At 38.8% G+C, this 143,051-nt stretch overlaps 3 protein-coding genes, 1 long non-coding RNA gene and 1 other non-coding gene across 5 annotated transcripts; 3 read left to right on the top strand and 2 right to left on the bottom strand.

Annotated features, from left to right (window-relative positions):
- The first annotated feature begins 7,965 nt into the window (after positions 1 to 7,965).
- On the top strand, positions 7,966 to 20,232 carry LOC139945704 (mitochondrial 2-oxodicarboxylate carrier-like). The gene is made up of 9 exons (XM_071943054.1): positions 7,966 to 8,074; positions 9,329 to 9,419; positions 10,614 to 10,662; positions 11,624 to 11,707; positions 12,681 to 12,810; positions 13,990 to 14,097; positions 15,086 to 15,250; positions 15,662 to 15,843; positions 16,458 to 20,232. The coding sequence occupies exons 2-9, from the start codon at positions 9,359 to 9,361 to the stop codon at positions 16,570 to 16,572; spliced, it is 894 nt and encodes a 297-aa protein (XP_071799155.1). The 5' UTR covers positions 7,966 to 8,074; positions 9,329 to 9,358; the 3' UTR covers positions 16,573 to 20,232.
- A 1,262-nt stretch (positions 20,233 to 21,494) lies between these two features.
- LOC139945716 (uncharacterized) lies at positions 21,495 to 62,218 on the top strand. Its single transcript, XM_071943077.1, has 12 exons — positions 21,495 to 21,676; positions 25,062 to 25,234; positions 25,526 to 25,738; positions 26,381 to 26,695; positions 27,591 to 27,760; positions 28,609 to 28,714; positions 32,204 to 32,379; positions 33,146 to 33,316; positions 42,489 to 42,575; positions 57,393 to 57,487; positions 58,305 to 58,535; positions 59,323 to 62,218. Exons 1-12 carry the CDS (start codon positions 21,501 to 21,503, stop codon positions 59,387 to 59,389), a joined length of 1,980 nt encoding a protein of 659 aa, XP_071799178.1. The 5' UTR covers positions 21,495 to 21,500; the 3' UTR covers positions 59,390 to 62,218.
- Positions 53,526 to 53,598, top strand: Trnan-auu (transfer RNA asparagine (anticodon AUU)). The gene has a single exon. It is a non-coding gene; the product is annotated as a tRNA-Asn (tRNA).
- Positions 62,219 to 73,397: 11,179 nt separating the features above from the next.
- On the bottom strand, positions 73,398 to 126,204 carry LOC139940410 (uncharacterized). The gene is made up of 3 exons (XR_011786446.1): positions 125,852 to 126,204; positions 77,989 to 78,209; positions 73,398 to 74,120 (listed from the first exon to the last, which is right to left on the bottom strand). It is a non-coding gene; the product is annotated as an uncharacterized lncRNA (long non-coding RNA).
- Positions 126,205 to 139,321: 13,117 nt separating this feature from the next.
- LOC139945722 (forkhead box protein A2-A-like) lies at positions 139,322 to 141,735 on the bottom strand. Its single transcript, XM_071943090.1, has one exon. The coding sequence runs from the start codon at positions 141,576 to 141,578 to the stop codon at positions 140,202 to 140,204; it is 1,377 nt and encodes a 458-aa protein (XP_071799191.1). The 5' UTR covers positions 141,579 to 141,735; the 3' UTR covers positions 139,322 to 140,201.
- Positions 141,736 to 143,051: the final 1,316 nt, after the last annotated feature.

Consider the following 143,051-nt stretch of genomic DNA (forward strand, 5'->3'; position numbering starts at 1 on the left):
TCGTTAAGCATCAATGCAGCATTTAGATGCAGCGAACGTGGTACGCACCGAATGTAAAATAATAGTTTATGCAGGAAAAGAAGAAGTGGTTCCCGCTCTCGATACATTTAGTCGGGTGAAACGAGGCGAATAAAAGGCATGTAAGTGTCTAAAGTAGTCGGCACTCACCATACCTTGAGTGCCCACCACTTTGAGGCGGGAAACACACCTCAAACAAATTCAGACAGACGTGTGGAAAACACAAGCACAAAAAAAACGAGAGAAAACCGCGCGCTGTTTTTGATTTTTGCATGTTTTTTTTCTTCTGTTCCCGCCAAAATGTAACAAGCTTGACGCTATTGATTTGGTCGTTGGCAATTCGATGGGATATTCAACGGCTGACCTGTATTTGCTGATGAATTACATGAGGTCTCTTTGTTTAAATGTTTCCAATGGGGGCTGACCGCGTTATTTTTCACCGCTGATGGGTCGATGGAACAGACATCCACTTTCGGCAGACTTGAGAACGGGTCTGAATGACACAACGTATAGTACACTGTTAGCTCGCAAGGAAACCTGGTTTTGATTTTGTTGGCTTCTTCAACATGTACCATGTATATATTATAATCAAATGCGCAGGAATAAACGTGCTTGACTTGGCTAATTTGTAATTCTTACCAATTCCAGGCTTGCAGGTACTGTTTGGTATATTCTGCGAATTTTGGTTTTGACGTGTACATTAGTGAGGAACCAATCTAAGGTAGCAGCATGGTAATTACAACCGACAAAAAAATGAACAATCAGAAAGCTCACTTGATCATCATGAAATAATTTATCATCATACTAGTAGGCCAATACCAATCATACAGCGAAATACTTTCAAGGTAAGAGAAAATAGTATTTGCAGACCACATAAAAAACCGTTCCAATGTACACAAAAATACCGAAAAGGGGCATTTACCGTTTCTCGTTGTTTTCACTCATTTTAATGTGACAACCGAATTTGATAAACTTTCACCAGGTCAGACAGACAGTTGTTTGGTCTTTTATTTAAATTGAAAACTAGTTGAGGTTGATTAAAGAAAAATGGACATGTTCCTATAAAATCCCTTTGAATACTTGGTAGTTATACTGACACAGCAACTCTGACTGGAAGAAGATCAAAGCATACTGATCGAAACGTCGAGTTGAAACCAACGGTTCTTTTCAGAACCACCCCAACTCATTTGTAGTTGGTCATTACATGGGGTTACCGCAAACCTTTCGATATCAACTCTGACTAGTGAAATCCTATTCTGGTTTATAACTGAAGAGTCTGGGTGTATGACCTCCATTACCCCCGCTTCCATGTTGCCATTGTCGCCTCACAAAATGGACAGTTCTTCCTATTTACACAAAATAAAAAAAATTGTGCCTTACACAATTTCATATCTTCGATTCGGTTTACAACAATCAGACACACAAGTAAAAATGTAGATCTTTGCCATGATGTATCCATCTTGGTCATGTTCCTTAAATCAAATAACAACAAAGTGTTATGCTAATAATCATTTAGCAAATAGGAACCAGACTATTTTGCTCTTCTAGCCTCGGTTTTGGTTACATTGATATTAATGGGACAAACATTCAAGATGGCTGCACCGTGATAAAGTCTTTTGTCTATATTCAATCCAGAAAACGGATCATACCCTTGCCAATGACTCTGCAATATACCGCCGAGTTTGTTTTAGTTAAGCTCCGAATTACATCATTGATGTTCTTGAGCGTGATTTGGGCAAACAGCCCGCGGGGGAAATAGAGGGAGACACCGGGGCTAGATACCACATCGGAAGAGTCAGTTGAGTCACTTTCTACGCATGGTTGCGGAGCCCAAGATCTGTCACTTACAGATACGGGACAGGTATGTCCGACAGTTTTGATTGAAACCAATCCTGTTTTTCCCGCCTAGTATTAATGGAACACCCAACTTGAAAAATACAACTGCAACATGGAAATTCTTTTATAAACTAGTTACTTTAATAAACGGAAGTTTTGTTTTTTTAAAGGCAGTGGACACTATTGGTATAATAGATGTTATTATTGGTAATTACTATTGGTAATTACTCAAAATAATTATTAGCATAAAACCTTTCTTGGTGACGAGTAATGGGGAGAGGTTGATAGTATAAAACATTGTGAGAAACGGCTCCCTCTGAAGTGACGTAGTTTTCGAGAAAGAAGTAATTTTCCACGAATTTGATTTCGAGACCTCAGGTTTAGAATTTGAGGTCTCGAAATCAAGCATCTGAAAGCACACAACTTGTGTGATAAGGGTGTTTTTTCTTTCATTATTATTTCGCAACTTTGACGACCAATTGAGCTCAAATTTTCACAGGTTTGTTATTTTATAATATGTTGGGATACAGCAAGTGAGAAGACTGGTCTTTGACAATTACCAATAGTGTCCAGTGTCTTTAAACGGAAGTTTTTTTTAGTGTTTTTAAGTAGACCTAAATGAGGTCATTGTTTATACCAAAATTGAATGGGTCTTTTTTTTGTCCATAAACGTTGCCTAAAGCTTAACGTGCATTTTCAACAAATGTTTTAACATAACATAACATAACATAACAAATTAGCATGGAAAAAGGTGGTTCTTTTCGTACTTTCGTATTTTGGATTCTGTTTGAGCCAATTCATAGAGACTTTTGAAGACTCGATCAGTCCAAGAGTTAAATAGTAATACCAGCGAAGTTAGGTCTCAAAGACGGTCTTATAATAAGATCGGTTCCAAAGAATACGAGCTGTCAGTAGCAAAATAAGAAATAGTGAAGACAATTATTGCACACCAGGAAAGCAACCATGCAAAGACCCTGCATTTTCTGTGTATTACTTGCAACATATTATTGTCAGAATTGTTTGATTTTCCCCCGAGATTCCAGCATCCTCGTTTACGTTTCATGAGTCGACTGAACAGGGCAACCGTTGCGAGATACGAGATACAATTATCGCTTCCTTCTTTAAGGAGATATCCACATAGTTCAGGAAATGAGCGTCGACAGGATCACCCACCTCCTTATTAGAACTGTCAAATTTTATTTGTCCCCAACATCTCCAAGAACATTAAGTTAAAAAACACCACATGCTAGCACATTATTCGGTTGTTAGAACCAATGTGTCATAGTCTTAGCACATAACTCTTCCATTACAAGTTCCAACTGACATGACTTGCAAAGCATTCAAGGACTGCGGACCATGTACAGTACATCCTGAACCGATTCTTAGCTAACAATGCGTGCTATCTGATGACGATACAAGAAACATCAACTCTGTCTCTTTCCATGCATGTTTGAACTCATCTAGAACCAAACAGGGCCCTAATAAACTGCAGCCGTCACAGTTGGAGCTATGCCTCTCCGATGACTACCAAGTACCATGGTTGGCAATCTGCGTGAACCCCCCCCCCCCCCCCCTCCCAACTCCTTGCACGCACTGAGCACACTGACAGAGTCACAAGTCGAACGTGACATCTTGAAAATGCCACCATTCGTCGAGATAATGGAGATGTCGCCAACAGTGAGTTTTAGGAGAATACCTCCATAGTAAGATGACAGATGACACAGTGATGAGACTAAAGTGAGACAGGAAGAGTCTTCGGAAAGAGGATAAGGTTATAACCCTTCTTCTTGCAGCATATACTCAATGTATTTAAAGGCACTGGACACTATTGGTAATTACTCAAAACGATTGTCAGCATAACAAATTTACTTGGGAACGAGTATAATGGAGAGCTGTTGAAAGTGTTAAACATTGTGAGAAACGGCTCCCTCTGAAGTAAAGTTGTGATCGAGAAAGGGGTACTTTCTCACGCAAATGTTAAACTACTTCAGGCCTGAAGCCTTAATAGGCATCTGAAAACACACACATTAAATTATTGCAACTTCTATGACCAGTTGAGTCGAAAATGTTTACTTTATGCATATGTTTGGATACACCAAGTGGGAATACTAGTCTTTGACGATTACCAAACGTGTCCATTGCCTTTAACGGGATTGAAGCAAATTAATTATCTCTAGTTTCAAGAACACACACAAATATCGACCTTCTCCTAGCAAGATTTGTCCATTGACTTTAAAGATTCCATGGTTAATCCATATATACCTTCTCACATGTCAATGTGTCACTTTTAAAACAAAGTAATAAACGCGGTACTAACTGTCTAAACAGGGCCATTATTTTGCAGAACAATTTGTTAAGCAAGTGGAATTTGATTTGTGATCTCTTGCTGCTGATAATCGTTATCAAATAAATGTCAACATCATCAATTGAAATGCATATATATTTTTGTGGTGTTCCCCCCCCCCCCCCCGAAAACGGTAAGACCAATTCGAGATGGTTCCTGAGTTCACTCTTTGAGCTCCCGGGTCAGAATTTTGATCCGGATTACGGGCTCCAGGTGGCACGGCCTATTTTGGGGTCACTGACCCCGAATCTTTGTCTATCTTATATGTTTGTCAAACCTAACTTACGCAAAATCCCGGGTCAAAGCCCCCATTTTTCAACCAGTAGAAAATAACTTTAGGCCCAAATGGAGCCGGACACACTATACATTATGTACAGCAATATAGTGGTGGTACATTATACATACAAAGTCAGGGGTTCGACTCCTGCCTTTAGCCTGCAGACTATTTTCGTTGTCACAATTACGTTTGGAGTACCGTTGGCAACACAAATGTTTTCAAGGGGATTGGTTATTGAACGAACTTTGACGACAACGATTTACATTTTGAGATAAATATACGTTCCCTTTAACCTTTAACGGAGTGCAACTGAGCTGCCTTTGTCCCATCACTTACCCCAAGAGAAGCCCAAGATTGGCAGTCTCAGAAGAAGTGATAGAATTAAAAGCGGTTGACCGTGAACACATTTCATTTGGGTTTGATTTATGGCGGGAAAGACTTGGTGAAAATTAATCCCTCTTGTTTAATGCACATGCCGTCTGGGTCCCATTGGATGCGCGTCTGCATGGTATGGCGGCGCGGTCATGATCCATGTGAGTTGACAATGCAGAGCGTGTGTCTTGCCATGAAGAGTGAGATGTGAGAAGTTAGGATGAGTTTGCCATCGTCTCTTACCTAAATGTAGAGGGCTACGACTGCGACGTGGGAGCGATGTTTAAAGGGGGAAACTCACAACGGTTGAAGAGGAAGTTTGAGTATTTTGAAAGTCACGTGTGACTGCGCGAGAATCCAGACAACGAGATTGTAAAGGATCCTTTTCGTTGTGGTTCAACCAAAATATGTTGTACGTTATTTGTTTTCACTTGACGCAATAATGACGCAACATTGACGTAAGCTGGAGATGGAAATAATACATATGAAAGGCTTTTTACAGGGTTTACATCATACGTATGATCCACAAAATAATGTAAACCTCAAAGGGTCTTTAAAGTTGTAGCAGTACCGTAATATGATAAATGACCACTATTAGTATGCAATTCCACATGGTTTATTGAAATGTTGACAAACATTCTCGCGTACTACACCGTATCGTGTTGGCTGCACCGGTTTGACCTGCTCTATTCGGTATTAGGTTGCAATAGACCTTTTCCGAATGAATTGCGAAACCGGGCATCTTTCACGAATACATTTTGCTTTAATGTTGGCCAACTAAAGGTCAAGGGTAGAATTTGGAAGCACCGCTATTCAATTCACTGAATGCGCGATTGGATAGCACCTTTAAGCGACTCGTTTGTAACAAAGTTTGTGTTTGATGAGCACATCCATGTGATAAAAAAAAAAGGCATGTCAATTATTATCTGACATAAAATATGAAGTCTTTTGGCGGGAAGGGTGGAGTGGGTGAACTTATTCCTATCGCCGGTCATGAGAAGCACGCAGACCATGATACCGTTTCCTATACACAGACTCTAGGATGAAAAGCAGCTACCTCACCTGTACATATCAATCCAACATTGACAAGCAACACGGAAACTCGTCAGTAGCTTTTGATCATGTAAAGTCAAAATGCATCATCATGAAACATTTGTTGAAATTCGTATTTTAAGTAATGATCTAGGTTCTGCGATTGTCTTACTTTGGGGGATATTTTCCATCCTCCGGGGACCCTCCCGCGAGCGTGGTATGTCACTCAATCCCAGTCTCCAAGCTTCACGGTACAAGCGAGACATCAGCCTGTAATTTAGGTGAAGCAATAAATTGGAAGATGGGGGTGACGACAGCTAGGGTGTTTCAATCCGTGGAATGAGCTCCGTGCAGAAAGGGGGTAGCAAATACAGGGTGATTGTTACGGACTTCATCACCAGCGAGTCATTGATCGGTTTCGTGGGCTGCCTGAGACGCGATGAGGCATCGCTTCAAGGCAAGCAAACATAAAGTGTTTCTTCTTCTTCATGATTTCTTCATTACAAATGGATGACGTCCAAGAATTTCTACTAACCGAGTTACCTCGACTCGGAAATCTTCATTATTTTCTTAAATATGACTTCAAGTAAACCCTGACCCGAAATGAGGTCAATCTTAGAGCTGTATTGATGATCACCCTGTGTTCCACTGATGGTTGTTTTAACGTTGTGCGTGCTTAAAGGGAAGGTCGTTTGGTAATCACTTTTGAAATTAAAGGACAAAACCAACTCAAATTGGTAGAAACTGACGGCAGCATTCGACCCCTGTAAACCATTTTGAGAAACATCTTCACTTCGAAGTAATGCGGTTATGTAAACCATATAATATTATTATTAAGTAAAAGCATTACAATATAGTTGTTGTTGTTGTTGTTGTTGCTTTTTTGTTGTTTTTTAAATCCTATCAGTTATACCCCAAAATTTTAATCTGAGAAGCATCACTGAAGTTATGTTTCCCCAGATTGCGTAATCCTATAAATTATGGATTAGGACGTCTTCCTGCGTGCACATAAAGGCTCCAGATTTTCAGCCGATAAAAGACAAACTTTTGAAATGAATTGTTTACATGTTAGTTTTAATGGGGCACAATTACATTTATATGTTGGATTAAAACAAACGAACAGTCCAAAAGCCACCAATATACTTTGACTTACTGTGACACATCGTCTAAGAAATTCAGTATTTTTTTATATTATTCACCAGAATGCACTGTGTGCGTTAAAGGCAGTGGACACTATTGGTAATTACTCAAAATAACTATCAGCATAAAACCTCACTTGGTGACGAGTAATGGGGAGAGGTTGATAGTATAAAACATTGTGAGAAACGGCTCCCTCTGAAGTGACGTAGTTTTCGAGAAAGAAGTAATTTTCCACGAATTTGATTTCGAGACCTCAACTTCGTGTGACAAGGGTATTTTTTAGTTCATTCATATCTCGCAACTGCGACGACCAGTTGAGCTCAAATTTTCACAGGTTTTTTATTTTATGCATGTTTAGACACACCGAGTGAGAAGACTTGTATTTGACAATTACCAATAGTGTCCACTGTCTTTAACCGACCGCGTGCCTCACTGTACATTTTTTTGTTGAATGAATCGCATACACGCGGTAATTTTCACACTATGACCAGATACCATAATACATATTGAATTAGGTTTAGATCTGAGATGTTATCCGTAATCTTAGCCTAGCAACTGCCTGGTATGTATTATTATTTTTTTTTATATAATTCTTTCATTAAGGTATAGATTGTTAATTTATAAAACAGAATATATATGGTATTTATTATTTTGTTTTGTTTTATAATTCTTTCATTGATGTATAGATTGTTGATTTATAAACAGTAAACATGGTGATTAAAATAATACTTATAATCTAAACTGTGATTTTTCATTTTTGAACTCTATTTTCTGAATAAGATTTAATGTTTATTTGGCCGCCCGTATTAGGGAGTTGCCTATTTTGTTGCAAATGGCGCTCTGTGAGTCGCTGTTGCAATGTTGAGCTGGTATGGTGCTCTGTCTCAGTTTGGTGACCCTGACTTCCAGCACAAAGTGCAGTGTGCCAACTCAATCAGCTGATTGATGGGGCGGTTGATGTGATTGCTGTGTTGTTTTTTTAGTCTCCTTTTTTGTAATTTACCATAGGATCTAGATCTATATTTTCGTCTTACGTCGACCATTCATGTTACAGTGTATGTATAGCTTTGAATCGTGTAAATTAACAAGGTTTAAAACGTATGTTGTTCAGACTTGTGTCGAGTTTTTTACCGGCCAACCAACAACGAACCTCATCCCCGACCACTACAATCTACATGTAATGTATGGCCATGCCCACTGACACGACACAGGCACAGTGCATGATCACATAGTGTCCGATTGTCAATGTCAGTGTGGTAAAGTGACACTGACATTCTTGACAGCAAGAAGACGGTGTCGTGTGTGGGCAGGCCAGGGCTTAATTTAATAAAGCTGCTCAGTACATCATGGTAGAATAAACGGATAAGGAAAAGTTTCCGTATGGCGCCACCACTTTTTCATTCGAAATAAAATAATATAGTATCTAACCTGATTGATATATCCCTTTTTGTAAAAATGAGTGAAAAAGTGGTGGCGCCATACGGAAAGTTATCCCTCACATCTCACCCAATCAGTTTATTTTTTATTTATTTTTTATTTCCATAGTATACTAGTTTTAGTACTACAGTTCACAGTATTATCAAAATCACAATGAAAATCAGATCAAAGGCATTGTATTACAATTGGAAGTTAGTTTGTGATAATATTATAAACTGATAAAAATAAGCCTACATTCCATTCATGAAACTAAAGTGAAACTGTGTAATTTTGGCTGATATTGATAAATAAACTGTTCCTGCTATTTGCAAATAATACTGTCTACTTCTATTATTTTATTAAGTTGTATGTATAATGAAGGCCTGTTATTTTAGCTACTTACTAAAAATACTTGTTTTGATTTGCGTACTATTTTGACCTTTCACTTTTATGGCTAGTTTTTGTTAATGATCTACACAACAAATAATAGGCCTAGGCCTACAGGCTTTTCAGCAGGAAGGATTGGATGAATTTTCATTTTATTTATTTTTATTAATTTATTTATGAATCATGGCCATGGGGCATTTGATAAACTATATACGATTATTCAGCTTACACGTACCACACCTTACTGAACATACTGAATGAGAGTATTTATATCATAATAGATGGATAGCAATAGACTTCATTGGCTGCCATCTTTGATGAATTGTTCACGTGGGAAGAGCTGTCATTGGTTGAGGGTCGTGCAAAGCACGTACACGCATTCACTTTTCCATTGACCAAAGATGGCGGTCACTATGCGTATTGCTATCCATTTATTGGTCTTGCACTCTTGGCATTGCCAATACCATATGTTTTATTTAAATCTACTTGTTTTTCTTCTTCTTCAGGACATATTGTAAGATACACATGACATAACAATGACTGTGGGTGGCAAGATGAAGGAGGCTGGCCAACAGATTGCTGCTGGAGGTTCAGCAGGTAATCAAATTATGTGTGACTAACATGAGATTAATGTGTATTCCTCAAAACTGACATCAATGTAAACCATGTTTACATAGCAGTACAGCAACACCATGTTAAAGGCAGTGGACACTATTGGTAATTACTCAAAATAATTATTGGCATAAAACCTTTCTTGGTGACGAGTAATGGGGAGAGGTTGATAGTATAAAACATCGTGAGAAACGGCTCCCTCTGAAGTGCCATAGTTTTCGAGAAAGAAGTATTTTTCCACGCTTTGATTTTGAGACCTCAAGTTTAAAACTTGAGGTCACGAAATCAACCATCTAAACGCACAGAACTTCGTGTGACAAGGGTGTTTTTTTCTTTCATTATTATCTCGCAAGCTCGATGACCGATTGACCTCAAATTTTCACAGGCTTGTTATTTTATGCTTATGTTGAGATACACCAACTGTGAAGGCTAGTCTTTGACAATTACCAATACTGTCCACTGCCTTAAACATAGCAGTACAGGTCTGGAAATAACCCACATCACCCACAGCAAGTGCCATAGAATTAATCGTAAATACTCGGAAGCGAATGTAGCTGTTCTCTAGACCAGAATGCACCTCATGCATCAGTTAGCGCTTGTGCAATGGGTGTTTTCACAAAGGTCTCATGGTGCTTTTGATGTGGTGCCCTGTGCCACTTCAAAACATACACATTCCCAATAGAAGTGCCCCTTAAATCAGGAAAATTGCTGTGCCCCTTCAGTAATTGTCAAAGACCTGTCTTCTCACTTGGTGTATCTCAACATTTGCATAAAATAGGCTGACAAACCTGTGAAAATTTGAGTTCACTTGGTTGCTGAAGTTGCGAGATAATAATGAAAGAAAAAGACACCCTTGTCACATGTGTGCTTTCAAAATCTAATTCTGAGGCCTCGAAAGTCAAATTCGTTGAAAATTACTTCTTTCTTAAGAACTACATGTACGTCACTTCAGAGGGAGCCGTTTCTCAAAATTATTTATACTATCAACCTCTCCTCATTACTCGTCACCAAGTAAAGTTTTATGTTAATAATTATTTTGAGTAATTACCATTAGTGTCCACTGCCTTTAAATAAATTGCACACTGTGATCTTAAGTATATAACATTTGTCAGCAAAATAATTATCAAGATTAAACTTGTATTACAATACGCATTGTACGTCTTTTATTTATCTGTACAGGTCTTGTTGAGGTCAGCCTGATGCATCCTCTTGATGTCATCAAGACAAGGTAAGATGGTGTGGCAGGAGATTCTGTGTGTCCTCCTTCCCCCCCCCCAAAAAAAAAAAATACTATGGCCCTTAAGAGGGAGCCGTTTCTCACAATGTTTTATATCATCAACCTCTCCCCATTACTCGTCACCAAGAAAGGTTTTATGCTAATAATTATTTTGAGTAATTACCAATGGGTGTCCACTGCCTTTAACCTGATTTGTAGGGTGGCTAGTTGCAAAGTGCTTGACTCGCATAGCTAGGGCAACATGTGAGTAGAAAAAGTGGATTTAATTTATTCACATTAAAATAATAAAATGAGTGGCTTTAAATGAATGTGTGCACAAATTAGAGCAGTTTTGCTAAAATAATCCCTGTACTTCATACAAACATTCCACCACTCACACGATCATGGCATCAACGCACCCGACCACAGTAGTACAGTCGGTACAGGAGAGTAATCATAAAGCTTGGACATGTACACTTTACGTATGTTAGTGAAATCTGACACGATGTACAACATCTGAGTACCAAGCTTTTGTTTTTACCAGCAGTGTGGAGTGTTATTACTGAGCACAATCTAGGAAATATTATAAATAGTTGTCAGATGTGAATAGGCCTATAATAATAGATTGCATAGTTTTCTTTTAACCTGTTAATTCTTTCTGTCCTTTTGGTTATACAACAGCAGTCACCCAAAAGTTCAAACTCAAAAGTGAGGTGACATACCCTGTTGAAGTTGTTTTTCTTTAAAAGTGTACGAGTTCCAAATCCTTCAAATTCAAGATGTCGTCTGACATTGCAGGATTTGAGGTTTTAGGCCCAAACAACACTGACTTATTATTGGAACAGACATACCAATATTGTGGGTGTTGAGTTACAAGGAGTGGAGTATTTTTGAGGAATTTGGAGTGTCTCTAGCAAAAGACGCTAGGTTTTAGTTTATTGGTTTTTGTTATCTTGTTATGTTTTCCATTCAGGTTTCAGATCCAGGGAGGGCCTCAAGGAGAGATGTACGGCACGTCAATGGTCGACCTGGTCAAGAAAATGTACAGAACAGAAGGGTATGTTCTATTGATGGACAAGGAAGAGATGGTCGTAGTGCCACCATTTGTCAGAGTTGGCAGCAAGTCATTTGCTGTTAAAGTCAAGTCGAGTCATAAGATATTTTGTTATCTTGCCCAGGGGTCAATTTCACAAAGAGTTAGCCTAGGAGATACGAAAAACGTAAGGCTAGTCTTAAGTTAGGATGAGCTACTCGTCCTAACTCGAGATAAGGCTAGTCTTAACTCTTTGTGAAATCCACCCCAGAACAAGTACAATCAAAAACCATCATACACTAGCTGGTGCTTTTATGACATTGCAATATAATGAGACAATACACATCCCACTGGCGCAATCTAATTGTGCAATGATTTTTTTTTTTTAAATGACTTGATCACTAAGACTGTATCAGTTATGTCAGTGTATGGGCTGTAAAAAAAATTGTTACAGCATTCAAAGCCTCAGGTGAAATCATGCAGTCAACAGAGGGCGCCCTTCATGACTTGCTGCTCATAGACACATCTTGTAAATTGGTCTTTGTTGGGGATTGCAAATCATTGGGTTTTCCGCCCAGCATCTCAAAACTTTCTTCCTTGTCTTTCCATCATTAGCCTTTTTGAGGTATGGTGGACGCAATAGGAGTGCACTGTTTAGTTTGGGTGTATACACACAAATTTACCCAAACCTAATAGTGTTGCATCATCATATACTTGTAGCATTGTGTCTGCCATATCTTAAAAAGGCTTATTGGGTTCTTGGCTAGTATAGTTTGCTTTTTTGAGAGTCCTTGGCTTCACAACCAGAATAAATGAAGTTAAATAAAATCTAAGCAATTGAGCATTTCGTTTGACACTAAATTTTTCTTTCAACATTCTCTAGACATGCTGCGACTGTGGGTGAATTCCTTTGTTGTTGTTTATCACCATTTTGGCTACAGTGTATCAACCCTCCCACATCATTTCAATTTTGATGATGATTTTCTTTTGTTCACAGAGCTCTTTCAGTCTACAAGGGAATCCTTCCTCCAATCTTAGCTGAGACACCCAAAAGAGCCGTCAAGTTTTTCACATTTGAGCAGTATAAATCAGTCTTTCTATTTGGTGCTCCATCCCCGACTGCACTGGTAAGTCAAACAGTGGAAGGTAAATGGCTAAAGTGGACCACTTCCATAATCCCCTTCACCCTACTTGTCTTGATGTTTTCCAGCTAGTGGACACCCATTTCAGACCATTCAAAGGTCTTGGTGCAAAACATTCTTGTTGAGTTGGTAAAATATATATGGTAACTCAATTCTACACACGTCACCACTATTCCACAGATAGAGGGCGTTCCTGTAAGCTGCGATCCCGACAGCAAGAGTGTGGTGGGGTAGGGTGATCTGGAAGTTTTTCAACCCTGATCGCTATCGTTCGGTAGTAATGTTCGCGGAGAGGCATTGAAGTGGTGCGGGGGGGGGGGGGGGGGGGGGGGGGGGACGCGATAGTTGATCGATAGTGAATATTATTGTCTTGTAACAAGACTAACCATTTAACTGCATTCACTACGTGATATCATACTGCAGACTGCCATAGTAGATATGTCATTCCAAACCACAGTGGATGATATTGATTGGTCATAAAGCAAGAGGGTTAGAGTAGAGGCTGTTAACTTGACTTCCAGAGGTCACCAAAACTAATGTACCCCTTTTTCTAAATGCTATCTTCAATTGTGATTTCTTCCTAATATTTAGTCAATGGCCTGTTGTTTTAAACCTAGTATACACAATATTGACTGGCAACGAGGTAAGTAGTATACGTCTATTCCCACGAGGGACTTAAAGTGACCAGAAGAGTGGCCGAAGGCTGAGGGAAATAGGCCCCTCTTCTGGTCACTCACAGGTCCGAGGGGAAATAGACGTACACTAGTTACCGAATTATGCCAGTCAATATGTGTTTTATAACATACATCAGTCTTAAATGTCAAATGAGAACAAAAAAAGGAGTTTTGTAGTTGTTGTTCACAGTTCAAGTCAAGAGAGGGCGCTGTTACCGCGGCACTATATTCAAAGACTATTGCCCGTGTCTGGTACTATTCCCGCAAAACACGTGAGCGCGATCACTAGCCTATATTAGTTCATCCCACGTGACCGTGTTTCAGCCAACCAGAATACAGAACAAGCAAGAGGTGTGTTATAACAGAGTATAACACTCTGCTATAGGGTCCAAACATCAGCCCATTAACTATTTTTTTGCATCTATGCAATGGGTCCTTTTGGTTGGAAATCAGGTTGCAACAGCTACTTTTCTCTTTTCTCCCTTTTTAGACGTTTACATTAGCGGGACTCTGTTCTGGTCTGACGGAAGGTTTCATCATCAACCCGTTTGAAGTGGTCAAGGTTCGATTACAAGCCGAGAGACTTAGATTCTCACAGGTACTACAGAATTGTTTTTTAAGTTGTTCGCTTTGCTTAATTTTAGTGAATCTGCAGATCAACAATGTAACATGCTTTTAGACAGTTTGCTTCTGAATTAAAAAAAACTTTTCCAATTCCCTTTGTGGGCAAACAGGCATAGCAGCTGCTGAGTGTTGCACAAGAGTTTTGAAACGAACAGGTTTAAGTTAAGGCTTCTTTGTATCTACTTAAAGACAGTGGACACTATTGGTAATTGTCAAAGACCAGTCTTTTCACTTGGTGTATCTAAACATATGCATAAAATAACAAACGTGGAGCTCAATTGGTCGTCGAAGTTGCGAGATATGAATGAAATAAAAAACACCCTTGTCACACGAAGTTGTGTGCTTTCAGATGCTTGATTTCGAGACCTCACATTCTAAACTTGAGGTCTCAAAATCAAATTTGTGGAAAATTACTTCTTTCTCAAAAACTACGTCACTTCAGAGGGAGCCATTTCTCACAAGGTTTTATACTGTCAACCTCTCCCCATTACTTGTTACCAAGTGAGGTTTTATGCTGATAATTACCAATAGTGTCCACTGCCTTTAATGTTAGATACATTTTCGTATTATGTGGTGACTTTTCATTTGAGAAAAATAAACGTCTCAGGAATTATTGATAGGTACAAGAATAAGTGAGTTTTTGTTGAGTCAATCCAATGTTATGGCTCTGCTTACCGCTGAAATTCTGTGCTTACAATCACCATCCTCTGCTTACATACAAGCGCTAATTTTCTGCACAAGTTGTGTAAGCAAAGAATGCCTATGTAACAAGGAGTTTGATGTAAGCACAGAATTTCCTGCTTCCACAAAAAAAGAGCCATGAAATTGGGCCCCGTGGTGACAAACCCAAAGGCAGGATAATCCCATGAGCCCAATTTTTGTGTGAAGAGAGCCCAAACTCTGATGATGTGTTATTGAAGTATGACTTTCTCTAGTCCCTTGTCTGATCTGTTTTCTTCCAGCAAACAAGTGCTTTCACATTAGCCAGGAGTGTGTTCAGAGAGAATGGCTTTGGACGGAACGGTTTCTACAAAGGACTTACAGCAACTCTAGGGCGACATGGTGTATTCAACATGATCTATTTTAGTTTTTATCACAACATTAAACAGTACTTTCCAGAAGCAAAGGTAAACAAAACTTCAGAATCGTGTTTTATTTTACTTACAAGAATGCATTGGTTTACAAAAGAGAGCAGTCATTCAAACTAACTTATTATAGATCTCATCTTTTAACTTGCCTCTTATAAGATTTTCAAATTATTATGCCACCCCCGCCCCCCCACCCCCCATGAAAACAGAAAAAATGAGACTTGTTTGTTTTGCTTTTAAGCTGTATTTCTCTTCCTACTCTGAAAGAAGATATAAGAAAGACTCATAAAATAATTTTCTTGTGAACTCCATCATTTTAGATAAAAAGGTGACATTTGCTCCAAGTTCAAAGCAAGATGCAAAAACTGTACTGATTACTTATGAAATAGTAAAAAAAAAAGTGGGTTGTCTGTGCCTAAAGCATTTTATTTCTATTGTCTGTTTCTGCAGTCTCCCAAGTTGGAATTTGGTCGCAAGTTTGCCATCGGTCTTTGCGCTGGAACGCTAGCATCTACTATCAACATTCCCTTCGATGTAGCTAAGAGTAGGATACAGGGACCACAGCCAGTACCAGGAGAGGTCAAGTATAGGACCTGCTTCAAGACTATGAAGACAGTGTATGCTGAAGAGGGGTAAGTCTGCGTATGATTGATCTGAGGTGATGTACACATGTGTGAATTGACTGCGAATCTCCATGTAAAATGAATGCAAGGTCACTATATGTCAGGCTGGTATTTGCCATTATTCATGAGCCTCTAAATGGGACGTCAGATATTCATGCTTTTCAATCCCTTGCTGCTGTGTAATTGGGCTGTCACAAGAGGGCGCTGTGTAGTTTACTACTTTGTAGTTACAGCAACAATGTTTTGCAGTCCTTAAACATTTTTCCAGAATCAACAGAGGGCGCCAAATCAAAACCCTGTTGATCCCAGAATAAGTGAATGAATTGAAGTCCAATTTAGCATGAGGCTAACCAATCTTTTCAGAATCCAGAAATATTTGAGTTAATAGATTAAAAGGTAATTTGTCAGGATGATGCCCTACCTACATCCTTACGGACTGTGAAGGGGGTAGCCCTGTTTCAGCCCAAGGCGTAGGTGGCAACATGCCCCTGCATGGTGATCAATGATCTGCGTCGACAGCCCAAACCAGTGCAGCCCTCACCTTAAAAAAGTCAACCAGCCTTGTGAGTTGAGCGATATCTCTTAAGAAAATTAACAAATTGTGTTTGTATTTTTTCTTGTAGATTCTTTGCGTTGTACAAGGGTCTTCTGCCTAAGATCATGCGGCTAGGACCAGGAGGGGCCATCATGCTTCTAGTATATGAACATGCCTATGACTGGCTCAAACACAACACATAATACAACCCACCGCACAATGGACCAAGTCAGCTCTTTTTAATGCATCTTGTTGCAACCATCTGTGGTTTTCCTCCATACGGATCAGTGTAACCAAACAGAGGCTGGGAGGGAAAATAGTCTGGTCCCTTTGTAGCATAATGACACTAAGTGTTTATTATAGTGCTACAGAGTACAGGAACATGACAGAGGGTGGCAGCTTGACAATATACCTCATCGCAATAACTCGGTGCGCGCGCTGTAGGCGTTGAATGAGGTGCATGCTGGTCTAGCAAGCACTCAAGTTTGATCCCTAGCTAGACCAGCATGCACCTCATTCAACAGTTAGCACTTGCGCAATGAGTATTTGCGAAAAGGTCTATGGTAATCATTTCTCTTCTGCCGTAATTCAACTTGATTTCCTGCCATCTCACAAATCGAATTCACATAACTGTATTAGAATAATCTTTGTAAAATTATTGCCATTTTGAATGCCAGAGGTGATGAATTATATGCTGTGATACACTTTAAAAGTGACTGGTTCTATACCATGTTGACATTTTTACTTCTCTAAACTGTACAGATCCGAATCCCATTTTGGTTCTAAATGTGCTGTCGCTACTTCATATTGAAAGTAAACTCAACACACAGACTTCAGCAGTGTCAGCTATTTTGAAGTCCAACGTATCTGCCGCAGGACTAAGTAATCAGTAAATTTGACAGCTGACTATATTGTAACATAGTTAGCTGTCAAAGTGAAATCCTATTTAGATTACTTCACTCTTTACATGTAGTTGGCTGGGCTGACTTCAACACACCTTCACTTTGATCAGGCAAAATGATGGTAAAGTCTTTCAGGTTTACTAGTTTTGGTTGTTTCATCTTGATAAGTTTGCAGTCCAAATTGCTCAATGCTGGTCTGGATAGAGGGAGAGTCAAGCTGTAGGTCAGTGTACTAGGATTTGTAGTGTTAAACCCTGGTGTTTTTCTTTACTGCACAACTAATGATTTTTTGTTGTCAGTGAAGGAAAAACTCAGACTGAATAATATGTCTATATTTCTCAGGTTATTGGTTTTAATGCATTGCAGGTAAATTTTGGATACTTAAGAATAGAAATAAACAATTGTAGTTTCTTCATTGTATACATAAGATAGCTTTTCTTGATAGTTTATATATTTTATGCTGGTACTGGATTAAATATATTTTTACCCAAATTCTATCAAAAACCTTGTAAAGTGGTGGATGTCAGTGTAATTATGTATGAGAGACATTGGTTTATGTTTTTTAGCAAAGTCTAGCCATTTCTTATCAGTTAATGTTAATGTTTTGTACTCCCCAGTTAAAGGCAGTGGACACTATTGGTAATTTCTCAAAATAATTATTAGCATAAAACCTGAATTGACGTAGTTTTCAAAAAAGAAGTAATTTTCTACTAATTTGATTTCAAGACCTCAGATTTAGAATTTGAGGTCTCAAAATCAAGCATCTGAAATCACCCAACTTTGTTTAACAAGGTTTTTTCTTTCATTATTATCTCCCAACTTTTTGAGCTCAAATTTTCACAGGTTTGTTGTTTTATGCATATGTTGAGATACACCAAGTGAGAAGACTGGTCTTTGACAATTACCAAAAGTGTCCATTGTCTTTAATGAAGGTAACCAAACCGAGGCTGGGATGAAAACAGTCTGGGCCCAAGTTGTTTCAAGTGATATAATTGCTAAACTGATACAGGGAACATGACAAGATGGTGTTGTATGGTAATACATAAACTGAATGCTGTCTTAGTACCACTACCCCCTTTTTAAATTCTCTCCAAAACGTAGCCTTTTGTTAAGACCTTCATTGCGTGGACGGCTTCATAAACAGCGGAGCAAAATGGAAAAAGGAGACAACCAAGCTGTCCAAGCTACGAAGTGCCTGGTCAGGTTTCAGGTTCAGGTTCAGGTTTATTTCCATACCATTTGTACATGTGTAAGGGAAAACCAATTATAGAACTTAATAACAGTATGGGGAGGTCGCAGACAGGAAGCCTAGGCTAAAAGTAAGAGGCTGCAGAAAGACATTTAACATAAAAATAACTTGGGAAGGACCTGAATGTAGAAAAATTGTTTTCCCCAAAACCATGAAGGGAAACATGCACCAGGAATGAGTTCCTTAAAGATGAAATGGATGAAGGAAAACAAACTATTGGGGAAAAAGCCTTTTTCATGCAAAAAGCCTGTTTTGAGTTTTGATTTAAACTTGTGTCAGTGTTGTCACTTCAAAGGAACCCTGAAAGCATGAGCACCCATAGATGATTAGTACTATGTGGTTTGAAATAAAATAGCCATATTATAAATTGACACTGTTTTCTGTATTGTATCACAACATCTTCCTACTTAAAGTGCTGCTAAGGTGATAGCTCTGCTGCTATATCATTTAGTGTGTTGGTCTGTCCAGTTGATAATGGTTTTAATGTTCTTCAATCACTAGAACATTATAAATAGCAGATATCTGCAGTGTGATTTTACACTACAATATCATGAATTTACAATATCATAATTAATTATCATTGAGGATGAATATCCATACTATTATGTGTTGTAAGATAATACATGTATTTACAGGAAATTTTGTATACAAACTTTTTAACTGATGTTATAAAATCTTATCAAAATATATGTATGTGACAACAAAATGTATACAATATATCGGTGCGTTCTTTTGTTTGAAGGTGCTTGTGGTATGCAAGTATTGGTTTTTCTAAAATATCAAAATGATTTGGCAACATAAATAATTCAATGTGCCAAGTATTCCAAGTGCAATGAAATATTATTTTTATTTGCCAGTTTAATTGATTTAAATGAAAGAAAATACTTAACTTTCATGGCAGAAAGAAATGATGGAATTATACAAAAATTTAAATCACCGAATGATTCAGTGTTGACTGAATGCAATCAGAAATATAAAGTTTCATGAGCAACTTGGTTATCTACAAAACGGACTGAACATTGCTGGTGGAAGACTTTTGGATATATTTATATTCATCTAAATACCATTATATTAAACAAAACTCTAGTATTTTGTTGTATACTATGCAAGCAGCCAAGCTGCCAGTCATTCTGTTGTTCTGACTTCCTCCTCTCGTTATGTTTGACTTGTTGTTACTGATAGAATACAACATTGTGAGAAACAGCTCCCTCTGAAGTAACGTAGTTTTTGAGAAAGAGGTAATTTCTCACTAAAATACTCAAAGACTTCCAGCTATTGGTCTTTTATGAAAGCACACAAACTCGTCCAACAAGGGTGTTTTTTCTCATTCATCATTTTCTCGCAACTTCGAATGACCAATTGAGCAAAAAAATTCACAGGCTGGTTATTTTATGGTTATGTTGGGATACACCAAAGGAGAACTTTACTTTACTTTATGGAGGTTACAGAATGTAAGAAAGTTTCTGAAGGGGACAAATGATTCGAAATATGGGTGTGGGAACCAGTAGAACATATAAATGCTTATAAATACACTTATTTTATTGTTTTATTTTATTTAATCTAATGTTCTACTTTTTTTTATCGATTTTCTGTCAAGTGAAGTTTTTTTGCTTATGTTTTACAGCAGATTCTTGTGTGTGTGGAAACATAAATTTAACTTCATTATTTTGGATTATAAATCAATAATGTGCATGAATTTTACCTAAAAATCATTAACGTGTGAAATAAAAAATATATTTGAAACTACCTTCTGATAGAGTGGGAGTCAAATTGTATTGTTCTCTTGTGCCGATATTTGTATTATCCGGTGCATGCGATAACTAAATAAAACATTAATTTTTGTCACAAACTTGATACATCCCTTACAGAAAAGTCCCATCTATAGGCAAAATGTCTATAGAATATAATCCTATAGGATTCCTATAAAATTCCTATAGATTTTTCGTCACTTTTTTTTTTATTTCTATAAGATTCTTGTATATTTGGTTTGCGGTAACACCATGTGTGTATCTACTTGCCAGGTAGAGTTGTTCTTAGGGAACGGTCTTGCTTTATTCTACTGCCGTGGAGTAGATAATCGGAGGTTCGGGAGACTTCTCAGTTCTGAAAAGAACTGTCCTGCTTTTTAACTATTACCAAAGATTCCTATAGTTTTTTTTGAGGGATGTATATATTTTAGATTTGGTTGCATATAGGCCAATAGAAAAACAGAGTTTTTATTATTTTATTAGATCAATACAAACCAACACTTTTAGACAGGTTGGGAAAACGTTTCTCTTAACAACTGAAACTTCAAAATGTCTCTGCATTCGAAATTTTATGATTTTCTAGAGCTATGGGGGGCTCCATTTTTCTTGAGTTCTAAAGGAATGTCTTGCTCATCAAGAGATATATAAATTTAAAAAAAATAATTGAACAAAATAAACGGTGTACCATAATGCGAGGTGCTAAAATGAGGTGTAGGGCAATTGAACAATTAAAGAAGCTTTGTGAAACCCTGGGGCTCCTCGATCCACGATGAAACCAACAAACATTAAAGGACAGTATATTGTTCACGAAGTTCAGTCCTTTAAAGAAAAACAAATGTACTGAAATTAAACAGCATTTCCCCCATCGTACCCCCCCCCCCCCCAACACTTTTGTTTTTGCTCTTTCAACGGAATAATACGCACAACAGTGTCACATTAAATATGCCAACCTGGAAAAAAAATTGATTGAATTACTCATGTTTTAATATAGTACTTTACTTTCCTAACAATTGGACACTATACACCAGCCCCGCCCTTGCCCACAGTAACCTTATTGATTATTGAAGCTATTAATTTATTGGCTATCGAAAAATGGAAATCTTTTGTCAACTTCGTGTTCAAAATTTGCCAAACTCAATTTGCTCGTCCCCATGTGTATGGCACGTACAATACGTGTACGCTTAAACAAATCACGCATGAGAAGGAGTGTGCCTTTTTGGTAAATATGCAAGATGGCCGAAAAACAGCGTCGGTCGCCCCGTAGCGGTCAAATGAAGCAAAATAGTTCTCAAAATTTGTACAATTATGGAGCGGACGACGACGCAGAAATGCTTGTAGAGGACATGCAATATGCAGTGAGTGAAACTAAAGGCAAAATTGGAACCCTACGTCAGGCATTATCAGAAAAGTAAGTACGAAACAGTATGCAAGTCAGTGGCTCTGGTTAATAATTAACCAAATAAAATCCCCACTTTGAAATTGTGTCAAAAAAATGTCGTCTGCCAAATTGTGGGTACACAAACGCATAGGGGCTTTAGCATTAGCAGCTACCGGTCGTACCAACCGGTCGGGTCTGATGTCTTTGGCTTTGCGGGAGATCGGTATTGAGTTCAAATAAACACAGAATGACCAGCACAACATGTGTGTACAGTTATTTAGTTAAAACATCATTGAAATAAGTGGGGAAAACGCCAATAACTAACAAAATAAAACAATTTTGTTTGTTTTTATTCACTTTTTTTCAGCTCTTACTCTAACTCCCATCCTTATTTCTGTGTTTTATCTTTTTATTTTTAATTAAGTAATCTTGCAGGTTTTTAATTTGTTTTCAATAAACATTAAAATTGTAACTGACTTTGATTTTGATGAAAATAATCATATCCTGGTGTCATGTATTTTCAGTAGGATAACAGGAAAATTGTTCACAATAAAAAACTAAATATTTTTTTTTTCAAATCATCTATCCAATTTTTTAACAACAACACTTTCACTTCATGGTGTGTTGAAATTTTTAAAGTTTTGGTTTCACGTTGCGAGAGACAGTCCGCCATTAACAGTGCTTATGCATGCATGACATTGGAGCAACGTCATATGTTTTCACACCTTTCATTGGTTGGTATTTTGTTGAATATTCAGAAGCTAGTATGGCGTGCAAAATAAATCAAAAATATTATTCAATTATTACTTAACAAATTTAATTACATTTTTGTCCGAAGGCATTATGGCTACTTTATTAGAATCCAGAGATATCGTAAGGCATGAAAGTAAAACACCCCACCCCCCCCCCTTGATGCACTCACACTTCATAACAATCCATTTCCCCCATTTCAGACCAGTAATTTTTGGTTTCAGGAGATAAGAAACCAATCTATGATATTTTATCTTTAATGTAGACTTAATATTTATTACGCTTATAGGAATTTATTACAGTATGCATTAGTAAAGCGAAAAAAAAATTGTTGTCATTTTCACTTAAAATATTTTAATATTTTCCCCACATTTGCACACCATAGAATCCCAAATAGTAACCACCTCACATGATCCATCTAGTGACTAAAGCAGAATGAAACTCAATCTAGCGGATAGTAATTTTGTTTTGAACTTTTGAGGTTGGATGATGTTTCTTTGACTCATTTGAATGTTGGCATAATAATGCACTAGTGATTTGTACCGAAAATCAATCATTTTATAAATGTTTGAGTATAACCAACGACAGAAAACTTTATTCTCAGCATGATTAAGCCTGATGAAAATACAGACCGTGAGTAAACTGCATAGCTTCTGTCACCGGTGCAGCTTGCACAATTTCGCGATAAACGGGAATCAAAGTTGGGGACCGAAAACATATGAGGGTCGATAACGTATGACGCTACGATATTCATAAGAATGGAATGGATTATGTGTATCTTTTGGTTGCAAGTTGAGCAACTAATTTAGTGAGGATTGGATTAAATTTTGTGGAGTTCCATCAATCATCTGGGCCCAATTTCATGGCTCTGCTTACCGTACTTCTAGAAACTATAAAAGGCTCCCCCGTGAGCCATAGGTAGGGGTTTATTATTTTGGGCCTCCTTAATTTAACGCTATACGTTTTTCAAATCAGCGTTGATAGGTGAAAGTTTTTACGACCGTTAGCCAGCAATAACTGAAGTTTCTTTTGTACTACACTACCAAAACTTTCCCCACATACTCAATATACATTCATAATGCTTGCATTTCCTTTTTGTTGAGTGAAATTAAAAAACATCGTCAAAAAATGCAATTTTCTGCTCGATACTCACTGTTGTTTTTCTGTTGTTTTTCTGCCGCATCGCACGTTTTTTGACTTCCCAATATAGGTGCTCAACGCTTTATAAATCGGGCACCAGCCTACTACATGTAGATCGATGAACTGCCGAGCCGCGGTCGAGTCGGACTAAACCATTCTGTGAAAGGGATGTTACAAACCCGTGTGGCAGTGCGTGGGCGCATCATCGAAGTTGCGAGATAATAATTAAAGAAAAAACACCCTTGTCACACAAAGTTGTGTGCTCTCAGATGCTTGATTTTGAGACCTCAAATTCTAAACTTGAGGTCTCAAAATCAAGTTCGTGGAAAATTACTTCTTTCTCGAAAACTACGTTGCTTCAGAGGGAGCGGTTTCACACAATGTTTTATACTATCAACCTCTCCCCATTACTCATTACCAAGTAAGGTTTTAATATTTATACTAGTAATTATTTTGAGTAATTACCAATAGTGTCCACTGCCTTTAAGTTTAAAGGAACACGTTGCCTGGATCGGTCGAGTTGGTCTTTGAAAAGCGTTATAACGTTTTTTTTTTTATAAAATGCATATATGGGTAGAAAGATGTTGTAAAAGTAGAATACAATGATCCACACAAACATGCCTCGAAATTACACGGTTTTCCTTTTACCTCGTCGACTAACACCGTCGGCCATTTATGGGAGTCAAATTTTTTACTCCAATAAATGGCCGACCGTGTTAGTTGGAACAGTAAAAGGATAACCACGCAACTTCGAGTCAAACTTGTGTGGATCATTGTATTCTACTTTTAAAACATCTTTCCAACCAAATGCATTTTATAAAAAAGGGTTACAAACGCTTTTTATAGACCAACTTCGTCCGATCCAAGGCAACGTGTTCCTTTAAAAGAAAACTATTTTAAATTAAAAATAAAATTAATACTTCACTATTCAGTAGAAAGACACAAGGCAGCCAGCTTGCCTCAGGCCTGAGGTCCAGTGTGATATTATCACTGCCCTCAGGCCTGCAGTGCTGTGTAAATTTCAAGCCTTTCATTGTTAAGACTGCAAAATCACAAAAGTCTGAAGTTCTATTTGGAGAAATGAATGAAACAACTTCTTTTAATCTCACACAACCAAAATCTGATAAATGAAAACAGTGACGACTTTGATGATGGAATTGAGCTATAAAACAAAAACATCAAAGAATTGTGTATGTGGGTTCGCACAAAGTAAGGATACTGGTCTTTGACACACAATGTCTGAAGTACAGCAGCTCACTCACTGAACTGTTTATAGTACAGAACACACTGTGTATGCATAAATAGTATGTTTGTACCTGCAAACAACTGGTAGTATTGTGCTCCAGTTCTGAAAGATCTGCATTATTCATTCCAAGAAGCATTGGGGTGACCGCAACTTTTCTGTCAGACTATTAGGATCTGAAACAGTCTTCCTTTCATGTTCAACTTAGGCTACAACATACATAAGGCTCAAACCTCACCTGCTGCTGTCTGGCGCCATCCATGACAATTTTTTTCTTCATAGGAACCAAGTCATCAGAAGAGAGAGAGCTCTGCGGAGGGCCGCAGAACGCCGTGAACTTGATAAATCCACAGACGGTTCATTTGTCGACATCTACGCTGGGTCCAGTCCATCTGTAAATGAAGAGTTAAAAGATTGGTTATCTCCTTCTAAGCAACGTGATCGTTTACTCAGAGGTAGAATATGAATCATAAAAGAATTTGGTATTTACATGTAGAAATATTTACATGAAGAATTATTTTTAAAAAATAGTTAAAATGGCTCGTGCTGTTTTGACCCTAGAAGAGTCTTTCCCGAAGGCTTTAAAGGCTTTCTGGAAGGCTTCTGCTACTGCCAAAACCTCAAGCCATATACTATTTTTTGCATTTATATGATCGTTCCTATGGTTGGTAAGTTGATTGCAACAGCAAATTCTATTTTCTCAAGAATTGTTAGCGTTAAAACTTTGTATCTGATGATTTCACAAGGTGGTAAACCTCATCCAAAAGAAATAGAGCTACAGAAATTGAAGGAGGCCCTAGAACAATCTCCAAAGGCAGGCCAGGGTATTGACCAGAGGGACGGTGTAAGAGAGACGGATAGTCTACTGAGCTCGGAGGAGGAAGGTATGAGGTCGGAGGAGGGCGAAGAGGTTCAGGGGAGACAAGAGAGAAGACCCAAGAAGCCAAGGAAGACTAGAGGTAAATCAATCAATGGTCAATAATGGTTGGCTGAAAAGTTGACACTTTGTTCCTTTTGTTTGTTGTTTGTTTGTTTATTGGTTTTAATGATCTTCCCATTAAGGGAACTGGGCAAACTACCACAAGGGGATATAAACACCAAGCATACAAACATTGGTTTAACGTCTATGATTATGAATTGCACAAATTAGTAATTAGACGGTAATATTTATTCTAGTCATTGTGAAATCAGCGGTTAGCTACATGTACATGTAGGGGATACGAACCCACAACCTTGTGTTTGCAAGTCCTTCAGTCTAACCACTCGACCACGGTGACCTTAAAGGCAGGGTATACTTTTGGTAATTGTCAAAGACTGTTATCTTCTATTGGTGTATCCTCACATTTTTGGCTCAATGAGACATCTAATAGAATAGTGTGCTTTGACATGCCTGAGAAAGGCTTCATTCCTAAAGATTTTCTGTTAATCAAATTTGGGGGTAAAAAAATACCTCCTCCATAAAAACTACTCTTAAGAAACTGTTTGAATTATAACTCACAACAGGGCCCATACTCTAACAGAACATGCAACTTGAGATGATTATAATTGTGTAACTTAAGAAAATTAATATTATTGCATTTTGTTCTTCTTTTTGAATCCAGCTCGTGATGATTACAGCCTTGGCACCCATCCCAACTGGAACCCTAACTTCACCATGCCACCAGCAGGCGGTCCTTGGTACCCACCAGGAGTAATGTACCCATCCCCAGTCAACCCATGGGTTAGTCCGCACCGTGTGCCCCCAGATCCTCAGGGTCCATGGCTCAGTATGGGGCCAAGCTATGGACAGTATGCCCACAGTGAGCCCAACCTCTCAGCGGGTCCACCTCCTGTCAGAAGACACAGTGATGTGGGACAGGCTTTCTCAAATGTAGCACAGAGTCCAGAAGAGAAAAACTTGTCAACAGAAAGAACAGGTAATACATGTATACATGTAAAACTACTGTTGTTTTGAATATTTCATGTATGCAGTTCATAAGAGTTTGTTCTCTTTATTCAACCTCATTATTTAAATTTCAAGCATGAAAACATATAATACAAATAATTGCATTCTTTCCTTAAAGACACTGGACACTATTGGTAATCATGGTAATTGCCAAAGACCAGTCTTCTCACTTGGTGTATCTCAACATACATGCATAAAATAACAAAACTGTGTGTGAACATTTGGGCTCGATTGGTCGTCGGAGTTGCGAGATAACTATGAAAGAAAAAAACACCCTCCACACGAAGTTGTGTGCTTTCAAGATGCTTGATTTTGAGACCTTTAATTCTAAACTTGAGGTCTCGAAATCAAATTCGTGGAAAATAACTTCTTTCTCAAAAACTACGTCACTTCAGAGGGCGCCATTTCTCACAATGTTTTATACTATCAACCTCTCCCAATTACTTGTTACCAAGTGAGGTTTTATGCTGATAATTATTTTGAGTAATTACCAATAGTGTCCACTGCATTTAACTTTACTTATCATTTAAAATGTACCCAGTTTGTAACTTAAACTTGGGTGTGATCTCCGGTGTCACAGCAGTTAACATCTCAACATTTTGATCAGTATGCTCAGAATATTTTCAGGACAAAATGTAGCAAACATTGTGCTCCCGCATATTTTCCTTGGAGTTGTTTTTATACTTGTCTTACTCAGTTTATCTTCCCTCTTTATAGGCAGGCTTGTTCATACTTAAATCAATATTCAATGAGATACAACAGCTCACCTCTTTTACATCTTTGTACTTTAAGCCATAGTCCAAGAAATTTCTCCAGAGTTCTTCTCATAACAATGATTTGTGTTTTGTTGTTATTGTATGATACAGTTGCTTCACAAGCATCCCCCTCTAGTGCAGTGGAACAGCCCGTAGCGCAGAGTACCAGCACACCTGTTCGTATTGTAGTTGAGAGGGGCACCAATGCTAGGACTGACTTTGAAGAAGGGGTGCCGATACTGTTATCAGAGCTTGGCTCAACTAGAGACGTCAACAAAGAAGTAAGCCATTTGCTTAACAAATTATCATTTGCTTATGAATTTGTTTACTTTCAAGAAAAATGTTTTGCGAACTTGTTTATAAAGTTTGCACCAAACACACTAAAAATTGTTCCTTTTAAGTTATACTGACCTAAATAGCCCAACTGTATTGAATGATTATTGCACAATGCACAGCCAAACCAACCCTGCTTATTATTTCATGTATTTGGGAGTCTTATGAGGGTTTAGGGTGTTGACATCGTATGCTGAAGGATTTTGATCTGTCTCGGACGAAAACAATGTAATTTTTGATATAACATTTTGCAAGAGTTCTGAAGTGCCATATATAAATAATTAGGATTAAGCCTTTAAAATGCATATAATACAATTTTAAAATCTTGCTTTTATCTGCTTTTAAAGACTCTGGACACTATTGGTAATTGTCAAAGACCAGTCTTCACACTTGGTGTATCTCGACATATGCATAAAATAACAAACCTGTGAAAATTTGAGCTTAATTGATCGTCGAAGTTGCGAGATAATAGTGAAAGAAAAAACACCCTTGTCACACGAAGTTGTGTGCATTTAGATGGTTGATTTCGAGACCTCAAATTCTAAATCTGAGGTCTCAAAATCAAATTCATGGAAAATTACTTCTTTCTCGAAAACTATGTCACTTCAGAGGGAGCCGTTTCTCACAATGTTTAATATCATCAACCTCTCCCCATTACTCGTCACCAAGTAAGGTTTTATGCTAATAATTATTTTGAGTAATTACCAATAGTGTCCACTGCCTTTAACAATCTGTAATCAAACAAACTCTAAATCTAACAAACACAAATATTTTTGTTCTTTTTGTATTTTTCCAGTTGCAGGAGCGCTTGCTAGATACAGAGCAAGAGATTGACTCATTGAGACTGACTCAGAGTCTAACTGAAGCAACCCTTGAAGCAAGGATTGCAGCCAGAGCTGCAGGTAGGATAAACGTTGCTGTAGGTTGAGTCCCTTAAAGGGCCTATGTACTTTTTCCTAACAATGTCCTCAGATTTACATTAAACTTACACAGTTTGACAATAATGATAGTAGAAAGCTTCCCCTGAAATTGTATTTACTGAGGTGCTGTAGTTTTTGAGAAATGAGTAAAACAAATAATTTCAGTCTCAGTTTTAGCATGTAAAAATGTATTAACCAGTTATGCTATGTTTATGTTATAATATCATAACTGGTTAATGGGTTTTTACATACTAAAATAATTTTCGTCTCAGTGAAACAACAAATATTTTGTGAATTGTCTTACTCATTTCTCAAAAACTACAGAAACTTAGTTAGTAACATTTGAAAGGGAAGCTTTCCACTCTCATTATCTTCAAACCCTGTAAGTTTAATGTAAATCTGTAGACATTTTGAAAAAAGTACCCAAATCCTTTGACATTAAGCATGCTTTTTGTTTTGGTAGTTGACAAGAAGTTATATTGGGATCCCAAAGTAAATCTCAAACTGAAATAGCATTTACAGAGGGCTCTTGATTCTTATCCAGTCAAGAAATTTAGGCTAGTGGATTTTAGGATGAACTTCACTTGATATTGTTTGCAATTTTAGTTTGCTTTCTTAGCGTTTATTTGTTAGCGCAAAACAAAATGGGTAACTTTTAACTTGTGTTTTCATTCAGCATGTTCAGTGCATGAATCTATTATTTATGTGTTTATATGTGCTTTTTACATTCTTCTCTCCTTAGTAACTGCATAAATTGTTGCTAGTTTTTATCTGTTGATGTATCTAGAAAATGAATGAATTTGTTGTTGACTTTGAAATGATTTTTCCGCAGATTGTACTAATTCCTTCTCAATTAATGATCTGAAATATACTGATTGGACAACTTTTTGATTGTCGATTGATTGATTGATCTATTTATTGATGGCTTGACTGCTTTCTACATGTATTTTCTTATATCTTGATTGATTGATTATAACCCACATTTATCTCTCTTTGGCAGGAGTTGTTTCTGTATTATTTACAGTTATAAGTGCTCAATGGACTCTTCCCATGAAATATGTTAATTACATTCACGCATGCGTACAGACCCTGTTGGTTGGCAAACGCCATAAAGTTGTGCACTAAGCAGATGCGCATTTGCATCTGTGTCACGCACCCATTAGCCGTGTACAAAACAGCGCGATGTTCCCTCATTTTGCCAACCAAAACGTTAGTGCGCACGCGCTACGTGCAATTTACATATTTCATGGGAAGGGTCTATTCTGAGTAGTGATATCACATATTGAGTAGACTTGCATATACCACATGTCCCCACCCTTCTCCCTTCCTCCATTTGAATACACTGAAGCAGGATAAACATTGGTTACTAGTCCAGACTTATGTTACCTATTTTACATGTTTGGCATTACATTTTGACAAGACAGACTGACATTTGGGATGTTACCAAACAATAATCAAAATGGATTTATGATAATTGCTTTATGTGTATGCTACCAATGTTTTTCTTTGTCCTGGATTATAAAGCTTGTACTGTTTTTCTTGAATATCCTTTCAATATATATTATGATTTCTTGAGAGGGTTGCATTAATATATCACTATTTATACCCCAAAAAAATTAAATGTGTAAATCACAACAGCAACTGTTGTGATTTATGATTTTATTGTTTGATCTTAGACCAACCGAAAAACCTTGTGAAAACCTTTATTTGATTAGAATTTCCTTCAATATTTTATGACATGACTTTGATTATATCTTGCACATTATACCTTGCATTTTTCCTTGATGTGACTGCTTTTTGAAGTATGTATCTTGCATTTTTTTTTTGGACATGACTGATTTTGAAACATGTATCTTGCATTTCTCTTGAATGTGACTGATTTTGAAACATGTGTCTTGCATTTCTCTTGAATGTGACTCATTTTCAAATACGTGTCTTGCATTTCTCTTTGATGTGACTGATTTTGAAACATATATCTTGCATTATTCTTGAATGTGACTGATTTTCACATATGTATCTTGCATTTCTCTTGAATGTGACTGATTATAAAACATGTATCTTGCATTTCTCTTTGATGTGACAGAATATAAAACATGTATCTTGCATTTCTCTTGAATGTGACTGTTATGAAACATGTATCTTGCATTTCTCTTGAATGTGACTGATTTTAATACATTCATCTTGCATTTCTCTTGAATGTGACTGATTTTAATACATTCATCTTGCATTCCTCTTGAATGTGACTGATTTTGAAACATGTATCTTGCATTTCTCTTGAATGTGACTGATTTTAAAACATATCTTGCATTTCTTTTTGACGTGACTGATATTTGAAACATGTATCTTGCATTTCTCACTGATATGACTGATTTTGAAACATGTATCTTGCATTTCTCACTGATATGACTGATTTTGAAACATGTATCTTGCATTTCTCTTGAAAGTGGCTGATTCATTTCTTCTGGACAAGACTGATTTTGAAACATGCATCTTTCATTTTTCTTAGATGTGACTGATATTTGAAACATGTGTGTTGCATTTCTCTTGAATGTGACTGATTTTGAAACCAGTATCTTGCATTTCTCTTGAATGTGACTGATTTTCAAACATGTATGCCTATCTTGCATTTCTCTTGGACATGACTTGTATTCTGTTGTGTCTTGCATGCCCATTTTATTCTTGCATTGGTAATGATTGACTGGTGCAAAAAAACATACAATATCTCATAGCTACGTTCCATTATTTCTAATTTCTCTTTTTTGCTCATTTCTCTTATAACTCTTTTACTGTGCATTTTCCCTAAATTTATCTTGTGTTTTCATATTATTTGCAATGATTTGGATGCATTTACTTATTTTAATGTTCTGATCTGTATAGTATTTGTCATTTTCTGAATACTTTGCCATGCATTTTCCGCTTCTTCTTCATCATGTTTTTCATGTACCAAATGAGCATTGTGTATAAATTTTGTTCTAAATCATTTGATTTTAATATTGATATTGTTTTTAAATGTTTGATTTTGGTACCCTAGTTACAGTACATATTTGCTATGAAATGTTTTCTTGATCGAACTGGGCAAGCTTTTAGTATGTTCTTAACTACTTTAAGATTTTTCTAACATATTACATAAACCGCACAGTATTTTTCAAAAGTAATTATTAGGCAGTTAGTTAAAATACATATTTTAAGTACAGTTCTAGGTAGGCCTACACAAAGATTACGAAATTAAACCATGTCTAGGTAGGTTGTAGTTTATTTACTTTATTTGTACGCCTTACTTTTTCTTATGTGGTTTGTGTCATTCCCCTAATAAGTAGTAATGTGCTTTCGGCTTTATGTTTTATCTCACAGGGTGTTTGAAAAGTGTATCCATTTTTGATACAGTCAATTCTTGGACCACATAAGGAAAAGAAGGGTATTCCTACTAAGCAGATGCTAACATTCCCATTGTTTTCTTCATTCCCGATTCAGCTGTAGTAGAGGAGATCTACGCTGCGCAAAAGGATCGTGATGAAGCCATCATGGCTAGGCTGCGATTGGCTAATGAAGAGCGTGACGAGTCGATGACCAGGCTGCGCAGGATGGAGAACAAAGATGATTTTGATTCTGGTACAGATGTAGATGATGAGTTCGGGACTTCGGAAATGGTATGAGAAATCACCAAGTACAGATTAAATTTTTTTTTATTGTAAACCCTAAAGCCACGGTCTCATCAGACCCGCCTTGATGTAGCAAGGGGTCCACGTAGATATTTTGGGATTTTTAGGTGGCCCTCCTTAGGTGGCCCGCACCCTCTTATATTATTATACACGGCACACAACCTCTTATATTATTATACCCGGCAGAGACGTGGTACTTGCCACTATAACCCACACACTGCCCAAATGAGTGTTTCCCAAAAAAATGCATTTTCTATTCGGACCGGACGCGGGTAGAATTTGCCCACAAAGAAAAATTGTCGTGTAATATAATTGACTGCCCGATGTTTGTGGTATGCCTACGCCGAACGAATGAGACTTGGGCTAAAAATAATCCCACCCCTTTAAAGTGCAATTTTGTTTAATGTTTTGTTTGACTCTTTTAGACTTCACTAATAAACTGATTCTCCTTTATAAAGTGATCCACTAAGTGATCCTCTATGCAAAAGTAGTAGTCCCGGCCTATTTCCTACCTCCCAGGTAGTACTTAATTCCAAAATACATTGTATACTCTGCGAGACAAGTTCCCAAACTGTCAAAAACAAATCTAAAGAGCAAAGTAGTTTTTATAACTGCCAACTTTAATTATACATTCAATAAAACTACTGGAGAAAATAGTGTCACATTAAGTTAGCCTGGTTTAGTATGGTTATTTAGCCTAAATTCAGCACCTAATTTTTCTTATTCTATTTTGATTGTTTGTATTGATACACAGAGCATGAATGATCTTCTTGCGAGGCTGAGCATGGCAGATACTGGTCCGGAGATCTCTAAGTATGGTCAATCGATCTTGGGTCAGATCAGTAAAGTCAAGTCCAGCAAGGGTCGTATCGTAGCTGAGGAGATGAGGGCTATCATACAGGAGAGAGATGCTGCTCAGGCTAAGGTGAGTTCATATGGAGAGTCTTAAGTATTCTGCTTTGTATCAGGGCCATATGATGGCTGTATCTATCTTGCATAGACTGATAGTCTGCATAATAATAACCGTATTTATAACGCGCCTTTTGCCAAAGGATACAAAGGGCCAGGTATTATAACTGCAAGGAGTGGGGCGAATTTTTGAGATATAAGACCTGATCCTTAAGCACCATGTAATGGTTTACAAGGTGCTGTGGTGCAATATGCTGCCAATCCAGCCAGGAACACCAAGGCAAACCCCTTCTCTTTTCGATAAGTGCACTGGGTTCTTTAACATGCATTTACACAACACATGGGACCAACGGTTTTACATCCCATCCGAAGGACGAAGCATTGGTTATGTGTTTTGCTTAAGGACACAAGTGTCACGACTGGCGATTCGAACCCACACTCTGCTGATCAGAAACACCAGAGTTTGTATTCGGTGCTCTTAACCGCTCGGCCACGACACTCCCACGACATACCACTTCACTTAAGAAAGAAAAATTCATCATGTTCTCTCTGAAGCAGGTCCATCATGTTTTTTTGTACCATCACATCTACATGTACCTCCCGCTTCCCTTGATAGTGAAAGCTCGCGTCTTCTCTAAAGAAAATTGCACCATGTTCTCTCTGATGCAGGTCCATCATGTTTATCTTAGGTTGGTGTTTGTTGGTATTATACATGTATCTGCCTCCCACCTCCCTCATGTCCCTGATGAGTTTCCTTATGGAGTGCCTCTGTCTTCTCTATTTCTAGGAGAGAAATTCATCTAGAATTCTTTAAAGCATGTTTATTATGTCTGTATTGGGCTTTAGACACTTCATGGTATCAGATCTGCACCCCCACTTCCCTTGACAAATTGATAGGGAATGCTGATGTCTTTTAATAAAGAAAAACTGCACCCTCTTCTCTCTGATGCAGGTCATTTGTGCTTGTCCTAGGTTGGCAATTCTTGTTATCATTATATGCCTCCCACCTCCCTGATAAGGTTGCTAGGACTGCTTTGCTCTTCTCTAATTCTAGGAAAAAATGCATCCAGGAGTCTTTGAAGCAGGTTCATTAAGTCTGGTTTGAGGTGGCATATCTGCACCCCACTTCCCTTGATAGGGAATGCTGACGTCTTCTCTATGTAGAAAAGTGTGGCATGTCCTCTCTGATACAGGTCTATCATGTCTGTCTTTGGCCTTGGGTGCTACATGGTATCATCTGCCTCCCACCTCCCTGATGAGATTTCTAGGGACTGTTTCCGTCTTCTCTAATTCTAGGAGACAACTGCACTCCCGGGTCGAGGTTAAGGTGTTTTAAGGCAGTGGACACTATTGGTAATTACTCAAAATAATTATTATCATAAAACCTTACTTGGTAACAAGTAATGGGGAGAGGTTGATAGTATACAAATATTGACTGCTTCGAGTGCTATGGTTAAAACTATGACTCCCGAGGTGATTCCGGGAGCGTTCTATTTTCCCGAGGGGATCACCGAGGGAGTCATAGTTTAAACCATTGCACGAGTGAAAGCAGCCAATATTTGTTTTATAACACCCCAAACATTTCTAAATACTGTACTATTAAGTTACAGACCTGAATGCTACAATCCACAGACGACGCGAATACAGATTGCGAAAACTTTTACTGTGCTGCATGTAGTGTCATGTAATCTGAAATGGTTACAGACTATTAATTTATCATCCTCGTACACGCAACGGACGTCTGGGTACTGCATGCCGTGTGCTAGTCTTCGGACTAGCGCATGGCAAACCGACGCACTATCACACGGCCGTCGTCTAGCAAAACTAAGACAAGTCATGTGACGCGCTCTAAACCAATGAGCAGGCAGAATACTTGCAAGGGGTGTTATAATATAAAACATTGTGAGAAGCGGCTCCCTCTGAAGTGACATAGTTTTTGAGAAAGAAGTAATTTTCCATGAATTTGATTTCGAGACCTCAGATTTAGAATTTGAGGTATCTGAAAGCACACAAAATCAAGCATCTGAAAGCACACAACTTCGTGTGACCAGGGTGTTTTTTCTTTCATTATTATCTCGCAACTTCGACGACCAATTGAGCTAAAGTTTTCACAGATTTGTTATTTTATGCATATGTTGAGATACACCAATTACCAATAGTGTCCACTGTCTTTAAGGGAGAAGGAATGCACTCACTTCTTTTGATAGCGCCCTCTTTTGAACCAACTCCTCCAGTTCATTTTAACTTCCCATACAGGGACAGAGTTCCCTCTGACACTGTCCAAGTATTTACACTCTGTGAGTTGCCAGAAGTTCTAAGTAAATTAATATTAAATATTATTTCAAAGTATTTTAAAAGCAATTCTTAACACCCATTAAAAATTGCTGGCAAAAAAAAATGAAACGTTTGAATGCAAACAAGTACAATTTATTTTTGTTCAATAATCTCTGAAAACCAGTAATATCTGGAGAAGTATTTCTCCTGAAAGCTCCCTTCATGTTGATGCATAGCGCCCTCTACTGTTTAATTTTGGAGAATGTCATTTTTGTAGATTGGGTTGACAATGGCTGTATGGATTGCTGTTACTTATTAACTTGCCTCATATTAAGAGAGGGTTGCCTGTATTTGTCCAATCAATAAACTGGGAAAGAATTACAATTACTGGCACCAATATCCAGAGTTTTTGGGTGAATATTCGGACAAGTAATCATGTATTTGGTGTTTGCTCGGGTATTTGGGAATAACATGAAAACTGGGCCATCTGGTTGAACCCACGAATACCGGCATATTTATTATTTTTCAGGTGAATCACAGATAGGATTGAAAACAATGTTATTGCTAAGGTTTGTCTGTGCCTGTTGTTGAAGTAGAAATTCTCTTTTCACACAAGGGCATGTTGAGTTGTGTTGCAGAGAGATATGAACACTCATTGAACAGGCCTGTGTACATTCATAAGGCAGATGATATTCATAGGTTCATACAAATGTATCGCTCTCTGCAGGATTTCTCTAAAGTGTATTAAAAATAAAGAGTGAAGAAAGACCAGTTAATCTTATAAGCATAAATCAGCAACGTGTCGACAAAAACCAGCCTATAACACTAATTGCTTCAACTACTCTCTCACCAATTCACACAAAAAAACTATGTGTCTTCAGAGGGAGCCGTTTCTCAAAATGTTTAATACTATCAACAGCTCTCCATTGCTTGTTACCAAGTAAGTTTTTATGCTAACAATTACTTTGAGTAATTACCGGTAGTGTCCAGTGGCTTTAAGGCACATTGTAAAATCCTCCAAACTTTCTTAAGTTCTGGTCACCGCATATTTTATTTAAGCCATTCCCTCCATATGCCTCTCTTTAAACAAATTTATGTTATGAATAAAATAACAACATACTGCGAGCATAAAGTTTTGCAATTTGCACAGAGCAAACAGGGGCTGTGTGCATCTTTGTTAAATTGTTACTAAATACATGCATGATTTATTAGCGTTGAGAATTATGTGTTGAAATTACACCATGAATCTTTCATCACTGTGTACTGTTAAAGTTCATGATCTGGTTTCACAGGATGAGCTGAATTATTAATGAGGGTGATTATTGCAAGTACAGATATTTGACAGAAATATTTCATTGTGAAGATTTAGGGCTTTCTAAATTCTATGACAAAGGATGCCTATTGGTTTAGTATACAGAACACTATGTTATAACAACTCACTTTCAATAATTTATTGCATTTTTTGTTGCAACAGCTGGTCTTCTAAACATCATATCGCGGGGCCAAAATGTTCTCTCCATTTAAAAAAAAAAGTAATTTTACAACAAAATTCTCTGCCAATAAAAATTGTGCATTCTTGTGTTTTATGTTCATCGAGGCTATTTTTGAAATCGAGGTTGTTTGTGATCAAAAAGAAAATAACAGTTTAAGAAGAAAAAGATGAAAATGCATCAGATGTACATGTACGAAAAAAGCTCTCGAGATTACAAGTTTGGTAGTCTATTGAGAGAAAAAATCGGCATTAAACATTTTATTCTACATGTAGATCAGAGTTGGATTGCACAAATAATAATGGCTTCTTACAAAGCGAAGAAATCTGTCACTCAGTGATGCTCTCCAACATACAGTACTTTTCCTGTGAGGTATGTGGACCTACATTTTTTAAGTATGGTGTATGAGGCTTTTTTCTTAACACAGCACTATACGTAATGGGTTACAAGGTGCTGTGGCGCAATACATAGCCAATCAAACCAGGAACACTGTGGGGAACCCCTTCTCTTTAGGATAAGTGGACTGGGTTCTTTTACGTGCATTACACAACACACAGCACCTACGGCTTTATTTCCCCATACAAAGGATAAAGCATCATGGTAAAGTATCTTGCTCAAAGGCAGTGGACACTATTCGTAATTACTCAAAATAAATATATCATAAAACCTTACTTGATTAGGAGTAATGGGGAGAGGTTGATAGTATAAAACATTGTGAGAAACGGCTCCCTCTGAACTGACGAAGTTTTCGAGAAAGAAGTAATATTCCACGAATTTGATTTTGAGACCTCAAGTTTAGAATTTGAGGTCTCGAAATCAAGCATCATAAAGCATACAACTTCGTGTGACAAGGGTATTTTTTCTTTCATTATTATCTCGCAACTTTGACGACCGATTGAGCTAAAATTTTCACTGGTTTGTTATTTTACGCATATGTTGAGATACACCAACTGTGAAGACTAGTCTTTGACAATTACCAATAGTGTCCACTGTCTTTAATCAAGGGATGTCGCAAAACAAATAACGCGGAAAACAAATTCTGTCAAAGTATGGAGAAATGGTAATTTTGAGGACAAACGCAGTGTCAACTCTGGTGCCTGGTGTTCACAACTTAAACCCTAAAATGAATTTTTAATGCTTTGTGAAACAGAGGCCGGTTCTTTGCCTGTTTTCATAAGGGATTGACATTATTTTGTCCACAGTGTCTAAAATAAAGGCTAGAGTCTTACTGCTGTTGAATTGACAACTTCTCAATCTTTAAATTATACTGTCGTGCGCACAACTACATTATTTGTTTATAAATAATCATGAGGCCCTTCTGCAATCAGAGTTTATCTAAATTTGCAAAGGTGCTCTTGTAAATTTACTGCGAGTAATTCCACATAATGAATGTTGATAATTCCTGCTTCTGTTTGCCCATTCCCAACAGTTGGGCCACGGGTAGTATATATATGTACGTCACCGCAACCCCACAGTATCTTCAACAAATTTGCCAAGTCAAGCTGCTTAAAACATTGACATCCAATAAGTGTTAAACCAATGTAAATGGTGAAAGATCAAATTTACTCTTTGTCTGTCTGAAGTTTCAGCAAATGTATGGCTGTAATGACACACAGACAAATTGCTGTCTATGTATTCTGGTCAAGTACTCTATGGTAAATATGATAGTGGTATTTATCACAGCTTAACATGGCGTTGAATGTACTAGCGGAGGTTATAAATCATATCTTGATCCACAATGTACACATGGCTTTGACATCTGTAGCTGGAGTTACTGGTGGATCAGATTTTATATAAATTCATCTTCTGTGATCATTCCTTCTCACCTTCAGTCTAACAGAGACTTCCTGGGTGATGTTTAGTTCAAATAATATTTGTTGATTCCCTTCAAACAGGTCGCATCAATCAAACTCTGTTTATTTTGTTGAACTTGACGAAAAGATGAGAATTAATTGCCTTGTGGTAAAAGAGTGATCCTGTCTTTATGAATCGCCCCTTCTTTGTAAATATTACTGGTCTTGTTCTGAGCACTGTGTTGATCCTGAAAGTAATTCGTCACTGACCCAATGTAATAGTTCTTCCTTTATAAAGTTGGACCTCATCTCAGATACTAAACAAGACATAAGAAAAATCACCTTTTCCGCTTTGAGCACTGTCAAAGCTTTGTATGTAGGAGAGATCCAACTCTGAACAAGGTTGCTTTGATCATTGCCCTACCCAACAATCGTTAAGCATATTTCTTCAGCTTATTATCAGCAGATAACTGATCTTGTCATCAGCAGACTGCTGATCCTTTTATCAGCAGATTGCTGATCCTCTCATCAGCAGATTGCTGATCCTCTCATCAGCTGATTGCTGATCCTGTCATCAACAGATTGCTGATCCTGTCACCAACAGATTGCTGATCCTGTCATCAACAGATTGCTGATCCTGTCATCGGCTGATTGCTGATCCTGTCACCAACAGATTGCTGATCCTGTCATCAGCTGATTGCTGATCCTGTCATCAACAGATTACTGATTCTGTCATCAGATGATTGCTGATCCTTTCATCAACAGATTACTGATTCTGTCATCAACAGATTGCTGATCCTCTCATCAGCAGATTGCTGATCATGTCATCACTTGATTGCTGATCTTCTCATCAGTTGATTGCTGATCCTGTCATCAACAGATTACTGATTCTGTCATCAACAGATTGCTGATCCTCTCATCAGCAGATTGCTGATCATGTCATCACTTGATTGCTGATCTTCTCATCAGCTGATTGCTGATCCTGTCATCAACAGATTACTGATTCTGTCATCAACAGATTGCTGATCCTCTCATCAGCATATTGCTGATCATGTCATCACTTGATTGCTGATCTTCTCATCAGTTGATTGCTGATTCTGTCTTCAACAGAATGCTGATCCTGTCATCAGTTGATTGCTGATCCTTTCATCAACAGATTGCTGATTCTGTCATCAACAGATTGCTGATCCTGTCATCAGCTGATTGCTGATCCTGTCATCAGCTGATTTCTGATCCTGTCATCAAAAGATTACTGATTCTGTCAACAGATTACTGATCCTGTCATCAGTTGATTGCTGATCCTTTCATCAACAGATTGCTGATTCTGTCATCAAAAGATTACTGATCCTGTTATCAGTTGATTGCTGATCCTGTCATCACTTGATCTTCTCATCAGCTGATTGCTGAATCTGTCTTCATCAGAATGCTGAATGCTGGATCAACAAATTGCTGATCCTGTCATCAGCAGATTTACTAATCATGTCATCAACAGAATGCTGGTCATGTCATCAGCTGATTGCAAATTAGTGTTGTCACTATGTTTGTTGTGCAATCAGCACATGTCAGATTTAGGTACCATTACATGTCACTGTCAGTCATTGGTTTGTCAGTTGCAGCTACTCAACACTACAGGATCTTGGTGTTCTCATCAGCAGCGGGTTGTTGATTCTGGCAAAAATGAATTATTTATCAAGTTTCCACAAATGACTTTGAATCTTGATAAAAACAAATTCTGATTTTTTGTCTTGCTCTTCTTGTCAATGACAAACTATGTATCTTATCATTATATTCAGGCTGTACATTTATTTAACAGATCATAATTTTTATCATTTAAAATACTTTTAAAAGGGAATAAAAAAGATCCATGCTCAGTATGTTTACCCGATATATTTATGTGCTAAGTTTTTGTAATATGTTTTGACCCCGGACTTAACTTAAATTATTCCATTAATATTGAACAGACATGCATGTTAGTTAAATACAGGAATACAAACATGTTACCCTTTTGTGTGACATGAAATTGGATCTCTGGATTTGTGTTTAGTAATCGATAGTAGTCACTGTTAAAATATTGGTATGTCCTGTATGAAAATCTACAGTCAACACATACATAATGTATTTCTAACATGTGTAGACATGCCAGCAATGTGTTTTTCTTCAGAGGAATATAATAGATGTTAAATTTGCATCGGGGATAAAGAATATTAATTTTGGTTTTTACCCATACACCGATGTGTGTTAGCACTGTATACTCAGTACTTTCCCGAGTCCTGTGAAAAAATATCACAGGCATGTTACTCGGGTGGGATTTGAACCCACGACCCTTGCAATTCTAGAGCAGTGTCTTACCAACTAGACTACCGAGGTTGCCGGCAGCTAGAGGCAGTTCGAAACCTATGTTTTGGCAGCGGGTACCGCAACGATATAATAGATGTTAAATTTGCATCGGGGATAAAGAATATTAATTTTGGTTTTTACCCATACACCGATGTGTGTTAGCACTGTATACTCAGTACTTTCCCGAGTCCTGTGAAAAAATATCACAGGCATGTTACTCGGGTGGGATTCGAACCCACGACCCTTGCAATTCTAGAGCAGTGTCTTACCAACTAGACTACCGAGGTTGCCGGCAGCTAGAGGCAGTTCGAATCCTATGTTTTGGCAGCGGGTACCGCAACGATATAATAGATGTTAAATTTGCATCGGGGATAAAGAATCAGCCTCTAGCTGCCGGCAACCTCGGTAGTCTAGTTGGTAAGACACTGCTCTAGAATTGCAAGGGTCGTGGGTTCGAATCCCACCCGAGTAACATGCCTGTGATATTTTTTCACAGGACTCGGGAAAGTACTGAGTATACAGTGCTAACACACATCGGTGTATGGGTAAAAACCAAAATTAATATTCTTTATCCCCGATGCAAATTTAACATCTATTATATCGTTGCGGTACCCGCTGCCAAAACATAGGATTCGAACTGCCTCTAGCTGCCGGCAACCTCGGTAGTCTAGTTGGTAAGACACTGCTCTAGAATTGCAAGGGTCGTGGGTTCGAATCCCACCCGAGTAACATGCCTGTGATATTTTTTTCACAGGACTCGGGAAAGTACTGAGTATACAGTGCTAACACACATCGGTGTATGGGTAAAAACCAAAATTAATATTCAGAGGAATAGTTTGTTTTAATACCAGGAAGCACATGCCACCATTGAACATATTTGGCGCCCTCTTGTGGTCACTAATCGCCAAGCTTCCTTCCACTCTTGATTGTTTCATAATTGAACTACATCCCCCCACCCTCTTTTTCAAGCCACAGATTCCCCACATCTGTGTCTTCCATTGCAAACATTAGAGTGGTACCTGATACCCAAACCCAGGCTGTCATTCATCCAGCTTCATTGTCCCACACCAATGCAGATGGCACACTACGCAAATATTTGTACAATTTTCGCCAACTGCCCGTACCATTAAAACCCTATCGGAAGCAGGCCGTGCTGGCAGTTTTAACAGTAATTACCAGCAGAAAGAAAAAATAATTAAAAAAGATGCCCTTTAGTGATGGCTTCTCGCTTGTTCTTGTTCTGTTGTAAATTACTTCTCAAATTGTTTTGTTGTATTTTCTTTTCTTATAACAGTGTAAAAAGCTAGAAAGGGAGATCATTGAGTTAAGACGGACAACCGGGGGCCTGGCCGCACGGAACAATAACGAACAAAGCCTACGGGTAATTATTATTCCTCTTCTTTCATCATATTTCTGCGGCTGTTTGCTGCCCTTCAGCTTCTTTTTATTCTCAACCTAAAGAGGTAAAATACCCCTGGCAAATCAACTGCTGGGAAACAAAACATCCCAACGACCAAACTCAAAGAGTTGGCCGAGGAATAAAGAAAACCTCAGGACCTTCTTCCAAACCAGACAGGAAGTCACATACAAACACAGAGAAGGTACAACAATAAGGTTTGGAGAAATGTTTACCCTGGTTTGGAAGAGGCAAGACACAGCATCCCATATTCTAACATATCTCTGTCTACCATCAAAACCACTACAAGTTCCCTTGAATTGAAAAGTCATTGGTTAAACAAAGAAGTCATTGTACAAACCCATGACAATCATAGTGGGAACAATTTCTGTAGGATTTGAGGCTTTGCATGGTAGAGGATATATTTGCTAATTTCTTACGGGTACACCATGTAATAGTAATCTCTATTTGGAGAGGATGTTACTTTGAAAATAGCCGTTTGGTTTGTTTTCTAACCGCGTCTTTTTCATAACCACCAGCAGTTCCAAAACAGATTATTATATTAGTGTACCCGTAAGAATTTAGTATGAGGACAAAATGTATTTTCAGTACATGTTTTATTATGAGTTTTTCATGATGTTTTACCTGTGCTTATAACTGAATGGTGATCTATTTTGTTTATTATAATCAAATTACACTTTATTGGGTGTGAAGTTCTAACAAATATTTAAATAGGTGTCGGATGAACCCACAATTTTTTGATTTTTTTACCCTGCGGTTGCTGGATTAAGCTACATTGTACTGTAGAGGTGTAGAAGAAATATTAGAAAGTCAACCTTTGAAATCTTCAAGATTTGATTTGGTCCATCTGATAAGTGAATCTGCCCTGCCCTGCCGTCTGACACAAAAAAAAAACAGGGAAAACACAAACCCTTTTTCCCAAATGTTTTCTCCAAAATGTGACCCCTGGTTTGATGGAAATGTCATGGCTTGTTTGTTTTAATCTGTTGGATGAGAACTAGTGGATAGGAATGAATGTGTATGATTTATGTTTACATCTACCTTGAAAAATATCTGCGACGTTTGAAGGTTGAAGGGGATTGTTGAAGGCATATACAAATTTACAGTTGCAAGGATATTCTCTTGTGTTTCAAAATGAGTATTCTAGTACATATTTTCCTGACCTTTCTCATTTGACAAAGTTGTCAAATCTTTGTCAGGAACAATGGTGGTAAATTTTGACTGTCAATATCGTTGTTAGTATTAGAACATGAGTCACACAGACCAACAAAATGGCACAGTGCAGAGCGGCTGTGAAGCTTTGAGCTGCATAGGCTATTCAATATTTGTTGGGTATCCACAATCCAAGTAGTGTTCATCCATGTTTACCCTCGCGCCAAACCTCTGTGCCTTGCTATTTGCCAGGTCACCAAAAGCCAGTGTCGAACAAGGTGTTTTTCCCATTGATGCCGAAAAAGTCTTCTTTTTCTCCCCTTGTTTGGTAGAAGCATTGCTTGTATGCATGGTGAACCCTTGACACCAACACTAATGCCGTGGAATATGTCCTAGGTCATTGAAACAGGCACGCACGATAATACCTGTGCAAAGTTTTGGTTGGGTTTAAAGATAAGCCAGCCACGTTTCGCCAAATTTGTTTTGTCGGTAAATAGGGTCCAGGTATTTTTTTTATTATTTTCTCTTTCATTATTTTTCCACCCTTTATTTGCGAAAAAGGAAACGAGAAGAAGTTCGGGTTGCAGGATCGGGTTGCTGAGCATATTTGAACACCCACCTGACTTCAATTTGGAATGATGGATCGTTTTATTTGATGGTCAAAATGCAAGGCTTTTTGGAGGGGGCTGTTTGCCGATATTCCTCTTCATAACTTGACCTTGATCACTGGAATCTGCCCTGGCAAACTTTGCCGCTAATCATTAACTCAAGCAAAGCTTAAGGCTGGTGTTTGGTTTATCGGAATGGCAGATTTGGAGTATGCGGGGTTGTGTTGTGGGGGACCCAGAGTAGTAACAATGCAGATTAGTTGCTAAGATTATAGAAAGGGGGGGGGGGGCTCGAGGCGGACAGATATCGAGATATTATTGGGTTCATGGCATTTATGTGGGATGTCAAGTGGCAACCCGTCATGCTTTCAATCACATACTGACGTCATTATCCCCCCAGTGTTGAGTTCATCCCCTACTCACCGTTCCCATTCTCAACCCCTCTTGAGAATTTGCCAAAATGCTTACAAACAATAGCCGCAGTGCCTTCGACATTTTGTCCCCTTTTATTCACTACGAGCGAACCACACCCTCAAGAGAAAAAAAAATTGACAGTTGTCATGTCAGCTCGACCTGGCTTTTGTGGTGATTTCTTGAGCGGTTTGGTTGCCTGTCTCTCCCTCGTTTTTTTTTTCATTCCCCCCTGCTCTATGCGCTGGTTGCCCCTCATGCGTCTAAGGGTGTGCCTTATCATTCCGTGCAATGTTTGCTGTAACCCAGGTGATGGCGTAGATTTCCTGACACCTGTGTTTACCTACGTGATTTGATATGAAACAAGCATTAGCATACGGGCACAACACAACACCACCCCCCCCCCCCTTCATCCTTAAGCTCTTCTCTCTAATGGTCACACTGAATGGCACAAAGCTAACAACCTGATGGGATTACATTTTCATGTTAATGCTTGGTAAAGATATGTTTAGTGTAGAACAGATTAACCCCAGTCATAAGCCACTCCTATGGACATCAGGGTATTACACCTATATTTTTTGTTTTTACCAGGGCAGTGTCGATCTTTCATGGGGGATTTTCAAACCCCTTCCCCCCACAGCCCCCAAAACACGGCAACACTGGTGGTCCAATTACTAAGCATGCAGATCCCAAGTCAAACATTGAGTATGGTCAAGTGTATGCTAGCTTCCTCCCATTCTCAGAAGATGAATGCGTTCGGCTACAGCTGCCTTTAAGAGACACACGCATGTAATATTTGACACATGAAGTCCAATTTGTAATTTTAATTTCCTGTGGAAAGTCTCCGCCTCTGCAGCTGTACAATGTGTGATGGCAACTTAAAATAAATGCCCTCCCCCTCCCTTTCAAAAGAATATACAAAATAAATATTAGTTAGGACCAACAAATTGGAAGATGGCTCAAAATTTTGAAAGTTTACTGTACATTTTTTACTCCAAAGAATTTGTATGCACAGATAGTTTTTTTCATTAAATTACTTTTCAAAGCTTTTTTAATAAACCCAAATGTTTTGACAGATATTCTTTGTAGGAAATTCATTGCATTCTTTTATGTGAAAAGTAATGCCAAGTTTACATTTTTTATTTTTTTATTTTGAGTTTTGCCGTGGTACACAGAGCATTAGGTGGCATGAGTTTGTCATTTTTATAGACTGTATATAATACATACTTATACTCATGTACTGTTTGTTTACTAGTTCACTATTCATCAAGAAACTTTTGTGTAGATTTCAACTTGTTGGTTAAGCATCCCCATCCACAATACAAGTAAGTTTATTTCCAAAACGATTAGTGTGAGATATGAATGTAAAGATGGAATGTTTGTTGAACCAAGGGCAATTCTAGTCAGGTTGCCACAGGTCATGTCCGCTTTCAAAACGTCAAGTCACTCGCTCTTTCCTACGTATATTCCTTCTTTAGACCCCTCATGGAAAGAAAATAATAGCAAGGAGCAGGGATAGTGTGGTGGAGACCTTATTGAAAAGATTGCCCCAGCAGTTTTTCCCCATAGGCTGTTGTCTCACCAAATGTTACTTGCTGGGTCTCTTTTGTCCCTAGTCATAATTGACAAATCACTCGTGAAAGGGGAACAAATGGCTTGAAGCCAGCGGCTTTTGTCCCCAACACAACCCCACTCATAGGCCATGGTTTCCTTATACATTTTACAGTGGTCCGTTTGGCCGCCATTGTGAAGAAATGTCAGTCTCTTTTTTTTTCCTGTATCATTTCTCTAATTTGCCACTTCATTCCAGTCATACTCTGATTTCACAGCAAGCAGTTGTCAACCATATTTTTCTTGAGGATATTTTGATGGAGCTTGGAGCAATTTGATTTCTGCGGGGTCGTGGGATAACTCTTGGAGGCAAACGGGTGTTTAGTTGCTGGTACAGAAAGGATATTTTTGTTTTGTGTGCATGGAATGAATGAAGTTTACCTTGCTGTTGGTTCTCAAGACACTGTGTCTGCCAGGATTACAAGAGAGAAAGGAAAATATCGGCAGGAGAAACAGGTTTCATATTGATATAAGATGAATAATTAAAGCATGGCGAGGGATTGAATTTCATACAATCTATAACTTTGGTGTCCATCATTGTCTGGAGATTTCATATAGTGGCGATGCTGACCATCATAAAAAAAACGTAGGAGACAAAAAAAAAAAAACAGGTCACTTTTGTCCACCCTTTAAGATGTCATTAATGGTATGTTGATTTGTGAGGCTGAATAAATTTGGCTAGTAGAGGACAGAACAAACATAGTTTGGCTGACAAACAAACTTTCACAAAGAGAAGTGTCCCTGGATATATAGTGGAGTCATTTTTCACTATTCCCACCGAGGATCATGGCTGATTCTTAAACAGGCTAGTAGCAGCACAAGGGGATAACTCTGTCTTTTTGTTTTCTTGCTCCAAGAACTGAACGCTTTTTTTTTTTTTTTTTTGCAAGAAAGGCAAAGAAAAATTTGTGTATTATGCCTGTGAAGTTTATATGGCGTCCTAAGTGACTTATATGGTTAGATCTCCCTAGAGTTGTGTAATGTTTGTTGATAATCTTACAGTAAAGCAAACCCGTGGTGATTGGGGCAGATAGACATTACTTTGAAAATAACCATAGAATTTGATATTGCCATCTGATCTTTTTCTAAATCCACTTCAAATTGCCGCTGCATTCGTGCTAAGTTTTGGAGTGGCATATAAAATACTTGCTCATCTGAACAAATCTTGCTGTAAATTTAAACAAAAAACATTGAACTAGTCGTTAAATAAATATTGTCAGTTTCTTGTTTGAACAATCCATTTTTATTTTAAATTTATACACCCCACTCCCTCAAGAAAAAAAAAGTAATAAAACATCACTAACTGGACCACAACTAAACAAAATATGTTTAGTTTTATTATCTACATTTTAAGACCAAAAACTTGAAAACATTTCAGCAAGACCTATTTCCTTGACTTTTTTGGTTAAATTCCTTTTTTGTTTAAGTGGTTTGTTGGGACTTGAAGAGCTCTAATAGAAAATACACCAAAACCACTGTTGGGTTGTGAGGTTACTGGATCATTGGAATTACATCTACTTTACTTGGTCCCACAGTCCAGTAGTTATTTCAAGCCCTATCTACTTTTAAAAACTTGAGTAGAGAATTGTTCATTCAATTATTGTACTTTTCCCACAAAGCAGACGATGGTTGAAGATAACCCCTATCAGTCACTGATAGTATAAAGCGCTTACTCCTTCTAAAATACCAGCAAGATTCAATGTTAAGTTAAACATTAATGGGATCACAGTACCCTAAAGTCTTGGGTCTTTGTATGAAGCAACAATGATAATCATAACCCATTCACCCCTAGCTAGGGTATGATTAATCATGATAATAAAACTTAGGAATTATCTTCTCTGTCTTTCGTGAAGAGGTACTTTGTATTATAAACTTGGTTCCGAAAAACCAAGTAAATGTCCATCTGAAATACAACTGATTAAACAAAACTTTTTTGAAACATACCTAAGATTCAGTTTCCCTTTGGGATGGATGAGCACTAATGTTCTTCATACACAGTTACTCTTGGTTTTTTTCTTGAAAACATAGTCACCATTTCTGATAAAATTTGATTGGATGGTTTGAATTGATAAATGGAGGACAGAAATTAATTTGCTCAATGAAAAAAACAATCACATCTGCGATTTGGTATAAGACTTGGTGTAGTGCTTTTCATTTTGTATACCAGTAGTACACAAAAGTTAGCTTGCATAGACCATTATGTTGAACACAATACTATGACACTATTAGGTTTGTTGAGTATTAGGTTTGTTTTCTGTATATAGCCAAACCAAACAGTGCCCCCCCCCCCCCCTATATATGTCAACCATATTTCAAAAAGGCTAAGTATTGTGGTTGACCCCTGACAAATATTACCGTTCCAAATGCAGTCTTGAAGATATTAATTACTTGAGTTTGAATGTGTTCCTTGTTCCTGACCACATGATGAGAGGAATACAACATTTTTTGAAACCATAGTAAAGCACCCAATGACCTTGCTCCATTCTATTGTAAATGTTAGCAGCTACAACATATTTTATAGTTCCATAATCAACAAAATTTTGACTGATTAGTTTCATAATTGTGTCATGTTATGATCATGGTAATTAAGGGGATTGGAAAAACATGGTAATTAAGGGGATTGGAAAGCATTTTTTTTAGGTTGTTAATGACACTAGAGTGTATTTCGTTACAATACGACACCACAGTAGTGTGTATACATTCATGTTGTAGTATATGTTACTGTCACATATAAAAGTGCACAAAACAGTCATTCTTGTTGCCCCTAATCTACCCTAATGATCTTCCGGTGTTTGCTAAAGATAATGCTAGCTACTTGTCAGACAATATTCCAATATTAACACACCAAACAGAGTATCTGTCCCCCAAGCTTGCACTCTGTATGTATGCATACACATTTCATGACTGTTTGCCCTGTGTTTAATAACCAACAAATAGGAATATCTGCATTGCCCCCTTAGTATTATGGGAAGTTTGTTACACAAATTGACTTAAATTTCTGCAAACACTTGGCGAGAAGTAGTCCAGAGCTATTTAACTGGCTACGTCAACTGATTAGTAACTAGGATCAACAATTGCGTACTTTAAAGCCAACAACATTTATCACTGAACACAAGTGTAAACCTAGATGACATTTAGCTCTTCATCTTTTTGTTGTTTCAGCCAGTGACTTTATTGGGATACTCTCCATGTACAATTTCTTTGTTTTAAAGTTAACTTTTCTTTCCTTTTCAATAAAATATTTCTCTTGTTAAAGAAGTTTCTACTTAAGTGTTAGATTCCTGCCCCATAATTCGTCGCGTTTTTATCATAGTGACGAATCGGGAAAAAGTGCATTCCGAGTAAATCCACTTTGAAGTTTTGACGTATATTCATCCGTTGCTTTCATATCTTTCTACCTTACATTATTACTTGCAAAATGGAAGGTATGTTATTCGGAATGTATAGAAGGTATTTGTTTATTTTATTTAAAATGAAACGACCTAAAATAAACATTTTGAGCCTTTTAAACCTATTCGTCAGTATGTAAAAAACATTGTTCTCGTTTACGCGCCTATTCGTCACTTTTTGTGCCTGATTTGTCGGTATGTAAAAAAAATAAATCTACGCGCTTGGGCTTATTCGTCAGTAATATTAACATTAATGCATGTAGTTTAATGTGTCCTTGTTTTTCATTTGTGTTAAATTGAACACTAACTGTTAAATCCTGAGTGAATCACTGGTCCATAATTCCTTCTTTTGGGGGGTGGAGAGGAGAGGGTGGGGTTAATGGGGTCGGATGGGATGGGTGTCATTTGCACAGTGTGGATTGGGTGGGGGGTGAGGTTGAACGTATATTCAGACCGGATAAAAACAAAAAAACACAGACAAAAGTTCCATACATTAAAAGGGAGTACACATGAGATTTTCCATTTCATTTTGGTCTTGTTAACCTCCAGATATCACAGTAATTGGGAGGTATGTAATTTGTCCAAGTTATTCCTTCTTGGAATAATCATTTTATATTGTTTGTACTACTTTTGAAAGATTTCATTTAACAATCAAAGATTGTTTAGGCTATAACAGGAAATTCTGGTATACGATAAGAATTATAATATATGCTCCAAAACAATTATTGGTAAAACCACTGATTTATAAAATCATATTACTGTTGAATGTATTCCATCCAGACTCGAGGCTTCACTCATGTTGCCACATTATTGGAAAACAGAATAAGCATTATTCATTCTTCAAGTAAGAGCAAATATTGACAAAAAATACCAAGCATGAGCAAAATCTTTTAGACTTGACAATTTAACAGATATAATGCCCACAATCAACTTTTTTCGGCACGATAGGTACCTGAGTTACTAAGATTAGCTTGAAGATTGAACGGACTGAATAATACAAACTAATTTATTAAGTCAGTTTGAAATAATCTGTCTTTGAGAGCTATGCTTACCTCAACACTATGTTCCTTTTATCTAAAATTATGTTTTAGCTTCGAGTGACCGGCATTATGAAACTGTAACAACTGACCTAACTTCAGAGAAACCGATGGTACCTGGCATACCATTCATACGTCACTCATAAATGGAGTGGTTACCAGCACATTTGCCTATTCGTCACTATGTAAAAAACAAAACTGTATACTTATGTGTTGACGGAGAGGCGAATAGCTTATTCGTCAGTATGTCAAGAAACGTTTATTAGCCTCAAAAATATTCGCCAACTTTAAGACTCTATATCTTAAAAAGGAGAAGTTATTTCGGTTCAAAAATTTCAGAAATGAATTCAGAAGACAAACTAACCCCAAAACTGCAAAAACCCCAATTTGCTCAAAATTGCCGATTCATCACTATGAGAAAAACGCGACGAATTGTTCTGATAAAGTTTCAAAAAGGAGAATTCGGTGCATGTTTCATTTGAATTTGTCTAGTTTGATACAAAACTTTAGCTATAGGTTTAGCTAAAGGTTAATTTCTCTACAGGGTAATGATCTAGGTTGGGTGGTCAGGTTTGCATAGTGGTGTCTTTCCTCGCCTTCCACCTTCTAGTGTCTAGGGCCCTGGTTCGAATCCTACTATGGCACTATATGGATTATGTTTTCAGTCCCTACCTGACTACATGGGTTTTCCCTGGAATAATTCTCTGGGGTTTTCCTCCCACATCTAAAATTGAAACTTCCTTCATTGTCTTCTCTTCATGTAGTTCTTGGCTAGAACAGTGATTGAGTTTGCTTTTCGTAAAGAGTTCTTGGCTTCACAGCCAGAATAAATGAAATACAATCCTTTGATGTCATTCATGGATATTGTGAATGATACCATGTTGTTTTATGACAATAGACCTTATGCATTGACGTCATCCAGCGGCCATCTTAGTGGAAAAACGGTGACGAAACAATCGAAACGCACAGATTTGTACGTGCGGGGCACAGGATTGGCCAATGAACAACCTCCTTTTGACCTCTAGGTGAGGGCACCCTACTGAAATGACGTCATGTGCATTAAGGTCTATATTATTAAGAGTGAAAGTTGTCAAATCCCTGGGCCCAGTTTCACAAGAAACTTTTAAGAAGCCATTGCTTAGCACATTTTGTAGTTTAGAGCATGACTTATCTGGAAACCATTTACAGCGAATTTTTGACATTAATTTGGCTGTTTGGTTCGTTTGTTTGGTGGGTTTTTGTTTCTGCTTCAGCAAAAAACTAAGCACTTAAAAACAAAGTTAGGCTTACAAGAATAAGAATATCAGCCAACATACATACCTTGTCACATCTAGCGTCTATGACTGGTATCCTGCTCATTTTTGCTAAGCAGCCAATCGTAAAGCAATAGTTGCTGCTTGACCGGCTCTATCACGTTAGGCCCAGATCAGAAGAGCCAAACTTAAAGTGGTTTATTCTGGAAGTAAAATACACCGCTCAGTAGACATAAATATTTGGTCTTCCTACTCTCTGCTTATCATCAGCAAATTTACTCCGACACTAAACTTGATGACTCTGTCCTCTTACTTCAAACACTCATCGTCAACAGATCCGTAAAGACTATTTTAAACAATACACTGAGAGATAAATAAATACTTCTGTGTATTAATCATTGTACATATATAAAGGGGATCAGCGTAATCAGCCCACTGTTTAGCTCATGAACATATTGACTGTTCATTCCCAAGTAAATTAGATATTTAATATTGAATGTTTGCTGTAATTACACATTTTACTCAAATATAGGGTCTGCATCACCAAATGGATTATCTAATACTGTTGATTGTTATGCTCAGCTGTAGTTAGTGACTGAAAGCTCTTGTTGTGTAGACACTTAGGGGTTATTGCATGGGGATCATGCACATACTAAAACTGTGGTAAGATCACTGATTTCAAAAGATTTAAGAACAAAATGCTCTATTATGGGAAATATGTTTTTGGGCAACCACTCAAATTCTATTCGAAACTAGGTGCACTGTGAGGTGATTAAAAGGTAACACATTAAGCTGGAAAATTTATTTGCATACACCCTTTTACTTGCACCCTTTTACTTGTTAAAACACATTCCTTAAGACTTGTTTTTGCACCAAATATTCAAACCTGTTGCGTACTTTTCTGATCAAACACTTCATGTGGCCACAAGCTTTTGAAGAGAAAAAAAAACCACTTCAGATTAATCCCTGTTGTGAGGGGGGCATGTACCTTATCTTGTTGCCCTAAAAGTTATGCAATCACATTTTGTGCTAACTAATCTTACAATGTGACCTGTCAGTTCAGTTGTTGTATATATAGTAGTACCATTAAACGGAAAATTATATCTCTTTTTCTTCAGTTTTATAACTTCTATAAAGAATTTAATCAAAGGTTCCTCATAGTTTAATAACTTCTATAAAGGGACGGACTTTTCAAATCCCGCTCTAGTCAATTTTTCTTTGTTCAATCCTAAATCATTTAAAAATGTACCCAGTCAGTTTCCCTTGTGGTTTATTATTTGATATCTGATATAAAAAGTCGCATCCCCTTAAGGTGATCCCCTGTCTGCTGCTTCCCAGGTTGTATCGTTACCCGGGTGTGATCCCTGGCTACACGGCAGTTTGCGGTTTAATGGCTTCTGACAGGCACCCCCCGAACAAAGATATTGACAAAATTGGGAGACCACCAACATAGGGCTAGATAGCTCAGTTGGTAGAGCGCCGGCACATTAAACCGGAGGTCGTTGGTTCAAATCCCGCTCTAGTCAATTTTTCTTTGTTCAATCCTAAATCATTTAAAAATGTACCCAGTCAGTTTCCCTTGTGGTTTATTATTTGTTAACTTCTATAAAGGATTGAATCAAATCCTCCGAAGTACCATGAATGTATGTGTGTACCTGCTCTTTAAGGCTTTTTATCCATCTCATGAAGTATCCATTGCTGTTAGCTTAATGTGAACAATCCTCATTCAAAAGACCATGTTAATCAAACTGTTTGTGCAGAGTGTTTAATACCTCAGGCGTATCAAATGAGCACTTTTATCGCTTGGTGTTTGGATTGATGCAAACTTTTTTAGGATAAATAGCAGGGACCTATAATCAAATTTATTAGAAATAAAAAGTTCTCACCAAGGTCAAGTCTAATGGTACATGTAGTAAACAGACATTGGGAGTAGGGGGGTTGTTGTTGGTAGTCAGTGGTCTAGAGCTAGGCGACTCACTGCTCCAGTTGAGATGCTTCTCTCTCCTGCCTTCCCTTTTGATAATCAAATCACACCAATTTGTTCCATTACGATGGTTTGCTTTGTGCATTACTTCCAAATGATTACCCTACAAAAGTAGATCTGCGTTGGATAATGATGGCTACGTGGTGCCTTGTCAAAACATAACGGCCAGCCGACTATATGATGGCGGTGCGCAACTCCCCCCCCCCCCCCCTTCTTCTTTCCAAGTGTTGCACTTGCCAGAAGCCATGATCATTCTTAAGCTTTGTTGCCTGGCCTGTTGTGGGTGTTCAACCACTCGGAATGAAGCCACTTAATGTGGAGCAATCCTTAAGTGCACAAGTGGGTGACGCAAAAATTGCCTGAATACTCATGTGGTATCATGCATTGATCTTACGCTTGATTTACCGCAAAGTCTGGTTTAGCTTTGTGGTTTTGTTATGCATCTACGGTGACGTCCCCGCCTTCCTTTTCACACATTGGATAATTTTTAAGGCGAAAAGGCATTCATGTCTAATCACCATTGTCCCCTGCTTCCTTTTGTTCTGCGCTAATTATATGCAAATGAAGCACAACTTAATCAAAGTCAAGGAGTCCGATATTTGTGCAACTTGTGAAAATGATCATCTGTGTTTACCCAAAGTGACATATGGCCGAATGTCTATGGTTGGAGATTGCACAAGGACATGGACATGTAGTATTGACATTATTTGGCTGTGATTGCAAGGCAGTGGAAATCTGCCCATTTGATAATGTCCACCTCAAGGGGGGTCCATTACAGGTTCATAGATTGGCTTGATTAACTGGGAAAAGCCTGACAAGTTGTGTTTAATTGGTTAACTTATCTACGCAGAAACCACACCCAGCTTTTGAAAATCTCTGGTTCTCCATGCGTGGTAACGTTGGATTATTAAATCATCTTTTAGTGGCATCATAGAGCACCAATGCATAAAGAACCATCAGCGAGTTGGTTGTTTAGCAAGTCGTTCAAGTACAGTTGCTCTCAGAGGGATTTGAGTTAAACAGAGTTCGACGGGCAATTAAATTCCACAACTTTAGAATTTTCCTGTCACGTACTTGAGTCATTGAACCAAACTAACCACATATGGCCAAGTTCTTGCCACATGGCTTGAATTGTATACCAGTAGTGTATAGAGTACCCGTTTTATCTCAATTTTAGAATGATATCCCCTTTTCTTTTCCTAAAACAAATTTAACAACTTGAATCAACGGACTGTTTTTAGGTGTTTGTTAAAATCATATTTTTACCAACCCATTAAACTCCTCAAACCCTACCCCCAATTGTCAAAAGCACCCCTGTTTAGCCAATACAGCTTTACGATAGATGACAACTACCCCCAACACAAAGTAAGAGTAAGGCCTGATCGTACTTCCTGCAAATGTGAATGCGATAGAAATTTTGACCTCCCAAATTCTGCAACTACATGTACAAATTCTGCTCAACTTCTTGCGAAAACTTTCCCTGCGCAAACAGGGCTGTGACGTCAAAGTTCGCAGGAAGTATGATTCGTCTGCATATACATGTACAACATGTTATGGCCTGACAAAGTCATACATGTAATATAACACATGAACTCAATGGAACATTGGAACAGGATTCCACAATGATTTGTTGATATTGAAACCACTGACCATTGCATGAAAGTCTGTGCATTCAAAAAAAAAACTCATGACTTGCCTATTTGGCCTCACAAAGGATCAAATCACAGACATCCTTAAAAATTGATTGGCAACCTCAGCACCAGAAATAGACAAAAAACAACCTTGGTGTAGAAATGTCAGAATGTGTTGAGCTCCATCTCTTTAGATTGCTTAATAAATCCCACGCCATCTTACCACAACTCCAAATTTTAGTTAGGCCTTACTTAAACTAATAAAATGGAGGCTGAGATTGTGGGGTTACGTAACAAAAGTTTGCTTAGCCTCTGCCTACCACCATTGACTCTGTTTGCTCAGTAAGCCTCAACAAACTATGCCAGGTTCTCTGGTCCAACCTTACAATACCTGCCCGCTCTTTGCTATCAATCAGAAATTATTTTGCTGACGCTGGGTTGGATCGGCGAATGCCAGAAATACTGTATGGAGACAGCTTGACCAGGATTGGCCGGAAAGCTGGGACTCGGGATTTTATTGGGGCTATTGTCTCATTATAAAGATAGCGCAGTTTTGTTATCAAAGGCCAACGTAAAATGTAATCCGTGTGGATTGAGAAACATTCTTTGTCAATTTGTCTGCTCATTGTGCCATGACATTTTATGAATGTTATGGATCCTTCCATGATTTAACAGAATTGTGAGAAACATGTGAAACATGTACATGTACTTGTACATCTTCAGAATTAGAAATGGTTTTTCCTAAAAATCCAGGGCACAATTTCTAGGTCTGCTTCTAAGCAGACAATTGTGCATAACAAATTCCTGCTCAGCAGGAAACCTGTTTCAAAAGGTATATGAAGTAGTGTTGTGACTGTTTTTTCTGTGACTTTTCTCTTTTCACACCAATCTAAAAATGTTGTGATCTGAGCATTTGTGATTGGTTTGGTCATTCATGTAGATCCACAATCCGTAGATTTTGGCATGTTTGCTTATAAGGCTGTTTAAAATAGCAGTGTACAGTAGCTGGTTTCTACATGTGATCTCGAAATCTGCATTATTAGACAAAATAAATCCCTTTTGACTCCCCTGTTATTATTAAACTGTTAAATTTGCTGCTGTTCAGTAATGGAACAATTTACCAGAAGTTCTGAAACAGCGTATTAGACCAACTTGAAACACTTGTTAAGACGTAATTTTTAAAAATTGTATCGTTAAACTTATCACAGTATGTAGGGCATCACAGAGTTACACACTATATAAGTAATAAAAATGATAAAATTAGTGGCTTCTTATATAGTGCTCAAATCCGTCACTCAGTGACGTCAAGGCACAAGGTATTGTGGTATGTTTTGAAGTATGAGGCCAATTCCTTTACATACATGTAGCACCGTAATGGTTAACAATATGCAGCCAATGCAAATAAGGAACACCAGGGCAAACCCCTTCACTTTTCGATAAGTGCACTGGGTTCTATTACGTATATTACACAACACACAAGACCAACGACTTTATGTTTCATCGGAAGGACGCATCAGTAGGCCTAAGGGTTAAATATCTTGCAAGTGTTACAATCAGGACTCAAACCCACACTATGCTGAACAGAAACACCAGAGCTGGGGTCTGTTGCTTTTATCCAATGGGCCAGAACAGGCCAGTATGGTTTTAATATTTTTTTTATATAATCTGTATTAAACATTTTTGTCATCGTTATTTTCTTCTTCAGAGCCAGTTAGAAGCAACTAGACAGGAGAGGGACATAGCTGTCTCTAAGGTTCGGAAATTACAAGAGGACTTGGATGAAGTGAAAGTATTCTACAGGTATGACATAACAATCTAATATCTAGGCCAAAAATATGTCTTCAACTACAAAGTCATTTCGCTAGTTACATATTCCTGTCTCGTATTTCTGTCTCGTAAACTTTTTTGGCCATTGCTGATTTGTGAACTTATCTCATTTGTCTACTTATTGAAATGTTTTAAGTTTTATTCATTTGTCTAGATATCAAGTAAAACACCACAAGGGCGCTCTACTAATACCCAGCATCTAGCCCTAATGTTGGCATTTCACTAATTTGTCAATCTGGTTCAAACTAAATCAGTGGCTATGGCTATGACTTGTTCTGGCTGTTGCTCAGGATGTCAAAGCCTAAGCTGTAGCAGCCAATTTGGCATGGCCTATCCTATGTTCAGGGGTGCCAGTCAGAAGCCATTCATTTGGGGGTGCCAATCGGCAGCCATTCAACCAGGGGTGCCAGTCAGAAGCCGTTCACAGGTTGAATGGCTTCTTGCCAATCAGAAGCCATTCACAGGTTGAATGGCTTCTGACTGGCACCCTCGATCAAGGACCAATAACATTAGGGCTGGATTGCTCAGTTGGTAGAGCACCAGACCATTAGTTCAGAAGTAGCGGGTTCAAATCCCACTCTAGTAATTTTGCTTTGTTCGACCCCAAACTCATTTGTCCAGATGTGGAGGTATGTAAATTAACCAAATAGTTTGTGAAACACTTTCATCACCATAAGTCTTTGCAAAATTTATCTGTTTTCGGCAACTTGTCAAAAGTTTGTGAGGTACCAAAGAAAATATTGAAACATTAACCATGTTTCTCTCTCTCTCTCTCTTTCTCTCTCCCCAGTCTCCACAAGTCCTTGTCCCAAGAAGCTGATCTTCGTGATCAGTTTAACAACACCATTGGGAGCTTTGAGGAAGAGGCCCAGGTACGCTCTCATGCCCTGGGTCAGATGCAGAAGACCAATGGGCAGCTTAATGCTCAGCTCAAACAGCAGCAGAATGAGCGCAATGCCATGGCAGCGCAGCTGCAACAGGCTCTACTCGCTCAGCAGAACAGCCAAACCAAATTGAAAGAGTAGGTAGCTTCTGTGATTTTCTAGATTTTTTTTTTTTTTTTTACAAGCCACTCATACCCGTTTCAACTTACTTCTTTACCACATTTATGTGCATCTGATGAATTAGTTGTTGATATTTAATCTCATGCAGTACTACTACCTTCCTTGTTTCACATTTATTTCGAATTTTGCCTACACCCTGTCCATAATGCAAACCAACCAAACCATCTGTAATATCCTATTCAAATATCTCGTTATCCTGTACAAGGAAACTGTTCATCTGGAATATATATTGTTATCTGTTTGTTCAACTTAACTTGACCAATCAATTATACAACACATAATGCTGAAAGACACTGGACACTATTGGTAATTGTCAAAGACCAGTGTTCTCACTTGGTCAATCTCAACATATGCATAAAATAACAAACCTGTGAAAATTTGAGCTCAATTGGTCGTCGAAGTTGCGAGATAATAATGAAAGAAGAAAAACCCTGGTCACACGATGTTGTGTGTGTTTAGATGGTTGATTTCGAGACCTCGAGTTCTAAATCTAAGGTCTCAAAATCAAATTCAAGGAAAATTACTTCTTTCTCAAAAACTATGTCACTCCAGAGGGAGCAGTTTCTCACAATGTTTTGTACCATCAACCTCTCCCCATTACTTGTTACCAAGTAAGGTTTTATGCTAATAACTATTTTAAATATTTACCAATAGTGTCCACTGCCTTTAAACTAAACTTATAGTTATATAGAAAACCTTTGAATGAATGTAATCTACTATTTTCTTGTTTCTGTTTTGTTTCAGGCAAGACAGATTGATATCTGTCTTGAGAAAGAAGGTTGCTGAGGGGACTGTGAAAATAGTGAACTGATAGGCTCACTCCCCACCCAAACCACTATCTACTGTTTGTGTTGGCTTAACAAGCTAGCCAAATACAAACTAATGAAGAAAATGAAGTAATACATAGTGCCGTTTGGTTTTTGGAGTTTTGTTTTTCATGTCCTATTTTACTGGAGGTCTTCACTTTACTGTGTGCATTCCACCGTAGAGAGACTATCCTTGTCTTTACAACCATTTCGTTTGTACAAATTAGAATCTCTCTTGTGGGAGGACATCATCCATGTTTGCAAGCATTTATTCAGAAAATTGTATCTACTACGGATTGGCAAATGAAAACAAACAGCACTTGGAAGTTTGTGTTTGTGAAAACAAAAGCCTGTGAATAAGGAAAGAAATAGTTTCGGATGTTGTGGAGACTGTTTTTGTCTGATTCCCATGCAAGGTGTCAACATGGTTGCTGTAGTGCTCTGTTTGCCAAATAGAGGTTGGCTTGGTTGCGAGTAGCATGTTGGCTTGGATACATAATGAACACAATCCAATGTTTGAGCAAAGACAATTGCATCACTTGATGGAATGTCAGTTTGACCTGGTTAACGAAGCCAGACAAGTGGAGGCTAGTATGGGATCCGCTTGAAACCAAAGTGGACCGGTTTGTAATTAAAATGAAAACGATTCTGCGGCAATTCAGCATAGTCTTTATTTGGAAATGGTCATTGATGGCTGATGGCTCAGCTGTATGCATGGAAACCGTTTCGGTGTTGAGGATTTCATTCGTATTCACTTGTATTCTACACTGTATTCTGCATGGTTGTGTGGACAGTGTAACTGCGATTTAACAACTAGGATTTTGAGCTTTGTATCGTAGTGAGAAAACCAGCGAAACAGTTTAAACATCTCTCTAGGTAACTGCAAGGGGTCTGACTAATAAATAAAAACACTATGTGAATATTAGGTATGTTTTCCCTTCAGACCTTCGAATTGTATTCAAAAGTGACAAATTTAGCTCTTTTGTATTTTGAGAAGATGGAGAGTTTTTCACTGCCCCCCCCCCACCCCCCATCCGTCCGATTTTTGAATGCCATCAATTTCCCTGCCTGTGGCCCATGGACATATTTTTGCAATTCATTTATGGTTCATGTTCTATTTTGATGTATATATTGGTATTTCATGTGCCTTGTAGTACTAGAGAGAGAGCTTTTAGTATTTTTCTATACAGTTTGTTATGACCCATTTGGGGGTATTTTCTCCCCCCATCCGAATTCGTCCAAAATGTATCTGATCACATTCCATTTTGATTCAATCTACTTATTATAATTTTGTTAAAATAATTACTTTGCTTTTTGGTGTACAGGTGTGAAATTTTATTTATTCATCTATTTAATGTTATTAAATGAGAAGTATCTCCTGTCATTATGGAGCACATGTGAATGATGTACATGTAAATTCCCATTCGAAAACATATTGCTGGCTGAAAATGTTTTATTCTGTGTTTTTGTTTTTCTGATGGTTGGTGTTCAATCATTATTGTATTTATTTAACTATGGTGAATTAGAAAATTTAAAATAGAGAAATTAATGTATGATTCTGTTTCTAGTTCGTCACAATACATTGTTATGTTATGTTGAAGCCTGCCTCTGTGACCAGTAAAGGCTTGTTGCAAAGGAACACATGTGAAATTTAATTTACAGTCGCTCATTTTAGAAACCCACTTTTTTTACATTCTAAATTTGAAATCGAATAAATGAAACTTCATCATTTAATTACAAATCGTAATAATTTCCACCTGTGACATTTGTTAATTTTATTATTTTATATTTCTTCGTGCTTGTTTCCCTGTTAATGATAACGCTGTCATGTCTGAAACGATCTCAATATTGACAATCTCAACACACACACGCATCAATCAGTCAGCATTCCAAATGCATTCGTAGAAAAACACATCCATATATGTTTTTCTTGACTTTCTACAACCCATGCCACCGTTTGGTTGGCAGCAGCATGCGGCGGCGAAGTCTCGCTAAATTAAGTTTGGCCGCACTGCGCGACAGGTAAAAAACTAAAAACGCGAGCGCCCTATTGTCTAATTTTCGACGGTACTCCATTTTGTTTGCAGTCTTGTAATTTCCAAAAAGCATATTTGATCGAAATATCTCTGCGATCGTGGACCTCTCTGAATTAGGACGTAACGCAGCCCTGTGCAAATTTGGCATTTCGGTTTACCCTGGCACAAAAAAATCTATAGATGGAACAGGCTGGGGTCGCTTGAAGGTTAGCCCTCGCCAGTGAATAAAAACACTTCTGTTGTCAATTGTACATGTGATGTCTTAATGACTGTGCATAATTTCAGTCTCTTTTCAACATTGGGGGTGCTTTCTGTCAATACGAATATGTAAGGTGATATTTGCTTATATACAGTATTGTGAAGTGTGTAAATCACTGGCGTAGAAACTATAGTATATAGTGTTCATAACATATTATTGATAAGTTATCATTTTTGTGACAATGTTATCTTGTTATGGAGTATAATTTTGTTGTACACCACTGGGTCTAATTAAAAAATCTGTTTTTTACCAAGATAGATGGTTTTTACGAAATATTTGACCAATCAAGCATTGATGAAGCGGTATGTTTTGTTGAATGGGGGTGAAAACAAGTATCTAGTTTGCATTGATTTATATCTAATGCATCATCAATGTCTGAACACCGATGTGATTTTACCACAAAGTATCGCCTGTGATTGTATATAAACCAATGGCTTTCATTTTAGTTCCATCTCATGGAGGAGCCATCGAAATTTGTAGGCGTGTCCCTCAGTTACAGAAGAAAAAGTTCTTCAAGTTCTGGACGGGATATGTTGTCAGTATTATGACTATCTTTTTAAATTGTTGTCTTTAAATTGGATTAAACCAAATTAATAGCCTTCAAAAACTGAGCACAGTTGTGCTCTTATGGGTTGACGCGTTGCGTTGTTGCAAGCTCTTATGATTTTGACGTTATAATGGCGCAGTGCCTCGTTATAGCTAATATAAAACAAAATAATCATTTAAGCAAAACAAACAATAAAAACTGCCAAGCTAATGTATAGACCTTAAAGCGGTTTCTTAAGCAGCCGTAATTGTACAAATGAAGCGTAAAGTAAACATACTCTGTACCGCAATTGCTATATTCATGGCCAATGCCAAATGCGCCATTACTTCAAAACAACGGTAGCCATCATGAGCAATTAGCGCGCACGATTCGCAGAGATTAGCTGGGGAAATTGAATTATTCCAGGCAGTCGCAATCTGTCTGTAGAAATGGGGGAACGGCATGTAAGGTAAAGAAGTGAACAGCAATGTCGCCTCTTGCCAAAGAGGAGACAAATTATGTCTTTTTCTCCCTTCTCTTCCCGTCTGTGTTGTCTTGGACGGCAAAGTGGGGCCGAGGGAAGAGATGGCTTGGCACCAAGGGGCGGAAGCTAATCAAACGTCCCGGTGGGACCGGCCTGATGGACCGTTCCTCCTCTCCACTCTACAACCCACTAGGCATGCTTCTCTTATTTCCCCTGGTGCAGTCACTCGTACAACTTTGAAATCAATAACCAAACAGTTCTACTCTTTTATTTTCACCATTTTTGTTTTATCTAGTCTGCTGTTCTGTATCAGTGACGCTGCTTTTCCTTCTCGAGTGTTTTCTGCCCCGAACGGGTTTTAGGGTCTTTTGGGGAATTTATGGTTTACCTAGAGTATATACCTCCTAAAAAGGTGCCCCTAAGACACGATGTGGCCACCCTAATGTACCAAGAAGATGGAAGGCTAGGGGGCTCAGCCAAATTGGTGCCCAACGAAGATCCTCACTTAAAAATGAGAAGAATTCGAACCTCTCTTATTTTAGCGGTACAATCTGTCAGGTGATTTCGGGGCATTGTTTTGTTTAATCCAAAACCGTGCCCCCCCCCCCTTCCCCCAACATAGTCCAGAGGCGGTGAAAGCGAAGATGCTACTGATGGGTGATGTGTTCTTTTAAGACAACATGGCAATGTCAAGATGGTTGGCAAACTTGATACAGGAAATTTTACCCTCATAACCGCTGTTGTGTCTCCATTAGGAATTTCTCGCCGTGGTTATAATGTCCCTCGCAGAATCAGAGATTTACAATCGCCAGAAGTTTTACGTTAAAGATATACTGTATAATTTGAGATTAATTATACAACTCGATGTGATACAGAGTGTCCCCAATTCTTATTAATAATTATATCGACTGAGATGTTATAACGGTGTAATCGGCTGTAATATTTTGCCAATTGAGATGTAGTTAGAATCCACGTGGCCGATTTTGGGCACTACTGACGACTTTTGCTAAGTTATTGTCCATACTTTTGGGAACAGGCAGAACCTGTCTCTTTGCTCGAGCTTTTCTGTGAGTCGAATATCTTCACAACTAGAATAAATGAAATGTTATCACGCTACAAACCAAGTGTCTTGTCTTATCGGCCGGCTCATCTCTCTTTAATATCCATGTATTTTTAAAACAGTAGAATTTCAGTAGAGGCTAGCATAGTCTATGCTATCCTCGTTGAAGGAGTGCCCATTTTGCGTATTTTGATTTCGACAAAGATTGTCAGCACTATGACAATTTGACTCGTCGAAGTGCGACAATAAATTGTGATAGAGATGACTCTTATTTTAGTTAATATCATTAATCAAACGATATACATGTATAGCTCATCGTCTTAATATGCCCCCTAAAACTTCAAGAGTACTACTCACTGATGTGTTCTGTTTTGAGCAAAATTTAGATCGAATGCTCAGATGGCTTTGGTGGTTATAAAAGGGAACCGGCGATTTCAGTTAAAATATGTCTTTGCATTTTAAGTGTTGTCATACAACGTAAAAGTAGCCCGTGTATTGTCTTGATAATCTGTGATTTCCCTTGATTGCTTATTATATCCTTAATGTTTCTCTTGTTCGGTTGAAACCAGTTTCCTCCTTTATTTCAATCAATCAATCAATCAATCAATCAATCAATCAATCAGAGGGAATTTATATAGCGCCAAAATCAACCAAGGTTGTTCAAAGGCGCTCAAGACAGTTGGATGAAATTAATTTTGATACACTTGTTGGAATATAGAAAACATTTGAGGAGTTTCTTGAAAATGTGAATAGTGTTAGCATCCTTGATGTGGTTAGGAAGAGTGTTCCATTCTTTTGATTTGTTGGAGATGTGTGTCATTCTGCATGTCAGACTTTCTCTGCTACATTTTAGTATTGCTTATGGATACAGGGCCATTACTGACAACATTCATCCACGTTTTTAAACATATACAGGGAAACAGACGGACTGAAATCGCATGCACATAGAGCAACAATGCACAGTTCGTTTGAGAAAGCCCAAAGAGCATGCTCGCCCTGCACTTTCCATTTTAATGCTTTAATTTCACGCCATGTTTCGATCCAAAAGCTCCCTCTATAAAAAGAAGAAGCATATAACACCCGGGCCGTAAATGCAAGGAGAAGAAAAATAAGAGGGAAAAAGCACCATCCGTTCGCGTTATAATAGGGCCACTTACATCACTTTACGGCTTCAAATCGGACAAATCGCCGCTCCTGTATAGATTTCCAAACCGGATTTCCTTTTTCATCGGAAAAATAATACTCCAAAAAATATCATTTTGCATGAGGTGAGGAGATAATGAAGCCAGGGTGGCCTCTCTTTCCTTATAGAGAAGGTTGCCCGTCGATCTTTATCAGATCCAGGCGTCGATATTAGGTTTTGGATTTCCCAACGCTGGCTCTATATAGTAGAGAGCGAGTGATGATCAAAAACAGGGAGATGATGATGTGATGGGGAGGAGGGGAGAGTGCGACGGGGATGTGAGTTGGGGAGGATGGCGTGGGTGTAGGAAGCACATATGGCCATCAGGAACGAGCTTTAGCCACGTTGACTGGATAGAGGGTTGTACCGTAGCTAGCTGCTAGCTATGAGTAGGCGGGATCGATACGGAGTGGTGCTGAGTGCCTACACAAAGCAGCTACATTATGGTCAGGCTCAACGTCGCATTCCGTATTCACACTACCTCCCTCTCTCTCTCTCTCAGCCTCTATCCATCCCCGGCTACGACCTTCACTCTGCCCTTACGTCGTCGCCTCTTGACGCCCTTCACCACTTAGACTAACGGCGAGGTGCTCAAACGCTTTAAGTGCCGATTTGGAACAAAGATTCCTAAGCTTCCCTTTCTTTTCTTGTTTCGATATTGAATATTTATGAGGTAGTCTTTTTTTCGTGGCACCCAACGTAAGTGGCTTTTTATCCTTGTTTTGGGGTAACCTTTATAAAAATGTAAACAGTAAAACAGAAAATATTTGCCAGGGGTATTTTTGTCCGTCTGCTGTATGTGAGCACTTATTTGATCGTCGAGGATATTTTGCTGAAAAAATACTGACAGTGTTCGTTAAATTTGTACTGGAAAGGTTAAGAGTAAAATAAAAGTTAACTGTGAGCAACGAAAGATGAAACGCCTCATTTGAAAAACCATTCAGACCGGTTTTATACACTAGCCGATAGCTACAGTTCACATAGAAATGAAGCCAACTTGGGGGGTTCCTTCTGCATCTGGATACCCGTACGTGACCTCTTTATAATTTGACTCACAATAAAATAAATACCTTTGATCAAGTTCGAAACTCAATTATTATTACGATTGTCTAAAGCCCAAGGCAGGATGGCCCACTGGTTTTGACTCTTTCCTTATGACAGGAAGGCAAATCTTGAGTCGATCCCCCGTGGATGTCTTCAAGTATGAAGCAAACATGCCCGGGGCTGCATTCACGGTTGATAGCTTGTACCTGAAGACGATTGGGATCGATCAGTCTTCTCCACTTTGGCATGTAGGGGCCTGCATAGAAACTAAGTCTGGTACCCTTCTGGTCTCAAAGGGCACGCAGCTTCATCTATACCTCTAAAAACGTTATGGTCAATTGACCTGGTTTTGTGTACAAGGGTGCCTGGCCCATCTGTGGCAGTTTGACCTGTAATAAGTGTCAAAATTACCCATCAGGGTCACATTGACGCATCCGATCTAAGTTTCCTTTTTTTTTTTTTTTACTATGGTTTCCGGGTCAACTTGACCCAGAGATGGATCAGGGCCCCGGGATCCGGGTCAATTATGACTCGAGAGTTTTTAGAGTGTTTAGAGACTCCTAACTATTTCAGGTAAGAAACCTAAAAGCCTGAAGCCAGTCCGTCCTTGCACATATGAAACAAGCCGCAGGAATCCTTATTTCTTGTTCCCATACAAGTTCACACGACGGAGGCATACACATATTCAGTCTACTATAAATAGTGCCAAATAAGTCTGATAAATCTTTGTTTAGGCAGGGGTACTATTTACCATTAGTTTTATTATTATGCATATATGATTTTTTAGATGTACATGTATGCAAACACTACTAATTGTCAATTGTAAAAAGGGTGACACCCTCGCCATAGGTGGGTAAAAAATGTTGGTGCCTCATTTTGTATTGGTCGATGTTACAGCCTTCCCTTGTCATTAATGTTGTAGTTTGTTTTGGGTTGTTGTTTCTATAGCTGTACTGCTTTCTTCTAGACCTGCAACCAGTTTTGTTCGTGTTTGGTCTGATGAAATCGTTATATCAGCTGTGGTGGTAGGTTATATATTCCATGAACCCTCTTGTTCAACGAGTATCAGAGTGTCTTTTATCGGCAATGCTCTACATTGAGTGTTTTTGCATGTTAGTGGCCATTTTATGGGGTCATGTGCCTTTGTGTTTGTTTTTAAGTAAAGCCATTTCTCGAAGATCTATAACATTTTCTGTCTGATAAGTCTGACGATTTCAACTGTGAGATTTGTGTGCATGATGATTTTAGAACTGGTTTGTGGACAGTATGGGTCCCCGGTAACCGTCTTTAATGTAGAATTCTGCAATAGAGACGCGATTTGAGAGCGATTCGTACTCAATAATTAGTTGACTTTAACTCTGTAAGATAAGTATGCATATGTTTACAATGTCTGTATTATAAGTGTGTAGATCTTGTAAGACACCCTTGGTCAATCTGTCCATAGTGTCTTGTTTACGAGGCTCACCAAATCTGTGTGCTAAGTCTTGTATGCTCACCGGTCCTCAACAGATGTCGGTACATATCTCGGGGCGACCGACTGACGGGGGAAAACGAAATGTTATTCAGGTGTCGTAGAGCCGCGTTTGACGGGGGTCTATCCCCCTCTTGCTCTTTCACTCTCTCGTGCCTGCCTTCCCTATTTTCCTCTTCACGGCTATGTTTTCCTCAGCCGCTGGGCGCGACCATTAAATGCCGTTTGGTCACCATTCACCACGAACAGGATGTAGGGATTGCTTGCATCCTTATACCCCGCTCTCCCAGTCGCCTATCAACGGACGGCCATCACGCCATCTCTTAGAAAATAATATTCTCTTGTTTTCCCCTCCCTTACCTCTTCCATTTTTAACCAAGATGAAATAAAATAGTTTGCTTGAGAAAGGAATATAGGATTTACACCCCCCCCCCCCATTTCCTTGCAAGTTTTTTTTCTTTCTATGGTGGGTAGACGCATTGACAACGCGGGTCCGTTACACGTGTCGTTCACGGAGGCTTGGGGTACTGGAAGATCTCGTCTTTGTCCGGGGCACGTATGCTGCGACGCCGGCCAGGCCCGTGGACCCAGGCGAAGGTGCGGAGTCAGATATCGCCCTAACAACCCAGTCCTTTTATTCCACCAATTTCTATGGGAAAACGCCGGCGTAAATCGCTCATTTCCGTCTGTGTTTCAGACTGTTGACATGTGTCAATCATCGTCAAGTTTTGTGACAGAGTTGATGGAGGGTAATCGGGGTTGACCATGACCTACAGGCGTAGTGCCTGAAAACGTATAGCATACCCCCCCCCCCCCCCCCCCAACCTGTACCAATTGGGGTCTACCACATTTAGCCCCATACGTCACTCACTGGCTAATCATGCATAGGATACTACAATGCCAAAATTTGATGTTGCCCAACAAAAAGAGAAGAGCAAAGACGCTTGGATGAACCAACACCATAGCAGTTTAGCAGTGCATGAAATTTTACTCATTTCTGACTGGAGATGGGGTTTTAATGAGCTAGGCAAATAAATCTGAATGTGTTTCGGTTTTACGCATTAAAACCACTATACAGATCTTCTTCTTTTTTTGCAAAGAATTGTCCACCCGAAAGTAAGTTTATGTACAATTTTAATGAGAGGGAAAACTGACCTCCATCTGGCCATCTCGAAGCCAGAGAGGTTTGGGATTAAGAAACTTTTGTGATCGTTAACGATAAACGTAAACATGTTCGCCTGGTAAAGCTGACTTCGAGTTTTCTAAATGAGTTATGAACAATTCCTTTGTACCATTGCAGACATTTAGCCTGGCATCAGTGTGTTGTTTTGTATGGGTATTGACTGTTGTTTTCCTGTTATTAATAGAGAACATATCACGATGCATTGCATTGGCTCATTGTTCATTGTTGAATTTCTTCGCCTGTCCATCCTGCATGTTTCGTACTCCCGTGGTCCATCTGGATGGTATCGGCCTTTCAGCATTGCACGGCTCCATCGTAATAGCGGTACAGTAATAAGGTTCCAGCGCGCTTTCGGTTAATATTCCACCAGTACTCATACGGTGATCGCCAACCTGGAGTTCAAAAACAATCCCTCATAAAAATACAAACTATAGAAGGCATTTATTCTTTGGAACAATTCACCATTTGTAGCTGATGAATCGACTGTTTGAGACTGTTATGTATAAAAATGTTTAACATAGCACACACAGAGCGAGAGGGGAATCGCTTGCCCTGGTGATGTGTGTTTTCCTTTACAAGGCTTAAGGCAGTTCCCTTTCATGCCAAATCGGATATGAAACCAGCGAAAGCCATTGTGCAATATCTTTTCATAAAGATTTTTGTTTGTGCAGAGACTAATGAGGCGAACAATTCTGACTGGCAAAGCTTTTACCCAAAATAAGGTTGTTTCTCTTGAGTGAGTAGCCAACAGGCACGGACGGGGCTTGGTGGTCGCGACTACGGCGCACGGCTGGAGAGAGAGCGGGCCGTATATTTCTTACCCGTCCTTTCCCGAGTGCTCCCGGGTTCGGGCGTTCAGAAGACAATTATTTTGCTTGATAAAATGAGGGGAACTTCGTTGTTTTTTGTGCACCAAAGAGTGTTCAAAAAGGGGACTTTTTCCTTTGTACGAAAATGCAGAGCATTTCAATTTACTCCGTTTTGTTTAAAGGAATTCACTGATAGTCGAATCGACTCAAATTGTTAGAAGAAGCCTAGTGCTTCTGCTATATATGTGGGGTATGTCCACCTTGTGTCTTCCTTTAAGATCTAAGAATACCCATATCGAGGCAGGAAGGGAAATAGTCTGTCCCTTTTGTGTATGATAAGAAGTTGGTATTCAGGGTTGCTATCAGGAACATGACTGAATGACAGCTATTGGTTGAAACACATAGATCATAACTACCAATGGTTTTTCGAACAATTTCCGTTTGACACATTATATGAACACTAAAACGAGTGCAGGAACAATATCTACTGTGCATTTCAAGGCAGTCAGGCCAAAACAGAAGCAACCGAAATAATTATTCCCTCTGCGCTTTTGGTACATTCTGGATTTTTCCCCAGAATATACTAAGACACATTGACAAAAATAAAAAATAAACAAACATTGTAGTTATCACCAGTAAAAATAAGACGACCATCACCACAGCTGATCATCTATCGGAAACGCAAATATTCCAACAAACAAGACTGTTGACAATTCTCGTGAACTCTGAATACAGTTTTACTCCATCTGGCTGACCTTCATTGAAATTGTAATACACGCAAAATTAATTCGCGAATTGTTTTTATACAAATATTGTTCTGCAGTTTATTTTGTTGTTTTCCATTTTTTTGCTGAATAACCTAATTTTTGCTGTATAGGTTTTTTTACCCACAGACCTTCGCCAGTGGCATTGCACTCAAAACAGCAGGTGGGGTGCGATCTCAATGCATTTTACACTGCAAATGCACTAAGAGAAAGTATTCCCCTATTATTCAGTTTTCCCTCTTGATATCAACATACGTCTGGTGTAAAAGACACTGACGAGGCTTGTTTCAGCTAAGGTCAAGTTGAGAGCGTTTTCCCTCCAAAATGAGACAATAGTCGGGTCATATTCTCTTGTCAAAATGTAGGTTTGTTAACAGAGCGGTTTGTGTCGACATGACATGCATTGTCTGTTTTGGATAATGAGAATTGAAATGTTTTGCACAATCATGTAAATGGTTGACAATATTCACCGAGAAGAAAGCTTCGTGCGACTTTGGTGGTTAACCAAAATAGGAAGTGGGGTAGAGTTTCTTATTAATTATCAATTGTGTTGTTGAAGGAACTTAATTATGGTTAAAAAAAATACTCCTTTCTTAATTTATGATGATTGATTCAAAATCTTGTTCAATGACATTGGAAAGTTGTTTGGGGAACCTGTTAACAGTCACTTAGTTTTGTGAACTCATTTCATTCTCAATGTTCTGTGTGGACAAAAATAGTGACTTGTCTAGTCTGACAAGAGAGTAGTTTTGGTTTTTGTTTTCAGTACATGTTCGAGATAATCACTTGAAGAGAACCTTATGACAGCATCACTAAAATGTTATCATTAGGCTTATTGTGTTACCGGTTCTTAAAATCTAAATTGTTTTTAGGGGGAAACAATTTCCCGCTAGATCGTACTCGTTGACCGAGTTATGATGCTGCATCATCAAAAACTATAGGTTGTTGCTTTATCAATCATAGTCAATGGTTGGACAAACTTGCTTTCCGTTTTGAACTGGACTAAAATAAAGGCTTGTCCACAAAACATACGCTCTTAAAATGTTTATTTCCATTAGTGTATATTTTGAGAAGGAATTGGCGACTTTTTGCAAAATGTTGAAAATGTGCTGCAGCAGCGTCTGCTCGGATGGAGCTTCGTCATAAGAACCGTAAAATCACGAGATAACCATAAAGAGGCTTTATGTTGTTCTGACGACTATTTTATGTTTCCATAAACAATAGTTTTTATCCCTACCGTCTGAAGGGTGTGATAATAATAAGGGATGCTGAACATCGAGATTGACAGATTTAATAGATCGACTTCTCTATTCTCTGTATGCAAGATATCGCGACAAGCAAAAGCCGTCGGGAATTCTAGAGTTGTGTATTAAGGGGCCACAGATGGAGGGTTTTTTGGCTGTCAGTGCACACCCAGTCGTCTGTCCCGTTATACTCCAGACGTAGGAGGAAGATAATGATGATTTGGACCCCATTTTGCTCCCGCGAAGATGGTCAGAGAGAGAGAGAGAGAGAGAGAGAGAGAGAGAGAGAGGGAGAGAAGGGGTTTGATGATTGTCGTGTTTTACAGGTCGTGGCTTAGATGTACCATGGAAACACGATCCTGTGTAAACAGAGGGCCCTGGCAGGGTTTTGCACACCATATCGATCGCTGGGGCGTAGATCGTGCACCAAAATGAACGGTGTACAAAAAAACCAGAAAACATATAGAAAGGAAACAAGAAATGATTGGGATGAGAAAAACACTCGTTCGACTGGCGTGGTTTTAGAAGTTTTGAGTCCGGGGTGTTTCTGCAGCAGTTGGTGATGCGTTGGGTGTGGGGGATTAAGGGAGCGGACTTAGACACTGCAGAGGTTGAGGCTAGATTTGTAATTCAGCTAGGCTCGTGGTTCAGCTCAAGTGTTTTGCCCAATATAGGAATTTATTTTGGTATTTTGATCATAGTTGTTTGCAGTGGCCATGTTTATATTTAATTTGAATCCCAAATAAAGGGGTCAAACCAGGTTGCATCAGTCCCGGATGTTACGTCACATGACTTGACCTTGATTCTAGGGTATCAATGTCAACAGTTTCCAGGTCCATGTTTGACCCAAAACTGTCACAGACACCTGCGGTCCAATCCCCGCGGTATCCAATGGCCTCTGGGGTGTTTTTCAAACTGCGTTAATTTCTGAAAATGAAACCTTTGCATACAGAAAGATAATACGTGTCAGTTGTCACTCACTATCATCTTTTAGGCCATCCTCATTTTCCATTATTCCTTTTGGAATGTTGCCTCTCTGTCACTCTTTTTTCATTAAATTGAGTTTTTATCTTTAGTGTCTACTTTTTTCTTCTCTTTTTCATGTGGCCTAGTTTTTCATTGTCCAACACATTACTCGCGCTTGGGTTTTGTATAATGTGAATGAACATTAAACGGCCATGTCTTGAAATGTCGATTGGACTGGGGAGAGCATATGTGTAGCGAGAGCACAGTCCTTCTTTTCTCAGTGCCCGGTGACACTTCTCCCGCACTTCTAACATTCTTATTTTTACCCATTCTCTCAAATTACGATTCGTAATTGTATCTTCTCCGGTAGTTTTGTTCCCCTCTGATTATTTCCAGCGATTGTCCGAGGGAAACAATTCGTTTTGCCCGATGGTTCAACTTCTCCCCAAAACCCATGCATCTCGCGTTCCTCTGTGCCTAACATTCTCTCCGTCAGTAAAGTACAGGTGCAACCAGTAAATAGCAAGTTATGCCATTTTTCTCCACGTTGAATTGTATAGTGATGTATTTTTGCAAGAGTTTCAATGACTTAGTGAATGACATAAATAAAGGTTATAGTTTCCTTCACAAGGGTAATTTTCTGCGATATTTTCCGGTATTGTTAACGTACATTTTCCGATCATATTTTCTGTAAAAGTCGACACAGTTTCAGATTGTTTTATTTCTATGATTCATTTCTTGCTGGTATATCACAAAGTTTTTAGGTCTGTAATTATCAATATTGTGCGTTTTATGCACCATTCCCCCAATCAATGGAGAGGAGGTAGTATTGATATTGAAATGCGGATTTTAAATGAATTTGTATCCAAGCAATGTATTCAACATAATTATCGGTCATCATTTATACGGTGCTTTTTAATCTGACATCTCCACGCATGCAGTACACCCAAAGAAATAATACACACTTCCATGATATCAGCTTTCTTGAGTTTTATTTTATTTAGTTAACTTTGTTTGACAAATACACACAATGGTTGCTTTGTTACACATTATGCAGGTACATGCAGAAGTAAAAAACAAGTCATCTGAATCCTTTATTGACTTGTGGAAATCGGTTCATCGTCAAACAAAACAATATAAGAACAAGATAAGTAGAAGACAAAAATAAATAAATACGGGCTGCACGCAGATAAATAAAGCAAAGCTGTCTTGAAAATTACAGAGAGTTTAAATCACAACCGTAAATTTTCCATTTACAAGAACAATTATTTAATCACTAATAATCAAATTAAATTGTGTGTGGGGAATAGGCTTTGCTCTCACTGCTGTTTTTGTAGTCCATTCAAATTCAGGGTGGCTAAAATCGTTTTTGTACTAACGCAAAATACAATTTTGTGGGTTTTACTGACTTTCCGAATTATTAATCTTATTGCTTAAAATTCCGAAACTACTTTTTAATTAATGTCAGTAAAAAGTAAATCGAATTACTTACATTAAGTTTAATCATAAAAATGTCAGTATATCTCCTGGAACATTACCTTTGAGACACAAGCTTTACATCATCAGGCTTGGATAATCATGCACACCGAAACTAAATTCTTTTGACTAATCTGCTGGAGTTGTACGTTCCCCAAACGGCGGTGAAGTTGGGTAGTTTGTACCCAGATTGGTCTTCAAAATGCTCCAATTGGGACTTTGTGCAGGAAGCTGTTGAGAAACAAAAATGAATTTTCAACGGTATTTTCTCCCTCGATGTTTTTTTCCACAAATCTGCACAAGTTTGACAATATTGCTGAACATTTTACGGTTTTTGGCTGTGGGGTAGAGTGGCATGTGAAAGGCTAAGGAAATCAGACGTCGCATCAGTTTGTAACTCCAATGGTCACGAATGCAAGTAAAAAGCCAGCAGATTAGTTGATAGACACATTTTAACTTATCTTGTTGAGTGAGTTACTCATTAATTACCACCCCTTATAGTTTTCTTGAAGGAGAATCCATATTGAAAGCATTTCGAATGTGGTTCCCCACTGGCAGTATTCAAAGGCGCACCAAAAACAATATTGGCAGTTCCAGGCTATGTTTTATTGTATATGGAAAGACTGACGAATAACTGTCAGTGCAATTGACGGTCATGGTCATACCTGTGCATTTTTTCAAGGTCTACTGCGGCCTTAAAAGGAGTAGAATTCTATAGATTGTATATATATGTGTTCTGGTTTGGAATAGCCCTTTCCCACCTTTAATTGGAGTGTGTGCTCCGTATACCAATTTTTCTTGAATAACATTCGTACACAACTGTCAACGGCGCAGCCTAGTTTGGGCTGGGGATATGGGTTAGGTCTTCCATTACAATTGTTAAATTAAGAAAATGAATCGCCAATTACTACTTTCTCTTTGCAATAAATTCTCCACAGTAAGACCACGGCACCAATATTTCCCCTCAACTACAACATCACATGCATCAGTACTAAGCAATTCCAATTACGGATTTCCATTACTGTGGGGGTCTTGGCAATATTGGCAGTTGTCTCTGTGTATATATAGACAAGGCCATGTACAGACAGGAGGGTATTGTCAACAGAGGGACCAATCAAAGAAACCAAAGACATCTTGAGGCCCATGGACCTTCAGCTAACCATCTTAGCCGTGTTCCTTTATGCGATATCAAGGCCACAATTCCAGAGGAAAGTGATGGCAGGCTTGAAATAGAGACACTAAGATAGCTGCATTGTGATAAATAGTGTCAAAAACCTAAACTGAGTTATGGAAAAGAAAGTACCTCATTGTCTTTTGGAAGAATAAATTATTTTTCATCCTCTGGTCCTAAAAAACAAATATCTGTCAACTTTTCACCTAAATTGTAAAAGCAACGAAACATGTGTTTCGGTTTAGTCCGGGCTTAGCCTACATACACGGTCTTGATTAACAGTAGGCAACAGTTTTCATTTTATGTTGTGTTCTTGATTCTACAGTATTTTTTAGACGGAATTATTTCTGTGGAGGATTTGTACTGATGTGAGCTTTATAATGAGCGAGGACCCTTTGAAAACGATGTGAGAGCGCGATCAGATATTTGTTTGTTTGTTTGTTTGTTTGTTTGTTTGTTTTTTCATTTTGTTGTTTGGATGTGAGCGTGTGGTAAACTTTCCAAAAATTAACGAACCTCTACTTTCAAATCAACACGCACATTCGACCCTTTTGCAAGGAATTCGGGTTAAGGCGTGGTAAGACGCGTTAACCTTTGCGGCCACGGCAAGCTGCGGGGGGTTCGGGACGTGAATGACGGGCTGATCTATCAAGTCATACTTGTTGCCAAACCAGGCGAAAACTCAGAAACGCAAGGAATTAAAGCTTATTGCCTGAAGATTTTACACGTCATTATGACGTTCGTTGTGGAGGGTATCATGCTGTGCGCAGCGTGGGTTTGCCCGGAGGCAATAAAGCGGTCTTAACCAATCAAATAAGAATCCAGTTTGCATGTTTTGTAAATCCGGTTATGCCGTAAACGAAGTACTTTGCGACACATTTAAAATACGACAATTCATCATATTAAAATGCTACAAGTTTTTAACGCTAGGCTCCTGTATTATGTTGGTTCGGGGTTTGGGCAAAAAAAAGAGGGGCATTTAGGGCGTTCAATTATGTCATTCTCATCTTGTATCTCCTATAAATGCAAAGGGGTTTTAAAGTGGATTCCCAAACTGAGTTTTTATAGGCCCTTTTTGTGTTATGTATAGATTCGATATAAGCGTTTTATTGGTGTTGCAAAATAATTAGCATTTGTTTCGTTCGCTCAATTTGTCCAGTGTTTATGTCTTAAAAACGCTGGACACTATTGGTAATTGTCAAAGACTAGTCTTCTCACTTGGTGTATCTCAACATATGCATAAAACAACAAACCTGTCAAAATTTGAGCTCAATCGGTCGACGAAGGTGCGAGATATTAATGAGAGAAAAAAAACACCCTTGTCGCATCATTGGTCACACGAAGTTGTGTGCTTTCAGATGCTTGATTTCGATACCTCAAATTCTAAATCAGAGGTCTCGAAACCAAATTCGTGGAAAATTACGTCACTTCAGAGGGAGCTGTTTCTCACAATGTTTTATACTATCAACCTCTCCCCATTACTCGTTAACAAGTAAGGTTTTATGATAATAATTATTTTGAGTAGTTGCCAATAGTGTCCACTGCCTTTAAAATGTTCCAAAGGACGATCCGTGGGAACAAAAAGATTGATTTTGTCTCGTCCCCGCAAGACTAATGTTCTTCATTTAAAAATTGATAGATTCATTAGAAAGATATCCAGCGTTTTCTGGCTGAGCTGCAAATCAAATGTTACGTTTGCCATTCGAGAAATAGTGCAAATTAAACTGCTTCAAGTGCTAAAGTCCTTTGAAATATCCTTTGTAATTTCCCCTTTTTTGTCCTTTTAAAGATTAATTCAACTTAAGAGAATCGAAACTAGAGCAAGATTTCGCCCGGGGTCATAATGCTTGATGGTTTATCTAAACACTGACACAATTTACCCGCTACAAGAAAAGCTAAAAGAGAAAGCCAAAAACATTAAGGTCCATAAGAGCCACCAAATAGTCAAAGTAAATAACGATCTTGACTGCGACTCATCCTCCTTTCCCGCTTTAATCAAATCATTGTTTTCAAGTAACCCCTTTGATTTGATTACCAGTTCATTGTGCAACGCAGCGGGTGGATAATATGAAATATAACTACACAATCAAGTGCACCGAAGCCGTTGGTGTGTTTTGGTTAATACCCGTTGGCCGACTCGAGTATGGCTAAAATGCTCCTCAAAAAAAGTTTGCTCGGGCAGATTAAAAGGAAAAGAGCTAGGTCTAATTGCCTTTTCATGTCTGATGTTTTTAATTCACCGTAAGTCTTAACTTTCCCAATGTATGGTGAGAGTAAAGAGTTATGGATAGAGACTGAGTGTCAATGGTTGGTATCTGCGTATATAGACGTCACAGTTCCTCATAATTGGCCGTCTGCTTGCAGCGAGGGCACCCGTCTCCCTGAGTGATCCACGCTGCCTCAGACAGCTACCGTTCCCAAAGTTTACCCATTCACGTTATTTAAACTCATCTCTAAATTTGTTCTCCGCCAAGATCATATATAACCCTCAGTGCACACCAGTTGGCAGTGGGCATATAGACCTTTCACGCCGGCCGCGACCAGTGCGCGCTCCCGTGGAGTTCTAAACAAATGCTGAATGTTTTGGCAGGGCATACATTTGTCAATTTCATGCGTGACATCATTTGGAAGTCAACTTATACTGTCTACAAATGTAATCATTAAATGTACATAGATTTCCGTGTACTCTGTATACACTTGTTTGGTTTCCCCCCATTATGATATATGAAGGGGGTTTAGGCGCATACACACACTTGAGAAAGCAAGTTGTTACACAAACTTTATAGAGTTCAAACAAAAGCGTGACATAGCACACACGATAGGTGTTTTATATTTACAGAATAGTCCAACATGAGAAAACAATATAAACTGACACACGCAATTAGACATGTATCATTGCTACCGGGGTGGGTTTATGTTTATGCTGACCTGTTGGGCTTTATGTCACGAGATAGTAGCGTGACCGGCAGTGAAGACCCGCCGAGTCCAACAGACATTTCTTCGGCGGCTGAGTGAGTGAAGCGCCGCTGTAGCTCAACTCTTCGTGCTTCGGTGTTAAGGCTTTCTAACTCTTGTCGTGAACTTAATGATGCCAGCCGACACCGCCCCAGCACTCCAGCCCGCGTTGGTGATGCACTCAAATTCACACCCTGAACAAATAAACAAAATATGAAGACTATTCAATTTATGATATGATTACCAACTAACAGGTTGCCAGATGTCCTATTAAATTGCTGATTCCATCTTTCAACACAGCCTTCTTCTTCAGTCAGCCAACCCCATCTTTCTCAAAAAGGACAAATATTTCTACACAGTTTATTGTGTAAGAAAGTCGGCATAAGGCTAAAGGGCCGTAAATGATTGCCAAGATTTTCTGCTCCGTTTAAAACAGACCTCGGGGGCAGGAGCAAAAAATGAAAAAATGGGGTCTCGTAATTTTAAAATGTTCATGTTCCAGTCCACTCAATTCAAAGGCACCGCAAGCGCGCATTAACACGCGCGGTCTTTTCACCAAATTTAACCCATTCATGTATAATCGGTGGATGGTATAGATGCCTTATGTGTGGCGGACAATGTGCAGTGATACAGCACGACGAGTGTTCATTTATTATGAGAGACTTCACTAAACCAGCGTGATGTGATTTCCCCGCCAATATAATGCTATAATTCCCCCACCTGCTCGCCATTATTTCATACGCCAAGCCAATTAAAAGTGCAAACATGACACATATTATAGGTCTAGTATATCCTTGCTGATGTTTTGACGGTTTCCCTTAAAAGAAAATTCAAAGCAGAAAAAAAATGTTTGAAATAATACGAAATGTATACTTTCAATTTGTTCCTTGTTCTGTTCATACATAAAACAAAATTCAAATTAATTTGTACGATGGTTTTCACAAAACTTCAACAAATATCATTAAATTATATGACATACTGAGCTTTTAACAAAAATGCAAAATGTTATAATCGATGTCATCAACGTGCTTCCAATATTCGAACTGATTGTTACTAACATGGAACTGCCGTATTACATACGTTTATATGGACATTTTCCTATGATTTTTAGTTAGTTTTCTTGTTGAGCAGTTTTTGTATTGGAATTTGTATTCATACTTATTTGTGTATATATTTTGTATAGTATGACTGTTTGCCTCTGCAAATAAAATCACAAGACAAACAGAATGTGAACACATTTTCTGATCACAGTTTACATGAAGGCGAGTGTTGAGCAAACCACCAGCACAACTTCGTTCATGACCTTTGACCTAACTGAGGGATCGAGGTCGTATTAGTTTTGTTATCTGCCGGGTAACAAATAGGATGATAAACGTCCCCAAATTTATCTAGTGACCTAGCCTCATCCCATGACGAAGATAACACAAAGGGGCAATGTACAAGATCCCCATTGGACCCCAGAGCAAGGACCACGAATGAGCATAATAGAGACGAGTTTCCAGTGATTTATTGGCTCTCTCGTACCCTATCTGTCTGTTTTTGATTTGTTCTTATCAAGAGACGGGGAATAGGCATTAAATCGGGTTGACCCAGTTGTCTCTTTCCCTGCCGTTCGCTTCTGTGATTCAAACAAAAGTTTCGGCAAAAGCTGGTTTTTCACACGAAGATATATTCAAAGACAAATCAATTTGTGACAGGAAGTAACGAAGAAAGTTGAAAGTAACTTGAACGAAGTAACGAAGATTGTTTTAGAACTGCAAGTAAACCATTCTTTATGACCGTGTTTCTGTTGTTAAGTTTTTTTTCTTCAAGTGCTTCACAAGAGGCGATGTGAAGCTATATACTCACATCTGTCTGAACTAATCGAATATTGTTTGCCTAATGACTGTTTGGGAGTAGTTAAGTCTGCTGAGTTTTTGTATTTCTATCAGCAGTTTACAAAATACATTGGATACGTTTTCGCTTTAATCTAGTTCAAAGAATTATGGCAAACCAGCCAAGTAAGCGCCCTCTTTTGACGGCTGACTCGTCGCGTTTTGTCTCGAATTGTTGAAGTGTCAAATTCCCCCTTCAAATGTTCCTTAGCTCACCAATGATTGAGCTCACTTCAGAGCTTGTTTTATTCTTAAATTTAGGGATATTTGTATATAGGATATAGATTTGGACCAATTGAGTTGATTGAATATCTTTACTACGACTACAGGTCCAATTGAATTTTCGCAATACGATACCATGTCGACAAAGTGGAAAACCTGTTTCCTGGAGGACTTTTAATGATCAAAACTTTAATGCATAATTTTCTATCTGAAAGCGCACTTATCATAAAGTTGATATCAGTACGAATATTCCAAAGAAGTATTTCCAGTCCGCACACTAACTTGACAGTCAACGTGCACACAATCCCTGGCAAAACATAACCGGTCGACTCAACCCGCCTAAAACGGGACCACCAGTTTTGATAAAAAAAGTAACATGTTGTGAAATGGTGTGGGTTTTTTTCTAACTGGGGGGGGGGGGGGGGGTGGTGTCTATAAGTATATGCTCTCTTGCCCTTTGATGTTCAATAAAACATTATGTATAAACATTGCTTTAACTAGTATGCGTAAGGACAATTTTTGTGGCGTGGTTGTTTGAGCAAAATGATCTGGTTTTGTTTTTGCATTGTTTTTTTTTGGTTTTTTTTTACATTTCTTTCCCAATTGTGCTTTTAAATTTAATTTTCGGGGCAAAATATTTTGAAAAACACTTGATACTTTAATTATATTACTTGTTGGCGTACTTGCCTCTCAGTATATAAATGTCAACAAATTTTGACCCCACAAACTCACAACTTGTTTGCAACGCCTAAAAAGTGTCACCTGAAAGAAAGAAAAAACATGGGGGAACGTGCTTTCATACCGGCCGCCTTTAATTGTAATCTCGGTCAGCCTTGAGTCACACGAATCCAATCGGTTTTCACGGACAAAATGTTGAACAAATGACATACGTGCTACCCTTGGTGGTCAAAATGTTTTAGTCAACACACTTTGGATTTATACCTTTGGATTTAATTGGCGCCAAAGGTCTGAAAGGCGGGGTGTCCAGATATTATAAATTAAACCGCCATTTGCGAGTAGATGAAATCTGACGTCTTCCAACCTTGATTTGGGTTTAACACCGATTGGTCTGAGCTTTGGACAAAAGATATAAAACGCGGAGGACTGATATGATGATGGGGACTATTGGTAGATGATGCCTCATCTCATGCAATCTTTTTGATATTTTCACACTATTGTTTTAAAGACTTACACGAGAAAAAAAGAAAATCGAGATTTTTAGATAGAACTTCACAGTTTGGTGAAGTATCCATTGAAATACAGTCCTATGCCTACCTTGTAGGTTCTAAGAGTTCATGCTCGGCTTTTTTAAACAAACAAAAACATGAAAGGTTTGGGACCCCCCAAAGAACCATCATTGATATTTTCGAACCATACCCGCTCACTCTTAAACCAGTACTTTTAAAATAAATGAGTACACACAAATATTTATATGTTTAAATATACACCAATTACCAGTCGTTGTAGGGCAAGATACAACTATAACATGTTGTAAACAATTTGTAATCATGTGTGATGCCGACAATACATCTACATACAGAAAAGGTAGCCCCTCTTCCAAACAATCTCCTGAACAGATATACTACTTTATAATAAGGTATTCCCCCAACTGTCCGGATACTTGTCATAATCAGAAATCTGATTGTTTATATGAATAGTAAATTGGACGCAGGTTTAGTATATACCTTTAGCGTTACAACCCAAGCTGTAGTGTGTTTTTCTTCCGTCTGTATTTTCTACGGTGTCTCTCGGTGTACCCTAGCATTCGGGAGTCCAAAGTCACTGTATGTATACACGGCATACCGAACACGGTATGCGTCTGGGGTTTGTTTTTGTGCTTTATCAATTCTGTTGGTTCATGAGCTTGTTAATTGCCCGTCCAAATTTGTACTTGTTTTGACTTTTGTCCCCTTCATTGCTGACAGCATGCCCCGGTTGGATCGCCAATTCTCACGGTATAGCGTACATCAGCCGGGCACGGTGGTTTGCTCTTGTGGACTGTTCCCGTGGTACGGGTGTTGTTCAAATCCCAAAGTCATACAAGAGTGCCAGCGGATAGGCCAAATGTTTTCTTAAACGGAACAATCCGCTGAGTTGATGCCTCGGCACATGCACATAGCTTGGGATCGACATCCCTTGGCTTTAATGGTGTTGATCAATTTGTCTAATTGCTTCACATGTTTAATGCATGTATGATCACGGCTATTTGGCAAAATGTGGTGACATATACCGGCATTTCATGTTACGGATTGACATGAGCAGGCAATGCCGTACACTTAATACACAGTCGCGATTTCATTGTGCTGTTTCAACTGTTATGGTAATGGATGTTTCTCTTGTATGGCTTATTTAAAGATTATTATACGGATTATATATAAAAAAGTATTTAAAAAATCAACACTTGACATAAACCATTTTTAACATGAGGTTTTGTTCTCAAAATGATGTTCTCCATGATGCAAATTGGATATATAAAATAGAGTTACACTATTTTGTAAAACCGAGTTTTGATGCTGTAGGCTACAAGCCGAATTCCTTTATTTATAAACCGCTGCAATCTGTTTGTATTTCTTTCAGATGTCGAGTCGCATGCAGTGAACTTCTTTGAAACGTAACGCGGCCCCTCTTTCGATCATTATGGTTGTGCCGCCCCTACCACTTGATGTATACATATGAACCATGATTTCCCCTGACATACCGAATCGTGTGACCGCATGTACAGAATACAATGTTAAAACCAGGATGAACCGTAATCTGGCTGACATAAACGAGAAGTCTATAAATGAGCAAAAACAAGCACATTATTGGCGTGTAGTGAACAACAACCTGGACCAAAGACCATGAAGAAGTTAGTTACTTTCCACTGTGTTACTGATTCCGTTGCTTCTGTTATGTATTGTAACTGAAGATTTATTAGTCTCCATTCCGCTTATGTAATATCGCTGAATTAAAGGAACACACTGATAAAGTTAAAGAAACTCACTAATCAAAACAGTTACTTTCCAAGACAATTTTTAAAAACAAACAAATAAGAATCCCGGATGCAGGCAGTTGGCACCCAGTCGAATTATCCGGCAGGGTTGGTGCAGGAATAACAGGGACACCTATAAACATTCGATGTTAAAAAATATTTTGCCTCGTCCAAGATTCCAGTTTAATCAAACATTGATTCTTACTTCCAAAGTCAAAAACAAAAGGCTTCGCGGCAAAAATTTTGTTACGACCCCCCGCCCCCCCCCCCAAAAAAAACCAACAGTTTCTTTAGTTTGTTGCTTGACGACGAGAAATATCCCGCTTGTAACCGTGACAAAACTTTGCAGAGTGACCATTCTAGTTTTTGCCACCTCATCAACCAAAACAAACCCAAATGCCCACACTAACATAAACCACAGGTAAACTTCTACCTGTTTTTATTCTACGAAATGTCCTCAACCAGCTACTCTACCGCTTAAAAAAGGAAACGATATGGTGAATTAATGACACGAATCTTCTCTTAAATACACAAGCCTTGCCCGCCCAACAACCCCGAATAATCAACAGAAACACAGGGAAATGAAAGAAGACCTTCTCAAAGCCTTTTTAGATTTTCTCGGTTTCGACTTTGGATGAGTTAGAGTAGGGTACCAGTGACAGCTAACACGAGTCTGTCAATGTCCGGCTATTTGAACCCAGTCTGGTATACGGTTTGACACACGACGGTACTAAAACTAACAAAATATGCATACCACTTTGTCAAATACTTAAATTAGCAAGCTTTTCATTCTGGTTCTGCGTGGTGCTTTTTAAATTTTCAATTTGCACTGTTAAAGAAACTTAAGCTTTTATACACCAAGTCCGTTTCGATCGTCGCAGTAATGAAAAGCGATTAATGCGGTGTAAAGACTGGAAGTCGCAGTCCACAATGTTTAGTTAAACGAACCGTCGTTGTAATCATGAATTCCTCGTTATACCAGCCATTGTTTTCCAGTCATATTTCGGTTATAAATAAAGAGTTTAGTCCGCATTCGTCACCAGCGGATATGGACAACCTCGAGACCAAAGTTTCATGTCACTCACCTCCTCATCTAAACGCATAAATAGAAGGGAGAACAAGAGAAAGATTTGGGGTCATCGTCCCAACGACTTTCCCCCGGTCACTGACCTGGCTGGGTCCACAGAGATAAGAAACCATGAAACAAAATGAAATCGGTGCATCGCTGGTTTTTCTACTACTCCCATGGAACTTGGACCTTAAAACATCATATCAGCGCGCACACTATTAAAACCACCCAAGCGATTCAATTTAAACTGTTAACAATGAAATGATAACACAGTCATCAGTGTGAGTTTCTTTCTCATTATGTCTGAGATCATTTCCAAAAAGAATAAATCTGGGAATGATACGCGGCGAAGCGAAGACGAAATAAGACACCAACACCCAAATGCAGCCAGCTAAGCTGAGTAACGAAACACACACACGCTAATGTACCGTGTCCGTGCTTTAAAACCACCCGCAAGACGGCTCATTTTTCGGTGCGTCTTGAAGACGGGCAACCCCTCGCCTTCACACTAACTCGCCCCACGTCCCTACTAACGAATCGCTCGCATTACTGGATCGAAATATCATTTCTTTTAGTCACAATCTGCTAATTAGCGACTGAATTCTTTACACCAATGTTGACTTTATTGGTGAGAGACAAGTCTAGAGTATCAGGTGGATTTGAAGATATATTTTTTTTTTCTGTTTCGGCGGTCATCCACTCTGCCGTATAGTCGACGCCAGATTTCCTTATTTTCCTATGTGCAAATGGGAATACTAGAAAAACCGTTTGAGTAGGTGCTGGAAACCAATACGGACAGGGACTTTATGGCAACAAATCTATGGGATTAAATCCAATTTTAATCCTTTCAAAGAGCAAGGGGTGATTAACGAGTTACCTTGTCCTAAACCGATGGAGCGTTGCTCTGTCCTGCATTTACAAGTATAATTTATTCACAAGGATTCCGTCGCCGGGTAAACTTGAGGGAATTCTAGTGTGCTTGTTTTTGTTGCATTATTCCGTAGATCCCATGGAGAGCTCTCGGGGAAAAAATACACGAAACGCTACAAAATTTGGTGTCAACAGCCCCTGCTATCCACCGGGTATTTCCCCAGTCAAGTAATTAAACACAAATTAATATGACTCAAACTACTGGATGAGTCTATATTAAGTTAGTTCACACTGTTAAAAAACAAAAACTGCTTCTATAAAGTGAACCCTCGCTATATTTAGTATGGCCCTATTACAAAACAGTTATGTCTTTCAAATGACCAACTCCTTCCAAAATGACCAACTACTTCTTTAAAAGGCTGACTAGGAAAGCATCTCGTCAGAGTTTCCTGTAATGTCCTCGTCTCGTGTTATTTCTACTCTATATTCTGCATGTTGGGATACTTGACTTCACGAGTCGAATTCCCATCAAGTGGTAAGACAGTAAAGCTCAAACATTTACGCACAAAAGCCTCTTATTTTTAATCCTCCTTTATTATCTCAAGGCATGTAAAATCTAAGGGAAAGCTTGCACGCGTCCAGTACAAAACAAAGTTTACACTACGTGTTTATGCGGAACTTTCTAAAAATATTGATGCAGATAACCCAGCGTTTCGCTTGAGGAAACCCCCCGACAGTTCCCCTTATTCTTCTTTTACGGAGATTTTTTTCTCTATCTACTGGGAATGGTTGGACCGGGGGAAAATCAGGTTGTGTGTTTGCAGCGCATTTTGTCGGGGAGCAATGCCTCTGATAGGGTGCCTCTGGTGGGCCGTGTTGACACGGGGTAACGGACCCAATCAAGCGTTGCGGTGGGGACTCTCAAGTGTAATTTGGCAGAGCTAGTTGCGGGAGAGACGTAGTTTGCTCACGGGCCCTAGAACTGCCTGTTCGGTTTGCTGGACACTTCATGGGGCCGCATGAAAGGACAATTTTGCCCGTGGAGTGACCCTTTAGCAGTCCCCTCGACTCGAAGTGCCCGGGAGAAGCCTAAAGCTCTCCTGAACGAGCTTCGACAAGGGCCTCGCCTTGTCGGTACATCAGCTGGCGTATATAGTAGTCTGGGGGATTCCGCCAGCTGCATTTTAATTATTCTTCTTACAAACTTGTTGATATCTTAAGACCAATTTAACAAAACAAAGGACTTTCCTATGTGATTTACTTATATCCTCCAACTATGCATTTACTATGGATATTATGAATTAGGTATTCTCAAACATCAATTCAACATTGACAAAATACAGTTCGAACAAATTCTGCCTGCTTAAATACCTAAGTGGTTTTCTTTGAAAACTTTTTCGAAGTTAAAAGTATGGTATAACCTTATGAAATACCAGCAGCAACGGGTCACTTAAAGTAAAGGTGTTCTTGCCGCCCAAGTCAAGTTAAAACAAAGCGCATTGTTTCTGCCATATCATATTCAATGAGTATCGTGGTCTCCTTATAATGGATACAGATTTTAAACTTAATGTTGTGCCAACTGCAACCAACTCCACTCGCGCGCGTATCTAAACTTTGTTGGACCACGTTGGTCCGATGTACATTACTTTAACGCGCCAATGAAACAAACTTGCGCACTTTAACGGGTCCAAATGTTCGACTCCACGCGAGACTTGTGCAATTGCCATTTTGTTTTAAAGCTGTGGAGTGTGTGTTTTGTTCAACAGTGAGCAAAAATACCAGCAAAGTATTTTTATGTGACACTCTTTTATGTTTTTTTGTGAGTAAACGATGTCAAATGTGAATGTAGAAATGTTCATCTGGCAGTGGATTTTTGTTGAGTTGAATACGATGGAGGGATGCGAATAGTGCCACCAACTAGAGCGTGAACTACTCGGGTGAATCGTGTCTACCATACGGTAGACCCTGTCGTGTCAACCACTGAATGGTTGATCATTAACCCGTACTTAACTTTGGGCTGTCACGAAAGTGAAGACTGGAGTATTTGTTTTAGGCTTTTTTTCTTCTTTTTTTTCAAGGTGGAAAAGGGAAATGGCGTGCTATTGTGATTGACGTGAAGGGTAAAGCATGCGTGACGTAGTCATGGGATAGTGAAAGATGTTAGGGACGACTTACTTGAAGGCTACGGTTTATCGTGTCTTTTTGATGAAGTTTTAGATGTTGATGAAGAGAGTGACGACAGCACGAGATAATGTACTTAACTATGTACGTGTCTCAGAATATGATGAGTGTGAAACCTTAATGTTGGGGCATGGGGACTCATGGACTTTGTTTTACGTTGAGTCAACTCAACATAACCTACAGATACTGCAAAAGTTTAGGTCAGAGATGATCTGATTGTAAGATATCATTTCATGATCGGCTGTGAGGTGACAAGACAGACCATGAGCCGATAGTTCAAGCTCCTTGTGTGTCGAAGATTGTTCACCGTATTTGGAAATCTACTCAGTTTCCCTTGTGGTTTATAATTGGCATTTCAAACATTTGAATTTTAACTAAGTCATATTGGTATTTGAGTTCGAACAACGGAAACTGAACCACATTTCTTGAGCCTTATAAGTCTGGTATCGTATTTGGTACTTAGATATATTGCCTTTATTGTCTTTAAATTTTCATTTTTGCTTTTTGCAACTGTAATAATTTAGTTGTTTTAAAACATTCTTGATATGAATTGAAACAAGGAAAAGTAGACGATTCAGAAGCCTCCCTTGAAGATCTCGATCATTTCTAGAAGGTGTTAAACTATGAAGATCTGAGTTTGTAGTATTCTCTATCTCGTCTCCAAACTCCTCAATCATCTCAACACCGTCATCGCCAATGAGAGAGATCATTCTCCGCTATCGGCTTCACGGAGTGCCACAACATGCCAACCGGCACGCCGGCAATAGCATGATATCGCCCCCATCGCATTTCACTACCTTCACGCTGCTCGATCCCGTAGTCACGAAACAGAAATTAATATTAACCCAGTCTCTAAGAGCCATGAAGGGGAGATTGAGAGGGAAAATCTCGTCCCGAAGTCCAACCGTTTTTTTTTTTTTTTTTACTTTCTAACGTAGAGGTTTGGGTTAAATATTTCTTAAAGAGTGTCTGTTGGATGAGTGAAGTGGAGAGATAGACACGAGTTGGACTGTATTATAACAACGAGGGTCAGAAGAAGTGTTACACACGGGTTAACGACCGATGCTCCTCTTGTTTATGTCTTACTGGATTAATCATTCTCATCAACCCTTCTCTTTTTCTCCGAGTCCTTTATCTTTCTATCATAGCAGAATACAATTACCACATCGTATGCGTGTGGTTGTAACTGTACATTGTACCCAAGTCAAGTTATCTTGTTTGCTGAATGAGAACAGAGTTCTTGGAAAACAACCACGAGATAATCTTTTATACTTGAACGTTATTAATTTTGTGTTTGGGTCGACTGAGTGACCGATTGCAATGTTTCCCGGAAGTAGCTTTATTTTAAAGCGAATTATCCAATGACCAAAATGATATGTCGATCTCGTAATTATTCTAAAAATGTTTCACTGTGATTATAATAATAATAGCTAATATTAATAAATAATATTAAAGTTACTTTTCTTATAGTTCTTTATTACATCTTACATAGTGGACGGATGAATCAGAGATTTAATTCATGAAGATATATCCAGCCTGTCATTTAAACTTTCATCCGAGTCAAATTGTAAAATATTTCACGAAGAACTCGAAACATTTGGTTCATTTGGGGAATTTATTCTGAAAAGTTTTCGGCCTCAATATCCTGAATTTATTTACTGCGATATTTAGTCGCATACGCGTTGTCACAGACATTTCTTGCCTAAAGAGTGTTTATCCACTCTACCAATGTAAAAGTTTATGGTACCAAACATTAAAATCCTTGTCTTTTGGCGGAACACGCTCTAAACATACTATTGGAGTCCACTATGGATAATTATTGGACGCTTCGTAGTGTTGTGTCCGAAATAATCGTTCCCTGCCCGTTTGTACAAGCCAGACAAGGTCGTGTCACAGAGGACAAGGTTGCCTTCTACGTGCAGTCGTCCACATTCTTTAGAAGTTTTTTTCTTTTAATTCATCCAATATTTGTATAATACTCTCAACTAAACGTTCGCGAAGGTTCCCCGCAAATAGTTTTAAGATATCAAAGTCACAGAGCCACAAACATAGTCAAAATCCAAAAATATAAGTAATGAATACTCACAAGAAGTTGACATGTACAGACGATAGTGGTAACATTACAAGACATGATTTTAGAGATGGGAGGTTCCAACCACACTTAAAGCTCAACCGACTTGCCAACATTCAAAACAACGCCCTCTTTGGTTTTCTTTATTAGAGAAGAATCTTCCAACAGTTATGCAAAGATTCGGTATGTAATATCGCAAATCTGAAGTTCACATGAAATAAGCGACCGAACTTCCTGCACGTTTTGCGTACCGTATCGACAAGGGGACCACGGCGACTGTTTGTACTCCTACAGCATTGCATACACGGCTTCTATAATATTCGATATAATTTGTTTCAATAACGTTAGGAACCAGGCATAGTGGCATAAAAACTGCCCTGGGGCTTTGTCATTATTAGGTTGTTTTTCTTCCTATCTCACTCATTGTATAGATATTGCAGTACTCCTTATGTTGACAGTGCTTATTACTGCAACCGATACATACTTAATTGAAAGTCGAAACTGCCTGATATTATTAAACTCAATACTCGGGACCTCAATATTGAACGAACGCATTTTGAGTATGCACATTGTAAAGCAAAGAGCTATGTAATTACATGTTAGGAAAACAGTTGTATTAATTACTTTCTAGATATTGTGTCACAACTCCCAAGTTTGTTTGCTTGTTTGTACATTATATTGAAGTACGATATATACATGTGTTTCGATCAATATAGTGTTGTAAGAAGCGGACTTTTTTCTTGTTTAAATCGATGGTTGGAAACCAACGCTTTTGGCATTTCGAGGGAAGTTTTTAAGAGTGCCTCTTTGTATAACTTTCCCATTGCTTATCATAAATCAAAGTTTTGTATTTAAATCATTGTTGTTGTTTTTTCGAAGCAAACCTTCCCTTGAAGTCATAAAAAAAAATATAAAAAAAATATGACATTTTAATCAAAAAGGGTGATGGCATTTTCTAAGAAAACAAAACAATCTTCAAAGAACAGTCAATCCATTTGTTAGGATTGTGCCGTTAAGTTTAATTTGCCAAATCTACATAACAAGTGTATACAAAAGGAATTTTTCAACGAAATAGTTCTTTTCGATCATATCCAAAGAATCGTTCTTGGTTAAAATAAGTTCCTACTCCCTCGATCGTAGCAATACCATTACCAATGTTAAATGTACAGGGTACAAGTATATTTAGAGTTTACTTGTGGTAGGGCCTTTAACTCAGACCAATGGGTAAACATTCAAAACCAAGCTTAGACAGTATATTTACATCATGGAAACCAGTATGTTCATTTATGTAGACGACCGTAGATACACGACTGTGTGTAATGGGACATTTTATCTCAATGGACGGCTTGTGGCTTCTTCTATGTCTTCTTTTGTCATATATTTTTGGTTTTTATTTAGTCTTTGTAAATAGCCAAACATTGTCTGATTTGCAGCGAGTGAACTGCGTGCTTTTTGAAGAAATATATTAAAAATGTTCGTTGAGAGACCACTTTGTGTTTTTTAACCTTTGACACAGCTATTTTTAAATGTGATGTTATGTCGTGGGTCGCTATACCTGTAAGTGAACCGTTTCAACACTAAACTGACCATCAAAAGAAACCTCATCACAACTACATCGTGTCTTCTCATAATACAACGAAACGAATCACTCCCAGCAATCTTGGACTTGTGGGACATTCGATTTGGCGTTTAAGATTCCCAACAAATACATTATTCAGTTGAAATTCGTTGGTGTCCGCATTTATCGGCGAGCGGGTTGTACATCTCACTCACGCAGCACCCGTGAGTCTGCATAAACCTCCTCACCTGTGCAACGCTAGCAATGTGCGATCGACACACCAATCGAGATCGAGGTGAGATTTTAGTGCCTGTAAATTCACTGACTTTCTCCTTATAAAACCCATCAAAGAAAAAAAAACGAGAACGAAAGTTGTTCATTCATCTTGGGTTCTCTCTCTCTCTCCATTATCTTCCGTCCTGGTTTTTCTGTCATCCGAAGTTACGGTCGAGTGTGTTGTTTGTTGGCTCATCAGTTTACTAAGACACGAGCTGGTCTAAACCTGCCTACATCTAGCCCCCCCCTTACTTATCTCTCCCCCTCTCGCTCCATCCCATGGTGGTCGTTTAGCATGATGCGGGAATTACCTTTTCCTGTTTCCGACGTGAATGAGTCGATTTGCCGTGACGAGGAGCTATAAATCAGGAGTACCGTAGATGGAGATGACTTGCCGGGGCCCCTGATGGAGGGGAGATGGTAAGAGGGTACCCGGTGATGACAACGGATGGGGAGATTGTCAGCTACGAATCTTAAAGAGGTTCAAGAACAGGACACTCGATTTGTCTTGGATGTTTCTTTTTAGCTGTGTGTTACGCAGTATACCACCACATTCGTAAACTACATCAGTCCTGGTTTTGTTTTACACATATCTTATACATCATCTTCGTATCTTGTTATGAGCACATTCACCATAGAACTAGTGTTGCCTTTCATTTGGTTTCTTCACTTTGGGTCGAGATTGTCCTCTTCTTTTTAAGAACGAGTTGCACAATGTTCAGGGACCTGCTGTTGTATTTTGTAATTGAATTTAAGTCATCTAAACAGCATCATTCTGGTACTGCTTGAGATGTTATGGTATCAAATAAGCTCGTTTTCGCTGATACGCTTCTTCTAAAACACTGTAAACAAAATCTTTCTTTGAGACTGTCACGTCGATGAACTAGTATTTTGAAACGTTACCCCATTCAACGAGGTTCCCTTTCTTTCTGACCTAAAGGCGTTTGTTGGCTTATCATGTAGGTATTATCCGATGTTCGTAACAAATTGTAGAGAAATATTTGTAGTACATATCGATTGGTTGATCTTTTTCACCGAAGTTGTATCTTGGAACCTCTTACGCCAAGAAGAGTTTGTGGTCTTTTATGGTTTTATTTGACTGGTGGATTACTATGCACATTATAATGTTCACAAGTGATGAACTTGACCTCCGGCCGATATTAAAGAATGAAACCTAAAGCATTGTAATGTACGTTTTGTCCATTTTCTGTAATGGAATTCATTCCGTAAATGGACTGTCTTCCCTCCTTTTCAACACCTGTTCTTTCACTCGATGATTTTCTTGTTCAATTTTAAATGGACTGCTTCTAAGTGGTTCAAAATGCAACACATGATCTCGGAGCCGTTTCCAGAAGGGAAAGGTGGCTATTTAAAATGGAGTTATTCAATGTACTGCCGTTTACTAGATTCGAAAATGCCTGCATTTTGTCATCAATCTATTCCAATGCATCATTGGTTCCAGCATCAGCGAGCGTGAGTAAGGGGGGTTGTGCGAGGGGGAGAGAAACGCAATCTATCCCCTCTGGCATGGCATGCTTGGGTTGGTCCGGAAACCGGTCTTCATTGTCAGGGACATCACTCACTGCAAATGGTGTGTAATTGATTGAAGGGTCGAATAGTCAGGCACTCGAGACCGCTGCGTGCCATCCAGCAGAACACATCAGGCATGATCGCAGCTCAAAAATGTAGAAGCTACAATAGTATGCAATGCATTGAATTTTGAGTTTGCCAAGACGCAAAGAGAAGTTCGTAAAGAAGGCCAAGTTGCAAACATTACATTTCAGAAGATATTGATTCAGTTTTTGGCAGAAGTATTTGCAGTTCCAGTTTTATGATATTAAAGTTTCAGATTGGCACCTTTTTTAACGTACATTACAAGATGAATTTGGTGGTAACGTATATTTTGCATACGTTCTTGTTATTAAAGATGAAAACTCTAACTAGCTCAAAGATTTCTCGAAAGTAACGTTACTTTGGGAAAAACTTTTAGGATTGTACTCCAAAAACTTAAACAAAATCCTTAATACCAAAAAGGTGTTTTAGTATAGGTAAAAATCGACCACGGCGAGACCCGTTGAATCATCATTTGAAAGTCAAATACATCAGTTATCAGATGACATTCTTGACAAATGTCCCTCCTGAGTTGAGTTGACAACCAGCATCCTCAACGGGACTCCACTCCCACATCCAATCTATGTGTTAGATCGCGTCTTATTGATTAAACCCCGACCAACCAATCATCTTGGCCAGTCCCTAGCTGTCTCCTCAATCGTTTAGAAGATCTTGGAAGTTGCCCCCCCCCCCTGCTCTTTCTCATCATACAGACAAGGATGAAGAGCAGGGTAAACCCGGTGTAAATAGGCCCACTGGCATCTGAAAGAGATTGGGTTACCCCGGCATGGTTAAGGATACGGAACGGTCTAGGAGGCTAGCTGGCGCCACGCCCTAGACCTCTTTATTCTCCGGTGGCCCCGATGATGCACACAGACATAGGAACAAAAACGGACATGTGAAAGAAAGAAAGAAATAGAAGGCGTCCAATGTCAAATTAAAACCACTTTTTCTGCATTATAAGAAACCTTAGGTCTGATGGGAGAATTAATTGAGAGCACCTCACGCATAGCAATGAAGGGGGAAACACACACACAGTTGAGTCCACTGGACACTTTTTTGTATGTCATTGGTTGCAGTCAAATTAAGAGAAGACAGATCGTGAGGGACGCAAAGGAGAAAATATGCAATAGATAGCATTTTGGTTTGTTAGGAGACGGTAGATTCAGGGCACGTCTCTTTTCACTCAAGGTAATTAGTTGTATTTGGCCGCATCTAAATGAGTCAATATGTGCACAGGAGCCATTGCAGATCTGCCTGGACCCTGATGTAATACATCACACGAGGCAAAAGACTCGGCCAGTGTCTCTCTCTCCTGATACGATGATAGAATCGCCCACTATCTAGGTCAATTTAATATTCAAATCATAAGATATATTCTTGGCCTATTTTTGTCTCCATTAATTAGATTTATCAAGGCATAACATGTGTCTGTGAACGGAAATTATAAGGTAATGGACATTTTGAAGAAAATAAAAGTATTTTGGTTCACTGAAAATAGATATGCAATAAGGCGGTTAAGATGCCTGCTTTTTCAGTGGACGGATGTCATGACGTCACTGCATTAATACTGACCATGTGCGTTAAACGGTTTTTGGTACACGATGGAAAGCTGAAAATGTCGGTTTGTTTGCAGGCTGGTCAAAAACCTTAAAAGATAGTCGAGTCTTTGTAGTACAGTAGTCATGAAGGTCAGTATATGCTGGCAGGCAGGTCATGTCTACAGGTCATGCCATGTGGGCAGGCAGCAGGTTTATGACATGGTGGCATGCGAGTCATGACTCTTGGAAACGCAGGTTAATACATGGGCACGGAGGTTTTGACATTTAGGCACCCATGTGGGAGGACAGGTCATGGCATGTAAAGGCATCCAAGCCATGACAGTGTAGTCACGAAGGTCATGGTAGTTTTAAAGTGTGTCGACAGACAAGTCAAGGTATGGATGAAAACAGGGCAAGCAGACATGTGGGTCAAGGCGTGTGGACAATTATGCCAGCAGTTGTCGACAGACATACTAAGTTGTCGACAGACATACATAAGGTCAAGATGCGCATGGCCGGCAGGTCAAAAAAGGATTGTCGACTGACAGGTCAATGTTTGTCGACAGGCTTCTCAATGGTTGTTGGCAGAAAGATCAAGGTTAGCAGGCAAGAAGGGGCATATTGGCAGGCAGATCAAGATGTGTGGGCAGACAGGTTTGCATAATATTGCATCGCGGTGTCCACGAAGCCACACAGAAACTGAATGGAAGTGCGCTGACAAACAGAAGCTGAAACTGTCAAACTTTTAGGTTTTTGAGACAATATAAACTGAAAACAGTGATAATATAGCTTACAGTCGTGCACAAATATATAGGCCTAATGTTTTGATTATTGACAAGTATTGATCTTCAAGTGTTTGCCGGTAACTTTAGGTGTAAACTTTATGTGTAAACTCAGACTTTGCAAACAGCGCTGGAACTTCCTTTTGTACGCAATCTCGCCCTAATACCACGATTCCCTCATTGGTTGGTTAACGTATTACTCTCAACGTAGCTTTACCAAATCCTATGCCTGCCGTCTGTTTAAACCACAGGTGACCCTACACTAGCATCAACTCGGTTTCCGATGCTTAAAACAACCCACACCCAAGGAACAAAAACCAATGTGTGCAGTGAAATGTCCAGCGGGCCCGAATTCGTTGTTTCGCCGGGGTCTTGCAACCACAGGGACAGCCAGTGTGTATTCATCATACAAACGCTGTTTTGACATGGCTCCGGTTTACGTGCTCCAATGCGGGCGCCTGATAGCTTGTTTAAAAAAAGGGGGAAAACAAGCTTTTATGTGACAGGAAACTAAAGCTGAGGGAAAAGGAGAAATTCCCCGGGCATCTGAACCAATTAAACCCCGAGGAAGAATGGGAGAACGCTTCTGCGTTTGGTGGTTGGGGACAACAACAAAAATATGGAAGAGGCGACTTATTATTATCACAACCAATCAATCAATCATAGGGAACACATTCGATGGTTGGTCAGATCAGAAACAACAAACACAAACTTTATAGAAATCATATTTCCCATGTGTACAAAGGTAAATTAATGTGTTTGAGTCGGGTGTTATGACCCTGTTCTTTGTGAAGCCACTATACATGCCGTATGACCATGCATCAAATCTCCCGCCTAACTTTTGCCGAGTTACCGGTATGGCTGCAGTTGTCAGAGATAAGTGGAATTTGTGGTGATGAGCAGGATGTGGATAATGTAGACCCTTTTGTGATTCCGACTTCTTGGCTTTTAAATGTGTTTTTAGTGTACAGGATGTTAATGGTCGCTTCTAAAACGTCTCTAATAAGGGTACAAAATTCTATGTCACGGATAGCCTTTTTTGCATTTACCCATTTCATCTAATTTCACTGATTCTGGTTGTAAAGAAAATAACTCCCAGAAGAGCGAACTTAATCACTGTACTAGCCAATAACCCTAATGGAGAGAAGACAGTGGGGAAAGGTTCAGTTTTCCTATGCTACCATATGCCGTTCTCTAATCTTGTATACGGGTTTTACTTTTCAGAGGTTGTTTTGCTTGCTCCTTCTCCCTCGATAACGTTCCAATGGAGACAGGTATTACTTCTAAAAGTTCACATATTTCTACAACAATAACGAGTAAGTGCGTCTTATTCACTGTGAACAGCGATTTTGTGGCGACCTCTCGAATCTTCTGTTTCATCTCTGTAAAGATATTATGACATTGACCAATATCTATAAAGGTAATATGACATAACCCTATCATCCATTCCCTTCGTATTTACAAGCCATCCTTCAAACGGGCGAGGGCGTCTCACAGCTCATATGACGCGATTCCCCCTTATCGCAACTCGGACCCTCCCCCTTCTCGTGATACTGAAACCTTATAGCCAGTCCCCCAAAATCGGTTAACCTAATAAGAGAAGCTTGGATCCCGTATGGTTGTATTATACATGGAGGAAGAGAGAGCTTTATGTTGTACCGTATGGGGGAGCTATACAACGGGTACAACGAGAGGGGGCTCATAACAACAGCTAACCGTTCCCCGTTACAAGTGTTCGGTTTTATCGTACCCACTTTGCCATCATCTGGCCGGGAGGTTTTAAATTTCAGGGCAGGGAGAAAATAAAGAGAAACAGCGGTTTGATTATTGGTGGAAACGGTGCGTCTGGTTTGGTAGTTGTAGTTTCTTTGGAATGATGTTATAGGTTGTGTCCTAGGTAAAATTGGAATGGCAACTGCAACGAGGAGGAGATTGCAATATTGTGCCTGGAAGGGTGAATAAAGGTGCACGGCATGCTGTCGATATAGGGATAATGGGTTGGTATTGGTAGATGGGTGTTGCTTGTAATTGAAGTTCAAGATGTCTTGGCCTTAACTTAAAGGCAGTGGACACTATTGGTAATTGTCAAAGACAAGCCTTCACAGTTGGTGTATCTCAACATAAGCACAAAATAACAAACCTGTGAAAATTTGAGGTCAATCGGTCATCGAACTTGTGAGATAATAATGAAAGAAAAAAACACCCATGTCACACGAAGTTCTGTGCGTTTAGATGGTTGATTTCGTGACCTCAAGTTCTAAACTTGAGGTCTCGAAATCAAAATCGTGGAAAAATACTTCTTTCTCGAAAACTATGGCACTTCAGAGGGAGCCGTTTCTCACAATGTTTTATACCATCAACCTCTCCCCATTACTCGTCACCAAGAAAGTTTTTATGCCAATAATTATTTTGAGTAATTACCAATAGTGTCCACTGCCTTTAACCCCAATTGAATATCGTTAAGCATTTAGACAGCAACCCGAACAATACTTGGGTAGCTGTCTAAATGCAGCCAGACCGTACGAACGACACCGTACACTATTGACCCGGTGTTCCTTATAGGAATTTGTTTTTCAAACAATAAGCGGTTCCAAGGGTATGTGTTACGTATGTATACTATACTTATGATGATCTAACGCATTGACAAACTTTGCATTGAAATAAAGGGACAGCAATGAAATAAATGTTTTATGACGTTTGATGATAAGGCTAACTTTACACAGCGGTGAACCATATTCTGTGTTATTATTGAAAACTTCCCTTGTTTGTACCTACGGCCTTTTCATTCATAGTTTCCTGCTTGATTATTTGTACCACATTTCTTACATATAGCTTGGTTGGTTGGTTGGTTGTCTACTGCTTTGCCCACCAGTATACTTGCCACATTGCTTCACTTGTATGTTTACTTGTCTCTTTCCCGTCTTGTTTACCATGTCGTCTAAATGGTTGGCAGCATACATAATGTGCACACAAGCCCTCTTATTATTTGCTGATTATACACGTTTAGTTTTCAGAAATATACATTCTTCTCAATTCTTTGCACCAAACATCAACCTGTGAAAATGTTTGTTTTATTTCCATTTATACAATCATACATACAGATAAATAATGAATACATTAAAAGACTACACAGTATGAATGGAGGTGCCATCCAGAGAAGGACTGGCCTTCTATACTGGAACACCCGACCCTGCGTTAAAATCAATCAACTTTAAATAACACAAGCAATGAGTTCCCAGATAGGGTTGTAAAGGAAGTGTATGGTAGCGGTAATTTTTCCTCAAGTAATACAGTAAACACTAAATTATTATTATTATTATTGTTATTTATTTGGCAATTCACATAAAAATACAAAATTCGCATGGGGGGGGGCCTAACTCCTTTTTTGGCCAGGCTGACCCAATGTATGTGTCAAATGACCCGGAAGGGTCAAACTGACGCATTAACCAATTTTAAGTCCGATTTGTAGCCACTTACCGGATCAGCCTGACTCGGAAACGGGTCAGGTTCCACTGGGTTAACTCTGGCCCAAGGTTACAGATTGTATGTCTGGTTAGCAAAGTCGAAATCAGATTAAACCTGACATTCCTTTATAACAGCTTAGAAAGTAGAAAGGAGATTAAACCCAATAGCATCTTTTAAGGAAATATATTTCTCAGGATAAATGGTTTCCTTACTTGCATTGCTTGCTTTTGGTCTGACTTTATCTATCCTGCATGATTGTCCTCTCAGCTACCTTGCTTGCGTATGCGTGCTTAAAGAAACTGGACACCATTGGTAATTGTCAAAGACCACTCTTCACAGTTGGTGTATCTCAACGTGTACATAAAATAACTAACCTGTGAAAATATGAGCTCAATCGGTCATCGAAGTTGCGAGATAATAATGGAAGAAAAAAAACTCCCTTGTCACGCGAAGTTGTGCGCTTTCAGATGCTTGATTTCGAGACCTCAAACTCTAAATCTGTGTTCTCGTGGAAAATTACTTCTTTCTTGAAAACTACATTACTAGCCGTTTTTCACAATGTTTTACACCATCAACCTCTCCCCATTACTCGTAATCAAGTAAGGTTTTATGCTAACAATTATTTTGAGTAATTACCAATAGTGTCCACTGACTTTAATGTACAGACTATAATCTATTTATTTGGGTCTTCAGTCCAAATATGTATTATGCTGCTCATGCCCATTTATTTTGTACACCAATTCCTAACAATAGTATATCATAAACCGCGTGAGTTATCTAGCTTTAGCCATCCTCGGTCTCGCAACGGAACGCATCCCTCAGTTTAAAAAAAAAAAAGCAGCCTGCGGTTATACACGCCCTAAAGTACACAGGCAATCAGTGCCTCAATGAACACTACAGAAACAGACAAAATGCTCAGGAACTGCAAAAAGTGGATTTTTACCAAAATTGGATTTCCACCATATCCAATTACACCAGTGTAGGTTGGCCAGAAATTGCGTAATACTATCTACCTTAAGGGTAAATTGCTCCCGCTACTGCGGGCTCGTGTTTCTCCCACGGGAAATGTAAATGCTGTTAAACTTTGGCGGGGGACGAGTTGGCTTGTTCTCGGCCAATCAGCAGGCGGGAGAAAAGCTCGGTTGGAAATGGCCCTATCTTCAGGATGGTGTTTGGATGTTGGCGAAAAAAAGTCTCAGGCGCCCCGCGCTTTCTGTAGATTAACCAGCGACGAGAAAAAAAGCAAATTGCATAAACTTTGTATAGAAAGTCAGAAATTTCAGGCTAGATTTTTACATCCAGTACGTGCCATTAGTAGTTACCGGATTATCGAATCAAGCAATTGTTAAAAGAAGTGGTACTTCCAACCTAAAATGATTCCACTAGAAGTACTTTCATCGCTTCTTATAAATGGCGTAGTGACGTAATTCTAAGATAGACCACGCCCACTTTACAATCCATGCATTTTCTAGAAGCCGAAGGTTTTGTTTTACTTAGCTTGACTTACATGCATACGTCATACAAACTCAAAAGTGTCATAATGTCATTCACGGTGTGTTCTTTAATTTTTGTCCAAGGTTGTCTGTGAGTAGAGGATTCCGTTATACAGCCATAGTTTTCGACCGGTCATGCTCATTTTTCGCTGACTTCACTTAAAGGTTCCTTGTTTACTAAAACGTAATACTCAATTTATCTTCGTAGAGAAGTTCTCATACAGAAACGATTATAGGAACAATTGGCCATTTTTTGTAGGACTTTGCTGAAAGTTTAGTTGCCATAAAAGTGTTTATCTGGTATTGTGACACGGGACCAAGGTATAGTCACGTGGTAACATGTTCATATCTAGTCGACAATAAGAATTCTACTCAAATTAGTACAAGTTTCTTTTGTGTATTTCGGGAATCTTTATGCAACGAAACAAGTTGTTTTGTTTTGTGACTATGACAAATGTTGACCTTTCCAGTACAGAATCGTTAGCGATTAGTTTAAAGTTGGTAATCCTTCTGTATACTTTGTTTAACTTTGTTTACACCACTTTTATACTAAAAGGAACTTTGATGTTTATTAATAAGACGCGTGACGTCACTCAACAATTAGTGTCACTATTTCATAATGCACTTCGTAATGCATTTGCATTTGATAATGCATAGTTGCAATTGTACATTCCTTTGTAAAGAAAAATTAAAATGCATGGCGAGGGCTCTTAACAATCACATGTTAATATTCCATTGGCTTTATCTCCATACGGTTGAAACTAAATTGGGGCTATTTTGACAAGAACTGTCCCTTGTTCAATCAGAACTCCAACACCCAAGGGAGGACGAGTCAGCTCGTCATATCTAAAACATGCTAAATCAAATCAAAGGAATTCTTTGAATACAGTATTACTATTGGGAAATAGAAATGGCGCCATATTTGTCCCGTCATCAGTTTGCCTGAATATGGCAGATGAATAACTTGTAAGAATAAATATACAATGGAAGGTAGCTTGTATATACATGTTTAGTATACTATGATTCTGAGTTGACTATGGAAAAGGTATGTGAACACACGGTGTGTAGTGGGGTACACGTGTATGGGGTACACGAGCAATTAGCGTCTTAGGTAAACATATTTGAGGTGAATTTGTTGTTGAACGAATATTGATGCATGCATTGCGTTATTGAGAGCCGTGGGAGGTGTATTATCTCACAGGGGCGCTCATTAGAAGCAGGATACCCGGCTTTGGGACAAATAAGACAATTTCACAAGTTCCGTGGTTAGTTAGAACGAAACGTCGACTGTATTCATTGAGTCAAGCTTATAACCTCGCAATTTAAAACAGGTAGACTTCCCCGCTTTGCCCTAATAAAAGGGAAAGACACTCAAATAAGTCGATGACTTACAATGTGAGAAAGCCCCTTTCACACGAGAGCAATTTAGCAAGGACCCCTTGCTAAATTGTAGCTTGGTTCCGTCAGCGCCGATTCTGTGCTTACGGTAAGCAGAGCCATGAAATTGGGCCCAGGACGATTAGAGGAATTAGTGTTTTACATGATTCCCATAATGTGGAAAACAATTCGTTAAGTCCGCGGGTGTGTTCACCGCCAATAGTCGGCAGTACCAAACCCGTTGATCGAAGCTTGAATGCCGTCAACAACCCGGTTTTCACCGGCCATTGTCACACCTTTACAACGAAAGAGGTTGATTACGTAGAACTTTCACTTACAATCAAAATTCTTCAACATTTATTCGTTGATTTCTTCTCGGTTAAACCAAAAAAAAAAGGAAATATTGTTTTTGGTCGAAATTTTGCCAACCTGCGATTTACATTAGATTTACTGATCTAAAAATATTTTCATTTACAAATTCTGAAACCATTAAGTTTACATGGATGTTAAATCAGAGTATTTTTACGGTGGTGTCGCAAAGATTTTGTTTTCTTTTTTAATAAATGAGCTTAGGTGAAACGGTTCTGTTCCAGACTACAATGGGCAGTGATGAGTTAGGGATGCCTTGCAAAAAAATGTATCGGCTGTTGGCTTAAGAACAAGAAAAAGTAAAACTCAATGATATCGTTCGATGTTGACTGATATTGTATAAGAACATGGTGTACCGCATACTGGGGTATCACAATATTTTAAACCTTTGATAAGGTTGTATGGGCATCATATTCAAACAACACCATCTGATATCACATTGCGTTGGATGTGACGCAAGAACCATCCATTATACGCTGAAGGAAATGTCAGTATAACCTTAGCCTCAGGGAGTACAGCTACGAATACCTTATAACAATGAATCACGCAATTTATTTAAAACACATTATGAGGAACGCTCTACTTAAAAGAATTAGATAATTACTCTATTTTGAAAGATTTCCCGCCTTAAATCGAAGCTCCAATTTGGTTGTTATTGACTTTGGGCGCGCAAATGGATGTCGACCTCGACCCAGCTTGGTTCAAGGCTAAATGCAGCCACAGGGCATATCTCATCCATCTTTACAAACACCCCTTCAATATTGACATTTGCATATTTTGACGCACGGTGTCAGAACGAGAGAAGGGGAGAGAGCGAGCCAGCATGATGGGGCAATGGTTGCCTTGGCCACGGTCGGGTCATAGCAGGGTTAGTCCGGCTCCATCAGCGGTGTTCTAACGGAGCTAAAGGCGCACGATCAAAACTGGGTCGTGGGCTTTTCTTCCTCTTTATCCCCTTTTTTTCTTCTTCTTCTTTTTTATTTGAATTTCAATATGTCAGAAACTCGTGCGTGGCTGAAACCTGACACCTGCCCGGGACCATGCCGGGTAGGCACTTAATCCCGAGTGAGACCGCCGTCTCTACAATGACGAGCCGATATTAAACGCATTCCCTCAATGTCGCGCGAGATTCTCCTCTCTTTTTCCCCCTCCCTCCCTCCTTCTTCTTTTTTTAGAGTACCTCCGCGTGAACGTGACTTATTTCCACATGGTACCGCGGCCCATGGCGCGGGGTCTGATCGACAAACTGGGGCCCCAGCTTTCAGTGGTGATGACCAGGGCCTCCAACACCATCGAATATGAAACAGCCCCCCAATATTTCTTTATTAAAAGTAAATATGAGAGTGACTGGCGAGCGGGCAATTCCCCGGTGCGACCACGGCACGTCTTGCCATTGATTGATCAGCACAAAAAGCTAAATCGCCATCTGATCAAGGGATTCCAAGCCTTAACGAGACAATCCTAGCTCCACTAAAAAAGGGGGGACCTACTTCGTATATCCATGCATGAGGTAGAATATCAATGGGACCAGATCACACCGTAGGGTTAAGTTCCCCTCGTATAGCCACTAAACTGTTTTCTCCTTCCACGGGCACCCCCTTTTTCTCTAATGCGCTCTTTATCCGCAGCATGATGCACAGAATACTTAATAAGCCAACAACGAAGTTTAACCCAATCAAAGATAATACTCAGACTGGATGTTGTGGATACGATTCACATGACTCTGTTTATGGTATGTCGGTACCATTCGGGCCTCAAGGTTTTCCCATTTTACCAGTTCACCCTCCCAATCTTCCCCTCATAGGCCTATGAGGAAACTGACCACACTAAAACATGTTAACCATGTGAGTACGTTGCGACTCGATGTTGTCTTAACACTTAGGCTAGCTTTTTACAGCACCTTTTTACAATCATTTGGTCGGTTTATTACGGTATCCACGGTTGGCCTAAACTAAAGGGACCTTGTTAACGAAACATTAAGCAGAAACAAAACCTCAAAATCGACCATGCTTAAACTGTCTTACCTACTAGACAACCTATGTGCAACTCTTCCACAAGTGTTGGAATAAAGTTCTGAGGCTTAAGGCTTTATTAAGTTTAGTTTTCAGAACCCCAAGTCCCTTTAAAAAGCAATGAGTATTTGGGGCAACAGAGGAAACACGCGAAATGAAAGACACCGCTGTCTTTAATACCCCTCCGATCCCAACCTACCGAAGTTGTTGTGGAGATTGAGTAAAGCGCAATTATAAAGCAAGGGGACGTCGCACTGGCAACAACTTCATTAAAAAACAACCGCCCCCTCCTCCTTCTCCCTGAATGGCCTGCCCGTCAAGTTTTCCCAGCGAGCATGAGGCCCGCAGGAATATCTTAACTCTGTCCTAATTCAATTCTACGGAAATTGCGCTTTCTTCTCCCCTGGAGCTGGCCGATTTAACTGGAGAGAACGCGGGGTTTAAGTTTGATCAACAACAAGAACGAAATCGACCCGCGAGTGGATTGGTTCAAGCAGTTAATAACCAACGTCAATATTTTGTTGGACCTGAGAAGAATGCAAGAACGCCGAGGCCGTGATAACGCTCCGTAGCACGGCAGGGCCCCCTTGCAAGCAACTGCCTTGCTCTCCAGCTTGGTGTTATTAAAAACTGTCATAATACGCAGTCTATGGAAATGATGTTTGCTTGTAACAAACAAACACATTGATCACACATATACATGTAGGACTATACAGATCCTGTCTCAGGAACCGACCTTTCGACCGTTTATACAAACTCTAAAACCAGCCTAATTATAAAACGATAGCAACTTTCTCCGATATTGGTCAAGAGCCATAGAAGATAAGAACCAGTGTTCGTGTCATGTACACTCATATCATAACAAACTGGCACAATCAAATCAGTATTTCCCTACGTGTCGAACAACATATCACTTCTTAAAGGCCGTTATGGTAAAACAAATTATTGTGCGTTGTTAAAATCGTAATGATAATATACCTAAAAATTAATAAATTAAAAATAATAACAATACTTAAGTTGTTTATAGCACACGTATCTGTAGATAATTATTTAGAACAAACACAAACATTGCATCCAGGTTTGTTTAACTATGAGACCGCTTAATATGTATATCACCATATTTTGATATCAATAAGTGTATTGCTATTTATTTATTTATTTCTTGTTTATCCTGGGAAATCCATTCAGTAAGAAAAACTCACTGATCTCCCATGGATCCCAGCTAATAACAAACTACAGAAGTGAACTTAAGATAAAAATATTACAAATTTACATAGAAAAACATTGCACATTAATTTAAAAAAAGCACTAGACTAAGGACAAAGGTGTCAAGACCAGGACTCGAACCCACATTCTGCTGATCAGAAACACCTTGTTTGGTCAACTCTCGGCATGCATTGCTTATACGTTGCGACTCACAACTTTTAAAAAGACCAAAATGAATTTTAAATACTTGTTTTTGTGTGGTACTCTCACATCAATTGCGGTTTTTTGGGGGGTGAACTTCTTGATTTGAATTTGAACTTCCATCTCCAAATCGTTTGGAAAATCAGAGAAAAATTCAGGAGAACGTGTTTCTTCCTACATCGTACCTTGTACCTGGCACAAACATAATGAGTAAACAAGCTATCGTTTGAAGTACCTCCATTTCGGGGTGTACATTTGAAGTGTTATCCCTTAAATAGTAGAAAACATTGCTGTCAATCATTATGCCAATTGTGTGGTGTAAACACAGTTTGCGTCTGACGAATTGTTTTTTTTTCTTTCTTTTTTACATCTATATAAAACATTTTCTACATAATTATTATATGAACGAACATCTCGTAAAACTGTGTGCACACATACCATTTTAAGCTAAGAAGCATGAACAAGTAGTTTTTACTCCAAACGAAATTGGAATATAAAACACCCACACACAAAAAAAGAATATGTATTAGTAAAAATGAGACAAAATAAAAACGTTTGACCAATCCGCAAACGCTATAGATAGGAAAGGGTTTCAGAAGTTTAGCTGCTATGTATTTTGTCTCAGACTAAAAAGTTAAAAAGACCAAAAGCAGACGCATGCTCGCCTCCTCTTTAATTAGTGACATACAGTTCATGTCATCATACATAACATGTTTGATAGTTAACCAATGGGTCACTTTTGCACAAAAAAAAAGAATCGACAAAATGGTGCCATTACAAACGTCTGGCACCTTAATCGGGTTGGTCTGGCGTTCGCAAATCACTCATAAAGGCACCAGTCTAGTCTAGCACACGTGTTGCGCTACACGAAAAAAGGCTTTGCGGGAAACCTGTTTAAGTTTGACTCGTAAACAACACTTGCAAAAACCAACGTGGGTTTGATGGTATTAAGCCATCTCTCTCTCTATTAAAAAAACACACTAATTTGTTTTCCATTCTACTTCCTCTTCGGGTTCTCTCCTCCCCTCCCACATGCTTGCTGGTCCCAATCTTTACAAAGCTTATACACAAAAACCTTGCCCATCACATAAAAGTCTCGCTAAGCGGAATCAGTTTACCAAGCCAGACAAAATTACATTAAATATGCATTGGATGACTGGTGCCCCACTCAATATTTGTTTAGCAAATATATATTTAAAGCAATATTTTCTGCTTAACAGTTCTATGAAACTGTGCCCTTGTCACAAGTATGTCCCATGACGAAAAGACTAAAACTGTTGACGTCATCATGGCCATGCTATAGTCTATAGTAATTACAGCAATGCATCACGGCTTATCTTCCGCCTGGATCAAGATCTGACCCTACTCATCACTCTACATCATCAGTACGTGGGATGTATGGGTCTTGATGATGTGACATACGAAGTGATAGCAGCCAATGAATTGTCAAACTACAAATTGACGCCTAAATAGGTTGATTATCTCATCTCAACTCCTTCTGTAATGAATCTGTCAAGAACTATGTACTGCTTCAAAACTATATATTCAGCGTTCAACTAAAATGGTCAAAATAATGACATGTATTGTTCAATTTTCTTAAGAGATTATTATTCAATATTATTCCCACATATATTCATAGATTTAATTCTAGGAAATCGTAAGTAGTGATTTGTTAGTGCTGTAAAGTGCCTCGGCTTTGGGCGCCAGCGTGAGCGCTCAATAAATCCTATTATAATTTATTTTATTTTTGTGAAACTTGGAATTTAATGACGTCTTGGTGTACGACGAAAGGTTACAGTGTACCAAAATATTGTGTCATTAGGGAAGAGATCTAAAAGCAACAACTAGGCCTGGGGTCAAGTAGAACTGCCAGGTTTGAACTACCACAGAATGATCATGGCTTATCGAGGCAGCTTGTTTGTTTTTAGTTTGACAATAAAACCCCTCGCCCTTTCAAGTCTTCCTTGGGGCTCTTCAACATCTTGTTTTAAAACCTTTTCATTTGTTCTGTCATCTACGTGGTACATGCTATAGGGCCCTCCAACTGCACGCAGAACGGAACCAATCGTTCGATGAGCACGCTAGCAGCGGATGCACAAGGGGGCCCTGAGTCGTTTTTTCCCCCAAGCCGTACGGCAGTGAACCGCGGTGATGCCCGGGGCCGGCGCGGTCCGCTATGCCCGTCCACTCCAGACTTGCATTAGTGCTGTATCGTCAGCAGTGGAGGTTTCCGTGATGGGCCAGTGGTAAAGCAACAACACGCACCTCAAGATGCCGTCCCAAATGGGTAGGACTAAGAGGCGATTAGAAGGCACTCTGAGCTCGCTCGCAAGCCCGTCCCCGAGTCAAAGAATCATTAGAATTCCGGTTGGAATGACTTTGAATTGCCATTATGTGGCTGTAAGATATCTGGCAAATCTCATGATCGTATGTAAAATAGACTCGGCCTAAAGAATAATTAATTACCCGCTGCCAGATTGAGTCTAAATCACTGGGTACATCACATTCTACAGCTCAACATAAACCCCAAAACCTACAAATCCATTTGGTAGTTCAAACCTAGCATTTTCTACTTGACCAAAGGCCTAGTTGTTGCTCTTATAACAGACATGTGAGACTTTCTCTTTTCAGCTGATTTCCTCTTTATGGTTTTGATTTTCCTCTTTTTTTTTTCTTCACTTTCTGTGTACAAAAGGATAGGAATATTATCTTTTCCTCTTTTGTTTCTTCACTTTCTGTGTACAAAAGTATAGGAATAATATCTTTTCCTGGTTTTTTTCTTTCCCGGTTTTTCTCTTTTCCTCTTCTTTCATGGATAGTTCCTCACGTGTCTGTTATAATAATCCCTCTCTCCTAATGACACAATATTTTAAAATAATTTTTTTGTATAAGGCACCAACACTGATGGCGTTTTAAACCATGCGTATAAATTATTAAACGGGCTTTATGTTTGGAAGGGGAAAAAAATCAGTTTAGCTGAACGAAATAAAAAGGGGCTTCGGCTTCAATTCTATATGACCCCGATTGAGGTTAACACGATCTTCCTTTAGACATTTCATAAATATCAAATGTGCTAAAGGTGGAAATATTTCAGAGTGAAGGTATCATAGCTTAGGAACAAGGAGAAACATTAAATGCTTTTTGAAAAGTTGGCCAAATTAAATACAAAATGCGGGCTATTTTTGTGTTTTGCAAAGAGATAACTAATTATAGATTATCTTACAGGAAAACAGAATTGTGTTGATTTTTTTTTCTTAAAACTGTAGAACACAAGTTACAGAACAAAATTACACGTAGGCTAGTTTTGTGGTCAAACTTACATTGCTGTACCGCGATAATGCTGTTATATGCTTATCTTATCTCTACAAACATTTGCTGTTGAAATGGTTTTTCACAATTCGTCTTATTATTGAAATGGAGTTGGTTACAATTTGGTTGATGTATAATTGCTATCAAATACGGGTATAGTGTATAATGTCTAAGTACCTGTGTACCAACTGTATAGTTAGTACCAGCCAAATAACCTGCATCGATGGTAATATTAGGATGAGGTCAACTATCTAAGATTTAAAAGTTTGCATTGTGGGGTAACAGTCTTGTGAAGTTTGCAGACACAACTTGTATACGTGAAACTCTTAGTTTAACAACTCGACGTTTCGATTAGTATGCTCTGGCTGTCTTCAGGAGAAAAAAATGTAACTTCTATTCAACACAAATGAGTAAATTGTGATTGGTTACAATCGGAAGCGGTTCATGTGCTACCCAACCTTAGTTTTACCTAAGCAGCATGCAGCATCAGAGTCCAGCTTTCTCCTGAAGACGATAAGAGCATACTGATCGAAACGTCGAGTTGAAACCAACGATTTCTTTTCAGAACCACCCCCAACTCATTAGAGATAGTCATTACATGGTGTTACCGCAAACCTTTCTGTATCTTAATTACCTATTTGTATATTTCCTTCTGAAAAGCTATAGGGTGTAAAAAGAAAATTGTCCACGACCCTCAATGTGTTATTGCGGTTTGCAAAACCGACAAGCACAAATGTACGCGCTCACAGACCCGAATGTTTCTCGAGGCATTTCGCACAGTGTAATGTTCACAGGTTGGTTGTGTGGTTCGTTGAAATCAAAAGATATATGAATAAATAATCTTCTTATAAACTACTGATGTAGCCCCGTCAAACATTGTACAATCTGCGTTTAAATTTTATAGCAACATTTCTACACCAATCACCACAACATAACTGCATGGCCTTGGAGATACATGTATCTCGGATTGGTTTAATACAACAATTTATGTGAAATATCCACACGTAACTTTTTATAATACATTTCTTGAGCCTTAGAAGAATTAAACCAATGGTTACCCATTAGAGCTCTGTGTTGTCCCTTTAAATAACCAACTTATTGGCATTCATTGTGTTCCTTTAAGCGAGCCAAAAACAACGTGACATTATGGCAATCTCCGTTAACTCGCACTATAATTACGCATTCGAAAATGTCAATTTAATTCAGTCACCCATTAAGCATTTTTTTTACAGCGCTTTGATGCATTGATCCCTTGGGAAAAGACACAATGCATAATAATATCCATTTATAAAACTGTTTATAAATATCGTTGTTACTGTATAGACACTCTATCTGTAAGAATGGTGGCTGTTTTACATGCATTTGTGTACAGTTGGCGGGTCATAATTTAGTGTTTTAAATGGGTAATTTGCATGGTATCTCATTAGGGGAAATTTCAGGATTTTTTCGCTGGTCATATTCCCTGTACACAGTAGCAGTATATGATGCTAATATTCATTGCACAAAAAGAGAACCAGACTATTTTTCCATCAAGCCTCGGTTTGAATACCTTGAGTTTACTGAGAAATTCAAGATGGCCGCATCGTGATTAAGGTCCATTGAATAGAGTTTATAATGATAACATTTCACAAAGTGGTTGTGGCAAAAGCGAAAAGAGAATCAACAAGTAGTTCACTTTATTGCTGGCTTCCGTCTACCATAATATTATTTTAATATATATTATACAACCCCAACATGTCCAATCATATATTGTTTTTGTCTGAATCATGTAAAATCATGCGGTATCTGCATCGTGTTATACCGACCCTCGCTCATTATTGCTCCTGTTTGATTACAACATTCACGGTGGAAGAATGCGGTATATGTGTATGTCGCAGATTTTAGAGCAGATTGTTAGATCATTCTGTTAATCTGTGCCAGTTTCGAGTCATTGCAAAAGTAGTCGGAAAACAAGGCAAACATACTCTCAAATCCCATTGCTGTCGTTATGAATCAAACAAAAATATAAAGTCAACTGTCTTGTGATATAAGACACAATTTGGGCACTTTCGAGGCATTCGTGAGTTTTAGTCTTAATAATAGTGGTTTTATCAAAATAAAGTTATTGATGCTAAACGATCTTCTGGTAATCTGTGTAGCTTGTCATGGCCAAGCCTGTAAGAGCAACATACTAAATCTGATGACGTTTCTGATATAGGAAGAGGGTGGGTTCTAGTCCCGTTTGTGGCACTTTCTTGTGTCCTTGAGCAAGATTATTTGTCCATAATTATTTAGTCCTTCGAATGGTACCTTGTGCTAGGAGTGGAAGTACATGTTAAAGGCAGTGGACACTATTGGTAATTGTCAAAGACCAGTCTTCTCACTTGGTGTATCTCAACATATACATGAAATAACAAACCTGTGAAAATGTGAGCTCGATGGGGCGTCGGAGTTGCGAGATAACTATGAAAGAAAACACCCTTCAAATCCTAAACCTCAAATTCTAAACTTGAGGTCTCGAAATCAAATTCGTGGAAAATTACTTCTTTCTCGAATACTACATTACTTCAGAGAGAGCCGTTTCTCGCAATGTTTTATACTATCAACTTCTCCCCATTACTCGTTACCAAGTAAGGTTTTTTATTACCAATAGTGTCTACTGCCTTTAAGATCAATTTAAGTATAGCTTTTTTCATTTCAAATGCCGATAGCTATACAGATAATGATAAAAAAAAACATCAAGAAAAAAATCATCAAGAGAAACTGTCAGAAGATACCTGATGGCTTCACACATGCGACAACCCTTTAAGTCAATAAAAAATCACCTTTTTCCATTATTGGAGACTTAATCTCATTTCCTATCTTCATTATTTACTAACCATAGAAACATGACAGGTGTGGCAAGAGGTTAAAAATAAGAAAAGGAAATAAAGTAACACGAGTCCGGCCAAATAGGCCGTCTTGCATCGAGCCGGAGGGAAACATGGATGATAGTCAGCGGCGCGGAAACCTACCCCTGGAGCTTTGAAGCAAAAGGGTCTCGACAAATGCAACGGCGAGGATAATGGCCTGAGGGCTCGGGCAAGGCTCTGAGTCCCCCGTAACAGGTCCCCGTCCAAACCCACCGCGTGAATGTTATCTCTTGCAGTTTCTTCTTACCCGATGCTCACTCACTTGGGCAATATTGCGTTAAAAAGAGAGAGAAAAAAATCTGTGTGTAATAATCTCAGTCGTGGCAATCTTTAAATCATGAATGCTAATCTAGATTTTATCAGCGATCGCGTTTTGTGCAATTGGTACGGGTGCGCCTTTGTTGCCACTATACCATTTTCCCCTCAGCCTACGGGCATGCGGATTCTGCACTTGCTCGTGTACAATGCTAAACACCGCACGCCATTGTGCAAGGCGGATTTTTGGAGTGATATCAAATGGAAGGTCTTACACCCTCGTTATTAGTTGGATGTTGTAACGTATTATAATGTACTCACCGTTTTGGGCAAAAAGGGTGATCAGAGAAAATCGGGCGATAATCTTGCCAAAACCTAGCCGCATGCAGGGCCGATTCGTGAAGAAATGGCTGCGATTTTTTGAGCTGGCCAGAAAATACAGACAAATGGACGGGGGGACTGTGTACCAAGTAGCTAAGCACACAGACTATGGGGAGGGAGTGTTTGCATAGCTAGACGACGCCGTGCCCATTTGCTTGCATGCAGCTTGCTTACTCGTACAATTTTGCTTTTGTGGGATTCACGATTTGTCTCGAATTCGCCTCTGTTTTTGACAACTCAAACCATGGGCCACAACATGTCACACCATTGTCTGAATAATCAAGCCAAATAAACGTGTCCAGACAGGGTACGCAAACCACCCCGAAAAAACCTGTCTCACCCCTAACAAAATTTGCCCGTGCATTATAAAGAACTGGCCCCAGAATCTAAAGCAGGAGCACATTGTACCATTGCAGGCCATGGATGCCCTCTACCTTGTGTTCACAGTCGAAATGGGTCTCCTTTTCTTAATATTCGTTTACTCTTCATCGGGGGCGATTGTTTGGACGCGACGTACGAGTCAAGCGGGGCCCCCCGATACCGTGTTCAACTCCCCAACGGCTTGCCGACAAACGTCCGCTTGAAAGGGTCCTGGCCGTGTCGTGAGTGACGTGGCTTTACCGTGTGCTATAGCTAGGCTCCCCGCACTCTGGCAGTCCCCGACTGCATGCAGTTATTGTGCATGTGTGTTTATGTGCCCGTTTTCCAACACGTTAATAATGGCTTTAGCTTTCCCCTTATACATCATCATCGTAACCCCCGCTTATTATGTTATTCTGGTTAAATTTGTGTGAACAAGAAAAACCTAAATATGTTTGCAGCAATGGGTGTTTTTGTTGAGTCTGTCCACCCACAGATGTCTTTATGATGTAGGCATGTACGTCTCTGTCATTATTCTATAGACTAGTACAACTGGGATCGCACACTATGGTAAATAAAACGTGTATATCCAGCAATATATAGCCCGAAAATACGGAGATTTCCCCTCGGATCTTATTTCACGACAAAGAGGTTGTTTTATTCACTGCATTTCACTCCGGGGTACAGCCAGGCTTTATTCTTATTCTTCTCATTTGATTAACGGTATCGCAATGAACAGGTTTTATCTAATTTCTGCAGTAAATAACAACACCTTATAATTAATAATGTACTATTAATAGACTATTCCCTTGGAGATATCGTTGTGTCGTTCACTCCAAACCCGTGCTGAACTCTCCCTTGATATAATGATATAACTAGAATAACAAATATACAAACTTTCATAATACACAAAAGAGCGCGGAATCATAACGTATTACACTTTGTTGAATTTCAAGAGAGAACATCCTGCCATAGGTTTCTCGTTCATCGGAATAAATCGCACATTAATTTTCCATTGTTTTCCTCAAAACGAAAATAAAATAAAAAAATAAATAAAAAAATCCAAATGCAAAAAGATTTTAGACACTATTTTTGTACACTAACAAATGACATTAATCCGGTTCTTTTAGTTTTCAAAGGATACCGTCAAACACACATATTCAAAATGGCGTCCAGGTCTGCCAATGATATGCTTAGGATTTGTGGATTTTTTCAAATATTTCATTTTATGATGATTTATTTGTCTGTCTTCTTGTTGTTGTTTTGAAATCTTGTGTACCAAGCTCGGGTGACTATTCACATCAACTGAACGGTTTTAGAGACTGTTTGTTTCCTTCACGCATTAAAGACATTGGACACTATTGGTAATTGTCAAAGACTAGTCTTCACAGTTGGTGTATCTCAACATAAGCATAAAACAACAAACCTTTGAAAATTTGAGCTCAATCGGTCGTCGAAGTTGCGAGATATTAATGATAGAAAAAACACCCTTGTCGCATCATTGGTCCCACGAAGTTGTGTGCTTTCAGATGCTTGATTTCGAGACCTTTAAATCCTAAATGTGAGGTTTCGAAATCAAATTCGTGGAAAATACTTCTTTCTCGAAAACTACGTCACTTCAGAGGGAGCTGTTTCTAACAATGTTTTATACTATCAACCTCTCCCCATTACTCGTCACCAAGAAAGGTTTTATGCCAATAAATATTTTGAGTAATTACCAATAGTGTCCACTGCCTTTAAGACAATGTGTGACCAAAGTGATCCCAAAATGATCAAAGACGCACCGGAATTAAATGTTCTTTGATGATAGTAGAACAATGCAGATATATCAACCTTGTAAACAATATAACCAGTTGTTATACCCCACCTTCAAACCATGATGTGAAACTGTCAATAATGTTCAAATACATCTAATGCTTGTAACCCCTACATCAAAAGTCATTTCTCAAAAAATTTACTTTAGTGTAGAACGAGATACTTATATTATACTTTATATCTACTAGTAAAGCCCTTTCAGAAACTTGGAACGTCATTAACGACAATAATCTTCAATTTATCATGACATGACCAAGAAGAACACATTGTCTTTAGACCTCAAACAAACAAAGCAATGTCAACTTCTTTTGAGCTTTCATCATCAAAACAAATCCCGTCCCTAAAAATGGTACATTAAAGTCCAATCGACCAGCATCAGGTTTGGTTAGAAACTGTAGCTACATATGCTACATTCGAACGGCATCCAAAGGACAAAGTTTCGTTTCATGGAACCTCGAACCAAACGATGCGGTTGAAAAGATTTGTACATCTTAAATTTAAAAATATTATTATTATTGGGTTTTTTCCAGCTACCAAAGGAAGTTTTAAATAAGAGAGAAACAGCCACATTGTTCGTTTATAAAAAAACAATCATACTCAACCGACGGCAGGATGAATACTAGTCTGGTATGCGTCTTTCCTATGGCAAGATGGCCGCCATGATGCAGTGTATACAGGGTGCTAGACCAAGGTTGATTTTGTATTATAGATTTGTTATTGGAAAATAGTAATAACTTATGTGCATGCTATTCCGTTTAAGTGACGTTTTCGCTATTCCGTTTCGTATCGGGCAAATTTGTTGCATTGTAACCAAATACAATTTGTTTTTAAACAGGAAATTTTTTGCCCAGTCTGCACAATGGATAATTTTGATGAGAAATCTCTTGTTAACCAAGTTTTAAACAATGTTGGGTGAAATTAATGCATGTTATTTTTAACTGTTGATAACAGATGTGGATGTCATTATTGATTATAAGTGCGTCGGCTTTTTTAATGTAACATTTAACTAATTTTGCCACGTGGACCTCAGAGAATTTCGAATCTTTTATCTCGGTAACATTTCAGTGAATTTCATCTGAAAGAAATAATATCAGTGACTTCGTGCTCTGTGGTGGTTTCTTGCCTCATCATCTGCCAACATAAACAAATATTGCTCTGAAAAAAAATATATATATACATTCAAATATTAAAGGCAGTGGACACTATTGGTAATTACTCAAAATAATTATTAGCATAAAACCTTACTTGATAACGAGTAATGGGAGAGGTTGATAGTATAAAACATTGTGAGAAACGGCTCCCTCTGAAGTAATGTTCGCGAAAGAAGTAATTTTACACGAATTTGATTTCGAGACCTCAGATTTAGAATTTTGAGGTCTCGAAATCAAGCATCTGAAAGCATACAACTTCGTGTGACAAGGGTGTTTTTTCTTTCATTATTATCTCGCAACTTCGATGTCCGATTGAGCTCAAATTTTCTCAGGTTTGTTATTTGATGTTGAGATACACAAACTATGAAGACCAGTCTTTGAAAATTACCAACAGTGTCCAGAGTATTTGATGGAAAGTGTTATTCGTCTTATGATGGTAAAGGTATGAAGGGCCAAAAGGGTTTTGTAAATTAGTTTCACAACCTATATTTTGCGACCTAAGCTGGTGTGTTTTCCTCTCTTTTTGCTTTCCTAAGTGGATTGAGACTCAAACTCACACATAGTTCCTTTTTCCGTTTCTCTCTTTACTCCCTCTGTCCGTGGAGGTAGAACCTCCATGCTCTGTCCTACACTCCCCTTTACGTGTCCAGTGTACCTTCACGTTGAAACTGTACATGCCATTTTGGGCACTCGTAACATCGTATAGCCGCGGGCGTGATTAATAAAGTTACACGGGCTGTGTATATGCAAGGAAATTCTAGTAAAAATATGGAATTGTTGTCGGCTGGGCGGACACGATGGGTTCCCCTTACAAATCATACAGTCATCAGTTGACTCTTTTAAGGTTTTGATTTACGTGTAGACGTGGGTGTAGGTTACAAAGTATCGTTTACGCTATTATATACTCTTTCACAAACACTATGTGATGCCTTCAGCGAGTAGGAGATAAAAGTGTGATGCAGTGAACTGTTTTTTTTTAGTGGGACATTCGTCTTCCCCTTTACGCTGTGTAATGCATGGTGTAACGTGTACAGTTTTGATTAATGTTGGTTTTGTTTAACGTGTTATTTCAGATGTTTCTCTTTGAATGTGTCGTTAGTGTCATTGCCACAAGTTGTGGTTTATTTTACTCATTCCTTTGGCAGTGATGCAGTGACAAGTCATAGTTGTCATTTGTCACTGTTGTGTGACTGTTTCGCCATTTATGTTTTCACTTTGCCATTGTCAATGTCGACGACGACAATGCCTTATCTTTGGTTGTCGCAATCTTCTTCTGAAACTGGGGCCGTCGAAATTCTGTTGTCACAAGCCCTCTCGAGGTCAATACTTGTTGAAAGCAATAGCGCTTGTAAATCAACCACTATACCATTACAATGTTAAATTCTTGATTGAGGTGATGACCGTACCATGGAAATTCATCACTTGCTGAAAAGCAAGCCAGTTTCCTTTTCGCGCCAAATGGCGGGCTTTTTGGATTAATCATTGACAGAGTCTGTTTTTATTTCCTCATCACACCACCACGGCAGCCCGAAACCCCGGACGGCCGAGGCCCTGGCAAAGTGAGACAGGCTGCCGGTGCCGGGGTCTGTTTTGATTATTACCGCTGAGCGGGGTTCTCGCTCCTTTGTGTCCCCGTCAAACCCCGATGCCTGCACCCTGATAGATTGACTGGGGTTTAATTAAACTGATTGTCTGCTGTGCCATACAGTATACAATATTTCCATCCCATGATAAAACGCTCTGACAGATATCCTCAACTCCTAGTAGCGAGGGAGGGGGAAATAGTCAACTTTTATCGCTTTTCTTCATCACAAAAATTGTATTTCCTTCTGATGCTGGAGTTAATTTACTGCCGTTTAAGGTTTCTAGTATTAATAAAAAGCAAATTAATTGAGGGCTGCTGAGTGTTTTTTTCTGTTTCTGCTCTGGGTGTGTTAGAAATAAAACTCTTCAAACCAGTGCTCTCTGTTTTGAAGGGCGCCACCAATAGTCGGCATTGTCACATCTACACCTTTTTGCGGTACGTCAGTACCGGTGGCGGTACAAATGAATCCTCGTGTATTTTACTCGGATGGGATTCAAACCTATGATCTTTACCATTCTAGATTTTTACCAACTTAGCATCGAGATTGTCCGGAAGCTTGAGGCAGTTTGAAAGACTTTCTGTTGAAAAAACAAAAGAATTTCGAAGCGGGTCCATAGAGCTCTATGAGCGGGTCTCATCTTAATTCCCATACTTGCAAATACAGACATTCATAATGAGGTTGGATGGAAAATAGTCTATGCCCCTCTGCACATGATAGAAACCACTGCAATAATCAATGAGACTACAGGGAGCCATGCCAAGATGGCTATGGTGAGTTATGATCAACAATTACTGACAGATCATCACCAACAAGAATTTAACTTCATTCTCTGATGTACCAAGTGAGACGGGGATTTCAATTCTTTACGAGAAAATGACGCCCTTCTTTGTTCTTCTTACTTTTCCCATCTGCGTATCCATTGCTGTAATTGGCGCGTTGTCGTCATAGTTATGAAAATGTGTAGGGTTATAGTGTTGATTGGGCACCAAGATAACGTGCCCGCGCATATAAAACTCGCGAGACGTTATCTTGTTATACGGGAAATATCACAAAACAACCAAATCGGCGCTAGAACCAATGTAGTTGTATCTTTATCTTTTCCTTCTGAATACGGGTGCTTCAAAATGCTGCATCAGTGAAGGAGGAGTGGCAAAGAAATGAGGAGGAATCGAGGAGAGTTGGTTTTTATTTAAGCAGCAAAGAGCATACAAATACAATAAATCACAGAAGAAAAAAGAAAAAACGAAAAAAAAACACGAGAAGAGTTGGTTTTTAAATATGAACAGCAGACAGTTACGCGTGTGGTTCTTGATTTTGTCAATATTTGAGTACAAGTTCAGTTTCAATTTTCGGTAAGTCGGATACATCATTGGTTGTTAAAATTGTGATTATTTATGATGAATGGTCTCAGGAAAATTGCTTCGAAGGGAAGATTGATGCGTTTTCAAGAAAACACACCAACATGGTTGATGTTTGTACGGCTTCCGTGGCTCGTGTTTGGCAAATCGACTCCAAGGAACATCTAACATGGATGTAACATGGAACATAATAGCACTTTTTGAGTAAACACCAACATGCATTTTATCTGTACTTCGATTTGGCAAATCGATATGAAATTCGAACATAGAACTAGGAACTGGGAGTCGCGTTTTCGAGAACACACCCAAAAGGTTGATGTTTTTGTGCTTTGATGGACGATAGTTTGTATTTCAATTTGGCAGATCGAATAAGGAACTAGTATTTGGTGTGCACTTTTACTCGCACACTGGGCATTTTATTTTGAAATTGTGTATCTTTCCACATGGAAATTTCTCTCCGGACATGCTGGTATAAACTTTATCTTTCGGATTAAAATACTGAAAAGTTATGTCTTCGATCATTACCGTTCATTAATCAAGCCTGTATGAATCTATCACTTACGGAATCGGGTTTGTTAATGATTAACCTTTATCTTAAGAGGGTATACCCCCCATCGGCCATATACTGCTTTTCATTAGGCCTGGGGTTATTTATAAAATATTATGTAGAATAGAGCTGACAAAATAGTCAGACAATTTTCATGTTTTGTGTGATTATAACCATATAACATACATGTAAAAGTGAGAGGCTTAATCCGAGAATTTCAACATTTTATAAACTTATTTTAGTTTTCCAGATACAGTTTTCTCGAATATGGGAGGGAAATATTTCACAGCAAATTTGTTCAGGAATGAAGCACATTATTCAGTAAGCTTATGGACTAAAATGACACAAGGATGTTTTGTATCATATCTATCTATCTTCCAATGCGTACATCCCTCCAAAGGAGTATATGTGTCTACACTTATGCGCAGTAAAAAATGCACAAACAACCCACACAATTCAAAGTTGTATAAAACCATCTTACCAACCAAAGGGAGAAGTTTGGGGGGAAGTCTAGCCACATCAAAAACTTAATAACACAGTGTAAGAAATGTATTCAGATATTGTTCATGTTGTAACTGAAAATAAATGCAGAATTTGGTTTGGAATCTACTATCACATTAAGTTCATACCTTACATACAATAATTTATTGACACAAAGATTTACCATTTTAACAAACATCTCATTTTCACTTGGTAAATTTGCGATTGTCTGGACTTAATTTGCTGTATAGATCGCTTCCGTGGTCACGGATGTCACTCTATTTTATTTGCCACAAGCTCAATTATTTCATTCTGCAAAATGACTTAATATATCTCATCTCTCAGCAGCAATCGAACAGAACAGAAAATAAAGTAATTTTGTCCTTTGTTTGATTAGGCATTTCGAACCCATCAAACTCCCAGAGAAAAAGAAAATCGATTTGAACCAGCCTGTAAAAGCGTATTTTGGTTTTTAATGAAATACAAGGGATGGACTCCAACTGTATATTCCTCGTAGGAGGAAATTAACCAATGGTGACATAGCTGTGTCCATATAGAGCTTTTCGCTGGACTTTGGACCAGGGGATCGCTTGGAAATGCAAAACAAAAATTGATAGTGGGCCTGTAATGTGTACATGTTGTAATATACACAGCAGTGCTGCCGAGTGAAAACATTATCATGAAAAAATAGTATATGAAGAAACCCTAATATGTATCTTTGTGGAGAACAAAAATCATCCACTGTATCTTCGTTGGGTTTAGGTTGATCAAACTTCAAAACTAAATTTCAAAAAATAACTTATTAGCTATTGTATACGATAAGATACATCTTAATACACTGAACATAGTTGAGCTAATTCAAAAAAAAAAAAAAAAAAACATTTTTACACAAATTTTAAACCTTTTCATAAAGCATTTTCGGTGGCAAGTTTTGTAGGAAGTGTTTGGCACTTATATATAGATAAACTATTGTCTCATTTCCCTTCATTCCATAACATTTTAGTTTATTCACATTACCATTGGAATATTGTTTATTAAATAACTCATAGAATATTAGGGTTCATACAGCCATGTCATAGTATTCGTTGATCCAAGTTAAGAAAGAATTGTACATCAATTTTCTGGAAGATATTTTTTCACAAGTGAACCTTGCCTTTTATCAGGCATGTGTTTCTGTATCGAAGCACCGTGCACCATTGTATGTCTTCGTGGAAGAAGTGGTTATGAGTTTAATTTTAGATTTGCCAATAAAATTGCTCCAAGTCACTATAATTCATGTCTTTGGCCTGAGGGTTTCTGGAGGTTTGCTGGTGGTCCCTGTTTAATTTGAAAAGCATTGAAGTACAATTCATCATTTTTGTCTTACTCTGAGAATAAACGAAATTGTGCAAGCTCAGTTTGACTTAAAATATTTTGAGCGATTTGTAATTTGATAGAATGCGGTAATGAACTTCCGGAATGTCCGTTACAAAAAACAGAACAAGAACATATGGAATCCTCACCTCATGTGAATTCCATTGACTGTTGAGGTTCTATTGTAATTAACCAATTTCATTTTTTATTATTTTGTTTTTATCACGTTTCTAAGTTGTCCCTTGATAGGAGAAAAAAGTCAATTGCAAAATATAATTTCAAAACAAAATGGAAACCAATCCATTTGTACTCGCTTGTCATACGGGCTCTTGCAATAATGAGTCACCTGTGACTACTAGGAATATGAAACTCACGCCCGTACACCGTATGGTCATTTTCGGTTAAATATTAACCCAGAATTCTACCCTTTTATGGTTTCGATAAAACGGAAACTGGGCACCAGTACATCTGCAATCTACAGTTTTGCTCTCTGGACAGTTTTATGTCAGGAGATGGGTTTCTGTCTCATCAGATAAAAAAAAAAGAATGGAGAAAGATTATTGCTTTGAGCAAAGGGTGTGCACAATGGATTGATGAACATAGATGCTGGTGGTTTATGGTCGGGAAACTTCTCTTGAAATATTCTTTTCTGAATTGAAATTTTATTTTGAAAAATGAATAATGTTTGGTTGATTGTGGCATTCAAAATTTGATGTTGATGGTCTTCAAATAGTATTTACTGGACCTTGAAAGCGTTTTAGACGCACGTATTATGTCGTGAAAGATGCTTTAGTAATGAATGCTGAAACCATTGAGTTTTCAAATTGAAACTAATAAAAAATAAGGCCTGACAATATCGTTGATTACCAACCATGTTATTTGCTTTCGAAGATAAGGTTCTAAAGGTGAATTGCTAACGCAACTTCCGCATTTCCCAGGATAACTTCGTGTTAATTATAAAGATAGTGGGAAATTTAAAATCACAAAATATGATTACGCTATTACAGAAGTCATATTCTTTAAAACAAGGATATGGTTGACTAATTGTTGTAAAAACAAGTCAAGAATGTTGTGCGTATACTAGTTCGGTTTTTGTTGTCGTTTTGTTTTGTGTGTTTATGGGGTTTTTTTTCTGTTTTTTTTTTCTTCATCTTATTTTTGTTGTTCTTGTTATTGTGGTTGGTATGGTTGCTGTGGTTCGTGCTGTTGATATTGGCATTTTTGATGTTGGTGTTGTATAGTTGTGGTCGATGTGGTTGTTGTTGTTGTTGTTGTTGACGTCATAATCGTTGTTTGTTTTGTTTTAGGGTGTTTTTGTCTTTGAACAACTGTTTAAAAAAACTTCAGTAAATGCCTTCAACATTAAAAGATATCAATGACAATGTCCACCCATATTTTTATATATATATTTTTTAATAATCACATTACAGCATCAATCCAAAGAAAATGGACGACATCTATTCTAGCAATCAAAACCCTTGATTGTTTGCATGATAACCGCGGGTCACTTTTTCCTTTCTTCGTTTTTAATCCTAAAGTTAAATTCCCCCAGCACTAATAACCTGTTGAATCGTGAGTGAGTAATAATCGAGCCGGTACCTCATACCAGACGGCTACCACTGTCTCTCAGAGAGACCCAAATCCTTCTCCAGCCTTGCCTTGTTTGTCTCCGGTATTAAGGTTTTTCCCACATTGGTAAGGAAGAAGGGAAAGCTTGCTTTAATGTGGGACTGGAGTGGAGCCACGTATAGGGTCTATACAACATGTCAGAACTCATCACGAAGGTATTAGCTTGGTTAGCTCTAAAGTGAAAATGGTTCCGTTCAAAAATGGCCACAGTCTTGTTGACGCCTTTTTGTGAATTTGAATGCTGTCATATTCCATAAACCTTGTTTACAGCCATGATTTAAAATCTCTTGTCATGCATAACACCCCTTAACTTACAAAAAGGTTTGTTTGTTATCTGAAAATTCACTGGTGCCCTTCTGTTTGTGATACTTCGTTTTCATGCGTACCAAACAACTGCAAAATTATATTTAAAAACACAATATTGTAGCGAAGGATTTACTGATCTGGGATTTAATGGGGGAATATAATTGTAATATGTATCATTATATATTCTGAAACTATTCCACTAGTGATTTTGAAAGCAAAATGTGAATACATAAATGTTATTAAACTTTTTAGTTGTACAAAATATAATATCAAACTGGGTTTTATTTTATTTTATAAGAAGACTGTCATCTGTCAAATTTCTCTAAATAAAACAATTGTTCCCATAAGAGCGTCATTGAAGACGTCATCACTACCGAGAATCCATATTTATGACCCACAAATGATAACCTTTCCCTGAAATGAAGAAAAAAATAAACCACTTGGAAATAATGAACTAAGGTTAATATTAAATCTGGCTACAACAGCAATGAGATTACAACCTCGCGTAGTCACTAACGGATGAAAGGTATTGTACATAATGTGGCTTGAGTCATTTCCCTATGGCGTGCAGTATCCGCCCTTATCATACAAAAACACTAAAATATTGATCGGCCGAAATACTGTGGGGAAATACCCTGAAAATTTGTTGAGAAAGTTTTTTAAACAACTATATGCAAAATGATCGCAGTTCCTCAGAGATGTTTTAACGTAGCGACGTACATGATCTCCCAAACATTTTTAAAATTGTTCAACATCTATATAATTCTATAAACGGTTTTCAAGTTAATTTGCAAAATACTTTGGAGTTTACACTTTATATTCCAATAGAAGTATGGGAATTAAAACCGCAGTCCTTTTTAGTGATATTTCTAGTTCACTTTGTTGGTGGATGTTTGTTTGGTTTCTGTGATTGCTTGTTTGTTTGCCTGTTTGTTTTCTGGGTTTGTTTAGGGGTTTTTTCTGTACGAGTGTAGATTTGTTGGTAGATTAGAAGAAAGAAACTTTGTGAATAATTATCAAGGCAAAACAATTTATGATACAAGTATGGTGAATAATTGCATGTCTGACTCTTAAATTCAACAAATGCAAACCCTATTGCTGCCCAATAGCATCTGCGCTACGACTTCGTATCAATCCAAGATGGCGGCCTACGTGTTGTTGACACGTCCTGATGTAATTTCAGTTGAATCTGTCATAGCACCAGGATGAGACCGTTAAACCGCGTATGTGGCGATTCCCACATCGCTAGGGTTATTAGTCTTGGAGCTCCTTATACACTTGTTCCAAAACCATTTTAACCCTTCCGAGACTAATACTTGCAACCCCAAGCTACATTTCATTTCCGTGTATTATGAAACAAAACTCCATAGGTGTGTTGCTACACATGTTTCCCCGTTGCAAACTAACGCCACTAAGACCCATGAGGTCGAGTCTGAAATAGTCGTACATCCGCCTCGGTACTACTTCATCGTACTCAGAGCTTGTAAATCTGTTGTTAGTTACCATATAAGATGTACTAAGTGTTGTTACAGCTTTGCCCTGTTCTCGTGTCCAACCCTTTCCATCTGAACACGAAAGGCCCCTAACTGTCATGTTAGCGTCGGTCCATTGAGACCTTTGCAGAAGACAACATTTCACGCGGGCTCGTTACTACACAACCCGTTTGTAGGCCAACAATCTCTCGGAGGAAGATTTATTCGATCAATTTGTCAGATACAGGGTTTTTGTTCTCCTTACAAAATGATGTTTGAGAACAGTATAAGCATGATTGAGTCTCAGTCTGCTTTGGCGAAGGAGACTCAAATAATTGAACCAAAGCACAGAGTTTGGCAGATGCAATGATTTTACATTTTGCATAAATCACACTGTTCCAATTAGTATAAAAAGGGAGATTTAGGTCAGGAGTACTTAAATAAGAAGAAATTATAGTGAAGAATATTTAAATGAACATGGATTTGCACAATTATTTGAATGGGACTACTGAGATTTGAAATCTTCCTCCAAAACGAATGTATTTCACAAAGCTATTTACGCACAATATTTAGACTGGTTTCAATCAGGTTAATTGTACTAAACGGGAAAAAGAATTGTGAGTGAAACTGGCATAACACCACTCTCTAATTAAAACTTTGCTTATTTTCACCACTCTCTAATTAAAACTTTGCTTATTTTCCTGTTTTGTGGCTTATTATGGTGTGGTTAGCAAAATAAGAATATTTGAAAAAAAAGCATTAATGAAATAAGGTTTAAGAGAATTTTACCGAATCAATTATATACTTATTTATTATTACAAATCATTGCATAGATTAATGATTAAAGCACATTATTGTTCCTGAAAATCTTACAGTTTTCATCTCAAAGCGCATAGGGACTTCTCTGTGATTGTGATATGCGCTCTACAAAAAAGGTTCATTATTATTATTATTAAGGCATTTTAACGATAAGTTGTCTCCATTTTATCATTTTTTCATTCATACTTTCCCTGTGATAGTTTTTGAAGCCTAAAAACACTCATGGTCAAAAACAAAGTTTCAACGTACTTAAAGGCAGTGGACACTATTGGTAATTACTCAAAATAATTTTTAGCATAAAACCTTTCTTGGTGACGAGTAATGGGGAGAGGTTGATGGTATAAAACATTGTGAGAAACGGCTCCCTCTGAAGTGCTATAGTTTTCGAGAAAGAAGTAATTTTCCATGAATTTGATTTCGAGACCTCAGATTTAGAATTTTAGGTCTCGAAATCAACCATCTAAACGCACACAACTGTGACATGGGTGTTTTTTTCTTTCATTTTTATCTCGCAAGTTCGAAGACAGATTGAGCTCAAATTTTCACAGGTTTGTTATTTTATGCATATGGTGAGATACACCAACTGTGAAGGCTAGTCTTTGACAATTACCAATAGTGTCCACTGCCTTTAAAACGATAATAATGTCATAATTTTTAATGTATAATAACATAACATCGCATGATACTCGTATATTTTTGCTTTGAATGTCAGCCAATATGTCGGTCTACCTTTCCCCCGTTGCTAATACGATGGGGCGCCGCCAATGGTTTTAAACCAGAGACCTATCCTTTGTCTACAGGTCTCGCACGACAGCTGGGAAAACGTGTACATCACCTGCACACGCATAAAAACGCACCTCAATACATAAACTGCATGCTGAATAACGTAGTCAAACCACACGTAAAGGTCACATGGACCAGTCGCTGGCCCAAAGTTACTTCTTTCTTTTTGTTTGATATAATATTCAATCTTACCTGTAAAGATTCGTCACCTATTGTGTTGTTTTGTTTCCCAATACATCATGTAGAAATATCAATTCCTTCGTCTAGTTATCAGTATATTTCATATAGTGTCGTCACCACACGCCAACGCTGTGTATGTCATACGGCACGGCGGTATGACCCCCGCCGCGTAGCCGGCCCATCCTTCCGCAAGAAACCGTTGCTCTCGCCAAGAGATAAAACCCCACATCCTTGTCTCTTCTGTCGAATAAAGTCTTGTCTTTTTGATTTTCATTTTTTTCAGAGAGGCAATTTGGTGGTCGTCCAGGCCGTGTGTCCGATCGCAGCGACTCGGTACTCGATTCTGCTTGAATTTGCTCCGATAGCTGTACTTTGAGACCGTATATCAGAGCATTTACAAACAAAAAAGTCAGTCCAATATTTAACATAGTCTCCAGTGCAAATGACACCAAGCACTTTGTTATATATTACATTTTTATTTGAAGTTCAGCCGTTTGTCTGTTGACTTAGCAAAGCAATGCTTCAGAAGTGACTAGTGCCAATATGGTTTGCAAGCAAATTGGGTATATTTATGCTAAAATGTGTTTATTGATCTCTCACACACACAAAAATAAAGCCCCCCTCTCCGGGTGTTTTTAAAAGATGATTATTTGGAGATGAGTCTATATTACAAAGGTAGTGGATGAGTGGGTTGTTTAGTGCATGCCTATGTGTTTTTCTCCTCACTAGCCCAGTGTGTATTCATCTTGTTATGATCTTATACGATCATAACACCAAGATGACATCCACACCTCAAGACAACCCCGCCACTTGGGGAGAAGAAAGAGGCAGATATTTTCTCGATTTCACACACCGGGGCACCGTCGGTATTTTGTTGTGTCTTGCCGCCTTTAGGCTTGGGGAGTTGACTCTGCCTCCGGGGCTGATATTGAATCTCCAGTTTGCAATTTGATAACATTCTTAGGGTCCTTTTTATTGCTTTCATTATTCCTTTGGATTGGGTGGGCTCTCTGTCTAGCTGTATACGAAAGCTTCATCCAATTCATCTGAGGTGCTTTGACCGGTTTTATATAAAGTTTAGTTGTTGGCGGGTACGGCAGTCTGTCCTGTTCTATATGTGTGTCGCTCATGTCAGTCTGCCTCTTTGATGGGACTGCATGGACATGGTTTTTAGGTCGATGTCTTCCCCTGGGTTTATTCCCAACCTCCTGTATCACTCAGGGCACAATTTCATAAACCTGCTTAAACACACAAAAAATAGCTAAGCACAAGAAAACTATGCTTACCAGAATAAAGGTAACCAACCAAAACACCATGTCACAGTAGGTACAATTTGTGACTGGTATCCTGCTCATTTCTGCTAAGCAGGAAATGTTTTATGCAAGATTTTCTGCTTAAGCAGCTCTATGAAACGTAGCCCTTGTGAATGTCGACCAGTCTTTCGGTCTGATCCAACGCCCAAGACACCCTTGACGTCTGCCTGCCTGCCATTTTACCCATGTTTGTCTCTTTGTCTGCCATTTAGGGTTTTCTGCACAAAATGTCCCATAGTTCTGTTTTCAGGAGTCTGTCTGATTTGTCTAGTTTTCCTAAAATTTGTTTAGAACTGACTTGCTTAATTGAGACAATATGCATAGGTCAATCTTTGCTGTATCATGATGCTTAGCCATATTCTCATTTGCATTCATTTCCATACATTTGACACTCCCAAACCTGTTGCGCGTGTTCGACATCAACATTGCATTTTCCCCCAAATCTGAATGTTATCTTTGTCTGCAAACTGTTTTCGTCAATACGGTCAATGCCTACCCCCTTTATATAGTTCCCATGTTTTCTCCACCTTACACCATAGTGGCAGTCTCAGGGATATGTCTTCTCGGTTCCCAGAAGACCTCTCAATTTCTTGTGTCTTCCTCTGTAGTTCAGGTCTCAGCCCTCGGCCGTCAAAACAGCTCATCCCAAGGGGGTGTAGTCCTACACACGCCTCCGCCTCAGTCTCCGAATTAATTCATGAATATTTTAATATTTTGTGCCAACCAGTGTCACTATCGCCACCAAATGTGGTGATTTTAATTTGTTTTTCTTCAATGTATAGAGGAAGTCGTATTCAATCGTATTGGAATCAGGATATCTTGCCTCACAACTCGACTCTCATGTTTTAAACAAATTTGCATTTGTGTGGTTCCCCCTTCATGTTTTGCCAAATGTCTTTTCTCTATACTTTCCTCTTAAAGGGAAGGTACACCTTTGGTAATTGTCAAAGACCAGTCTTCTCACTTGGTGTATCCCAACATCAGCATAAAATAACAAGCCTGTGAAAGTTTGAGCTCAATTGGTCATCGGAGTTGCGAGAAAATGATGAGAGAAAAAAAAACACCCTTGTTGGACGAATTTGTGTGCTTTCAGATAGGAATAAAAGACTTCTGGCTAGAAGTCTTTTATTATTTTGATGAGAAATTACCTCTTTCACAAAATCTATGCGTTACTTCAGAGGGAGCCGTTTCTCACAATGTTTTATTCTATCAACAGCTCGTTACCAAGTCAGTTTTTAAGTAAATACTTGTTTTGAGTAATTACCAAACGTGTACCTTCCCTTTAATCACCTCAGTTTATATCCAAACTGAGGCTGGAAGAAAGATAGTCGGGTACCCTGTTTATGAAATAATTATTAACACTATCCACGCTATTATGGATACAGGGTATATGACATTATATGGACGCAGTGACCGTTGGTTATCAATTTTTATTACAGTCTATTCATCCCATCTCACCCCAATCATCCAGAACAATTATGTCCCGATCCCGATACACCCTTCATGTAGCACACCCAGCCCCGCCCCCAGTCTGTGAAGTTTAATCATTTACATGCCAAAAAGTTTCCCATTAACCCCCAGTGAGTTATTATTAATTATCTACGATTAATAAGTAGCTCGTTGATTTTAAACAAGTTGATGTATTGATGAAACCAGTCGCAATTCAATGAATATTCATTTGTCTGGCTCATTATATACCATCGAATTTCTGCGCTAGCCTTGTAAGCGCAGAATGCCTAGTGGCAGGGAGTACGTACGCGCAGAAGCCAAAATTCGCCGCTAACCCGTGAAATACGCTTGCTAAGCACAGAATTCCCTGCTTTCATAAGCGTTGATTCTGTGCTTACAGTAAGCAGAGCCATGAAATTGGGCCCTGTATCCAACCCGTGGTAACAAGCAGCATTTGGTGAAAGCTGAGTGGGCGGAGACTGGATGTGGGATGCGGTCTGTCTATAGTGTTCACAAGCAATAGAATATTATCATCGTGCGAAACTATCCCTTGTTTCGCTGTGTGTTCTTCGAATGAAATGTTCATAGGTCATACTAACACCACTCCCACTCCTATCAAATCATTCAAATGGGCATGAATGATATGTACGTAGGTGTTGATGTTCAGATTATTAAACAGCAAATTTGTGGCAACGGAACATGTTAAAATTTTCAGTTGGTTAAAGGCCGTGAACTGTAATAGTAATTGAAACGCGAGCCATTAACATGAACATACTAGAAAAGGAGTGGAATATGCAAGCATCTTCGTGTGTTTACTTGTTGTTGTTTTTCATTTTGAGATTTGTTTTTGGGGGTTTTTCATCTTGAATACGGTGCAAATTGTTTAGCCTAGGCATTTTGTCCGTCTTGTTCTTAAGCCATTTTCACACAACAACAAAATAACAGGGTTCGTTATTACGAATTTTACATCCTTGCTATAATTTCGCAAGGGACCCTTGCTAAAGTGTGAAAGGGGCTTCAACAATTCAGATTTCGACTTTGTCATATTTCGTATCGACAGCTAAACTAATGTTTCGCTTCAGATAGGAAAAGATAACCTGCAATGAAAAGTGTACACTAGTTTACAATTCAAATCAATGCTGTTAAAGCCATTATACACTTTCGGTAAACAGTATTGTCCAAGTCCCACACTTCGTGTATCACAACTTATATATAAAATAACAATCCTGTGGAAATTTAGGCTCAATCGGACATCGGAGTCGGGAGAAAATAACGGGAAAACCCACTCCTGTTTTCGCGCGTTTCGCCGTGTCGTGACATGTGTTTATAACAAATCCGTAATTCTCGTTAACGAGAATTTATATTGTTTTACCGTTTTCTCAAAAAGTAAAGCTTTTCATGGACTAATATTTCAAGAGAAGTCTTTCACCATTACCTTCTGTAAACCCTGTAAATTATTTGTAAATCTGTGAACTTTTTTTTTTTTCTGTACCGAAAGGGTCCAATGGCTTTAATGTAATCGTTGGATTAACATGGAGTTATTCATTGCTTCCTATTTCCCCCAGTATTTTTGGCCGAAGTGGATACTCTGCACTCAGCCCCGGGTTCTCTCTCCCTCGTGTATCGATGTGTATTTGTTAACTTTAGACACACGGATTTAATTGAACTGAACTTTCTAAATCGGGTCTTATTAACATACACGAACACGGTTTGTTATTGTGGCATGGTCTGCTATTGTAAATACGCTATGTGTAATGTTCAAAACAGGGAGTTACTAATTATGGTTATTTAACACTACTACATAGTGTAAGCTGCAGCATTTGCTTCCATTTGCCACTTTTTGAGAAACTAACTTCCCGGTTGAATATGACAATTTCCATTGACTTGTTTGAATTTGAAATGCTTTAATTTTTGAGATTCTTAAAGGCAGTGGACACTATTGGTAATTACTCAAAATAATTATTGGCATAAAACCTTTCTTCGTGACGAGTAATGGGGAGAGGTTGATGGTATAAAACTTTGTGGGAAACAGCTCCCTCTGAAGTGACGTAGTTTTTGAGAAAGAAGTAATTTTCCACGAATTTGATTTCGAGACCTCAGGTTTAGAACTTGAGGTCTCGAAATCAACCATCTAAACGCACACAACTTCGTGTGACAATGGTTATTTTTCTTTCATTATTATCTCGCAACTTCGATGACCGATTGAGCTCAAATTTTCACAGGTTTGTTATTTTATGCATATGATCAGATACAGCAACTGTGAAGGCTAGTTTTTGACAATTACCAATAGTGTCCACTGTCTTTAAACTATGTTCAGGTTTGGCAACTCCGTCAGAGGAGTACGTGATTTTATAGCATGTTGATTGGACTGTGCTTTCTGGGGTTCAAAGTGTGTAAGCCTACGGGGGGCGGGGGGTAACACAGTTTGTTTCTAATAGCGGCACTACTGTACATTATCTTGATTCAAAGAGAGTATTGTAAACTACAAGTAAAAAGCAACAGTTGTCATTACTACTCAAAGCTGTACTTCATAGGGATTCAATGCACAGTCAGTATGTTGGCCAATGACTGATGTCGTACCTTAACTTGATTCATTGATGGTTAAACAATGAATATGGATGCCAATGTCAAAATTGTGTTTTTTCGAAAACAAAGAAAAAATTTCGTTCGGATATGTTACACAAGATTTACTTAAACACCTTTGATGTATTTAAATCTACAAAGACAAGGTATTGGTATAGATGTTCGTGTTGGCCAGTAACTGGTGATTAAACAGTCAAGTAAAAAATGCTGTAAAGTGAAAACAAATGAATTGGAATGAATGCAAGTAAATTGCAGTGAATGATCGACTGCTGAACATTGGTTGAAAGCTCATTGCTTGGGGGCATTCCGTGAGAACAGTGTTCGCTGACGGTGTTTGTATAGTAAGCCCTCCCCCTCAACAAGAAGAGAGAAAAAAAGCTGTCGTGTCGATAAAAGGGGGTTATATAAAATTATAAGCGGCCATTACAGAGTCTGAGTTTGTCACTGGTTTGAAGATTGTTATCCACAAAATGCCTTCTATCAGTGCGAGCACGTGTAAGCCGGGCCGATGTCCCCCTTGTCCGCTTCCCTTCCCAGTCGATATAGCGTGCACGCTCCCCTTCTGAAGCTAACAGTCATGCCAGTCAAGACGGGGGGACACAGAAATAAGAGAGAGGAAAAAAAACCACGACCGTTGGTCCAGCCAATACACATGCAAAATGGGTGCGTAACCCAAGAAACCATGAAAAATTTATGTTGGTCCGGGCGACTGCACTAAAATTCCCTTGAGACGTGTAAAGTTAAAAGAGAACGCCTTGCCTTTTTGCCCGCTAGTGTAGTCGCAGCAGCCCCGAGGTATAATAGAAACTGGGGGTGCAACCGTAGGTGCGAATCCGTTAATTGGGACCTTTTTGCCCAAGTGTATACTGTTTAGCTTATCATCAAGTTTGGAGTTAAAAGCGAATCGCCTGCCGTGTAGTAGTTTAAAGCTGGATATAAAAACCCTTGTATAATTCACACCTATGTTGCGGGTAGGTTCCTTTGAGTTTTTTTATGAGGGGGGCCGAACCAAGACGCGGTTTACTCTTATGGGGGGTAGATTACGGCTATCACCAACACTTCTTAAGTACTTGGCGTGTATTGTTCTATTGGGGGGTAATCTACAGTTAAGCCCAGCACGGTACCTTTGTGGCCGTGTGCCGCTAATTGCTCGCTGAAAAAGATGAGAACAAAGTCGGGTAAACAAGCCCAGGTCTGAGGGTGAACTGACAGGGGTACAGACCATAACACCACTACAAATGTTTTGCCCCCTGTACCTCACGTGGCTCTATGTTACAAGACCAATAAACCCATCAAATGGCTGTTTCTTTGTTGTGTATACGGGAACACATTTCGGTCCACGAGGGACCTCGGCCTGCCTTTTCTGTTTTGGTGGTTTGCTTTGACCTCAGAAGAAGTAAAGAAACAACTTATTGCAAATTCTCAGTTCCAAGCTTGTGATGCCTTTCTCTGAACGAAGTACCAAGTGTTAGAAAATTCGAGCATTGTCGGTGTAACATTTAAAGGGTCTATGTACTATTTTGTCTAACATAAAACACAATATCCACAGATTTACATTAAACTTGTGCACTTTGAAGATAATGATGGTAGAAAGCTTCCCTGGAAATATTAGTTGTTGAGGTGCCGTAGTTTTTGAGAAATGAGTAAATCAATGTCATGAAAATAATTTTCGTCTTAGTGATCATGAAACGAAAATAGTAATTTCGTGACATTGTTTTAGTCATTTCTCAAAAAACTACAGCACCTTAGCAACTAATATTTTAAGGTATACGCTTCCTGACTATCATTATCTTCAAACGGTGTAAGTTAAATTTAAATCTGTCCCTAGATCTTACCATAAAATATTGAGTTCATTATAACTATAGGACATCCATTAATTTAATACATTCATTTCCCCCCATTGTTTTCTTTCTGTTTTGGGGTTTACATATTGTACACCCATACTGAACACTTTCCGTTTGTAAACAAAACAAATTGAAGATTGTTAGCCGTAGCGTAGTGTAACCAACTACGAAGTGTCATTTATATTTCATAGATACTTTAGAGAACATAATTATTTACAATGTACACATGTACATGTTTTTGTATGTGAAATATTCAGCTCGTCCAAGTACCAATAATGCCCATTTTACCTAATTCAGAAGTAAGTATGTATCATAAATGCAAGGGCGTAATTTGTACCAATGGTTTGTTTTATTTTGGGTGGTAGATGTAACATAACAGTACACTGATCCTTTTTCTTACCACTGTATCATAATACCCAAATGTTGATTCTGAACAAAGATTGCCGTACGGATTGGGGCAATATTTGATTTGAAGACATAAATATTTGATTTAAAATACAGCATATATTTGACTTCAGATAAGACATATTTTCATATACACCAGTCATAATTTACATCATGTGATGTCTGCATAGTGTAACGTCACCGTACGGTACACAGTCCGCTGAATTTGTTTTCCTTGGGTTTTTTTCCTTCTTTTTTTACTAAATCAATGGGGGTCTCTCCTTTCAATCACTGCAAATAACACTCGTTGTGTGTACATTTAATATTTGGGAATGTAATCACCAACAAATTATATGGGAGAAACGGGAGCTCCTTAAACGTTGCCTGGGGCCGTACACCAATCTTTCATTGCCTGGGCCAGGGTACTACTACTACGGTAGTAAGGTAACCCAGAGGCTAAGGAAAAGCCGGGGAGTGTATGGTCATAGACCACGGCCTATGAGGGTTCTCAATCACTGACTCAAGAGCCACAATCACAGGGCATTTTGGTGCACGTCATCTCGCGGCCAAAGTGCGCCGCCTCATCCAAAGAGGAAAGCAAAATGAAGAGAGAAACACATCTATTGTATTTCAGTCTGCCTGGCTGGGAAGTCTATACTGCCATGCTCGGATGTAATTTCCGAGCCTTAAAACCAAGAAACCCCCAGAACGATGATGTTTCACTGTGTTAAACCAAACCTTAATCCCGAGTATAATTGTTCCAAGTGCGGGGAGGGTTTCTCGTCCAAACCCGTGGAGGAGGGACCGTGTAGAGTGAGAGAGGGGGAGAGACGGGAGAATGGGAAAGAAATGGAAAATAGAAGATATTGTTTCCGTAACCCTTGCCCGGCTTGATACGCCATGGTGTTGACCTAACCGTTGAAAGGGCCAACCTCTAAGTTGTGCCTGACCCACCTCGCTGATACATGACACCTTCCCGCCATTACTTGTGAATGGGAAATACGCTAATATGCAGGGTCGACTATACGCACGGCAAACTCGTCGAGCCAGCAGGGGCCCCCACACTAATGCACTTGGATTCGCTCTTCCGAAACCCCGCGCACGCTCTAAAAGCCTTTGCTAGGGAATCGAAATTCGCGTGATAATAAGTAACCGGGTGTTATTTCTCAAATTAATAGCTTCTCGGATGTCTGATCGTCATATGGATGTGTTTTCATGCGCATTTTTTTTTCTCCTTGGGATGGAAATATACTGTGCTGTTGTCATAAGATTGTTACTCCTTTTTATTCCTTAAGTGATCTTTCTTTCTCCAGTGGATGCATTTCCCCCCATCTGAATTTTGCTGAATCTCATATGTCTTTTGCGTTATGTGTTTGCAAAAATACCTGTTGTACTCATGAATGAAGCAATAAACGCATATACTGGATTCGATCGTTCTCACCATCAACACCCAAATCTAAAAAGGCATATAGATTAAGCTCGTTTTCATTGTTTTCAATTTCAGTTGAGAAATTTGAAAAAAGGTTTATTAACGAAACAGCTCTGCATTTGTGCACAAATGCAATTACGTCTAGTTTTCATTGTTTTTACTCTCGACATTTCAAGTAAAAATGTCCAATTCAAATAAATGATTTCATTAGTAGACCATAGTTTGTTGCTATTTGTTACAAAATTAAATTGAATCAAACAGGTGAAGTTATAACAGTCACTTGGTACAAACATTGGTTGAAGTTGTCAATGTTGTTTGTCCAAACAAACCTTTAATTTGTTTAAACCCACAGTCCTTTCAAATGTATGCATTTACATGTATAATGACCAATTGTCTTAAGAACAATTTATTGAACTATGCTTTAGTGATTTCTGGTCACTCTTTAGTTCAGTGTTGCACCAAACGATATAGGCCTACATCCAACTGCGGTTGCAAATTGTGAGTACAATTGTGTGTATACATTTTTAGAGCTAAAATTTACCTTTTTTCATGTAATATAATTTAGTATTAGGCCTGTGCCTGTTTATGACTTCCAAAACTATGACCTTGCATTGTTATCCGATTTATGGTAAGTAGTGGTCGTGAGATTTTCCTGTTCACGTTTTTTTCCCTTCTCATCTCTTAAAAGGAAAACACGGAGTTACTTTATCGCAAATGAGTCCAAAGATCGAGTTGGAGAGGTCTAAAACACTGTATCGACGATACCTGCAAAGCTTGACAAATCTCCGGGTGCAAGGTCCGCCAGTGATCCGCTATCACCCCGGACACATGGATTATACAGCCCTTGCTGTTTCACCTCCCCTCCCCTCACTAAACAACACAATGGATGACTTATTAATATTAGGGTCTACCGAACCATGGACCTTTACCACCATGTTATCATCCGTTAAGAAATTCTTCACCAATGGAACAAACTAATTATGTATAAAAAAATAACCGTTGTGATTCATGCTCCATGCACATGGAAAAGGCTACGCCATTTTGACTACGGCTGTATCTAAAATGCTGTGCCGTGCTAGCGAGCTTGTTGTAGGCCGGCCGAGCAGGGCTGATTACGAATTCTTGTCGCATTCACCCCGTACAAGAAGAACGAAACAAGCGCCGCAATCGCAACCATCCCTGCTTTACTTGAAGATCAAGAAGGAAAAAAATCAGGTGCAACTTATAAGGGGAAAGGAGAAGATTGAATAATGTACTTGAAAAATGCCGTGCAGTCAGGGACTAAATCCACACACACAAAAACGCGGCAAGTTTGACTTGATTTGATATTACAATTCATTCGGTCGTGTTGTGACTATTCACAATGGGATTTTGTTCCTGTTCAAAAAAAGGAAATTCTACTTGGAATGTGGTGCGGAATGAACTTTGTGCCATCACTTCAAAATGCTTACTTTTAAAATCAGTTTTATACACTGACATTCTATAAATTCAAACTGCAAATCCCCAATAGTAGTGTATGTTTTCGTCATGTCTTAAAGTGTAGTATTGATTTTTAATCATACTAGTAATCCATCACGAATCTCTCTCTTGAAGTGATCGTGACCCCCGAATGTTATTACTATTGTGATTCCTGTAGCTTAACACTAGTTAACCCTCATGCAAGCACGGGGCAAATCGACAAGTAATTGTGACTTCAATAGCATGTGATGTTGGCTGTCTTCCCTACCTCCCCGGGCGGGGAAGGGACAGGCGCTGAACCTTATCGGGTGGAGAGATCCTGAAACACCCGCTAGCTTTTCCTCATCGACCCGGGGCTTCTTGGTCGATCTCGGAGAGATATTCCTTTCAGTTTTACTTCAGGGCACAAACCATCATCTCCAAAAAATTGTCCGAACGCTGGGATACTACTAGAGGGAGAGCCTGTTGCAGCTAAAGCCTGTTGCTGATAGTTGTAGATGGACTAAACTTAAACTTAATTTTGTCAGAGTTGCTTCAAAATTATCATGTAATGCATATAAACTAGACGACAGTGTCAGGCGCTGTTAATGGTCGATTAAACTCCACACTTGTAAAATAGCTTGGCCATATTGCACTGACTCCGAAAAAATGAGTTTGGGTTTTAAAACAAACTTTCTGTGAATGGAAAACAAAACTTAATAGTTTGATTTTGAAATTGAACTGGATTGATGCAAAGTTCATTCTGGCTGACTGGCAAGCGACTTGTCAAGTGAACATATTTTTGGGAAAAAAACACCTTAGGATTTCACTCTTTATATATGTTCACACTGAAACTGTGAAAGAAAACAACATTACTTGAATTTGTTTTTGTTAATGGATCAACAATTGTTTTGGGGAGGGACGCATTTAAAAGGCTCGTTCATTAGATTTTGAAACAAAATAAGCTTTCTGTGTTTTATTTTTATGCTGGACTCTCTAGAATATGATTTTGTGGATTTTTGCACTCTACAAGTGGCCCCCTTTTCCATTGAAAAACCATAGCATATGAATCTTAATTTAACGGTGTTTTTGGTTGCGTACAGCATTTGTCAAGACGGGTGATTGTTTGTATACAAATTAGATATCACATACCACCAACCTGTGAACAGATATTTTTTGTGTTGAGTGAGCATCACGCCCGTAGGCATTGGCAACCTACCCGCTTAATATGAACGGTGTAGTCGATACGCACAATAGAACAACACTAGGTGGGAGAATCTATTAGACTGGCGAGTGACCCAGTCAAGTGCGGTGGTTTCATTATCAACACTCTTTTCTATATAAGCCCAAGTACAGAAGATAATCTTTTCACAAAAAGTGAGGGGCAAATACACGTTTTTGTGTTGTGAAACAAACGTTGATCAATAGCGAGCAAACTGTCATTGACAGTATGATTTGAAAAACACTTGAATCATTTGTAACTGGTAAGAAAAATATGAAATTATTTTGATTCAAATTTCTGAAAGTGATGGTTTTTCAAAATGATAACCTTCTCAACTTGATTGAGAGAAAGAGTTTGCCACAAAAATGGAACTTAATTTCTAAATAATAAGACATGGTTTGTGTGAACCAGCCTGGAAAATATATCTGCAATTTATGAAACTCAATGTGGTATAACGCAACTGAGTGCTTCATCAATGATAAACAAATTCAAACTCTTGATATTTTCTAGTTTCCCAAATAGATACTCAGCCATTCCAACTGAACTTAAGAAGAAAACAGTAATAAAAGTAAGTTGTAGTCGCACCAATAAACAAAATACGATACAGCATTGAGTTGCACAACAAAAATTCACTTTGGAAACGAATTTATTCAGCGAACAAAAAATGATAAGATCTCTCTTTCAAGAACATCAATATTTCTTGTAAAATATGAAGTAAGATTCAGAGAGAGGAGAAGAAAAAGTACGATGGAAATGCAATCTCATTCAGTTTTTTTCTTAAGTTTATACAATAAACACTGTGTACAAAATATGAACCCATAAAAATTGATACATTATACAGTTTTTCTTAGTGGCTTTGCCCCGGTACTTTGAAAATCCGAGTGCCCCAGGCTGCTGATGACGCAAAGCAAACTTTGCCCGGAGTTTTTTCCCTTTTTTTTCTTCTTCAAATTTAAACAGCCATGTCAAATACGAGAGTTTGTGAGTGTGTGTTTTTCTACCTGTGTAACTCTTTCTGGTTGGAAACACAAACACTGACGGCCTGGGACAAGGGGTCTCCTTTTCCCCTGTTGAGATTGTTGAGTTCACGGTTTATAAAAACCCAAACAAAAGTGAATAACGATAGAGTGAAGAATTGTACATAACGGTCTTTTCCAAAAAAAATTAATAATAATAATCTAGGGCCTACCACTAAGAATAGAAGAAACATTATTTAGATGTTTTTTTTCTGTTTCCATATCACCATTTACCATCATTATTATAAGAATTTGTTTTTACAAGTGATTTTCACAAACTGATCATTTTGGCACGTCAATCACTGAAATGATTCCATCAACAAATAACAAAAGTTTAAAGAATACTATAAATATAACATTATCAATAATAAACGCCATAAAATTCACATTTGGTTTCAACCCATTTTGAACCCCACCTCTTTTTGTTAACAAACATCTCAAAATGTCAATCAGATAGACGCTAGCATTACACACCAAAACATCAGGTTTGAAAAATGTTTAACTCTGTCGTGAAATCACAATTATTTTCAGCCAAGAGATGAGTCCAAGATGATCAGTTCTCATTTGATGTAAAGTAACAGCTCAGCTTAATGCTTGTATAAAATAAGAGTTTTGTTTTGGCAAAGTTAAAATCAGCGATAACAAAAACTGTAATTTACAGTTTTATAAATAAATCCAAATATTGAGACGATAATTTTATTCAATTCATCGCAGCAATGTAAAAATTCGGGTAATCTTGTTCCAAATAATTTTGTTTTCTTCAGCTGACATGTTGACTGTTTGTTTAGGACCAGAAGGGTTGTTCTCACCTTTCATTCAACATGATTCAAACATTTGAGTTTTGAGTTTGTAGAAAACGGAAAATACACGATTGAAAATAACTCATTGTTTGGTAAAAGTCCATCCTTCATTTAAAAAGTAAGTTACAGGAGTTTTTTCGCTTCTAATCTTTGGATGTACATGTAAAGTATAGGTTCAATATCATAATTTTGATAAAAATATGATTTAAATATACAGTCCAAAGTATTACAATATGTAACTGAATAAGGAAATCTTTGGCGTTTTTCAGTTGACGTAATTGCAACTTTGGAATATCCATTCCTTGATCATTACAAGCGAATAATCAAGAAAAAATACATTAAACATTAACAAAGTGGCAAACATGTCATATCATAATAACCACTGATGGCTTTGGTTGTTTAAAGAAAAAAAAGGTTGTCAATTCATAATAATCAATGGTCTTTTGATTTGTATACTAACTATATCTAAAATATATTGACAAAACTCCTATCCACTAGTAGAACAATATCAAATAAATAAATATCAACAAATCATATCTACCTAGAGTAAACTTTGCACACATTGGATCCGCACGTCATGTGTACGCACCGATTTCGACTATTTGAATTTGGATTATTCTGATTGCTCACAAGTTCAAAATCACAAATCATTTACATCATTTTCCATCATAGCATTTATAAATCAAAAAAAGTTACTGAAATAAAGTCACATTGGTCGTGATTGTCCACCACAGCATCATCGCAATTGATACATACACAATGTACAAACAAATCTCAAATCTGTGGGTTTTCGTTTTCCTGTCGTCTGCTGATGAGAAAAGACAGAGTTAGGATTGATTTGAACGTACCAGTTTGTTCTGTTTTAGGTTGCACTGTTATTGTTGTTTACATGTTGTGGTTCGCTGTGGCGAGCTGGCTGTAGGTTGCCTCACCGCTAGTTGCAGGTATCGTGTAGTCCATAGATGGTTTGGCCATCGGGCTTGTCATGCTCGGCATTGAGTTATAAGGTGCGTAGGCCATGGCCTCGTAGCCCTTCATGTCCAGTTTGTGTTCCGATGAAATGATGCTGTTTATAGAGAAGGGATGGGTGAAGGAGGGGTGCTGGCCCCCGGGTCCAAACATAGCAGCGGGATAGGTACCTGGCATGGCCGTCATGGAGGTCATGGATGCAGCTGGATGAGCTATGGGGCGGGTTGGGATACCGGCACTGGCTAGGCTAGCTGGGGGTGGTGAGAGGGATGGAGGCTCCATCTTCTGCATGTCATGGTGGTGATGATGGTGATGTTGCTGCTGGTGGTGCTGTTGCTCGTGGTGATGTTGGTGTTGGGGCGGTGAGGCCATCTGGTGGTGAGGTTGCAGATTGGTGTGCGACACGTCGGTGGCGTCGTTGCTGACTGGCGTGGAGGCGTTTGAGCCGGTCACCCCGGCGCCGTGCCCGTTCTCCATGTGCTCGCCGTCCTCGTCCTCCGGTGTCATATCCTTCTGCTCTTTCCTCAATGTCTCCCGCTTGGGACACTTGAAGCGTTTCTGCCGCCGGAGATAACAGCCGTTCTCGAACATGTTCCCGGCGTCTGGGTGCAGTGTCCAGAAGCTTCCCTTCCCGGGACGGTCCGGTGTTCTGGGCACTTTGACGAAACAATCGTTGAAGGACAGGCTATGGCGGATAGAGTTCTGCCACCGCTGTTGGTTCTGACGGTAGAACGGGAAAAGGTCCATGATAAACTGATAGATGTCACTGAGGGTGACCATTTTCTGGGGTGACTGCTGGATGCCCATGGTGATGAGGGAGATGTACGAGTAGGGTGGCTTGGCGTGAGTGTAAGACCGCCGGTAGGTTTTCTCGGCCCGGACACGATTGAGGGTATCGGCCTGTGCCTGTGCTTGGGCGGCGAGTCTCATACTCATTGCCGCTGAGTTGTTCATACCGTTCATACTGTTCATAGAACCCATACCGTTCATTCCGTTGAAGGTAGACATACCTGCAGCCGTCATGGAGTTCATGCCATTCATGGAGTTCATGTTTGTCGGCATGCTCCCCATCCCGTTCATGCTCATGGTAGACATCGTCGACATAGACCCCATGCCGCCGGCCGTCATACCGTTGGTGTAGGAGTTCATCTGATGCCCCATGGTGTTCATCGAACTCATCGAACTCATAGTGCTCATCGCACCCATAGCTCCCATGGAATTCATGTTCTGGAGCGTTGGAGAGGAGGCTGGATGGTAGGCCGACTTGGGTGAAATCATGGCGCTGTTTGCCATGGAATTCCCTCACAGACAGGGATGTCCTCACTAACTCTCTTGTACAATACGCAGTATAGATCGGGGGGAAATACTCCAAGTCCGTGTACGTACGAGTGTGCGTGTGTATTCAAACTGTCATCCCTCGCCAGTGCAGGGTTGAGGATTTTATGCGCGAGGCAGGTTCGGCGAAGTGACCTATGTAAATACGTACAACGTAGGCTAATTAATAGGCCACGCCCCCTGGTTGTGCACGGGCAAATCATCCAGCGCCTCCATTCGGTGCTGACAAATTGGCCGACGGACCACCCATTTATGGACGTTTTTATTGAACCGCTTCAAGTGTCAATCACTTAGAAACTGGCAAACACTGCCAGACAACAGGGCTTAACAACATCTTCCACTGGAAACACTTCTATCCCAAACCCTATGTTCAAACCCCAAATTTACAAATTAAAAAAAATCAATACGGGTAAAAAAGTTATTTTTATCCATATGATTAATTTCTCAGTTTTTTTCTTTTCTCATTGTTATATTATTTTTGTTACAATCAATTTTACTTCCTCGATACAGTGACGTTGCAAGAATCGTAAACAGACTACAATAGCTGTCTGCTATACACTATACACACCTGAGCGATCAGGTACGTGACGTGATGCTTCAACAGGGAACTGCCCACCGGCTACCTAGCTATAGCGACCCGTGACGTCATGCCTATTGTTCACCTGATTATCGACTAGGTACTATTCAGAGACACGTCCCCCACAATGAAGAATGTTCAATGGGGGTACCTCGTACCCATGATTGCAAACATTATATTGCCCCTCTCTGTGTTGTAGCGCTATACGGCTTGGTTAAAAAATATGTACAGTAGTTTAGGTCTCGGTTTTTCCCCCACCAACAAACGCTCCAATAGCCGCCCTCTGTGTTAACCTTTATAGAGTGCTCAAAAAGATAAAGGCAGAGCATGCCTCATGAACAATGTTTTTTTTTGCTTTCGGGTGCCGACTTCAGTCGCACCTTATTAAAGCCGACTGGCCTCCAAACCTTTCATATTCAGCGCCCTGTGGACCAGTTCAGGCCGACATTAGAGCAACACCTAAGTGCGAAAAATTGTCAAGAGATTTTCTCCACTGTTGGTCGGCCTGTTTGCCCAAAGAAAAAATCAAGTAATAAACAACAAGGGAAACTGACGGGGTAAATAAAAACAAATTAACTGCTCAGACATCAAACTTGATAAAAGTCGCAAAGCAACAAAACCTTTCTAAATCTAAATCAAAAATCTATACCATTATTGATTATTGATATTTAACACCAATGTGACTCGCGAAGGTATTAGGTGGGCTGTGGAAGTATATGTGTAGTTGTGACTCTTCCATGCTCTATGTTGTTAACGTGCAGGTTCTACCCCCATGATGTTAATAAGACACATGTTACGTATACATAAATAAAAGAGGCGGGTTAAGATGTAAAACAATACTTTGGTCCAAGTAG

The sequence above is a fragment of the Asterias amurensis genome, chromosome 1 (assembly GCF_032118995.1).
Source record: "Asterias amurensis chromosome 1, ASM3211899v1".
In the NCBI taxonomy this organism is placed as follows: domain Eukaryota; kingdom Metazoa; phylum Echinodermata; class Asteroidea; order Forcipulatida; family Asteriidae; genus Asterias; species Asterias amurensis.

What these genes read in the sequence shown, in the direction of transcription:
- LOC139945704 (XM_071943054.1), top strand. Translation starts at nt 9,359, where the DNA reads ATGACTGTGGGTGGCAAGATGAAGGAGGCTGGCCAACAGATTGCTGCT. An exon ending in AAAATGTACAGAACAGAAGG is followed by an intron (nt 11,708 to 12,680) that starts GTATGTTCTATT and finishes TTTTGTTCACAG; the next exon opens with AGCTCTTTCAGTCTACAAGG. An exon ending in AGAGACTTAGATTCTCACAG is followed by an intron (nt 14,098 to 15,085) that starts GTACTACAGAAT and finishes GTTTTCTTCCAG; the next exon opens with CAAACAAGTGCTTTCACATT.
- LOC139945722 (XM_071943090.1), bottom strand. Translation starts at nt 141,578, where the DNA reads ATGGCAAACAGCGCCATGATTTCACCCAAGTCGGCCTACCATCCAGCC.
- LOC139945716 (XM_071943077.1), top strand. Translation starts at nt 21,501, where the DNA reads ATGGCCGAAAAACAGCGTCGGTCGCCCCGTAGCGGTCAAATGAAGCAA. An exon ending in CTTGTCAACAGAAAGAACAG is followed by an intron (nt 26,696 to 27,590) that starts GTAATACATGTA and finishes TGTATGATACAG; the next exon opens with TTGCTTCACAAGCATCCCCC. An exon ending in GAAGTGAAAGTATTCTACAG is followed by an intron (nt 57,488 to 58,304) that starts GTATGACATAAC and finishes CTCTCTCCCCAG; the next exon opens with TCTCCACAAGTCCTTGTCCC.